Source organism: Alexandromys fortis, unplaced genomic scaffold (assembly GCF_014885135.2).
Source record: "Alexandromys fortis isolate MF-2015 unplaced genomic scaffold, M_Fortis_MF-2015_v1.1 scaffold_95, whole genome shotgun sequence".
In the NCBI taxonomy this organism is placed as follows: domain Eukaryota; kingdom Metazoa; phylum Chordata; class Mammalia; order Rodentia; family Cricetidae; genus Alexandromys; species Alexandromys fortis.
In genome coordinates this window covers 7,230,118-7,373,927 of record NW_026067990.1, presented here as the reverse complement: position 1 = coordinate 7,373,927, position 143,810 = coordinate 7,230,118, and the positions used below count along the sequence as shown (strand labels likewise).

The 143,810-nt window shown below is 42.7% G+C and overlaps 3 protein-coding genes across 4 annotated transcripts in view; 1 reads left to right on the top strand and 2 right to left on the bottom strand.

Annotated features, from left to right (window-relative positions):
* Positions 1-729, bottom strand: part of LOC126512118 (integrator complex subunit 6-like) — a 25,752-nt gene extending 25,023 nt beyond the window's left edge. The window contains exon 1 of the mRNA XM_050159681.1: positions 471-729. The gene's annotated coding sequence lies outside the window, so the exon portion shown is untranslated. The remainder of the gene's footprint in view (positions 1-470) is intronic.
* Positions 730-22,592: 21,863 nt separating this feature from the next.
* On the bottom strand, positions 22,593-34,944 carry Mmgt1 (membrane magnesium transporter 1). The gene is made up of 4 exons (XM_050159683.1): positions 34,693-34,944; positions 32,219-32,271; positions 28,138-28,241; positions 22,593-26,180 (listed from the first exon to the last, which is right to left on the bottom strand). The coding sequence occupies exons 1-4, from the start codon at positions 34,769-34,771 to the stop codon at positions 26,021-26,023; spliced, it is 396 nt and encodes a 131-aa protein (XP_050015640.1). The 5' UTR covers positions 34,772-34,944; the 3' UTR covers positions 22,593-26,020.
* Positions 34,945-35,160: 216 nt separating this feature from the next.
* Positions 35,161-104,182, top strand: Slc9a6 (solute carrier family 9 member A6). 2 transcript variants are annotated; one of them, XM_050159678.1, is made up of 20 exons: positions 35,161-35,341; positions 35,714-35,822; positions 37,626-37,684; positions 46,971-47,195; positions 57,370-57,569; positions 59,836-59,913; positions 60,214-60,290; positions 60,588-60,700; positions 66,256-66,361; positions 71,335-71,476; positions 74,296-74,401; positions 74,679-74,767; positions 77,918-78,031; positions 84,229-84,340; positions 85,766-85,919; positions 90,670-90,759; positions 91,825-91,855; positions 95,037-95,116; positions 98,412-98,517; positions 101,554-104,182. In XM_050159678.1, exons 1-20 carry the CDS (start codon positions 35,332-35,334, stop codon positions 101,824-101,826), a joined length of 2,274 nt encoding a protein of 757 aa, XP_050015635.1. In that variant the 5' UTR covers positions 35,161-35,331; the 3' UTR covers positions 101,827-104,182. The 2 variants fall into 2 exon arrangements, with proteins under 2 accessions (XP_050015635.1, XP_050015634.1); XM_050159677.1 differs by lacking the exons at positions 35,161-35,341; positions 35,714-35,822; positions 37,626-37,684; positions 90,670-90,759 and having other exon boundaries at positions 46,868-47,195.
* The last annotated feature ends 39,628 nt before the right edge of the window (positions 104,183-143,810 follow it).

The window sequence follows — 143,810 nt, the reverse complement described above, 5'->3', positions numbered from 1 at the left end:
CAAGAATGGAAGCCCCCCCCCCTGCAAAAGCAAAACAAAGCAAAGTAATAATGGAACCCAAACCCTATAAGAAGAACTTGTTTCTGCCGTCACCCCCAGCTGTAGCCCTCTGGACTGCAAACCAATGGGCCCTGGGACCCAGGAACGTATAAGTATTCAGCCTTTGCCACCAGAATCTTATCTGACTCAAAAGCCTCTTGAACCTTTTTGGTCCAATCCCACATGATCCCTCTTCTATCCGATTATATAAAAAACAGGCAACGTGAGCAAGATGGTGGGCAAAAATGTGCCGGCCACGGCGAGTGTCCATACTAAGTTGACGCAAGCTGGGGTGCTTCGGGAGGGGGAACCTCAACTAAGAAAATTACTGTCATGTAGCAGTTTCTTCTGATAGTGAAACATTCTGGCAGGACCCTCTTTAACAGCAGGAAAACAACTCAAAATAACTCCAGGAAGACCCCCAAACTGACCTGATTGACTAGGCCCCTCCGATGCAAGAGGAAACAAGCCAAGCTGCTGAGAGTCCCTCTGAGAGAAGCCGAGCTGCAAAGAAGACTCTGAGAGCAGACCAGCTGCCCGGAAGCAGAAACCAGCCGAGCTGCCTGGAAGACTAGTTTAAAACAACTGAGTCACCTGGAAAGGACACTCTGCAGCCTGTTGAGATGCCTGCAGGCTGTGCAGTGTGCTCCAGGTTCCCAGCTCTGTGAGCTGTCACCCATGCTGGGGTGGGCTTTGGTGATGCAGCTGCCTTTGAGTCAGTTCTGCTCCTATAAGTCACCTCTCATCCATATTCCTGTAACGTCATTAAAACTCATTCAATTAGCGAGTTGGTCTTTGGTGATATCTTAACGTTGGTCTGTCATCGGCTTCCTCTCTGGGGTGAGTGGGCGTGTGTAGTGTCTCCCCAGGAAAAAATCTTATCACACAACAATGATCCCACCGTACTGCCCTGTGGGCAGGACTATATTGCATTTTCTTAATTCGGGGTTGCTTCCTGGGCTAGTGGTTCCGAGGGTTTTAAGGAATCAGGCTGAGCATGAAGAGCAAGCCAGAAAGCAACACCCCTTCACTGCTTCTGCCTCCAGGTTTCTGCCCGTTTGCGTTCCTATTCTGAACTCCTTTGATAATGGACTGTGATGTGGAACTCTAAGTTGGAATAAACCCTTTTCTCCCCGAGTTGCTTTGGCAACGGTGTTTTATTGCAGCCACAGAAGCTCCGACTAAGACAGTTGGTATGTTCAGGGCTCCTAGAAACCCCAACAAGCGGGCCCTTGCGTTACAATACTTGTATCTGCTTCCCCTTAATGTTTAGAGACACAAGCGAGAGAGCTGGCTCAGCAGTCGTGAGCACTGGTTGCCCGTCCAGAAGACCTGATCTTGATTGTCAACACCCAGGTGGTGACTCACGGCACATGGAATTTCAGTTCCAGGGGACCCAATGGCCTCTTTCGGCCTCCATAAGCACCAGGCACACACACGGTCAACAGATGTACACACAGGCAGCCTTAGTCATTCTTCAGTTGCTGTGACCAAACACCATGACCAAAACAATTTATGAAGGACAAGCTTAATTTTGGCATCGTCGTTCCAGAGGGCTATGATCAGGGGAGCCTGGGAGCAGGAAGGTGGGGATGGTGGTGGAGTAGTAACTGGGGGTGGGGCTCTCATTTCAATCCATAGGCATGAGGCAGAGAGAGAGAGAGAGAGAGAGAGAGAGAGAGAGAGAGAGAGAGAGAGAGAGAGAGAGAGAGAGAGAGAGAAAGCAGGAACTGCACTGGCTTGGCTTTTGAAACCTCAAAACCAGCTCCCAGTGACACACCTCCTCCAAGGCCACACCTTGTAATCTTTCCCAAACAGTTCTTCAAACTCAGAATCAAATAGTCAAACATAAGAGCCTATGGCAAGCCGGGCGATGGTGGCGCACGCCTTTAATCCTAGCACTCGGGAGGCAGAGGCAGGCGGATCTCTGTGAGTTCGAGACCAGCTAGTTCCAGGACAGGTTTCAAAGCCACAGAGAAACCCTGTCTTGAAAAACCAAAAAAAAAAAAAATAAAATAAAAGAGCCTATGGGGATGGGCATTCTTATTCAAACCACCACACAGGAAAACACCTATCCACATAAAATAAAAATAAAATTTAAAAACAAATTTAATGCCTTTCTCACAGGTATTAATGTATATCTTGCCAAGCCACAAGAATTCCCCCAATTTACAGCTGTGCCAGGCCTTTGGACCTTATATAGATTAACATACCATTATTGCTCTTACAGATGTACGTGCATAACCTCCAGATGTTTTTCTAAATCTGTAAAGAGGTTATAACACTGTTTATACAGTGCATTATTTTTCCCAAGAGTGGGAAGGATAATAAAGTGAGGTTCGCTATCACACAGCAAGTAGCGGAACTTGTGTGCAGCCATGGGGCAAGCTATGAACTTTGACCTCTATCCATTGCAGGCGAAGGTGGACTGGCCGTGGGGTGCAGGGGTTCCAGGAATATTAAAAACAAAACATCAACAAGATGTAAAGGAGCACAGGATCCCATCTCTTGTTTTCAGCTGTTCCATCCAAAGAGCCGTGTTGGCACAGTCGACAGCCGATACCACCGTGTTTAGCTCCCTCTAATCCATAGCCGTTCTCCAGGAGCCGGATGGTAGCTTTACCAGTTACCGTTATGCCCTCCGCAAGTTACTATCTTTACTGTTTGTGTCTTCAGGATAAATTTTCTGACTTTGAGGTGTAGACTGTTCCTCAGAACCACTTTTAATCCTAGGAGTTTTCCGAGAGGGAAAAGATGAGCCGTATTACTCACAAAAGAGCATGGGGGGGGGTTCCCGCCCCTAGTTCCGATGGGCTTTAATTTTCTTGTGCTCTTTGATCTCCATATCTATTGGCAACTTCCTATTGGCTTACGTGAAATACCCACAGATTGATATGCACTCCATCCCAGTGGCTACCAAATCCCGCGTGGCCTTTACGTTATTAGAAGGCCAACATGCTTGCGGCTCCCTGTGGCACCTCCTGTTGCCCTGTGTGGCTACCCTGTGAGGAATGGTTGGGGGAGTCCCCCTGTATAAGATCGCTCGATTCCAGCACAAGAAGGACACCATCCATCGGAAGGATATGCACCTTGGAATCTTTCCTGCCTTGGGGAGACTTCCTAAGACAGCATTGAGTTTTCTACCAGTGCTTCTTGAGCACACCAGCATGGCACAGGTCCCACTGTGTGCCCCTCCCGCTCGCTAGCATGGGTAGCTCTTGGTTGTTTCCTGCTTTTCCTGTCCTTTTGGCCGCCTTCAGACTGCAGTCTTGGTTTGTGCAGTGGTTCTTTTGGAGGAAGAGACCTGGTCAGTCGTCCTCATCAACTTAGACCAGGAAACCCGATATGGACAAATTCAACATAACTGCAATATACGGGCTGCCCGTGCAGACTTCAGCATTGCCAGCACATCAATTTCATTCATTTTCATTCATGTCATTTGGGTTGGAGAGCACTTCCCCCACCCCAAAGATCTTGTGTTCTCTTTAATATGGAACCTAATAAAGCCACTAGGGACCAAAACCTCCTCTGGGGTCCCGTTGCGTTAAATATTGGGAGGGGAGTCTTAGTAATCACAGGGTTCTCTCTGGCCTGGTAAATTGGCATCAAAAGCTGCCTCCTACATCCGAAGCTCTCATAACATCACCTGATCCCCAACGGCTTTCTAATCGCTATAATTTATTGATACGTTGGCAGGCAGCATTCAAGTCTTGCTAATGGCCCATGTGAGCCAGTCCTCAAGGAGCAAGTGATTTCTTTCATACAGTGGGTGGTTCTGCAGACACGGACAGGGAAAGGAGGAGGGCTCGTTATGCGGCTTAGTCCCGTTGCCAGGAATGTGCTGAAGGCTGATTCATATTCACGTCCATAGGCCAGAGCCTCGCGAACCAATTACTACTGACTTCCTTCCTAGGCCTGCTGAAAACCTTTTCTCAATTCAAACAGCTCGGAATCCGCATATTCCCTAATGACCACGGTTTCTTAACTAGGGCCACTGTCAGTTTCTTTGTCTCCATGGTAAATTGTGCTCTTTTCTCTTCTTCTGTTCCAAGAGTTGGATTTGGTGTGCAGGGACAGATAGCATCCACACCTTTTACCTCACCGTTTTCTGCCTTACTACCCAGTTCTTTCCGTGCACCTTAGGGCTTGCTCCCAGGGACAAGGGCTTTGTTTGGTTTTGTCTTTTTCACTCATGTCCCATTTGTTCCATAGTCACGAGCAACATTTCAACATCCCCATTTCACGCCGCATTTTTATCTAATGATAAACATTCTCTTGTCCGCTCAGACGAATGTGGAGGACACGCCTCGCCTCGCATGTTGCTAGGGGATCTCCTTTAAGCTGAGCAAATCGTATTTCTTTTTTTAAAAAAAAATTATGGTTTATTTAACTTTATTTTATGTGCATTGGTGGGAAGGTGTCAGATCCCCTGCAACTGGATCTTCAGACAGTTGTGAGCTGCCATGTGGGTGCTGGGAATTGAACCCAGATCCTCTGGAAGAGCAGTCAGTACTCTTAACTACTGAGCCATCTCTCCAGCCCCGCAAATCATATTTCCTACAAAACGGGCTGTGGGACTGCAGTGGCGGCTCTCCGACAGTTCCACACGTGCTGTGGCCAGGCCAACCTGTCCATTCCCTCTTCCCCTAAGCACGCACAGCAGAGCACACTCTTCAAGGAGGCCCTCTATCCCAGGTCTGTCTGGAGGATGACGTCTACTCGCTGGCATGTCCCCTGCAGGGGCTCCACCCTGCCTCATTTCGGATCTGTGTGCTGGAGTCCCTGTTTAGGTGGCAGCCGCCGTGTTAGTTTCCTAGGGAAGCAGAGAAGAATTGCCTGCCTTCCCATTGATAGTTCTAAGCTTAGGCAACGCTGGGAAGAGGGCAGAAGCAAACAAGACCCGCAGTGCACCTCTACGTTTGGGTGTAGTCTGACCTTTCCTTACTGAAGATGTTGGAAGTCTCAGTAAACACTGTCTGATTGTGGGCTTTAGAACACAGAATGATATACTGGTGGTCTTCTGGAAACGGGCTACTTTGGCTAAAATTTGGAACATTATTCTCCCTTTACCATGTCTGTAAAAGTACAAATATTATAGAAAGGAAAGAGTTTGAGATAATAGTAGGTGACAAGGAAGGCCTGAATGTAGGCAAAAGGATACCTGAGTCATAAAAGGGGAGGGAAAAGGTTTTTTTTTTTTTTTTCCTAGTTTCAACTCTGTGCTGGATAGATTTAGGCAAATTTGTCAAACTGTAGTCATCTGAGAGGAAGGAGCTTCAATTGAGAAAATACCCCCATAAGATCAAGTTATGAGCCAGCCTGTAGGGCATTTTCTAAGTTAGCAATTGATGTGGGAGGGTGCAGCCCATTGTATGGGGTGCCGTCCCTTGACTGGTGATCCTGGGCTTTATAAGAACGCAGGCTGAACAGCTGTCGGGGGATAGATAGACATTTCCGTGGTTAAAGTACCGATTGCTTTTGGAGAGGATCCAGGTTCGGTTTTCAATCTATATGTGGTGGCTCACAAAACTCAGGGCAACTCACCACCACCCTTATCTCCAATTCTAGGGGATATGATGCCCTCTTCTGGCCTTCTTGGGTACTGCACCATGCGGGCAAAACATCCACACATAAAAATCAATGCATCTTTTTTAAAGTTTTAAAAACTGAAGTTTTCAACTCGTGTCTATTTCCAGAGGGATAATTATCCACGATGTTATGTAATTATGAGGCTAGAGGTGGTAGGAAGAGTTTTGAGCTCATATCTCAAACCAAAATCAGGAAGCAGAGAGAGCAAACTCGAAATAGCTCCAGTCTTTTAAGACTCAAAGGCTGGCCTCAGGAACACACTTCCTTCAACAAGGCCACATTGCCTAAGCTTTCCCAAGCAGCACCACCAATCAGAGTCCAAGAATCTAAATGCCCAAGATGTTGAGGAACATTTCTCGCTCAGGCTATCCCAGAGGAGTGTAAGGGGTGCACACATTTGTGCACAGTGGCCAGAAGGAAACTCCAGCGGCCTTGCCCTCTCAGATCCCACCTTATTCCCCAGAGACAGGCTCTCTCCTTCAACCTGGGGCTAGGCGGACAGCCAGAAAGCCTGAGTGGTCCCCTCATCCCCATGCACCTCCTATCCCCAGAGTGCTTGAGTTACATGGCTGGAAAGGCCCTGATTCTTTTTTAAAATTTATTTACTTATTATGTATACAGTATTCTGTCTGCTTGTATGCCTACAGTGAAAGAGAGGGCACCAGATCTCATTACAGATGGCTGTGGGTGCTGGGAATTGAACTCGGGACCTCTGGAAGAGCAGGCAGTGCTCTTAACACTGAGCCATCTCTCCAGCCCTAGGGCCTGATTCTTATGTGTATGCTGGGGACTTGAACTCAGATCCTCATGGTAGTACAGCAAGAGTTCTTATCCACTGAGCAATCTCCCCAGGCCCCAAAAGTTGTATTTCTTCATCACGTTGTCAGAAGGACCCTTTTTCTTGTAAAATATTCATAGTCTACCATGCTAAGATTTGCATATATTTTAGAACAACTCCCAAGACATCCTTTTTTTTGTAATCTACTCGAACGATCCCAAAGTGTAAATGTTATTTTCAATAGGAGCTCAGTTGTTTTGTTTAGTTTTTCTTTTAGAGCTACCAAAAGAGAGAACTCATTTCTGCATTAAAAAAAAAAATCTTAGCACAGAAGAAGCATTCATAATTCGGATGGTTGAATAACCAGAAGCCTAGAATCATGGAAGGATACAACTCAAATATTACCCACCATGCAGGCCCACCGTGGACAGGGAGGCCACTATAGTTCCAGCTAGGCCATTTCTGCAGGCAGTGAAGCACAGTCCTGGCAGTGCAGCAGGCCAGAAGGAGAAGGGGACAGGAGGAACAGTGACCTAATCTGCGCACGCTGTGTCTCAGCCATTGCTTGACTCATCAGAAACTTTCAGAATACACAATTAAAAGTTTCTAATACGGAGTCCGGCGGAAAGTCATGTTATGGTTTGGATATGAAGGCACTTGCGGTAAAAACCTGGTCTTGTGTGTGTGTGTGTGTGTGTGTGTGTGTGTGTGTGTGTGTGTCATTATGTAGAGGTGATTGGCCCACGAGAACACAAATTCCATCAATGGTTTAATTCATGGGTAAGGTCACAGTTTAGTGGACTCCCGTGATGCTATGCTCTTCCGCATTAGAGATTTTCATTTCAATTAGAGAAATTATTTGGCCAGGGAAAACACCAATGTCTCCAGTGTAAGGGAAGTGGTCACTTCCGGCTGGCTTTTTTGGATTGCTGATCCTTCTGAATGACAGGCATGTGACTGTACTCCTAGGGTGACTGGACGAGACTGTCAACTACAAGCTGAGTTTCCATGTCAAAGGGAGTTCCAGAGGGGTATACATGATAAGGCTACATCTCTTCTTAGTACTCCTATGTTCTGTGATTTAGGGCAACAAGAAATCAAAAGAATCTAGTTGAAGCAGACATCTAGTGGCCAAAGCAGTGAGGGATGCATGTTTGAGTCACTCCCTCTGGTCAAGAGCCAGGACCAGATAAGGCGCTGGGTGAGGGCACAGGCAGCTGGTGTCCATAGCTGTAACACTGTGATCTACAGAAACAAAGACCGTAATGTCTTTGGCCTGATAAATTGATAACGGACCCATCTCAAGCAGCCAACAAGAAAAACAACTGTATATTTAAAGACAATTTATAAAGTTTTTTTTGAAAACCTCATTTTTATTCTCCATTACCCTTTTTAAAATTTATTTGACATGGGCTGGAGAGATGGCTCTGAGGCTAAGAGCACTGACTTCTCTTCCAGAGGTCCTGAGTTCAATTCCCAGCAACCACGTGGTGGCTCTCAACCATCTGTAATGAGATCTGGTGCCCTCTTCTGGCGTGCAAGCATACATGGAAGGAATGTTGTATACATAAATAAATAAATCTTTAAAAATAAAATAAAATTTATTTGACATACCAACCACAGTTCCCCCTCCCATCTCTCCTCCCATTTCCTCCCCCCACCTCCTTTGTATCCCCCCCCACATCCACTCCAACTCCGGCTCCATTCAGGAGGGGTAAGGCCTCCCAAAGAGAGTCAACAAAGCGTGGCATATCAAGTTGAGGCAGGACCAAGCTCCTCCCCACTGCATCAAGGTTTGCAAGGCATCCCACCATAGGGAATAGGTTCCAAAGAGCCATCAGGCATAAGTCCTGGTCCCACTGCTAGGGGCCACACAAAAGACCAAGCTACACAACTGTCACCCACATGCACAGGGCCTAGGTCAGTCCCATGTCAACTCCCTAGCTGTCTGTCCAGAGTCCGTGAACTCCCACTAGCTCAGGTCACCTGTCTCTGGATTTCCCCATCATGATCTTGAGCCCCCTTGCTCATGTGATTCCTTCTCCCTCTCTTTGACTGCCCAGTGCTTGACTGTGGATCTCTGCATCTGCTTCCATCAGTTGCTGGATGAAGGCTCTGTGATGACAATTAGGGTAGTCACTAATCTGATTACAGGGGAAGGCCAGTTCAGGCACCCTCTCCTCTATTGCTGGGAGTCTTAGCTGGGGTCATCCTTGTGGGTTCTGGGAGTCTCCGTGGCACCAGGTTTCTCTCTAACCCCATAATGCCCCCCTCTATCAAGATATCTCTTTCTTTACTCTCTCCCTCGGTCCTGCCCCCAACTTGACCATCCTGATCTCTCATGTTCCCATACCCCCAGGCCCCACCCCCAGCCAGTTTACCCAGGACATCACATCTGTTTCCTCTTCCCAGAGGTATCCATGCACCCCTCTTAGGGTCCTCCTTGTTGCCTGGCTTCTCTGGGGCTGAGGATTGCAGCCTGGTTACCCTTTGCTTTGCATCTAATGTGCACTTATGAGTGAGTACATACAGTGTTTATTGTTCTGACTCTGGGTTACCTCACACACGATGTTTTTTTTTTTCTAGTTCCATCCATATGCCTGCAAATTTCATGATGCCATTGTTTTTCTCCTCTGAGTAATAAATTGTAGAAATGTACATTGTTAAAGACAATTATTAGAAGAAGCCCAGATTTTACTGACAGAGACTCCAACACTGAAATATTTCACTACTTCTTCTTAGCTTCTGGAAGACATTTTAAAAAACCGCAATATTCTAGGAAACTTCCCCAATATCAGCTCCATTCTGCAACAACAACAACAACAGCAATAACAACAACAACAAAGCCCTGTCCTATTACAAGAACAGTTGAGACAACTTCAGTGACTGACTATGTTGCCCTTGACTTCACTGTCTAGGTTGCCAAACTTTAATCTTTGTGTTAGCTGCACAAACATCCCAAATTAAGAGTTTTCTTTTAAACCTCAACATGAAGACATTTCATTTTCCCTAGCTATCTAAAACACCTGCAGTATGAAGCATAAAATACACATAAGATTATAAAGTGAATTTTCGGGGGAAGTTGAGGTGCAAATTAATATAGAAGAATTTGTTGAGGGTCAATGAGCTGGCTCAGGGGTTAAAGGCACAAGCTGCCAAGTTTGGCCACCTGAGTTCGATCCCCAGGTGATGGAAGGAGAACTCTGACACCTGCAAGCTATCTTCTGACCTCTGCAGTGTGCCTCATGTGGCCTTCAGGTACCGAAACACAGGTAGACACACTTGCTCCTTCATGTGCATCTCTCTCTCTCTCTCTCTCTCTCTCTCTCTCTCTCTCTCTCTCTCTCTCTCTCTCTCACTTATGCACACACACACACATGCATGCACGCACAATACAACAAATGAATATATGTATAAAATTAAAAAAAATCTGTTGAGTCCGTTTTGCAAGTGTGGCAACTGAAGGACGCACTTCGAGCCTCGACCTGCTCCACTTCCGGGCCTGAAATAAACTCAGCCTTAGCCACTCAGCTTTCTCTGCTGACCTGCCAGGAAGAGAATGGTGCGTATGGTGGGGGTAGCTGAGGTTGGATTAGGGCCTGTGACAACATCAGTAATGTTTTGAAAAGTAAGTTGTTCCTGGGTCATTGTGAGCCGGGTGGACTAGAGGACTCTCTGGCAGCTTCCAGGGGTTTGGCTCATATCTACAGCTATTGTTGAGGCAAATGACGAATTTGTAACTAATTCAGCCTGTCCTTCATTGTCCTATGGCAGCTCCATTAATGGGCCCACCAGGAATGGCTTAGTCAGGTATGACAAGTTTGGGTAAACTTTTCCTAGGTGGTAAAGATTTGGCAATGTGTAGGCTACTTCCATCACTCATCTCTAGGTGGGGTACTCAAGGGGCTCAGATAGAACAAGTGAAGGATTCCCACTGGAAATATGAAGAGGAAGGAGACACCGATCAGTGCATCCACCGTTTGTAACCATTCCTCACAAGTTCGGTTGCGGAAGATTTGTATTGTGACATGAAAACGAGACCGCCCCTTGCGTGTAAGGAAACGATGTGAAGGCAACCCAAGGCAGAAGAGCAAAAATGCACGTCTTCTGGCCCAAGGTAAAGAGAAGCCAGCATAAGTCATGGGAGCGTTTCTTTCGCAGATAGCCCCAGAACTGCTCTTGACACACGTGAAAAGGAAAAGGGCAAATCTGCCACTCGTGAGATGTTAGTCCACTTCCCTTCAGTAGGCAGTTGACATGTAGATCTTAAATACTAATAGCAGTTTTAAGATTTATTTTTCTCTCTCTCTGTGTGTGTGTGTGTGTGTGTGTGTGTGTGTGTGTGTGTGTGTGTGCGCGCGCGCGCGCAGAGTGTGCGGGAGCCCTCGGAGGCTAGAAGAGTGTCAGATCCTCTGAGGCTGCAGTTACAAGCAGCTGTGGGTGCTGAGACATGAACTTGGATTCTCTGCTAGCATGCAGTCTTCGCTGCTGAGCCGTCTCTCTGGCCCAATAACATGCATTTTTAAAAAGCTGAGCTCCAGAAAGTACCTTGTGCCTTGAAAAAGAGCAAGAGCGATTCCCTGTTTTTAATGATAAATGTGTTTCCACTACTTACATTCATCAAACCTCTGCATTGTTTTATTGATTGATAGTGGAATTGATTTTCCTTGGACTTTTGGGGATGTAGTTGGCACAGTTCTGAAAATAGATATTTCTTTTGATTCATTTTTCAGCTATGGCGACATTGCTGGTAACACATTCATCTTCCAGTCCATCACTTGCAGGGCTTTGAGTCAGCTTGTCTTTGACAGAGAATCCAAGTGGACGGGCGGAATGACATTTGCTGCCATACATATGTACAATGTACAGCCGAGCCAATTTTGATGAGGGGTCATCAGGTGATTTTTGTCCACTTTTCTCTAGCTTTTTTCTTTTCTTTGTGTGTTTGTTTGTTTTTCAATACAGGGTTTCTCTGTGTAGCCCTGGCTGTCCTAGAACTCACTTTGTAGACCAGGCTAGCCTTGAACTCTTAGAGGTCTGATTGCCTCTGCCTCCTGAGCACTGGGACTAAAGGCACTACAACCGCCTGGGAATTATCTTATCTTCCTGAGGACAAAAATGAGTGACAGTAAGTTCCTGTCCCTTTATTTTCCTTTGAGACACTGTTTCTCCTTGTTGCCCTGGCTGTTCTGGAGTCACTGTGTAGACTATTCCAAGCTGACCTTGAACTCACAGAGAGGTCGCATCCCGTGTCATCCCCTGCCTACCTCTGTCTCCTAAGTGCTGGGATTAAAGGCACGCTGGCCCTGGTTCCTGTGTTTCTTGTTCACTGCTGACCCTCAGCTCCTAGTTTGTGCCTGGCCCCGCAGAAGATGAGGAAATAGCAGAGGTGACAGATTGGGAGCGAAGAGAATTTGAGATCCAGAGACGAAAGAGACAGGGATAGGAACTGTCCCGAAGTCCCCTGTCCCGAAGTCGCAAGAGAGGAAGAGCAGAGTGAAACCACACACAGCTGTTCTGGTGCGGGGATGAGCTGAGCGAAGCTGTGAGAGGAAGTCTACCTACACACAGCGTGGGTGCCATGTTATAGGCAGGGGCATGAAAGACCCCTAAAGTGACGCTGGGAGGCGTCCTCGGGGCTGCATAAATAGGGCCCCTCCCTGAGCCCTTCCCTCTGTCTATACTCAATCCCCTCCCTGAGACCCTTAGGACAAAACTGACTACAGTTGACTGGGAGGAGTATCTGGGTACTCAGGTGAGGGTTCTGTGACAGTCCCGACCTGTGTCCCCCACCTTCTGCTAACAGCTGTCAACAAAGCCCCCCATCAGCTCTTTCGTCAACAGTCGACAGACCTGATGTAATTCCCAGGGACGGCAGTTTGCCCCTACGTGCTGTACAGGATAGTCCCGCACAACACAGAGTCTCTGCTTTTTAAAAATCTTTATTATTTTTAAAATCTCCATTTGTGCATGTGTTCATGCGTGCGTATTCCGGATGTGCACCTTGGAACATGGATGTGCATGCTATGGTAGAAGTCAGTGACCAGGGGCTGGAGAGATGGCTCAGAGGTTAAGAGCATTGCCTGCTCTTCCAAAGGTCCTGAGTTCAATTCCCAGCAACCACATGGTGGCTCATGACCATCTGTAATGAGGTCTGGTGCCCTCTTCTAGCCTGCAGGCATACTTACAAACAGAATATTGTATACATACTAAATAAATAAATATTTAAAAAAAAAAAGAAGGGAAAAAAAAGAAGTCAGTGACCAACTTTCAGAAGCCAGTTCTTTCCTTCCACCATGGCTTCTGGGAATTGAACTCAGGTCAGCAGACTTGCACAACGAGCACCTCAGAGCCATCTCACCAAGCACGGAGTAACTTTTCAGTAAACACATACACACACTTAAGTAAATCTACCAAAAACCCACAGCACACATCATTCCCAGGAGTCAAAAATCAGAATCGTAGGCCAGGCATGGTGGCAATGCCTTTGATCCCAGCTATTTGAGGAGCAGAGGTAGGCCAGTCTCTGAGTTTGAGGCCAGCTGGCCTACTTAAGCAAGTCCAAGGTCAGCTAGGGTTGCACAGTGAGAGTCTCAGAAAATAATTCGAATCTTCCAAAGACAAGGGATGACATGGAATGTGCTTCTTGTCACCAATTCTATTCAACAGTACAGCACCAGAATATAAATTATTTAACGAAGCAAAAGGTCAAGTAGCTTATTAAGTATAAATTCCTCACATGAAAATTAACTGAATTTCCAAAAAAGTCCTAAGAAATGTAGGAAATACAAGCTTTTAAGATAAGATTGGCAAAACCGTGTGAGAAATAAATATGTAAACATATATAGAAATACACATCTTTTTTCTTTATTCTTTCTCATATATTACATCCCAATCAGTTTCCCCGTCCTCTCCTCCCCCGTCTCACAGGGTCCACCCAACCTCTTTCTCCTCTCCGAAAAGAGCAGACCTTCCAAGGAATCAACCAAGCAGGACATTATATGCTACAATAAGACCAGATCAGAAACAAACATTTTTCACATGTAGAATATATAAAGTATATATATATGCCTATATAATAAATATCTATCAAACTAGTCAGTATGCAAGTAATTATAACATTTTACTGGAAGACATGAGAGAAGGGCCACATGGGAGTTGGGAAGACTTAGTGATTTTTCATCCCTGAGTTCATGTATATATTTTTAAAAATTACAAAAATCCAAAAAAGTTTTTTTTAACTGAAACTTGACAAGCTGATTTTAAAATTTACATGGGAGCTAAGTTCGCAAACACAAAAGGCACAAATGAGGCAGATCCGGCTTACACTTCTCAGGACCTTCTGTTAACCTTTATTAATCCACAGTGTGCCACAGAGCGGAAGACCAGAGCAACAGCTTAGGACAGCAAGGTCCAGCGGGATCCATGTCACGGGTAGAAACCCCATGTGCTCCAGAGGCAGCATCTGCGGGCAAATCCAGCAGGCAACATATGGTCCTGGGACAGTAAGCAATTTCTGTGAAATATTGCAAATGTCAGGGCATAGTGGGACCTACCTATAATCATAGCACTCTGGAGCTAGAAGCGTCAAGAATTCAAAGCCAGTCTGGGCTATGAGGTGAGACCTTGTCTCAAAACCACAAAAGTAAGCTGGGTAAATGATTGGTTTTTAAATATTTTCTCATCTCCCATCTCTCTCTGCCCCCCTCTCTCTCTCTGTCTCTCTCTCTGTGTCTCTCTGTGTCTCTCTCTCTCTGTCTCTCTCTCTCTGTCTCTCTCTCTCTCTCTGTCTCTCTCTCTGTAGTATAGGCATAAGCATGCCACAGCGTATGTGTGGAGGCCAGAGGAATTCTTTGGGTATCCGTCCTTGACTTGCTACCTTGTTTTAAACAGGGTCTCTTTGTTGTTTGCCACTGCATACGCCATGCTAGCCAGGCCACGGGCTTCCAGAGACTTTGGTCTCTGTCTCATGCTTAGCTGTAGGAGTTACAGACGGGTTATGGATTTCTGCTACCGCGTTTGGCTTTGGGGAGGGTCTACAGATTGAATTGAGATCAGCACGTTTGCTTACTCAACCATCTCCCCGGCATCCTGACACCAAATGTTTTAACTTCCAAACACATTGTATACTTAAGGACAACAATTTTACGAGATGGTAGAAGAAAGTACAATATAACTTTAAGACTTCAAAATAGGAAAATATTTCCAGAAGAGGGCACAGAAAATGCTGAACGTAACAAAAAGGCTACTGTGATAGCACTGCCAATCCTCTCATTTTTAAAAGGGTCTATAAACACATGTCCCTTTTATTCAGTTTCATTTTATATGCTCTTATTTCATGTTGGCCAAATCTTGCATGGCAACACATGTACCTATACAAAGAAATGCATACTAGTCAGAGCAGAGAAGTCAGTACTCTCAATAATCAGGGAAAAATTAAGCCCAAAGTTTTTCAGAACTCTATGCTTATTTGTGAGCTGTGCTTTTGAGAAAGTGGCATAAAAACAGGATTAGCCTGGCAAGACAGCTCGGTGGGTGCAGGTGCTTGACACGCAAGCCTGACGGCCCGAGTTCAGATCCCATGGTGGAAGGAAAGAACTCACTCTCCTGAGTTGTTCTCTGACCTTCACAAAAATCTAGATTCTGCAAATGACAGAAAATGATAGAACTTTCATCGCCTTTGGTTTTTGTTTGTTTGCTAGTGTGTGTGTGTGTGTGTGTGTGTGTGTGTGTGTGTGTGTGCGTGTGATACAAAGCTAGAAGGAAGACCATTTGGGAAGAAGAAGGGGACCATTTGGTGAAGGGAGAGGGTGGTGGAGGGTTGAGTATGAACAGAACATATAACATAGCTGTGAAAATATCAGAATTATATGACTTCATGCAATTCATATACAGTAATACTTTTTAAAAATAAGTAACACTGTAACACAAACATGAGAAAATTTTGGTAAGCTTTAAAACTCATTACCAAGAACTTGACCCATGAAAGAGAAACTTGGTAATTTAGAGAGTACTAAAATCAACAACTTCTCTGGAACGGATAATATTATGGGAATGAAAAGATAGGCCACTGGGTATAAAAACAATATTTGCAAAATACGCATCTATAAAGGACACTCAATGCATACATAGAAGCCTTCACGTTGATCAATATGAAAACAATTCCATTTGAAGATGGGCAAAGGATAGGGCTGGAACAATGGCTCAGTGGTTAAGAACATTGGCTGCTGTTCCAGAGGACCCACGTTCAGTTCCCAGCATCCACATGGCCGCTTATAATTGTCTGTAGCTCCAGTTCCAGGGACCTGACACCCTCACACAGACATACGTGCAGGCAAAACACCAATGCACATAAAATGAGAAACGGGGCAAAGGAAAAGTGGAGATGGCCATTAAGCACTTGGACACATAAAGGAACTGAAAATTGCAATGATGAGATGTCACTACACACTTAGTGGGGCAGCTAAGATTCAAAAGCAGACAATACCAAATAACAGACAAGGGTGCCAAGCTGCAGGAACGCATTCATTGCTGCAGAGATCGCAAAACCGTGCAGCCCTTTTGAAAGACAGTTTGGCAATATCTTCTAAAGCTAAACATAATCTTAACATATGATCCAGCAACTGTGCTCCTTGGTATTTACCCAACTAATTTGAAATTTTATGTCCACACAAAAAAAGCCTACATGTAAATGCTTACAGCAACTTGATTCAGGAGCAGCCAAACCCCTGCCATGTTACCTCTAAACTAAGTAAACGAGCTGGAACCATCTATCATTGGGAGAGAAAAAGAAGCATGCTATCACGACACAGAGAGGACTGCTGGGTGCATATTCCTGAAAGAAGTCAGGTGAAAAAAAAAAAGGCGACATAGTGTAGGATTTCAACCATATGGTGGTAAAAATGACTATCTAGCAGCTTTGGGAGAGGAAAGGGGCAAGGAAGGAGAGGCACGGGCTTTTCAAGACTGTGAAATGATTTGATATGGTGACACAATTGTGCTTATATACCATTGTGCACCTGCCAAACTCGCTAAAGGTGGGAACACAGGAAGTGAATACTGTTGGACTTGGACTCACAAGCTTCTAGTCCCAAGTATACTTGGGAAGTTGAGGCCGGAGGATCTCAAGGTCTGAGGGGGGAGGTACTTAGTGAGATACTATCTCAACATCAAAAGGATAGAGGGCTTCCCTAGCCCACGTTCAGGGCCAGGTTCAACCTCAACTACTGGAAACAATACACAATAAAGCAAACACGTATAAAACGAGAAGAGAGTGAACACAAGTATGTACAAATCAAATAATTATTTAGGAGGCCAGGGTTTTCCCCAAACAGAATGTACTGTAATAAAACAATCTTATTATATTATAGATTTATGCAGTGGCTGACATGGGGTCATAGCCGGGAGTTTGATGCTAGCCTGGGTCTATACAGTGACACTCTTGTCTACCTCCCAAAAGAAACTAAAAAATAAATAAGAGTCCCAAAGAGAGGGAAGTAAGACATCTCTTTGCACATGAGCAGACTTTATAACACTAATGGCAAGCAACCAACTTGTACCTTCTGGGCTCTGCTTGGTAAAGTTGATTCCCTGGGCCAGTGAGTTAGCAATTCTGCAATGACTTTACATGTCCAATAACTTAAACAAGTAGAAATTAAACAACCCAGTTAACTGAATAGCAGCTGCTGGGAGTCAGGTTTCAGTTGGAGTGAGTTTACAGATAAGCAAAGAAGTTAGAATGGCCCATGGGTGATGTATTGAATATCAGCACGAACTCACTAAGCATATATGTAGATGTTATATGTAAAAAATAGTCATGCTTACATGTAAGTGCACGGGTTAGTATGCACACAGACATTTTCCTTGTTACACCCAAATGAAAAGATGTAGAAGCAGTGAGATTCCAGTGAGAATGAGCAGATCCAGGGGGGCGGGGTTTGCTGTTGGTTTCTAATACAATTCTTCACTCCATGAAACCAGGCTATTTCTAGAAAACTGGTTAATTCTAGGGCTGGAGAAGGAACCAGACAATGTGAACTTAGAACGTATTGGCATTCCAGAAGGCAAAGGAGTGCCTAAAATAAACATTTGCAACGATGGGGGCAGGTCAAAGGGACACAGGAGCTCCCAGAAGAAACTCCCAGCATTTACAACGCAAACAACCATAGCTACAAAACAAAGTAGTATTCCTATCTGTGAGTCCAAATGTGAATAAATGACTAAATAAATTAGCATGTGGGATTGGACATATTTCGGAAGTTATTTCCATAGGAGAAATCTGGATCAGTTGTATAAGTACTCATCCTTAAGGCAGGATAGCGTCCTAAGTTCTCACTCCCTAAGTGTGGGCTGTATACAGGGCCTTCCTACAAGATGTTGGGGGGACGGTGTACCTTGGCTGTCTTTCTCTCCACGCCCTAACATATAATTACAGTCTAATAACATCAGACATATCCCTGTAGCAAAACATCAAAAAAGGTCTATGAAGCTGTCACAGCCAAGAGAAGCCAGGCCATGCTATCTGAATGCAAGATGGTCCTGGGGAGAGATCTCTGAAACACAAAACACATACTAGGCAAAACCCAAGACATCTGAATAAAACACGGACTTCAGTTGCTATTTTGCACTAATACTGGTTCATTGATTGTACCAAATGTCTTCAGTCAATGTGTTAGGAACAAAAGAAAGCAGTAAATAGGACACACGAGGACTCTGTGTTATCTTTCCACGTTTTCTGAAAGAGTAAAAATGTTCTAATAATCAGTCTACCTTCCTATCCATGCCCCAGGAAAGGAAATTCACCTAATGGCATTCTAAGGATCTGGAGGCAGTAATTATCCCCTCCGTTCAGTCTCTTGCAAATCTTCGATTATGTAACATGGAGGCCTACAGGTTTTTTTCTGAGAAAGAAAAGCGTAACTTTTTTTTTGTTTTTCAAGACAGGGTTTCAGTTCTGCCTGGCTGTCCTGGCACTCACTCTGTAGGCAAGGCTGGCCTCGAACTCACAGAGATCCGCTTGCTTCTGGCTCCCAAGTGCTGGGATCAAAGGTGCGTACCATTGCCTTCGGACAGTTTTGCTTTTTTCTACCTTTCTGTGTCTTTATTTTGGATACTAGCCGAAGCTTGTGCATGCTTTCCTGATGCTCTGGGCTTCCCCCCGACTTCTCTATGGAGCCTCCTCCCCTTCTGCCTGGCAGCTGCTTGGCGGTCCTGTGGCTGCTGGCTGACCTCCATCACTGAACCCGCCTGCTTTCTTTAAAGACTACCCCTCTTCCTGGCAGCTTGCCTGTCCCATTGTCCTTCCCTTTAAACTAATAACATTGTCATCAACTGTCAAAAAAAGTTCAAAGAACCAATTTTAGTTTAGAAAAACACCACTTTTTCTGTTTTTTTGAGACAGGGCTTCTCTGTGTAGTTTTGGTGCTTGTCCTGGAAACTAGCCCTCGCCTCTGCCTCCTGAGTGCTGGGATTAAAGGTGCATACCACCACTGCCCAGCGAAGAAAAACACCACGTTTAAAAAAGACAGACTAAAGGGACACTAATCAGTGCTAATCCGTGAGCCTCGGGGAAGCAGGTATAAAAGCTATTTGAGGGAATGGAGAAATTTGAATATAAAATGGTTCGTGCTTGTTTAGTTATGAGAGTGGCGTTGTGATCACGTGGGAGAATGTTCTCGCTCTTGTAGGACAGGCATACTGGCATGTTTAGGAATGTCGTGAAGTGTGACCCATGAGTGTCTACGACCTCACTGATATGATTAAGGAAGGAGGGAAAAGGACATGGGTGAAATAAGCAACACTGGCAAGAAAGTTAGGGATGAAGGCCCTAAATGGGGACCCTCAGGCGCATCACACTACGGTTTCTTTCACACTTCACAGACTTCCGAATTCCAAAACAAATACAGGGAAAATGTCAGCATGATTTTAGATATGGGCAAAATGCTAACTGGAGGTTATCTGGAAAAATAAGCATGGAGGATAATTAGGGAAAATCCCCAGAAGGAATAGTGAGGTTTGGACTAGAGATGCCAAATATGAGGATATAGAGCTGGAGACAGACCAACGAAGTAAAGCGGGTCTATGTCTATTACGCTCAAGGATTTGGGTTAGATCCTTCAAGACCACAGAAAGAAAGAAAGAAAGAAAGAAAGAAAGAAAGAAAGAAAGAAAGAAAGAAAGAAAGAAAGAAAGAAAGAAAGAAAGAAAGAAAGAAAGGCGGAAGGAAGGAAGGAAGGAAGGAAGGAAGGAAGGAAGGAAGGAAGGAAGGAAGGAAGGAAGGAAGGAATTACATAGCAATTTAAAGTATTGGGATTTTTGTGTGGTTTCCCCCTCTACAGACTGCAAAGTCCAGGAACAGATGTGGGATCATTCAATGTATGAAGATGGCTTTTCCAATCAATGTGGAAGAAAATAACAAATGGGGTTGGGATAACCAGTTAGCTACTTGGATAAACAGTATTCCTATTACCTAAATAAATTCCAAATGAATGAAAGATTTAAAGTATAAAAGCAAACAAACAAAAATCCTTGAGCCAGTATTGGTGGCACATATCTGTAATCTCAGCACTTTGGAAGCTGAGGCAGGATTGTGGTTAGTTCTAGGCCAGCCTGGGCTACACAGTTTAAGTATAAATCAGCCAATACAACAGAAAAGGATTTTATCTTAAAAAAAAAAGAAAGAAAAACCAGACAAATAAACAAAACCCCTTTAAAGTGCTAGAAAAGTATATTCAATTAATAAATGTAAAAGCCTTCCTAGACAAAGCAATTTCCCCATAGCCACAAATACTGGTAACTTTAACCACATAAATAAAACAAAGTTTGGGGTGGGTGGTGGTAGCACAGGCCTTTAATCCCAGCACTTGGGAGGCAGGAGCAGGTGGATTCTGGGAGTTCAAAGCCAGCCTGGTTTATAAGAGCTAGTTCCAGGACAGGATCCAAAGCTACAGAGAAACTCTGCCTCAAAAAAATTCAGAAAAACATAACTAAACAATTTTCTTAACTTGCAACAAGCTCAACTGAAAAATGAACACGACCACATAGTTCACTGAAAACCAAGAGATGAAGATGTGCACCATGTCTTCCATTAAAATGCATCAAACCAGCTTGGTGGTGATGGTACACACCTTTAATCCCAGAACTAGGGAGGTAGAGGCAGGCAGATCTCAGTGAGTTCTAGGCCAGTTTGGTCTACTGAGTTCCAGGACAGCCAGTGCCATTACACAGAGAAACCCTGTCTTGAAGAATCAAATATAAAACAAAAAATAAAATAAATGCATTAAACCTTCATTAAAATGTAAGATTCCAATAATTCACTTTCAGATGATCAATCCAAAAACTGCTTCCTACCCAGTACTGGCATGGAACTGGTAAACAGTTCCTTCCATACTTTTTATGTATTAGGATACTGGGCCAAGATGTCTGAAGGTCACTTTGATAGTAGCTACTGAACTGAAAATGAAAAACACCCTTTGATTCAGAATTCTAGGGTAGCAATTAACCCTGTGGGCAAAATCTTCTTAAATGCATGTGTATGTATATTCACTCCATTATTACTCAGTAAAATACTGGAAACAATCTAAATTCGCCAATGTTTGGAATAGTAGTTGAAAAATAATAAGGTGTTTCTGTATATTTTGATAGAGATCTTATAAAACACAAGAAATTAAATGAACAGAGACATAAGTTGATTGCATTAATGTAAAATAATGAAGTATATGTTGGGTAGCAACTAAAGCTGGTCACCTCTGGAAGAAGACATATTAGAGAGGGAAGAAAAGGGGTTTTTCCCCAAAACACGGAGGAAAGTCTACTTATTTATAAACTACACAAGAAACAAGTACCACACAAATGTAACATATGCGCTTTTCTAGCTATTTTTGAGAATATTCCTTATTATCTAACAAAATTAAGTTTTTGATCATTCTAAAGCTGGTTTCTCTAATCAGGGGTTAATGTTTTAATTTAAATTTATTTTCACACAATATATTTTGGTCATGTTCCTGTTGCGGGAGGTCCTTCTGCCCCTCCAACCAATAGCTGCTGTGATACCAGCCCATTGGGGTGTGGTCTCTCTCCCTTTAAAAAAGCGGCTACTTCCTCTGCTCTCTCTCTTCACTTCCTGCTCTGCTGGAGACTAGACTCCCTTCCTGGTTGTGCAGATGGCTGTTGTCTGGGACCTGGGACGGTGATCTGTAAGTTTTCCCCTTTAAATAAATAACACCCTATTAATCATAACTCCAAACTGGTGTAGCATTGTTCGTGACTTATGCCTTCATGTTCCTAAATGTTTTGATTTTCTGTATTACCATTTATTCCACGTGCGTATATTACATTTCCCTTTCCTTCCTAAATGAGAAACTTTATCACGTTATTCTGAAATATCCTACATGGATTTTGATACTGGATTTTAATACTTGCAAGATTTATATATGGTACTTGCCCTTTGATTTTCATTAAACTTTTGGTTTTTCCCTGATATTCCAATCATTTTTTTTTTCCTTTTTGTGGGGTTGGGCGTAGGATCTCAAACACATCTCTGGCTAGTTTGGGACTCACTTTGTAGATCAGTCAAAGATGTGTGCCACCATACCCAGCTCAACTGGGGTTTTTTGACTGTCATTTTAACTGCATGCTGTATTTGTGAGGCAGTGATTACATGTTGCTGCTCAAGGACCAAGTCCTGTACCCTGCAGGGAACTTGACAATTAGAAGTGACATTATGCATAGAGTGCAAAACCAAAAGCACATTAAGACTTTACATGCACAGTGGGGTGTGGTGGTGCACACCTGTAACCTCAGCATGTGGGAGGCAGATGCAGAACATGTAGGAACTCAAGTCCAGCCTTGATTATATAGGGAGTATGAGGCCAGTAGGGGCTAAAGAAATGAATCATCATCTCAAATATGTATGTGACAATAATTAAATAAAAAGAAGCCATGAATTTGAAAGATAGTAAGAAGGGCTATATGGTATATGGAAGGGGTTGGAGCAGAAGGGAAAGGGAGAAATTATGTAATTATAATCTCAAAAGCTAAAAACTATTTTTAAAAGGAAGACTTGACATTAGAGTATGCATTTAGGAAAAAGGCATCATACTATTAGCTCACATTTTTCTAGAGACAGAGAAGCTGAAGAAATGAGATTCAACGTTAAAAACTAACAAAAACACTACTAAAAACGAGGTGAGACAATCACTTATTTATTGGACAGGGCAAGGTCATTTAAAGAGAGGAAACATATCCAAAAATGGGTTTATTGGTGTTACAGGCATCAAGGCTCACAAACAGTATTCGATACATCGTGGAAACAGATCACGTACAGCCAGGAAGATGCTGTCATGTCACTCAAAAGTATGCCACAAGTGCTTGGGAAGCAATCATTAGGGAGTCACTGTGCATACTTGTCACCAATTCACACTCTTTACTCCCTGCAGCTGAGCTATTAGCCCATAGGATTTGGCTAGTTCCCTGGTTATGAAGTGTGTTCCTGCATTCTGGAGAACTTTTTAATGTCACTGAAAGCATGTCAGTATAGGCTTACCTAGCACTAGCTCACATCGCTGTTTTTGAACTACCCTAGGTAGTAATAGACTCTCACACAGTATTGTAAATAAAACTCTGTACTGAACACACTTAGCACTGTTACAATGCACCCAAATCTTATTTATTTTATAGTACCGTAGTTCAAGGAGATAGCAGAAATTCAATGAAGTTGATTTAAGAAAAAATTTGGGATGTTTACCTGGTCTGAGGTATACAAGCTGTCCGCAAAGGTGGACACATCTAAGATTTCCTATGTCAATTATTTGCCAAAAATTTTAGCATTATATTTAGCAGTATTTTCTTGGCTGGGTAGGCAAGAATAGATTGTAATATCTATTGTAGAAACTCAATAAATGTTAGAAGCAGTAGTATGGATGTTTGGCTAGAAGGAAAACTATTCTATGTAACAAAGTTAACTGAGGAGTCTGTCAGGAATTGGCTTTCTCTCTTTAAATCCATTAATTTATCAACTATTTTTTCCTGTGATACTGTGGATGAACCTAAGGCCTTGCACATGCTAGACAAGCATTCTACCAGATTTACAACCCCAGCACCTCAACCACTTCCTCTCACTGTATTTGGTTCTGGGTTCTCAAGATGAGTGTTCACTCCACATAGGAAACTGATCACAAAGACTAAATTTTGCATTAATTAAATTTTAGTAAATGATCAGGTTATACATATATAGACTATTGGTCCCTAGGACCTAGATGGGATACACTGGGAAGAAATCAGAGGTGACTACTAAAGAATACATGGCTTCTTTAGGAATAGTAAAATGGCCTAGCTTTATCATGTAGTCATACAATTTTGTGAGTATATTAAAAGTTACTTAATCGCACTCTTTTAAGTTTATATAACTTCTTTAAGGATAAGGTCTCAGTGTTATTTCAATCTGGCCTTGAATTTGTGACAACTTTCCTGCCTTGGCCTCCTGAGTGTTAGGATTACAGCTGTGGGCCATATCTGAAATTATGCCCTTTAAAAGGATGTAATTACAAAGCATGTAGATTCTCAGGAACATTGTTATGAAAATACATTAAGGGAAGACAGTCTCCAAAGAGAAGAAAACGAGGCTCTTCAATCAAGTAAGAGTCAAGGAGAATGGCAGAAAGGCCTGATGGTACAGCATGCTTCTGGCATGCCATTTTGATTTCACTAGCATCACGTTAGTCCTTGGATTGACTTTTTTTTTGGGGGGGGGGGTGTTGGGGTTAAGACAGGGATTCACTAGGATAGCCCATATTTGCCCCAAACTTGTGATCCTGCTTCAGCCTCCTAAGTGCTAGGATTACATGCACATGCCACCACACCTGGCTTGACTTCACATTTTTAGACTGTTTCTAAATTATTGTAGGCGATAAGTAGATTTCTTAGTTGTTCTCATTGGAGAACAGAGTCAGTGCTACATAGACTCAGCAAAACAAAAGAATCACAATCCAATGCCAAGGAGCAGGGATGTAGCTCGGTTTGTATAGTGCTTGCTTAGCATGCATAAGGTCAATCCCCAGGACCCAGAAAACCAGGTGTAGTGCAGCACCTATTATAATCTTAGCACTGAGGAGGTGGAGGCATAAGGATCATCCTTGGCTACATAGTGAGGTTGAGGCTAGCTCAGGTTATGTGAAATCTTCTTTACACACAAAAAACAAAAACCACAAAAACAAACCAACAACAACACAATCTTGTCCTCTGAGGCTGTGCATCATTGGGTAGAAAGGCTGAGTGAGGTTCTTTCTTAATGAAAAAAATGCCTCCAAGTGTAAGAACATCTGGATCTCAAGACCCTGCCTGAAACAAACAAACAAGCAAACAAACAAACAAACAAGCTTTAGGTGGGTTTCCTTTCAAAATCTTATTCCCTTTACGCCTATATAATTTAACAAAATTAATGTGTTGATGCTTGTGGAAAGCTATAATCTCTGCAAAGTAATGTGGAGCCTCTTAGTTTCCTAGCTAAAAAAGCGACTCCAATTTTCCTAAAAGTAAAATTACTGTTTCTGAAAAACATTCAATGCTGTGTCCTTCTGCTCACCTTCAGCATGGCAGTGAAGATGGAGACTCCAAGCCAGCTCTCAATCAGACTATAAAACAACTTCTTAAATGACCTCAATTTTCTAAGAGAATTGAAATAGACTAGCTCCAAATAATTAGAACATATTTGGCCCAATTTCTTTGTGTGTGCCTTTAGATTAAATGAGACATTTCCTTTATTTTCACTAATTCACCAATTTAGTATGAAATAAATAAGCCAAAAGACTTTGAATGAGTGAAACTGGCTAATGACAATCAGTTTTCCACAATCAATACTATTCTACATAGGCAAGATAATGAAGTCACAAATTCTCCTTTTGGTCTACTTTCAACTAGTCTTACACTATATAATCAGAGAAGAGTTTACAACAAAACAACATGAGTAATTTTACAGCAAGATGGACTTGTTAAATACTTATGACAGAATTTCTGACACAAAATTTGCTCACTGTACACAGAATCTCAGAAGTGATGAAGCAAGACAGCTGATGTTAGAAAGAATCTGGGAGTGGGGTCTGGAGAGAAACCATTGATAAAATAAAAATTGGCAAGTATCTGTAAAAGCAGAGTCACTCTTTATGGGACCTAAAAAAACCTGCAAAGTCACCATTTTGGTCTTCTTCAAGAAGTTGGTCTAATAAGAACTGAAGACCATTTGACTCTTGTGCTGCAAAATGCAGGTGTTACATGGTATTTTCAGGATTCCTAAAACCTGTAGTGCAAAAGAAAAGAAATCTATGAAAATAAATAATCACAAAAACCCCAATATTTTTCTGGGAAATGTGTTCGAAACAGTGACTTTTACAAAACATGGGAATTGTTTCAAATGAACAAAAACCTCTATACGAAACTTCGAAGATTCATTTCACAGATAACTTATACACCATTTGATTTCAACAATGTACAAATAAGGGCCATAGATTATTTTAATTAGCTCCGAAATAGCAATATAAATACTGATGTTGGGGGGAGTGTTTTATACCCCAAACTCCAATACTCAACTCTGTCTGTCCTATTATTTAATTTGTAAAAAGCTTAACGGCGCAGTGAGTCAAACTTTCGTAACTTCAATGACGTGTTAGAGGACAATGCATCTAGGTTTGAAGAACTTGGTGCATCCGAAGGCCGGAACAGCACTCGGCCACGATGATTAAACACATAAAAAGATGGATGATTCCTTAAGGTATCAAATGTCCTTAAAAAGAAAAAGAGCACCAATTTTAGATAAACCTTTATAATAGCACATTTGAAAAATGAGCAGACTTCTAATTAATTATGAATTTGCTGTGAATTATATTTTTAAATAATAAATCTGAGATTGGACTACAAATGGTAATCACACTGTGTTGCATATTTTTACTATACAAACAATGTAAGAAATTTGGAAATGACCATAAAGTTCTCAGATTTTTTCTTCAGCCATTGATTCCCTCCAGAATACCTGTCAACAATAAGAAATACTAGATAAACTTCAGTCATCTCTACAAACTACCAGTAGATTATGATAAATCATATTTCAAATGCTAGCACACAGATGTACCTCTGATTATTCTCCTTTGGCCCTAAGCCTTAGACATTTCAAGGATCTGTTTTTCAAGTACAATGAAAAATCCTTTTTGGCCTTCTGTATGTACTATTGGCCAAACTCAACTATTTTGCTGCCCCCTACTTGACGCCATTTGGTTTGGCTCCTTTCTTTTCTGGCCTCTTGCCTGAGATCCTTCGAAGACTCTCCCAGTGAGATTTGTATCATCTAAAAAAGTCCATAAATGTCCTGAGATATGAGTGGTTAGTGTTTGTTTTTAAATATTATTTTCCTAAAAAAAGAACCAGAGAATCTTCCCTTTATGGAAAAAAAAAATCTCAAAGTTAGCCCCACTTAACCATCCAAATGGAAATATGGCGGNCGCTGGGTGGGTGGCTCATAACTGCCTTTAACTCCAGTTCTAGGTAAATCCAATTCTCTCTGGCCTCCACAGGCACCTGCATGCACACAGTGCACAAAAACTCATGTAGCCACATACACATAAATACAAAAAAATTTTTTAATACATATATTTCTTTTTAAAAATAATTTATTTTTTAAAAAACTATGTTTTCTCACTTTACATATAAATCCTAGTTCCCACTCCCTCCCCTTCAAAATAATGTTAAAATAAATGTGAATAATGAGGTAAATGGAAGGGGAATAACTTCCTCTAGTGTACAGATGTTTACTGTGAATTCTTCTAAGAAAATACTGTAAAGGGTTATTGTTTCTAAATAAAGGTAGGGAAAATCCAGAAATGGAATTGAACAAACTGAAGTAAAAATATGGAGAAGGCAAGCAAACAAAAAACAGGAGAAACATACAGAATAATGATGTTCTTTAATCTAGAGACAGAAAAAGGGCCGAGGACACAGCTTAGGTTCAAATGACAGAGGAAACAGAAGATTCAGTTATTCTTCCAAAGACTAAGCTGGGACAAGAGGATAAGAGAATAAGAAGGGGGAAGACAGAAGGAGAAGAGGGAAAAGAGGGAAGGAACCTGTTTCTGAGCTATTTTCTATATAAGTATTCTCATCTGTCTTTCACATTCTAACCAACCAGTAATTTTAGGGCACTAGCAGGAACCACAGTCTACCACCTTGTTTTTACTTTTCTCCTTTTATGGTTTTGTTTTGAAGCAGGGTCTGCTTATGTAGCCCAAACTGTCTCGGAATTTACAATCCTTCTGTTTCATCCTCAAGAGTACTGGGCTTGGGCTGGAGAGATGGCTCAGAGGTTAAGAGCACTGGCTGCTCTTCCAGAGGTCCTGAGTTCAATTCCCAGCAACCACATGGTGGCTCACAGCCATCGGTACTGAAATCTGGCGCCCTCCTCTGGCGTGCGGGCATACATGGAGGCAGAATGTTGTATACATAATAAAAATAAATAAATCTTTTTAAAAAAAAAAGAGTACTGGGCTTACAGGTGCCATTATGCCTGGCTTTCAACTTCTACTTGTCCTATGACACCAAACACTGACTTAGTACTTTTGCCTCATTACTCCTACAAACTACATAATCAAAGGATATAAATGAAACCAACTATTGTGTAGCTAAAATCACACTGTAAATCATGTACAGAAAACAAATCTCTAGAAGTTAAATGCTTCTGGAAAGGAACTTACTTATTCTTTAATTCTGAAGTGGCATCCATGTCTTTGAACTCCCCTGCGATATGAACTATGCCATAACAGGTAACTGCAAAGGCCAGAAGTGTCTGAAGAACTATCTGTGAGTATAAAGATGCAGATTAACAAACAGCATGTGAATACTATTTGGAAAATTGACAATCCGCTTCCCCTCCGATGCAAGTTCTAACAAGCATTCCCCATTGCTACTCAGCAAGGAGTCACTTCCTGAAATAATTTGCACTCAGACACAATAAAATTTCTTAAATACAATAACACTTCTGAAGTCTTAGGAAGTGAATTTAGCAACATGCTCAGAGAAGCAAAGTTGCCAAATACTGACTGGTACCAAGTCACTTAGAACTCAAGTACCAGTGTCTGCTTCCAAGAGCAACTAAAACTCTTTTTTGTTATTCCATTACTGGTCAATATCATAGAGGGCACAAAACCAATGAGCACAGTATAAAGACGAGCAATAAAAGGTATCACGTACCCGCCAACCAACTAAATGGTGTGGGAGGTCCTTCTGTCTATGGGTTGCTTTTATTGGTTAATGAATAAAGAACTGCTTTGAGCCTATGGCAGGGAAGAACAGAACTAGGTGGGGGGAAAGTTAGGCTGTAAGCTGGAAAAAAGAAGGGCAGAGTCAGAAGCCATGGAGCCACTGGAGCCACTGGAGCCACTGGAGCCAGACGCTGGGAACTTTACCCAGTAAGCCACAGGCATGTGGTGATATACAGTTTAATAGAAATGGGTTAAATTAATGTAAGAGTTAGCCAATAAGAAGCTAGAGCTAATGAGCCAAGCAGTGATTTAATTAATACAGTTTCTGTGTGATTATTTCAGGTCTAAGCTAGCTGGGTGGCCGGGAACCAACATGCAGCCTCCTTCCTACAACTAAACTTTCAATTCTTCCCCTTCTCTTTTTGAAACAGGGTCTCATTATATATCCCAAGTTGGCATTAAACTCACCATCTTCCTGCATCAGCTCTTCCAGATACAGCAATTACAGGTGCATACCATCAAACCCGGCTTCTCAGAACCTTCCAAGTCCCTGTCCCATTATTTCCTTTCCTTTTTTCTTAAAGTTAACTACTGTACTTAATTATGTATTAATCAGTTCCTTGCTGTTTTTGAACAATTCATGAACCTCTAAACATGTTATTGTTTACTTTTCCTCATTCTGAATCTCATTTAAATGCACCCCAATACGTTCTTCTGAGTCTACCTGTCTTCTTTCATCGTTATTTGTGAGATTCACCCCCACAGCAGTAGTCTAAGTCCTTTCATCGTGTTTAGTGCTTATCATAAGAAAACATCATGATTTATTTCATTATTGCTGTTATTTTTACAAGGTCAACAGAAATATTCCTACATGCCTCCTGGTACAGAGCATGTGTGCATTCAGATTTATTACACAGCACCAAACCGCTTTCCAAACAGGTTGTACAAGCAACAATGCTTAATTTCATGTTTGAAATTAACCAACACAGCATTATGGGTCTGTTTTCTTAATTATATAATTACACAAAATTTTAAAATTTGCTAATTGAGAATCCTAAGAAAGTTACTTTAAAAAAGATATAAAAATACATGTATATGTTTGTATACATCTACCAAAAATAAAAGTGAAAGGAGGGTAAGTTAACAGCCACATATACTACATCTTTAGTTAAAAACAGAGACATAAACCCTGTCTCAAAAAACCAAAACAAACAAAACAAAAAAAAAAACCCAGAGACATAATAAGCCACAAGCTAAGACTGTCTAAATTAAAACCCAATGACATCTGAAATGTTACTCTACATTCCAATCACCATTATACCAAAGAGATTGGTTTTGTTGTTGTTAAGACAGGGTCTCAGTTCAATGTTGCTGAGGAAAACCTTGAACTTCTGAGCCTCAGGTCTACATTCCAAGCGCTTGGATTATAGGTGTGTGCCACCATGCCCACTTTATTGGGTAAAAAAGATCAAACACAGGGATTTGTATATGCCAGGCAAACACTGTACTGAGTTACATCCCTAGCCCAAAGGAGACTGTATTTCATATAACACAGCAAGAATGTGGTAAATCAATGAACTTTCATGAAAATATGTCCCAGAAAAATTATGGCCAAGGAAAACTAACTATAAATTAGGTGGAGTAGCACCCAGGAGATAAGGCAGAATCAAGAGTTTCAAGGCCAGGTTTGGTTATATTCACTTTCAGTGCTAGCCTAGGCCACACAGCCTGTCTCCAAAACAAAAGCAAAAACCAAAGCTAGCTAACTACAAGACAACATATATACTTAGTATTGGATAATGAATTGGGGGGCTCTTCCTTGATGAGACATCTTTCCTACTCTCAGCATTCCTTAGTTGTCTGTGCTTCTTTGTCTAGTGTTGAGGCCCTATGGTCATCTCTTTAATCATATACATACAAGTAACATTATAGAAACTGAGCAGTTGTATTTATATATTTACAAATATATAGATATATACTTATGCATGTAACAAAAATTCAAGAAATAGAGGCCATGAATTTGAGTGAGAGCAAGGGGTGAGTGCATGGGAAGGGTTTGAGGGAGGAAAGAGGAAATAATCCAAATATATTTTAATTTCAAAAACATATTTTTTTTGAGACAGGGTTTCTCTGCATAATCTTTTGGCTGTCCTGGAACTCACTTTGTAGATGATGCTGTCCTTGAATTCAGAGATACGTCTGCCTGTGTCCCAAGTGCTTGGATTAAAGGTATGCACCACCACAACCGGCTTAAAAACAATTTTTCAACTACATACATAAGGTTTTTATAAATGATGTAGTTTCAATCTTAATTTTGTTTTAGGGGAAACATAGGTGCCACAGTGTAAGGGTTCAAATCAAAGATAACTTCCAGAAGTTGGTTCTCTCTTATCATGTGGATTCCAGGGATTAAATTCAGATCATCAAATTTGGCAGCAAGTGCTCTTTTACCCACTGAGACATCTCACCAGCCCCCCAAAGCTGTTTCAATTGGCAAACAAAGTACATGCACCTAAGACAACACTGTATATACATAAGAAAAAGCCTAAACTCTTGATAGCCCTTAAAATATTATGAATAAATGTGAAATTGCCAGGGAATGGGATCAGTTGTGCTGCTGCTATTCTTTGAATTTTGTGTGATTAGTTTATTATTTTTCACACCTATTATTTAATTCTGTTACAAAGAATTCACTATTTATATAAGTTTAAATCTACTAATAAATTATAAGTAGGGAACAGGCATTAATTCAGGTTAAACGCTACCTTCTTTATTTTTTATGTACAGTCAGCATTGCTTGTTTTTAGCTTTATTTTTCAAACTGAACTATTGGGCCAGTGAAATGGTTGAGTGGGTGAGGATGCTTGCCACCAAGCCTGACGGCCTGAAAATTTTTCCCCTGGGACCCATATGGTAGAAGAGAATTGACTTCTGCTGATTGTCTTTTGACCTACACACTTGTGTCATGGCATGAACGCCCACACACATAAGAAAATATTAAAAAAGGATTTTTTATAAAAACTTGAGCCAAATGACAATTTTAAAAGTCCATTTTATACTGTGGATACAGAAACTTCTAGAAAGGCCCCCATTTCCTTCTTTAGTTTTTGTTTTTTGACAACGGGTCTTACTCTGTAGTTCAGGTTGACCTCAAATTCACAACAATCCTCATGCCTCAATCTCCCAAATGATGTGATTAAGGCTGTGAGCCACTATGTCTGATAAAAAGATCTAATAGAATTGTTTTTAAGATTTTAAGATCTTTAGATTTTATGGAGTGATAAAAGCAGGTGCAGCCGAGGCAAGGTAACACTGGCCTTTAGTCCTAGCATTCAGGAGGCAGAGGCAGAAGCAGGAAGATTTCTGTGAGTTTGAGACCAGCTAGGTCTATATAGCAAGTTCCAAGCCAGCGAGAGTTACACAGTGAGACTCTAAGTCAAAAAAAAAAAGCAGGTAACAGATGTCATATCATGCCTGAAAATGATAAAAGAATAATAAAATAACATAAAAGTTACTATAAGCAAAGTGGCTGATTTTAAATATGAACTTAATGGACTATAAATGACCAACTTACATCTATTGGTAGTGATTCATCTTCCTTTTCTGTTAGTCGCATATAAGAACGATCTATAAACCAGAAACATACCATTAAGGAAATTGTAGCCCATTTTCCTTTCTTAAAATGCAAGAAAATCAATATACCAAAGAACTGGCCGACTTATATGCTACATAAAGTAATGCTAATCCCAAATTCCTCAAAACCCTCTTCCCATGCAGTCAGCAGCCTTACCTTTATGAATTAGCTTATGCTTGCCATGGCCCATCTCTATTACCTTAAATGACTGACAGATGGCCAAGTGTGAAACTGAAATAACTAAGCATAATTTTTCATTCATTAGTATAGAAAAATCTAGCCATTCTCAAACTTCCTTTCACTAAGTGGTCAAAGAAGTCATAATTATTTAATGATCACTAGGACTACAAATGTCTTCAATGCTCTATGACCCTGCCATTGTACAGTGAACCCAAAGTGAAAACTAGAAATGTTTCTCTTCAGTGTAGTGATGTAACTGGAGTTTCAGGACATCAATTTCTGTCTCTGCTACTACTTAATTCTGCTGCTGCCTTAACTGCAGGAGGCAGCAAGGGACTGAAGGATCAGGATTTGGAAACTGGTAACCCTGAATCCTACACAACACCAACTCTTTTATTTCCTATGATTTCTGCACCTTACTCAAGACATCCTTTGCAACCCCAACATGTATTTCATTTGTAGAGTATTAAAATGATGTGAAAGTGAGCCAGGTGGTGGTGGTGTACACCTTTAATCCCAGCACTTGGGAGGTAGATGCAGGCCGATCTCTGTGAGTTCGAGGCCAGCCTGGTCTACAGAGGGGGTTCCAGGACAGGCTCCAAAGCTACAGAGAAACCCTGTCTTGAAAAACAAAACAAAACAAATAAATAGAATAAAATGTGAAAGTGGGCAGAGTGATTCTTAGACTCACAGGACTACAGAACCACGCATCTGGCTGTGTGCCCTCCACAGTAAAATGGGATGTACAAGTTAAACAGGATTTACTTAGTTCATGATCGCTGCACTGCTATACTAAAGGTCAGTATGGCAGAGATGAGCATGCGACACCACCATAGGATGCTATTTGATGCCACGATTTCACATGACACAACTAGTGTCAAAGGCGATGCCAGTCTTTTGCCAGCTCACGACGGCATTACAGAGGTCTTGCTGCAGTTACAAATCCACAATGCACTGTACTCACTTGAAAATTATAAAATCCAAAATCTTAATTGTAGATTAAGCAGGACAATTCCTACTCACTCGACAACGTACTCTAGACTTAAAATACCCATACTGTTTTGAGCGAATGTGGTATGCTTTCAGGCAGAGTATATGTGAGCTTACAAAACTTATAAGAAAAGGAGTAAAAAAAAATCAATCCAATATCAAAAGTAGTTTTGAATTAACCTTCTAATGTCCCACTTCTAGCTAGCTTTCTTGCTTGAATGAAATCTAACCTGGCACTTTAACACTAGCTAGGCATTTCTTCATTGTTGAAATGAGGACACTGGACTTTCAGTAAGGGCCTTCCTTGCTCTACGACTGTATATATAATAGAGCCAAAGCTTACTTCGAAAATAACCCAGTACTCCAGTGTATCCTAATCTCCTCCAGGACACTGCTTCACAAACCAACGTGCATGGAAATCACCCAGGGATCTATTAAAACGAAGATTCTCATTCACTACGTCTGAGGTGGAGCCTGAGTGTCTACTAACAAGCTCCCAGGTGATGTCCACGATGCTGTCCTAGTGACCACGAGCAGCAAGGCTCTAAGACAGTTCCCGCGGGTCCCGTAGACATACACACTCCCCCTTTAGCATATCCGCATTATCTTACTGCGATGCTTTCTTGTAATTAGTTCTTCACTAGCTTATTAAGAATCGCCTTGTGGCACCGCGGAACCTCTAGCATCTAAATGCAGAAGCAACTTCAAGCAGTCCTCTGAGACAACAAATTAAAACTCACCCGAACCCGACAGACGTTACCTGCTGCCCAAGGTCACACAGCCTCAACAGTTAAGCAAAATTTTAACAAGCAGCCCTTTAATGCTACCGGTCCATTGCTCTTTGCCCGTGTCACACTGCCTCCCGGAGGCAAACGGTCACTTAACTTCTCAGACTCTGCCTGGACAGCCGAGCGCCCAGGATGCTGGCTACCTAACTGTCACGAGGCCACAAGCAATCAAAGTTCTCAATCCCATACTTTGTCTGATCCGACATCTCGTGTCTTGAGCAGTGGGACAGACACCGCTCTGAATCCGCTCTCGAGTCTCAGCCGGCTCGTCTAACCTTTCTGTGGTGGCTGTACCACAGCCCTCCGATCTCAACCCTCACCGAGGACCCAAACTGCTTACTTAGTCACCCCAACGGCTGTTCCGCCGGCACTGGGTCCGACAGTTCCTCTGGGAAGCGCCCCCACACAGCCCTAGGTGTACCACAAGCAAGAGGTCCCCGTCCTTCAGGCACTTACGCTGAGCAGCTGAAAAGGCAGCGTGGGCTAGGGCAAAGAGGCCGACACCTACAAGCCCTTTCCACAGCGATGGCGCCATGATTCGGAAGGAGCGGCAGCCCAACAAAAGGAGGCGAAGGGCGGCGGGGCTATCCCTTCTTTCACCGGCGGGCGTCCACGCGGCGCAGGAACATGACGTCACCGAAGCCCTAGGCGCGAAGTGCCGGCTGGCGCAAAACCCTGTGCGCCGTGAGAACGAGGAAAAAGGAATGCTGGGAAGAAGGGGAAAGCAACACGGAAAAAGGTCCTCGGGCCTCCTCCGAGTCTGCGCAGTGCTGCTGCGGCGGGAGGGGCGGAGCTGAGTCGAGGGCGTGAAAGAACGGGCTAAGCGAGACCAATGGGGAGAGGAAGGAGAGCGCCAGCAAATTAGCGCTGGACTTGGTGAAGGGGCGGGACTTACGGAAAGGCCCTAGAGGAGAAGAGGGTGGGGCTGGTGGCCAAGGCTGTGGGTGCAGGATTCAGAATCCTAGCGGTTGGTATTTGGAGTTGGCTATTTGTGTGATTTGGTTTTCAACGAGTCTTTTGTTTCACTAAATCTTCTGGCCTCAGAGAAGTGGTGCTGAGAAAGATTACTGGGAGGAGGAGAGCATTTGAGCATTAATGGCAGGAGGTAAATAAAGTGCGGAGGGCGATAACTTGATGGGAGGTGGGTGGAGCCCTGAACACTTAGCTTGCCGGAGATGCTCAGAAAATTAATTCAGCTTGTAACTTTTCTACTTTACCTTTCTTCAAGAAAGATCCACGCGAAAAGGAGTGTATCGTGGCAGAACTGTTTGGTCGTGAAGAACGCTAGCATGCATTAAGGAAAAAATAAGACAACAAAGGAATGTTTAAAACAGCCTGATCAGGATTCAGATGTAACCTCCTTTCTCTGTTTTTGTCTTCTTCTCCTAAAATGTAGGCACGCAAAAGCGAGGTCTTCCCTTGATCTCTTCTTGGTCTGTTCTCTGTTGACAAGCTCATTAATTCGTTTGCACTTCAGACCAGCATAGATACTCCAGTGATCCCAAGTCAACTACTGCGTCTCAAATACCAGGCTTTGGCTCCCGGTCAGCATTCCCAGCCACCCGCCGCTGGATATTAATTTGCGTGTGAGTAGACCCTGTGGCACATGATATGGCCACATTGATATGGCCAAACGTAACTCACCCCCTCCACTCTATGTAAGTTACTTCGGTGCCCCTGCTAAGTGCTACAGCTTTGTGAACTGCATATCACAAAGTAAATGTAATTATCATTATTTCCCACCGACCTCTAAAGAACTGTCATCTGAACCCGTTGGTGCCCCAGTTCCTGTTCAATGGTGATCCTTATTATTTATGCCTTTTAAATTTGAACATCTCCACTTGTGATCTCCTTAATCTACTCTGAGTTTGTATCACCTTCTAAACTATGTCATTTTTTTCACCATCTTTGTTATGTTGCTGTTGTTTGCTGCTTCTTTTCCCACTCTGGAATGTGAATTGCAAGTAGACAGTTTTCTCTGTGCATAGAACACTGACTTTCAGGTAGTAGACATTGAATGCATGTTTGTTGAATGAAGAGTGAATAAATGTTGGGAAAGAATTAAAAGTGACTTGATCACTGAAAAGATCTTTACAAAGATTTATATATATTATATTTATAATATAATATATATAAATATATATATTTCAAGACAGGGTTTCTTTGTGGCTTTGGAGCCTGTCCTGGAGCTAGCTTTGTAGACCAGGCTGGCCTTGAACTCACAGTGATCCACCTGCCTCTGCCTGGGATTAAATCCGAGTGCTGGGATTAAAGGCGTGCACCACAATCGCCCAGCTTCCTTCTAGTATTTTGAATTGCATTTTTAAAAATCGCTGTGGTTTTTAAAAAATATACTTGGGTTTCTTCAAATCTGAAAAACTGAAAATTAAGACATCCAAGAGTCAACATACTTCCTTACGTTCAATTATAGGATTTTTGATTGGATCCCATTACTCATTAAGTCATGATCATTACTGTTCTCTGGGCCTTCTCCGCACAGTGCTAGATCAACATCAATCACAATGTCCTTAGGAAAGCAGAACTATCAATAAACGTCACAGAACAAGCAATTAACTAATCACTATTTAGTTGGCAGGAAAATGCTTTTTCCTTTCTTATTGGGATGTTGCAAGATATAAAATCCAGTTTTAAAGCAAACCAAAATTTTGTTTTACATAATGGTCATTAAAACTTTTCCGGGTTACCTAATAACAATTTATCTGATGCAGTAAATGATTTAATGTTTGGAGGGTTTTGAGAGGGATAGTTATAGGCTCTTAGTTATAACCTTTTTTAGTTTAGAGAAAAGGAGAAATGTGATATTTCTTTTTTATGTGGTGATATTTCATTTGTGTTATAATAAATAAAGCTTGCCCGAGGATCAGAGTGTGGAGTGAATCCCTAGTTAGACAGGCCATGCAGTGGTGGCCCACACCTTTAATCCCACCACTCAGGAAGCAGAGATAGGTGGATCTCTGTGAGTTCAAGGCCACCCTGGGCCACACAAAATTGATCCAGTCTAAAAGAGAAACAGAGTTGTGGTAGTGGCTCACACCTTTAATCCCAGTACTTGGGAGTCACTACCTTTAGGAAGGTAGAGACAAGAATGGATATGGCTGGGTGGAGCGAGGAATATAAAGTGGGAAGGAGACAGGAGCTCAAGGCATTCAGTCTGAGGATTTATGGAGACAGGATGCCCCATTCTGTCTGAGGACTGGGTAGAAGTAAGAACTAGTGGCTGGTTGCTCTGATCTTTCAGCTTTCACCTCTTAATATCTGACGCTACTTTTTTTAAAAAAAATTTGGTGGGGTTTGCTTTTTATTGAAAATAGATTTTTTTCACATAATGAATCTTTTAAAAATTTAAATCTTTTTATTTTACATTCCAGCCACATTTCTCCCTCCTACCCGTCCCCTCTCCTCCTCTCCAGTCCACTCCTCCCAACAGGTAAGGGCTCCCATCAGGAGTCAACCAAGTCTGGCACATTAAGGTGGGTCAGGACCAAGCTCCTTCCCACTGCATTAAGGCTGAGCATAGGATCCCATCATAGGGATTGGGCTCCAATGCACCAGGGATAGATCCTGCCAGGGACCCCTCAGATAGTCCAAGCTTCACCGCTGTCTCCCACATGTGGAGGGCCTAGTTGGGTCCCATGGAGACTCCACAGCTGTCAGTCTAGAGTTCCTGAGTTTCCGTGAGCTTGGTTCAGCTGTCTCTGTAGATTTCTCCATCATGGTCTTGACCTCCCTTGCTTGTACATTCCCTCCTCCCTCTCTGTGATTGGATTCCGGTGGTGAGGGCAGAGGAGGAGACAGAGACTGACTCTCATCGTATAGTCGCTGCTGGCCTTGAAATCATAATTGAAAATTTTATGCCTTATCCTCCTACCCAGTGCTGGGGGTTTTGGATTGTAACACTATCAACAGTTAAGAGTTTTCCAGAAGTGTCTGAGTTCTGGGTCACTTCTTTAAAGACAAAACAGGTTATGGAGAAATACACCCACTGAGAAGTCTGATATTTGTATAAGCCACCAATGTATTTTCCTAGTCTTCAGGGAAGTGACTCGATTCTAGAAAAACAGTTTTGCTTTCTGTTAATAAACATTTGCATATCCCCCCCCCCCCCCGTCTCGCTCTTACTCCCTTTCTTGCGTTCTCTACTCTCTTTAACCTTTTGCCTAGATACAACTAGCGACAGCACTGTTTTCCCGAGAACACACTCAAACTGCATCAGACACATTCCTAAGTAACCACAGAAGTGTCTGAATTATCCCCCCTGCCAAAACACTCCCTATATGTGCCATGGATTAGTTAATGCTACAGGTATTATTGGAGGTGGGGATAATAACAGCTAAAGCATTTATAGAGAACTGTTCCCCAGGTTAGTGTGTTGACTAGATCAACGTGTCCCAGCATTGGGCCTTTGTTTCATGCCAGCCAAGTTCTTAAATATCTTCAAATTTTACTTGTGAACATTTTAATCTCTGTATTTTCCCCTTTATCTCCCGTACTCTGACCTAGTTTGAAAATTCACCTTTTTTGCAAATGTGTTCCTATTACAGATATCTATAAGAAAAATATATAAAATTATATTATATGTACTGAAATGGCTGATGGGATGTGTTAGTCTGTGCTACCAAGTCTAATGACCTCAGTTTAATCCCCAAACCCACACGGTGTTAGGGGAGAGAATGATATCCTTAGAGTTGAATATGGGGGAATGTGTAAACACACTGAATTAATATTTTTTTTGTTTTTTGAGACAGGGTTTCTCTGTAGCTTTGGAGCCTGTCCTGGAACTAGCTCTTGTAGATCAGGCTGGCCTCAAACTCACCCTTCTGCCTCTGCCTCCCGAGTGCTGGGATTAAAGGCCTGCACTACCACCACCTGGCCTGAATTAAAGATTTTAAGAAAACTTTTTAAAGCCATTTATATCTAGAACTATATCTCTGGGTAACAGAGTCTAGGATTCTATAGCCTTCTAGGCAAACTAACCTGCTTGCCTGCTCTGTCTAACTGCCTTCCCTTCTCCTTTCCTTCCTCCTATCCTCCCCACTTCTCGGACTTATCAACAAGCAAGGAATTGCATAGATCTTTCTCAGGGAAGGAATCAGATCAATAAAACAACAGAAACTGAATCATTCAGACAGGCAGATCTGCCACACATCCATATAGGTTTTCCCTAACGCATCCATCATGCAAAAAGTGCTGCTCCAGGTTCCCTGAAGATGTGTACAGGATCTGCCAGAGAAGAATTCACACATTTTTTTTTAAAACAATAGCTAAAATCAGGAGAAGCAGAATCCCTTCAACACATTTTATCCTTGAGCCAGGCAGATGTGTAGCCCTTATCAGGGCTCACGCCTTTCTACTGGCAGCTTCTGGTGGCCCTAGGCAGCTTCCCTAGAGGCCAGAACTAGAATCCAGGTCCCTGTATTGAAGCTCTCTCTAGGAAACTAGCATTTTCAAAATTGGTGTTGCATCCTTTTATTTTCTTTTTACAGGCATAGTGTGTACTTGGAAGAAATTCAAATGAGAAACAACAAAACATGTATCTTAAAAGATTAAGTAGCACCTTGGTATTTTGAGAATCCAACCTTTTCCATTTTTGTTGTTTTGTTTGTTTGTTTTTTCAAGAAAGGGTTTCAATGTGTAGTCCTTGGCTGTCTTTGAACTTACTCTGTGGACCACACTTACTCTGTGGCCTTGAACTCACAGAGATCCTTGCCTCCCCCGAGTGCTGGGAAATAAAGGTGCACACTACCAATGCCCAGCTTGAGAATCCAATTTTAAGACTGTATTTACTTGACTTCGTGCCTTTGAGATTTGTTTGCTGAATTACTTAGACTACAATTGTTTTCTAGAGCATGTACCCTGGACTGGGCTGAGTTTAGACTCTGGATTTTCCTTCTCTACATCTTGGAAATTGGAGGAGTGCCTGATCTCTGTGCTTCAGTTCCATCACCTGTAACTTGAGGCTAGCCACAGTGCTCATTTATAGGGCTGTTGTCAGAGCTGAGCATGCTGCTGCCTGTGAGTGGTGAGTAGTCTCACACACCGTAAGCACTCTGTGAATGTTGACTATTGTTTTATTAGTTAAAAAACATTTATTTTTAAAATTATGCCTGTGTGGATGTGTGGCTGGGTATGTGCACATGAGTACAGGTGCTTACAGAGGTCAGAAGACTAGTGTCTCCCAGAGCTGGAGTTCAAGATGGTTGTGAGGGGCTGCCTGATGTGGGTGCTGGGAACTGAACTCATGTTCTCTGGAAGAACAATACGCGCTCTTAATTACAAAGCCATGTCTCCAGGCCTCAACTTTTTATTTATTGTTACTTTACTATCACTGTGGATGTATGACATTGGGGGAGGGTGGAGCTTGTGTGCCATATGTGCCATGGCACAGATGTGGAGATCAGAGCACAAGTTCATGGAGATGGTTCTTTCCTTCCATCTTTATGTTAGTTCTGGGGCTCAAACTCAGATCCTCATGATTAGACAGCAAGTGCTTTCTTTACCTGCTGAACAATCTCTTAATCCCCATTATTGTTTTAATGTGTGCGTGTGTGTGTATTCATGGGTATGAGTACAGGCGAGTGCAGGTCAAAGGACAACCCCAGGTGTTGGTCTCCACTCTCTACCAAATCTGAGTAGAGATCCTGTTTGGTGCTTGCTGCTGTGTACCCTAGACTAGTTAGCCCTTGAGCTTCCAGGGATTCCCTAGTCTCTGCCTCCCCTCTTGCTGAAGGAATACTGGGATTACAGATGTGTGTTTTCACATCTAGCCTTTTGTATGCCCTGGGTATACCAACTCAGATCTTCTTGCTTGTGCAGTAAGTATTTTCCCCACTGACTGCACCATTTCCCTAACTCCCATTATTATTATTTATTATTGATCCTTCTATTTTTCCAGACTAAAGAGGTTCCCTATCCCATTAAATCAGTCGCTTCTCCCATTTGATTACTTTTTTTTTTTTTGACTGTGTGACTCTGGCTGGCCTAGTTCTGCCTGCCTCTGCTTCTTGAGTGCTGACCCTTTGATATTTGAATTCTTGTGACCATTTCTAGATTGGGTGTATCTCTCAGGACTTTACTTGATGCATCTGCATAAAGTAACCTAGGTTACTTGTATGAGGTTAATACAAGTGTGCATTTCAGAGAGCCTCCCTAATGAGACTGAAAAAAAAATCTTACTTTTTTTCTTCACATTTGGATGGTCACATGAGGAAATAAATTGTGTGAAAACTTTTGCATGTTTATGCTGGATTCAAAATGTAGCTATGACTTCTCTAGCATTCACTTTATTATTGCCTCAGGACAGCCCATGATGCCCTCCCTCTGTTCTTGGGAAAAGTCAGGACCTCCCACAGCTTCGCTACTGAGCAGAGGGCTCCCGAATCTGTCGCTGGTCCTGAGCATCAAGCTGCATTTCTAACTACCTACTCCAATATCTGCATGTGGATTTCCCGCCACTCTCCCCTTTTTTTGAGGGAGGGGAACAGGGTCTTATTGTCATTTATCCCTGGCTGGCCTGGGATAAATGTAACACAGGTTAGCCTCAGATTTGTGACAATTCTCCTGCCCCAGCCTTCTGTGTGCTGGGATTATAGTTATGTGTCACCATGCCTGGGTTCCTACCAGCTTCTTACATCAAGCCTGTGCGTAGCCAGGTTCAGCCTTATGACTTCCTATTATTGCTGCACACAGGTCTGTGTTTTCCAGTTATGCAGACTCAAAGCCATGAAGTCCTTTTTCAGTGTTTTTTTTTTCTTTTTGGCAGTGCTAGGGATCGAACCCAGGGCCTTGCGTATGCTGAGCATGTGCACTGACCTGCTCCTTAGCCATCTACACTGTATCAGCTTGTCACTTTATTCCTACATCATACAGTACACTGAGACCCTGTAGCACCTTGGCACTACTTCGGTTTTATTTTTTCCTCTTCTTTTGGTAGGAGGCTATGGTTTCTTGAGTGAGAAGTGTTCCCCATAGGCTTGGGTATTTGACTATTTGATTCCAAGTTGGTGGTGTTGTTTGGAGTGGTTTAGGTGGTGCGGCCTTGGTGGGAAAAGTATGTCATGGGGGTCAGGCATTGAGATTCTGTAGTACTGCTCTCCTTCCAATATGACGTTTCTTTGAAGATGTGCTTCTAGTCCCCATTGCTATTGTCATGTCTGCTGCTTGCTGCTATGCCTCCCCAGCATGGTGGGCTGGTATCCCTCTGGAACGATAAGTCAAAAGAAACGCTCTCTTCCTTAAGTTGTGTTTGCTCATGGCATTTGTCTCTATGACAGAAAAGTGACCGACTTGAAGAGGGCATAGAAGCTCCCTGTGTGACACAGGCAGGCCTCAAAAGTTTCTTGCTCCCTCCTCAGCCTTCTGAGCCCTGGCATGGCAGGCGTGTGTCACCATGGGCAACTACTTTCCTAAACTCTTAGCTGACCTCCCAGTGCTCATCTCGTTGCATGTCATGTCATTTCTTCCCTTTTCTTCTGCCAAACCTAAACCGGGGAGACTTTTGATTGCGGAAATGGACGATTTAAACATTTCAGTTGCGTTGTAGATCTTCTGTAACGTGACTCTAACCAAACTTCCCCACCTTTCTCCAAGTGCGTGAATTAGTTAACCCACTGTTTATCAGGCACGTCCAGGGAACTAAAGATTGTGCCGAGTATGGCAAAACTTATCGGTGCTTTTCTGTTATCAAGTATTTACTGAGTCCTTACCGTGTACCTGCTATTACAAAGTCCTCTTTCAGCTTATCCTTGAATTGAGTCTGTGTTCCCATGGACATTTAACGCCATCTGTATACCTGAGGATTTCCCTTGCACTCACTGAAATTCAAGAGAGCCCTATTGATGCATTGATATGATATGCGTTATTGAATACATTTCACGTTTTCTTCTGTATGCATATGTGTACATGTGTGTGTGGGTGTGTGCCATAGTTCATGTGTGGAGACCATGGGACGACTTGCAGGAGTCAGTTTTGTCCTCCCACCATGTGAGTCAGGCTTATTGGCATAGGTCTTTACCCACCAAGTCACCCCGCTGGCCCCAGGGCGCTTATTTTGGATAAGTTTTTTGCTAGGTGCTGGTGCAGGAGATATTTATGATCTTAGAAAATGAATATGCTAATGTATCAGGAGAGCTAGGATAGAGATTTGCCCAGGGGATTCAGAGCCCTTAGGAAGAGGAGCCCCTAACTCAGTTTGGTGACTTTTGGGACCTTTAATCCGAGCTTTTCCAGCCAAGTAGAAGTTAATTTTGGAAAGAAGGTGCTGTAGGCCCATTCAAGCAGGAGGAATGCATGGAAACTCATAGGAGACACACACGAAATACTCATGGAACTACAAGGTGGAATATTTTTTGTTTCAGAATATCTGGAGTAAAATCTATCAGGGAAGCACAGGCCTTAACAGTGAAGAAACAGCCTGGAGCCACAGTGCTCCAAAGATGTCCCCATGTTGAGGGACCAGAACTAAAGTGGGGGCATTGGAAGGATCTGGAGCAAGGGTGTGACCTACACAAGCAGAGTGGAACTTCAGAAAGTGCTGTCTCATAGGAGTGTGGGGGAATGATTGACTGGGATGAAGGCAGAAGGGCAAACTTTTCCAACAGAGGGTCAGATAACAAATACCTTAGGCTTTGCGGGCCCCCAAGCCTCTTTCAATGTTACCCAACTCTGCCCTTGTTACAGAAAAACAGCCATAAACCGTAGGCAAACAAAGAGCGACACTTTTTCCACTGCGCCACCAGGGAGGGACACGGAAGTCTTGATTTCTGCTGCTGTCGCACCACAGAATACTCACTTGGGGCTTTTTAAAATTAGCATTTAAAAATGTCAGAACTGTTGTTAGCTTCCAGTCATAAAAGCAGAGGACAGGTTTCTTCTGGGTCCCAGGCTGTCGTCTGATCTTTCCTAATACCCCACACTAAGGGATATGATCACAGAAATGATAGAAATGCTTTTGAGATGCTTATCTCTCCAGCAAGAGGTGAAACGGTGGTGCAATCGTTAATGGGGAAGCTTGAAGGACGATACCTGGGCCTGTTGACAGAGTAGCAGGGGACAGAAAAGGAGTCACGGACGAGGTGGGGGTGGAGGGTGGCTTTAGAGCGGCTTCTGGCAGAAAGGAAGTGAAGGGATGAGCTGGATGAGGGAATAGGTTTCTAAAGGAGGAGGAAACACCTTTTACGGGAAGCTGAAGGGGAGGAAGGATGGAAAGATATGGATGTGATAGTTCATCAATTGGAGGGTAGGAGCTTCCCAGAATGCTTTGAGTTTCTCAGTGAAAACAAGCAAGGCTGAATTCTGAGTTGTCTGACTGATTTACTGGAGTCCCTCAAGGGTGGTGGAAGGGCTGAGAGGAAGCCAGAAAAGCCTATAAACCAGACTCACAAGTATGCTGGATGTGTAGGAGTGACCAGGAAGTGGTTAGATGGCAAAAACAAGGAAAGAGAAGGTGACAGCTTCCCATGAAGGGTGGAGGAGTCAGGGCTCTGAAGAGTAAGGAGGAAGCAGAGCGTCAGCTCCCTTAGGCTACATGATACATGGTGTGATGGCGCAGGCACTCGAGCACGTGTGCACACACATGTTGTCATGTAGGACAGGAAGGTTGTGAGGAAGTGAACCACCTCCACTTGAAACTGCTTCAGGGCAAGGAAATGGAGGGGACCACAAGAACTGTCCCTTGCAGGGGGAGGTGGGGGGGGGAGCTGGGAAAGTACTGCACAGAACACGCTGACCTGACATGGACTCGCACTGGCAGGGGTGGCAGTAATGAAGAGAAATGGAGCTGGGAATGAGAGGTGGGAACAGTGTGCGTGTGTGTGTGTGTGTGTGTGTGTGTGTGTGTGTGAGAGAGAGAGAGGGGGGGGGGCACATTCTGAGGGAAGCCTAAGTCCATGGCTTTGACTGTTGGCCGAGTTGGCGCTATGTAGTCTCTCCTGGAGCTGGGCTCTCTAGAGGCTACAGATGGGCAGGGCATTGAGTTGCTAGGGCCATGGAAACTGGTGGTGGTCCGGGGCTGGAAGAGGTTTGTTCACTGTGGTCAAGCAAAGAAACCTGTGGCTCCTCCGTTCTTAAGATCCAGACGCTCATCAGAAAGTGGTTTTGTGGACAGGCAGAATCACTTTGGGGTGAGTGGATTTGCTCAAAGGAGGTCTGGCCTTTCAGGTGTTCAGGGACATCCAGCCAGTGCTGCAGAGAGCACAGCGGCTCCTGGCCTGGGTTTCTTGCCCATGTAACAGGCCTAGCCTGGTATGAACAGAGAAGTGCAATTAGACTGGAGTCAGTGGAAAGGAGGAGTCCTGAGGTATCTTGGGAAGACAGACCGCCCCAGCTACTAATAGGGATGGGCAGATACTGCTGGGAAAATTCCTGGCCTGTCGACTAGAACCACCCATTCTAGAGTTGGTTTTCTCTCTCTGAAGTCTCACTATCCTCACAGAGCTTAAAGGGTTTGTTAGTGACGAGGAGAAAAGCTTTCAGGATGGGACTTTTTACACAAAATGGCCGGGCTGGGATTGATAGTAATACTAGTGATCTCTGAAAGCTTTGAGGAAGGAGACATATTCATAAGGGGAGGAATTAGCTCCTTTACAGGAGAGACTCAGTGTATACTCCACAGGTAGAGGCCCGAATGCTTGCTGACAGGCCAGGGCTTGAGACTTGTAGCGGATTTATGTAGAAGTGAAAGTCTAGAGCTCAAAACCCCCTAAGGAGTGCGACCGCAAGTATGGAGACTTTTTGGAGAGGTTCCCAAACACAGCTCAGCTATGGAGGTGAACTATGAAAATCTTGCCTTGTGAGTCCAGGGGACTACACAGAAATTTCTCTGTGGCAGTTGTGTATGGGGGGGGGTGACAGGTAGGGAGTCAAAGAACTGGTGACACTTGCCTTCAAATGGCAATCTAAAAGAACAACAGGAGAGGGAAATAGCGTCAACCACCAAAGATTTCTCCCCAGAGGGAGGGAGGTGCTTCTGGGAGGAGGGAAATCTGAGCACAAACTTGGTTGACTATCCTTTTGAAAGGCTGAAGCTCTGTATTCGTTTCTGACACAGGAGATGACATATATCAAGCTTTGACTGCTAAAGAAAACTCAATAATATGATCCATGCCTTTGTGTGAGTTCTTTTACGAACTCTTACCGTGTTTTTCCCCAATAATGACAGAATAAGGGGATTCCGATTAAATTACAGAGCTGGAGATTGAGGCCACTCCCAAGGGGACAACTTCTTATCCTGTTAAGAGACACTGGGGGACGAGGGTTATGAAGATGGATTCCTGTCCCCTTCCCAGCTGACAGAATAGAATCAAAGTAAAGAGCGCACAATGGGCATCTGGTTACACTGGGTCCATGGTTCTTCCGTAGTGTTTTCTACGTGGGTTAAATTCGGACAGATCTCGAGCTCTAGGTGTGCCCTTAGGTGGGCAGAGCTGCAAAGGAATGGTGACGCGCAGGCGGGAGCTGTGGCGGTCCCTTTAAGAGTGGAGGCAGCGCGGGGCGGTGCCTGCACCGCCTGCTCAGCTGCAGCCCCGCCCCTTTCCCGTGAGCCCTCGGGGAGTGGTCCCACCGCGGGCGGCTGCGGGTGAGGAGTGGGGCGGGGGTGGGGGGTGGGGGGGAAGACATGGCTGTGCCTCAGCGCAGCTGGCGGCTGGCGCCTGTTCGCCGTGGCGTCTGCCGGCCCAGGGCGCGTCCGCTTATGCGGCCCCTCTGGTTGCTCTTCGCAGTGAGCCTCTTTGGCTGGACCGGGGCTTCGGACGGCTCCCGGGGAACGACAAGAGCCATGGACGAGGAGATCGTGTCCGAGAAGCAGGCGGAGGAGAGCCACCGGCAGGACAGCGCCAACCTGCTCATCTTCATCCTGCTGCTGACCCTCACCATTCTGACGATCTGGCTCTTCAAGCACCGCCGGGCCCGCTTCCTGCATGAAACTGGCCTTGCTATGATTTACGGTAAGTGTCTTGGACCCCTGGCCCCTTACTGGTACTATCCCTTTCTCTGCCTGCCGACTGCTTCTCCTCCTGTCCTAGTCCTGCTCGGCCTACATTATGCTCCCCTTCTCATTTCATTTTCCGCCTCGTCTTAAACCGTCCTGGGTTTCTCTGGCTCATCTCCGCCCCCCCCCCGCTTTATTTCTGCTACGCCCCCCGTTTTTCCTACCTCGTTCTCAGCCTCGCCTCCCCATTTTCTCTGGCTCTCCTTGCTGTTTTTGCCTCCGACCCCACCCCCTTTTTCCTCTGCACCCCTCTGCCTACCAAGCTAGGCACCAGTAAGGGTGGGTGTTGAAGATGGGAAAGGGAGTCGGGTGCGGTGGCTAGGATGGGGCTTGGGGCGGGGGGAGGGGAAGACATCCTTGTAGTCTGTCCGTCTCTAGGGTGTCAGTTTGTTTAAGGTTCATTGAAGCTGCAGTAGTAGCTGTACTGCCAGCATCTGGCATTCATTTGGAACCAGAGGCGACCTTTACTCATTGCCCAGCTTTTGCTATGCCTCCTTTCCAGATGCAGATGATAACCTTACTCCAGTGGAATCCACGCAAAATCAAAACCAGAAGTACGCTACAGAAGGCTCAGGACATTTTAAATGTCGTCCTAATTTATTATATTCTACCTGTGATACCTGATGGGGAGACCTAGGGTTGTTCCTTAGGAGTCAGGCTTATGAAACTGAGGACGAGTGAGAGTTAAGGTTCTTCAAGCAGCATGTTACATACGATATGATGAGAACAGTTCAGCCAAATAGTAATTAAGAATCTTCACGGTTATGTATAGGGGGTGACTTGCCGTTAGCATGAGGTTATTGACCAATTGCTGTGTAAATGATTTTGGTTCTTGAGTCTCAGTGTGCGTTCTTTTGAGGTTATTTTTCTGTGCGTGGTGGGGCACATGATATACACACGCGCACGCATGCACACACGCACACACACACAAACACACAGAGGGGGGCAAGAAAGGAAAATCAAGCCATGGGCTTAGAAGCATTTTGAGCAATGCTCTAACCTTGCGAGGGGGGGGGAAGAAGATTTTGCTGATGGTCTCATATCTGCCTAGGAGGGTATGGCTGAAGAGATGAGGGCAGACAAACAGTCCTGTCTGTGCAGTAATGTGTGAAGATTATCTTCATTTGGTGTAGAGTCTTGAATTATAGAGGGTTGTTTCTAAGATTTGAAGATAGGTATATGAAGGTTTGGCATTAAAAGGTATTTTTCCATGCAGCCCCCACCGCCTTCCAGTAAATCCAGACTTCTAGGTTGTGCACGCATCTCAAGGGTAGCAAGAAAAGGTAGTTGTCTGCTTTGAAAATGCATGGGCTCAGGCTTGGTTTTCGTTAGTAAGGTAATCAATTCTAAGCATGAGGATTATTCTTGTTTACTAGGATGTCAAAAATGTATTTCTTTTTCTTTTCTTTCTTTTTCTTTTTTTTTTCCTTTTGGTTTCTCAAGACAGGGTTTTTCTGTGTAACAGCTGTAGCTGTCCTGGAACTTGCTTTGTACATCAGGCTGGCCTCAGACTCACAGAGCTCTGCATGTCTCTGCCTCCTGAGTGCTGGGATTAGAGGCTTGCACCACCACCGCCCGGCCAAAACATTGCATTTCATTTGTAGTGCCTCTTAAGGCTAATTGGTCATACAAGTTGTACATTTTACCTGATTTCTCTGTGTGACAATGTGTGTGACTCGTCTACTATCTTCAACAAACATTTACTAATTAGTTTATTATTATATAGTATGTACAGAATCTGTAGACTTGTAGGATCTTTAAGGAATGAAAAGACAAATCATAAAAGGTGTATAATGACATTTGAACTTTGGGTAAATGAGAAATGAGCCACACAGTATTACAATAATCACAGATAATCTCTTTCCTATTGAGAGAGATTTTTTTATTTGACAGTTGATGGTACAAGACTTAAGACCAGGGATTGGCATTTTTAAAAGGGCTAGATAATAAAGATCATTGATTTTAAGGGTCATTCATAATACATTTTAATTTCTGTTTTTTTTCTCTTTGCAAAATTAAAAAAAAATGCAAAAAAGGGGGAGGAGGCCAGAGAAAGAAGGATCACTGGGCAAGAGAGTACTGGCTGCTCTTGCAGAGGACCCTGGCTTGATTCCCAGCCCCCACAAGGTGGCTCGCAGCCATCTGTAACACCAGTTGTAGGGGATTCGATACATATTTCCAGACTGTGGGTAGTGCATACACATACTACACCAACATACATGTAGGCAAAGTGTGCATACACATAAAGCATAAATAATTATATTTTAACATTTAAATCTTTAGGTTTTTAAAAATAAATGAAAAAAGCGTCTTCTCTGCTCTTGGGCCATGGGAAAACAGACTGAGTTCTGAAGCTGCATTTACCTCTTGTATAGCTCTTGCACCATCATAGCTGTTGTGTTACTGTGTATGTGTAGTTTCATTTCTAGGTGAAAAGAGAATTTCTGTACATCTAAGCTTCAGCTGGATGGCGATCTAGTTGTGATAGCAGTTTCACTATGTAACTACTCTCAGAAAAACGCTGTTTGTTTTTTTGATTGACTGATAGAGGTGGTTCTTGCTATGTAGCCTAGGCTGTTCTTAAACCCATGGCAGTCTTGCATCTGCCTCCCTAGTGTCAAGATGACAGGCTTATATCACCATGCCTACCCCTTTTATCTTTGTAAGAAGCAAGGGTAAAAAGCTTAAACCACAGCTGGGTGTGGTGATCACTAAACTCAGGAAACAGGCAAGAGTATAGCAAGTTGGAGCCCTTCTGGGCTGCAGAGGGAGACCCTATCTTAAAACAGCCAAACGGAAAGTAGATTTAAGTCAATTATGCAGTCAGTTTCTAGACTGTAATATAGATATTTAATAATTGCTCTAGTAGCTGGGCGGTGGTGGTGTGGGTCTTTAATCCCAGCACTCAGGAGGCAGGGGCAGGCAGACCTCTGTGGGTTTAAGGCCGCCAACCTGATCTACAAGAGCTAGTTCCAGGACAGACTCAATAGCTACAGTGAAACCCTGTCTCGAAAACAAACAAACAAACAAAAAAATAATCTGTTTTCGAGACGGGGTTTCGCTGTAGCTATTGAGTCTGTCCTGGAACTAGCTCTTGTAGTAGACCAGGCTGGTCTCTAACTCAGATTTGAAAACAGATTCTTAGCCAGGCAGTGGTGCACTCCTTTAATCCCAGCACTCAGGAGGCAGAGGCAGGTGGATCTCTATGAGTTTGAGGCCAGCCTGGTCTACAGAGTGAGTGCCAGGATAATCTGTGCTACATGGAGAAGTCCTGTCTCAAAAATCAAACAATCAAAAACAAAAACAAAAAAAAAACCAACAAAACAGCTCAGGCTCCTCTGTGTGTGCATGTGGAGGTGCGTCATGAAAACAGCTCAACATTGGGTGGCTTCCTCAGTCACTGTCCGCCTTATTTTTTGAGACAGGACTTCTCACCGAACCCAGAGTTTTTGGATTTGTCTAGAATAACTGCCAGCAAACTCCTATGAATCTTCCCGTTTCCATGTCGGTAGCACCAGGATTACGGAAGCACTCTGCTGTAACCCTGTTTTTACGTAGGTTCTTGGGATCCCAACTCAGATTCCCGTGCTTACACGGCAAGCACATTGCCAACTGAGCCTTTTCCCCATCCCCTGCAAACACAGCATCGATGCTCCCACGTGTTTTGCTCACTGGGCTAGTTTTCTTAGGAAGCTCTAGAGTGAGTCACTGTTAGTAGACATTGTTGAGCTAGTTAATTATGTCTGAAAAGTGATCACTCACTGCGTGTGCTTACAAATAAGAAGCAAATGACAGTAAAATATTTGTTTTGCCTTAGGGAATCTTGTTTGGTTAAGTCGTACGATTAACTATTGCTCTATCGGTAAACCTTTCTTCAATGTCTGTGATGGGTGGCTTATGATGAAAAAGGTAGGTAGGTGCCACATTCCCTGCCCTCAAAGTAATACAATCTAGTGACTAAAAGCTAGTGTTCATTGCGCATTACAGTGTGTGAGACTGTATTATTCACGTTTAAGTAGCATCTCATTTAAACCTCATAGCAACTCTGTCATATGGGTACTATTATCTTTCTCATTTTACAGTAGACAAAATTAGGCCTCAGAGAGGGTAAATGATCTGCTTGATAGCATTTGTTGAGTCAGGATTAAAAGAGTCTATCTGGTTTAACAGCCCCTCCCTTTTTTAGCCAGTAAATCACAATGAATGTCAGTAAAAGCTTTGTCTTTCTTTGCTGTCTTGAAATGTATTCAGTAGTCATTGTCACAGAATTAACAATGTTCTCTTAAAAGATTTTATTTTTTATTATATGAGTGTTTTGTCTGCATATGTGTCTGTGTAGCACATGCATGCATTGCCCTCAGAGGCTAAAGATCGTATCAGATCCCCTGGAGCTGGAGTTCCTCATGGTTGTGAGCCTCCGTGTGGCTGCTAGGAATCAATCCTGGGCTCTCTGCCTGAGAAGCAGCGCTCTTAAACCACGCAGCCACCTGTCCAGCCTTCTCTAGCAGCAGTTTTGAAACAAGTTATTGATGATTTTATGACCGCATACTCACTTTCGCTAGGAGGCCCTGGGCATTGAACCCAGGACCCGACTCATGCGAGAATAAGCATCCTGTCATTGAACTACACCTTCAAAATCCTCATTTACTCTTCATTTTGAGACAAGGTCTCACTGATTAGCCCCGACTAGTCTCAAACTTGCTGTAATTCTTTCTCTGTCTCTTGAGTGCTGGGACTACAGGACTTTATTATTATTATTATTATTATTTATTATTATTATTATTATTATTAGTGAGTGTGCATGCTTGCATTGTGTCTTGGTGAGTGCGGGCACGCATACGGCACAGTGCATGTTGGAGGTAAGAGGCTAACTTTGTGGAGTCAGTTTTCCAGTGCTTGAACTCAGGTCATTAGGCTTCTGTGGCAAACTCTTTTAGCAGCTGAGCCATCTTGCTGTCCCCAAACACTTCTGAAGGTGTGGACAGTGTTGTCAGCTCTGACTACACTTCGTTCTTCAGTGATATTATGCCCATACTTTTGAGCAGCAGGGTTTTCAGGTGCAGTAGGCAGGGAGACAGGGCTGGGGTTACTGAGGAAGCCGTGTTGCATTATCTAGAGAAGCCGACAGTGGGTCAGGTGCTGCCGAGTTCCTTATCCTTAGGAGCATTTTCAGCACAAGCAGGTCGTGAATGCACAGGCAGGCTAGGCTTCTGTTTGTGAAAACTGCTCTTGTCACCTGTTATTAATTTAAATTTTATAATAGCAATATATTCTACGCCTCCATATGTGTAGGATGCTAGCCGTTTCTGCCTTATCTTCTAGACAAAGCACTCTTTTGTGACTGTCCTCTTTACTGGGAATTGCTTTAATTCCATGATTAGGATTTGACCTTTTACAGAACTCAAATTTAGTTGATCTGTCAACTTTTTCCAGAGAAATTCCAGTTTTCCATCTGCTATAATGAAATGCCTGTCTTGTTTCCAGCATAAGTAATTGTTCTTTATGCTGTTGTTTTATTGTCCAAGGTGTGTGTTTTAAATCTGCCCAAGTGCTTAATCCGGGCACCTGCTATTTCAGTGTGGGTTCAGGCATGCAGAGAAGCCAGTGGACACTCATCCTTGCATTGGAAAGAATTTATGCTTCTTTTGGTAATAGTTACAGTAGCTAAATGGTGATCTCTTAACATGTAAATGCAAAGGGATAACTTTTCCTGAGCTCCTCAGGAGAGACCGGTTGTCTCTGTGTCAGCTACACAGAGGAACTACATGGATGCACCCTTTCTTCCCTGGTTATGGCTATCAAGGATTGCTGATAACCAGTCATGACATTCGTCCTCCTCTCTCATGACCCTTTCTCTGGCTCCTTCTCCTTCACTCTCCCCTGCCCTGTGGCTCGGTCCCTTTCCCTGCTTTCTTTCTTTCATCATATAGAGGTTTGTCTAAACTCAAGATCGTGCCTTACAGTGTGCTCCACCACGCCCAGTTGTTTTTGTACCACTGGTTTGTATTAATATGCTGGGCTTTAAACTCAGCGCTTTGCACTGCCTGTTGCTCTTGCTGCAAGATATGCCCTACCAATCCAGGAGAGGCAGGAGATTTTAAAATGAATCTTCATTTTCAGATCTGAGCATTGGCAAATATTTTTCAGATTGATATTTTCTCCGCCCCTTTTCCTACCAGCTACTGCTTTTACAGCCCTGTTTCTTTTTTTTTACTTAATTTTTTTCACGTAATATATTTTGATCATATTTCTTTTTCCTGAACTCCTCTGAGATTTCCCCCCTTCGCTACTCTCCCAGCTTTGTGTTCTCACTCACTCAGAAGAACAAAGTAAAAAATCAAAACAAATCCACAAAAACCCAGTAAGATAAAAAATAACGAAAGTCTTCCCCCACCTAAAAAATGAAACAGGGAATCTATTTTGGGTTGGTTAACTACTCCTGGGCATGGGGCCTGCCCTCAGTGTGGGTGACAGCTCAGTGACACTCACTAGAGAAAACTGATTCCCCCTTCCCAGCAGGGATCAGTTGCAAATAGCTTCTTGATTGGGTGAGACTATGTGTCCACTTTGCCTTCCTAGTGTTAGGATTTTGTCTGCTTTGAGCACATGCAGGACTCGTGCCTGCTGTCCTGGTCTCTGTGAGTTCATATGAGTAGCTGTTAGTGTGTATACAAGATGCTGTTTGCTTGGAGTCATCTGCCACCTCCCCTCTTACAGTCTTTCTGCATAGGTCTCTGAGCCTGTAGGGCCAGGTTTGATAGAGACATCCCATTTAGTGCTCAGTGCTCCACAGTCCCTTACTCTCTTCACATTGTCTGTTTGCGGATCTCAGCGTTAATTCCCATCTGATGCCAGAAGAAAGCCTCTGAAGAGTTGAGTGATAGAACGATTCTCTGTACATCCCCCTGATTCTGTTCCATTCCTCTCTCCTCTGGTCTGGCTTCTTATCAAGGCGACCCATACCTTCCTGGTTGCTAAACCCAGAGGAGATTTCTCCCTCCTTAATTATTTAACATTATCGTAGCAATTGATAATTTTCATCATTTTCTCAAAAAATGAAAATTTCTGTTTCTTCCTGAATTTTTAGCCACCATGTATTTCTTCCTATTCCTTTGGTTTTCCTCCTTAGGTTCATTATCAGTTTGTCGGTTCCTATTGGCCCCTCCATGGTAGTTGTTAACAGAGCAAACCCAGGACTGACAGCTGTAGTCTTCTTCCCGTACTTTTTGCTCTCAGTTGGTCATCTCATATATGTACCTAAACTTTCCTAACTGATCACTAAGTTGAGGCTCTCTACTTGTGCTCTAGACTCCACATCCTCAGATGAAACTCAACATGTTTGAAACTAAACTTGGGGGCGGGAGAGATGGCCAACAGTTAATGGCACTTGCTCCTCTTCAGAGGGATCTTAGCTCCCAACCCATGTCAGGCTTCTCCCAACTGCTGACACCACGGCTCCAGGGCACTCCATGCCTTCCTCTGGTCCGCTGTGGGCACCTGTGTGTATTTGAGTGCACATACAAATAAAAGTATTTTAAAAACGAACTTGGACTTTCACCCCTACAAATCCATTCTCTTCGTGTGTTCCCACTTCATTAAATAGCTTTATTTTCCATCTGGATGCTCAGGCCAGCATAACCACCTCATTGTCAAGTCCATTAAAGCTCCTCTAGTCTTTCACCTCATTCTCCCTAGCCTATTCTACTCGGCCACCAAAGCTCTCGAAAACATACTATCTTCCAACGACCCCCACTTCTGGCATTACTCTCTTAAATGAGGTCCAAAGCTCTTATTGCCTAATGATTGCAGTGTTCACCTAGACAGCCATTTCGACCCTCTCGAGCCTAGACCAAGCTTTTAAAATAGAACGCTAATGTCAAGCTCACACTTAGGGATCTTCAGTGATTTCTTTTTACTTCAAGGCATTAAAGTTCACCCCCCTTTTCAGCACACCTGTTGTTTTTATGATTTAGTCCCTGCAGATCTTCCAGACTTCACCTCTTGTCGGCTCGTATTGGAGCCATACTGAAACACCTTGTGATTACTCTTACCAGTCATGTTCTGTTATTCCTTGAGTGGATATATATTCTACTATACCTCTACCTGGTAATGATATTAGTTACTTAGGTGACATTGCTGGAAAACCCTCTAATGTCCCATTCCCTTACACTTGGTTAAATAGCTCTTTTCTGTAATTTAAGGCATCTTGTATATGGGTGTGTTGCATTACGATTGGGTTTTTTTTTTTTTTTTTTTTTTTTTGCTAACTGGACTGAGAACTCTTTGAAATGGACATTATTTTCATCTGTGATGTATCTTGCTAATTTGGCAGTTTGTATCTTAAATGAATGGGTGACCAGTCACAATAAAAGACTGTGAGAAGGTAAGTTGGCAGTTTGCATCTACAACGAAGGTGAATGTCCAATATTATATACTAAGTGAAAGAAGCTAGCACAAGAGGTCATACATTATAGGATTTCATTTATATGAAATGTCCACTATAGGCAAATCCATAGAGATGAAAAGTAGATTTTTGACTTCTAAGAGCTTACAGTAAAAGCATGAGAACTTGAGTTTGGGCCCTCACCCAAGGAACAGCAGGCATGGTGGCATGTGTGTTCAAGTACAGCTCTATGGCGGGAGGGGGGCAGAGATAGGTAGGTCTCTGGAGCTCACTGGCTACCTAGTCTAGCCAAAATCAGTAAGGTGTAGGCTCAGGGAAAGGCCCTGTCTCAAACAGTAGAAGATTGACTAAGGAAGACACCCGGTGTTAATCTCTACTACACAGATGTCCATATATGTGCATGTATGTATGTGTGTACACATCTATACGTACTCAGTTTTTTAAAAGGTAAAAAGAACCAAAGGCTAGAGTTTGGGGATAGGGGAGTAAGGAGTATCCTAAAATTTTGGCGGCATTGAAAATGTTCTTGAATTAGTGGTGATCGAGTTACACTTTGTGAATATACAATTTGTGAATATACTAAAGACCATTGAATTGTGTTCAAAAGACTAAGCCTTATAGCATTAGAATCCTGTCTCAGTAAAACTGTCATTAAGCATTGCAGTTTATCAGCACAGTTTTATAGACCGCAAACAATTGTGTTCATCTGAATATGTGTAGGAGTAAAGCCTGTATGCTGATCACATAGGACCAGAATCAGGACTTTTCTTTGATGTATTGATTTTGAGGTGGGTATTTTAAACTTTAATTCTGACATTTCAATAGTAGAAGAATTCAACCAATTTATAAATAATAGATTTACTTTGCCATTTATTAAATATATATTACTTGATCTCCTATGTATGTGTGCTTTGAAAATAACACAGGGAACATATATGTTTACCTTGTTAATTAATGCGGGTGGTCGTGGCCCACGCCTTTAATCCCAATACTTTGGGAGGCAAAGGAGCAGATTTCTGTGAATTCGAGGCCAGCTAGTTCCAGGACAGGCTCCAAAGCTACAGAGAAACTCTGTCTCAAATAAAAAAAAATGCAAGGGGAAAAAAAGAAAACACTGCCTAACTTTGTTAATTGATGGTTGAGGGTTTTACAAAAACACATTTTTTGTGGTCTTGGACTTAAACCCAAGGAGTAGCACTAAAGAAACACTTTGTTTTGTCCTTCTTGTTTGGAAATAGGTTCTCATGTCCAGGAACTCACTATGTAGCCCATTCAGGTTTGAACCCAGTCTTTCCTCAGCCTCTTGAGTGCTAGGATTATAGATGTGCACCAAATTTGCCAGGCTCCAAAAGTATACCTTTCCAGTATGAGTGTGCTTTCAACTGGACACCCAGAGAGCACAGTCTGTTACAGACGATTTGAAGATATTCTCTTAGTTAGTCCCTTTCTGTATTGGTTATGTATGTAGTGACTGAGAAGTGTGGTCTGTGCTGTTAATCTAGGGCACATTTTCCCTTCTGGCCTACTCAATTATGAGAAAATTGGACTCTTAGACATGTGAATTCAGTAGTACTTTAAACTGTAATAGCATTTGGTCTAAAAATTAGTTCTGATCCTCCATGGACTCTGATCAGAAATTTTCTGTTCTTAATCCAGAGATGTGTGTTGGGTACAAATAAGCAGTTTCTGTCTGCATGAGGAGCTGATGGGGCTCTTTCATTTCCAGGTGTTTTGGTGGGGCTGGTGCTTCGGTATGGCATTCATGTTCCTAGTGACGTGAATAATGTCACCCTGAGCTGTGAAGTGCAATCAAGTCCAACTACCTTGCTGGTCAATGTCAGTGGAAAATTTTACGAGTATATGCTGAAAGGAGAGATTAGCTCACATGAGCTCAACAATGTTCAAGATAACGAGATGCTCAGGAAGGTGAGTTTTGAGTTGAAGGGGATGTTTGGGTTTTTGAAAAGGTGTGTAATGAGCAACTAGATGAATCTTAAGAAAACTGATGACCCGTTTTATTTTATTTTATTTTATTAATTTTTTATTTTGAGGCAGTTTCACTTGTGTGCTGCCCTAGATCTTGTAGCAGTCAGTCCTCCTGTCCCTGTCTGCTTGGAGATGCGTGCATGCACTACCTACCTCTCGGCTTGTGCCTCTATGCCTATCTGTAATTTTTTAATATTTAAAATAATAACTAACTTTTAAATGTAATAAAACCTGTTAATAAATATCGCTGTTAGGGGTGGACCTGTCTATGTTTTATTTTCATGATTAAGGCCAAAATCTATAACTCTCTTTATTTGTACTCTCTATATGTTTTTATAACTGACAGTGGTCAGGACCTGACTTCAGAAGAATATGTAAGCATTTCTTCAATTTGCAGATGGCCTTATTGCTTTAGGGTACACTTCTGGGGCCCCAGTAAGAGCTTCAGTTACTGTACCATGCTTCCTATGGGAGGTTGGGTTGCAGTCTCACTAGCTCAAGATTCCTGGGAATGCTTGCTTGTATTCCGCTCAGTTTCTCTGAAGCTGCTCAGTCCCACTTCACACACTGCTCTGTTTTCACCCGCCCTTTGCCTCCTCTCTTCTAGTTAGCAGTACCTGATTTTTATAGTCTCTTGATTGTCTTCCTGTCTTAGGGCTTCTATTGCTGTGAAGAGACACCATAACTTCGGCAGCTCATAAAGGAGAACATTTTTCTCAGGGCTGGCTTACAGTTCCGAAGTTTAGTCTGTTATCATCATGAGGGAAACATGGCAGTGTGCAGGTGGATGTGGTGCTGGAGAAGGAGCTGAGAGTTCTGCAGCAGGATGGGCAGGCTGCGGGAAGGGAGAGACACCAGGACTACCTTGAGCACCTGAAACCTCAAAACCCACCCCAGTAACACACTTCCTCCAACAAAGCCACACCTACTCCAGCAGGGCCACACCTCTAATGTTACTTCCTATAAGCCTATAGGGGTCATTTTCTTTCAAATCACCACAGTTCCTATCTGTAATGGTTAAAAAAAAAACCCACAAACTTTACTTTGCAACCAGAATACTTAGCAGCTATGGAAAAGTCCAGTCCTTAAAAATTTTTGTATGGTTAAGTGGCTAGCTGCATTGCGTTCATATCAAATTCTTCAGAACAGAAAGGGCCATCTGCATTCTTAAAACAAGTAGGTTTTAAAATGAGTCGTCTGTGAGGAGTGAAAATTTTGAGTCGTATAAAAAGTTTTAACTAACTACAGTATTATGCTATGTAGCGTTTATAGAGATTCCCTGTGTAATCCTTTAGTCAATGATAAGTATAGCTCTGAATTCTGTTTCTGAATTTAGGTCTCTTTTATATAAAGCTAAAATATATTTATGCTTTTTCCACTTTTTAAGATTTAAATTTTTTTGTCTTGAGACAGAGACATGCTATGTGGCTTTTGCTGGTCTATTACTAAGTAGTTCAGGCTGACTTTGAACTCATAGCAATTCTCCTGCCTCAGACCGTTCCCAACATTTAGGGATTACAGGTGTGTATTATTTGTGTTCTGCTAAGAATTTTAATGTAATATTTTTGTACAGTTTCCATAGAAATGGTATAACTCATTATTTTAGCATTATCACCCTAAATTTTATTGAGAAGTAGGAAAATAGCTATACTGTAACACAAAATGTATGTGCCTAAAGCATGGAAGTATTAGATTCCCTATTTACTTTTAAGTTAGCATATAAAATAATGGGTTTTATTATGTCATTTTCATATGTATATGTCATTATACTTGGCTCTAATTTGTCTCCCTCTCCTATTGCCCTCTACATGTGCGTGCACACACACACACACACACACACACACACACGCACGGAGTGAAAAGAAAGATTGCTAAATGAGACAAGAATCTTTGCCAAATGCACATGAATTAGGATGTTAAAATCTAGGTTAAGCAAAGAATCATAAAAATCCTCTAAAATCTATCCAGTTAATAAATGTGCCAAAGAAGTGACTAGTTATCAAAAGAAGTTAGCAAATGGTCAATAAATAAAATGTTCGGGAGCAGAGAATTGCAATTTAAACTCCTACATGAAATGTTTTGAAGCTCACTCAGAAGCATTCTGCTGTTAACCATTTTAACCTTGAATCTTTTTCCTTTCGATAGTTTGATAGTGTAGTGAGATATTATGAAGGAAATAATCTCAAAGAATTCTGTGTTTTAACAGGTTACTTTTGACCCGGAAGTCTTTTTCAACATACTGCTTCCTCCTATCATATTTTACGCAGGTTACAGTCTGAAAAGGGTAAGTGCTTTTTGCATTTCCTCTGGTTTAACTAGCCTTAACTTTCCCATGCTTTGATAGGTCTTAAATGTCCCATGCACTTCTTAATACTTGGCAATTCAGAAACAGACCATGTCTTCCAAATTCTCCTTCCTTTTCTCCTTGTCTTTTTGAAATGTTGAAATTTATGCCAGAATGCTTTCTCTGACTAACTTCTAGAGAACGATTCTTTTAATATTAGCGTAGCAAAGTACAATAGAAAATTGTTCTTTCTCAATACTTGGTAGATATTCTAACAGAGCTTAACTTCTTTTTTGTCAGAGACATTTCTTCCGGAACCTTGGGTCTATCTTAGCATATGCCTTTCTTGGAACAGCGATTTCTTGTTTCGTTATTGGGTAAGATTTGAAGCTTGAAATGCCTTTTAGGCTTCAGATTTCCTAAAAGAATACCTTTGACTTGTGTTTATGTGTTATTGTAATCTCAAATGTGTTTTGGGAACTTTTGTGGTACTCATTAGTAATAAGTTTTTTGACTTTTCTTAAACCTAAAGTATTAGCCATATTTAGGTATTTGTTAATTCAACCCAGGGTTAATGACAGAGTACTATAGTAGATTCCTTTTCTTGCCCTTCCTTTATTCTAACTTCTTTAGTAGTTGGCATTTTTATAATATAGGACTGTGTTTATTGTCAGGTCCATAATGTATGGCTGTGTAACCCTGATGAAAGTGACTGGACAGCTCGCAGGAGATTTTTACTTTACAGATTGCTTGCTGTTTGGTGCCATTGTATCAGCTACAGACCCAGGTATGTTTTTGGAATGGAGCTGAAATGGTTCAGTTTGCACTGTTTCCAGTCAAAGCCCATGTGGATGCTCCTTTAGGGTATAGAATAAGGATTAGCACTATGCTTTCCAATTGTGGAAGAATAAAAACTTCTTCATTTCTTTTGGTTTAAGCACATATTTGGTTGTTTTACTTTTTTATTACATTTGCTATAACTGGTTCACAAATTGATGCTGTTCTTATTAGAGCTATTAAATATTTTCTTCAGAAATTTAAATTGGTCTTCATATCCTAGTGATTGAATATAACAAAAGAAAAGCTAGGTTATAATTTTTAAAATTGATTTTATATTTCCTTTTGCATTTCTAGGCAACCATTTCTCTGAAAATCTTCTGTTTATATCCAACTGTCTGCATTTTACAGTAGAAAAGAATTTGGACTTTTATTTGTTTGTTTATTGAGACAGGGTCTGGTAGCCCAGACTGACAAACTGGCTGGTAACTCACTTGGTAGCCAAGGATAATTTAGATAAGCTTGAGCTTCTGACCTTGAACTTGTCTTCCCTCTCACTGGGTTGATTAGAGGGTGCCACCACGCCTGCTTCGTGCAGCACTGAGGAACAAACACAGGGCTGTGTGCATCCTTGGCATGTACTCTACTATTTTTTGTTCTTTTACTACAGGGCCTTACCGTAGCCTAGGCTGGCCTCAAATTCCTGACAGTCTCCTACATTGGCATTGTACATGCTGTGATTGCAAGCAGAAACTCCATGCCTAACTAAGAAAGCAGCTTTAAAATGGCTACTATAAGGCAGCTATGCTGATAGGAGTAGTCTTCAATATTAAAAAATGCTTTTTTGCAAAATTGGCCTTATGGCTATAAAATTGTTATTGACAAAGCTTGCTTCTTTGTGGTTTCATTGTGAAATCTCTAAGAATTTGTGTTAATTAATAAATTTAATTGCTAATGAAGTTTAAAAAATTAAATGTATATTGGTAAACTAACAGCTATATTCAAATGAAGAATCTGTAGAAAATTTAGAATGAAATGGTTGGAGTTAATATCCAGAATATATAAAGAGTTCAGTAAGGTCAAAACTAAAGGAATAAGTAGTCCAATCATTATGCTGTTTGATGAACTGATAAGATATTCCTCAAAAAATGTGCAAATGGCCAATAAGTACATTTTAAAAATGTTCAATGCTGCCGGGCGATGGTGGTGTACTCCTTTAATCCCAGCAGAGGCAGGCGGATCTCTGTGAGTTCGAGACCAGCCTGGTCTACAGAGCTAGTTCCAGGACAGGCTCCAAAGCCACAGAGAAACCCTGTCTCGAAAAACCAAAAAAAAAAAAAAATGTTCAATGTTTATTTTTATGGTTTATTTAACTTTATTTAAAGTGCATTGGTGTGAAGTGTCAGATCCCCTGGAACTGATCTTCAGACAGTTGTGAGCTGCCATGTGGTTGCTGGGAATTGAACCTGGGTCCTCTGGAAGACCAGTCAGTGCTCTTAAACACTGAGCCATCTCTCCAGCCCCTGTTCAATGCTTTTAGTCATTGGAAAAATGAAAATCAAAACTGCAGAGATTCCCTCTCACCCCAGTCAAGATGTCTATCATCGAGGAAACAAATTAAAACATGTTGGTGAAGCTGCGGGATGGGGTGGAAGAACTCCTGCTGGATGTGGTGACGTAATTCTAGCATTTGAGAAGGCAAAGCAGGTGGATTGCTGTGAGTGTGAGGATGGTTTGAGGTACAGAATAAGAGCCTCAAGAAAAGGGAACCTTAAATACTTAGTTTAACTAATTTTATTAGTTAAAAATAAACTAATTTATTAAAATTAGTTTAATAAATAAACTAATTTGTTATAAATTATAACTAATTATAAGGAATACAAATTAGTTCAACCACTATGAAAATCTGTTTGGGAGTTCCTACAAAACAAGCAGCCTAAAGCTAGAACTACTTTATGATCCAGATATATTCCCCTTTAGGTCTAAGGAATGTAAATCAGCATACTGCAGAGATACCTGCACAGCCATGTTTATTGTGGTACTATACATAGTAGCATGCTGTAGAATCAGCCTGGGTATCCATCTACAAATAAGTGATAAAGAACGTGTGACATGTACACATAGATGCATACATAGACACCATGGAGTTTTATTTTGCATAAAAATACAGTTATGTCATTTTCAGAAAAATGGGTGGAACGGGAAATCATGTTAAGCAAAATAAGCCAGACTTGAAAAAGACAAATTTCACATATTTTCTCTTGCTTGTAAAGCAAAATTTAAAAAGAAAAACCATGGGGGGGGGTGTTGGGCCACGGAGGAGGGGAGAGAAAGCTTTAGTTAGGATGTAAAAACAAGAAAATAATAAAAAGAAAGAAAGAAAAAGAAAAACCGTGGAAGTAGAAGGGGAGTTATTTGGAAAGAGAGGGAACAAGCTTATTAGAAGGACAAGTAATGGTAGTGGGAGGAGTCTGATCAATGTACATTATCTGTATATACAGATATATATATACACACACAAATACACACACACACATATATGAAAACATCATAGTGAAACCCATTAGTTTGTACAATTAACAGACAGTGATGAAAGTAAATTGGAAGAAAGACCAGCATGGGGCAGACGAAAGGTTTTTTGCTCCTTTGCTTGGTGTTGGGAGCCTTGTTCGTGGTCGGCAAGTGCTTTGTCACTGACCTATGTCTCTATCCCCTAGACTGAAGATTTAAAACCTGGGGTCAAAGTTTTCTTTTACTATTAGTCAGGATTTGGTAGAGGTTTGTTCTGTTTCAACTTTTGCCCTTGTGAGTTAATCATCTTCTTTAATTGTCACAGAGCACAATGGAAACACGTGTCCTAAGGTTATCTTTGAATTCCTTCCTTAACTCTAATAACACAGGGAATGATAGAAAGGGAGAAAATGTGTTCCATATGCTAGAGATAATTTCTAAAAGATTGCTTAGAGCTCGCTAGGTAGAGTGGTACATGCTCGTAATCTTCACACTTGAAAGTGGAGGCAGGAAGTTCAAGAACTTGTCTCCAGCCTGGGCTATCTAGTAAGACTGATTCAAAATCTCACTAGATTTTGAATATTTAAAAAGCCAAATGAATAAACAAAAAGAGTTCCCAGAGGGTCATTTCAGACAGACATTTGTATGGTTTAATATTTTTCTTTTTTTTTCTATTTATTTATTTATTATATTTTTATTTTTTGTAGTGTTGAGGATAGATAGGAGAATGTAGGGTCTCATGTATACAAGGCAAGCAGTCCATGGCTGAGCTATATCCCCAATCCCTTTGGTGCTAGTTAATTAATTAATTTTGTATTGGATTTATGTGTGGTGCAGGTGTTCCTGTAAGTATATGTATACGTATGTGCATGCGTGTAGGTGTCTTCCTCTATCTCTTTCCACCTTAGATTTTGGAGACAGGATCTCTCAGTGAACCTGGAGCTGACCAATGTCTAGACTGGGTGGACAGTGAGCTCCAGGGTCTTCCTGTGTCTCCCTCCCCAGCACTAGGATAGCAGGTGTACTTGTTATGCACCTTTCCATGTGGGTGCTGAGGATTTAAACTCGGGTCTTCATGCTTGCATGGCAAGTACTTTACTAACTAAGCCATGGCCCCAGCCCTCATATTTTTGACTTTTGATACAGAGCCTTACTAAGTCCCCAAGGCTGGCCTTTAATTTCCTCTCTAGCCCAGGCATTCCTTGAACTTGGTGTTGCCTTAGTTTAGTATTTTGTTTTGATTTCTTTTGTTTGTAATTCAAGGTGAGCTGATACTCATAGCCCAAGTTAGCCTCCAACTAATGGTAATCCTTCTGCCCCAGTCCCCTGAGTACTGAAATTATACGGAGGAGCCATCACGCCTAGTTGTAGCTTAATGTTTTTAAAAACTGATATTATATTGTTTCTTTATAGACTGCACCGAGCCTGGCCCCTTATATTTTTCAGGAAGCCAGTGGCCTCGGATAGAAGCAGGTGCCTTGACCTTTCTAAGGCAACAGTACTTCAACCTTCTGGTTTTGTTTTAGTTGAAGTATTTCCTGACTATCTCAAGTAATAATCTTTTGTAGATAAAGTTTGACAAATGTCCTTTCTAGATTATGTAATTTCTCTAGTTCTATTATTTTGCATTGTCTTTTTAGAAGTTTGAGCCATAGGTTCTCTATTCAAAATTCCACAGTATTTTTCCACTCTCCTTTTTTTTTTTCTTTTGGTTTGCTTTATAAAATCCTATTCTTGGGGATGGAGAGGTGACTCAGCAATTAAGAGCAGTAGTTGCTCTTCTAGAGGACCCAGGCTGAAGTCCCAGCACCAATTATCCTGTTCCAGAGGATTCAGTGCCCTCTTCTGGCCTCTGTTTGTACCAACAACGCACATGGTACACGGATGTATATGTAAACGAGATACTCACACACTTAAAACAATAAAATAAAATCTCCCTCAAATAATTTTTTCTTTGAAGGGTTTAATTTTTTCTTTATTTTGCATGTATGGGTGTTCTACATGCATGAATGTCTGTGCACCATATGCATGCCTGGTGTTCGAGGAGGCCAGAAGGGGTTGTCAGGCCCCCTGGAACTGGTGTTAGAGAGTGTTTTAAGCCTCCATGTGATTGCTTGGAACAGAGCTTGTTTCCTGGAAGAAGAGTCTATGCTCTTAACCCCCAAGTCACTTCTCTGGCCCCCAGTTTTTCTTTGCTTTTCAGAAATTCATGCATGTATATGTAGATCTGTGACTTATCTGCACTTTGATATGTCTACTCCTGTGTTTTGTAATAAAAATTATATCTTTTAAAACACAAACTTTCTGTTTTTATGTTTCCTATTTGAAAATGCTCTCTTGTTTCTGGCTTTATTAATTTTTCATATCTGCTTGGATTTATTTAATGGGTGAGCAATATGTGACCCAGGAATGAAAGCTGCAATGTATCATATCAATCTTATCTGATTTCTAAAAATTCCAATATAATTGCTTTCCTCAAAGACGCGAGTATTATGCTTTCTGTCCTTACCCTGTAATATCCTGATACGTTGGCTTCTTCATCAGTTAATATGGCAGTTGTTATTCTGGTCATAAATCTTGTGCCAACCAAAAAACTGAAGTTGCATTTTCATTTCCTTAGGTCTTTACTAAACTTGGTATGGTTTCAATTTTCAGGTTAAATTAAAGCAAGTCGTAAAGCTCCAAGGGAGAAGGGGTGTTTTTACAGAAAGAGATACTTTTCATATTTTCTTCTTTATTAAAGATTAATTGCTAATTTGTAAGAAATTCTGAATATATTCTTTGTAGAAAATAAGTGTACAAAACCAGTTTTCAAATTTGCATGAGGACTAAAGGGCAACTCAGGCCTTCAAGATTATTTTCAGTTGTTTTTGAGAACGGTAGTGTTGCATGCTAGTCAATTAAGAACAAATATTGTCAGGAAATTACTAAATCTAATTCAGTAAGAGAGCGTTAGAAGGGAAAACATGCATTTCAAAATAACATCTAACAGCTATTGAGGGACAGATGCTGGGCTTGTGATGTCTAAGTATTCTGATTCTTTCTGTCTACTAGTGACTGTCCTTGCCATCTTCCATGAGCTCCAAGTTGATGTTGAACTCTATGCTCTTCTCTTCGGTGAAAGTGTCCTCAATGATGCCGTTGCCATAGTGCTGTCCTCGTGAGTGCTGATTTCCTTTTTCTACTCTGAATAATACATACAAGGGTACTAGCTTCTGAAATTCAGTTGTTGAATAAAGTACATTATAAATAGAAATATTTGGAACAATGAGTCCTTTTACCTTGCTCTGGCAGGAACATGTGTTTTATGGATAATTTGAAAAAATGCATGGAAAAAATGAAAGAAAAATTGACATATTCCCATCATAGAAATAATTCCTATAAAAATTTTAGGGACGTTCCTTCTACTCTTTTCTGTTTGTAATGTATTTACATAATAGTCATTTTAAGTTTGAATTTTATTATCTGTTTAACATTAAAACACAAATACTCTTTTGCTTGAATTTGAAAAACTACATGAAAAGGTTTGTATAGAAATTCTGTTCTTTGCCAGGCAGTGGTGATGCACGCCTTTAATCCCAGCACTCAGGAGGCAGAGGCAGGAAGATCTCTGTGAGTTCAAGGCCATCCTGTTCTACAGAGCTAGTTCTAGTACAGCAGCGGCTACACAGAAAACACTCTTGAAAAACTAAAGTAAGAAAAAAATAGAAAGGGAAGAAAAAAAGGGAAGTTCTGTTCTTACTTTCTAATCCTTCTTTTCCTAGCAGCTTCCTAGAACTGTTCAATAAAAAGTTTCTTTTATGATTTAGTATTTCTTTAAATCCAATCATAGGGATTTTTTTTTACATCTTTTCTGTTTTTATTTTTAATTTTTGGCAGTTTTGGGGATATATCTTGCGCATGCCTGATCCCCAGCCACCCATTTTTTATTTTGAAAGTAGCTTATACATAGGTGTATTCTAGCTTTATTTTCATATCAAAAGAATTTGTTGGGCTGGAGAGATGGCTCTGCTCTTCCAGAGGTCCTGAGTTCAATTCCCAGCAACCACATGGTGGCTCTCAACCATCTATAATGAGATCTGGTGCCCTCTTCTGGCATGCAAGCATACATGGAAGGAACATTGTAAACATAATAAATAAATAAATAAATAAATAAATAAATAAATAAATAAATAAATATAATAAAAAAAATTTGTTCTTTGCAGCTTTGTGGTATTCTTTGTGATCCACACTGTAATTCTTTTCTCTCTTTCCCAATCTCTTACTACTGGCTATTGAAGAACTTTCAGTCCTTTACTTTCCCAAAGGAAGTTATAGTGTTTAACCTACAACTTTCTTCATTTTGCAGATATAGGTATATGGTAGAATGAATTCTTAGAAGTGAGTGAGATTTGTGGTCGCTTTAAAGGATTAATGTGATTTTAGTTTTATTTAATATTGGTAAATTGCCAGTCAAAGAATTGTATCATTTTATACTTCAACCACCATGATATGAGAATATCTCTTCCTTCAGAGCCTCCCCAGTAAACTATTATATATTTTTGGAGACAGGGTTTCTCTGTGTAACAGCCCTGGCTGTCCTGGAACTCGCTTTGTCGATCAGACTGGCCTTGAACTCACTAAGATCCACCTGCCTCTGCCTCCCAGGTGCTAAAATTAAAAGTGTGCATCAGCACCGCCTGACTTTTCTTGATAATAATTGTTGAATGAGTAATTCCTTTTATTTAATTATAGAAATTGCTGTATGTGTTGTTACAAGGTATTTGTAGGTGGAAGGTATTCTGCACCCCTGACGAACTCACTCTTTAACTAAGGGCATACACAGTCATGTGGGCAGCTGCCCTCACCTTACACTAAAATTTGCCATGAGCAAGATGAAAAAGCCCTTCACAGTTTCTCATTACTTTAATTTCTTTCCTTAACTTCTATTTTGTTAGCTCTAAAAGAGTCATAAGTCATGGACTCTATTTTGCACAAGCTGACTGCCTTACTGTGCAGTGAGAAACTACCATTTCACATATATAACACTAAACCCTTCAGTGAGCTGGATAGCAGTATTTAAAGTTGGAAATCCCTTTTTGTGAATGCTCTATGTGTGTTGCTTCCTTCCCTGGTCCCACAGTTGTTTAGTCCCAAATAAACACACAGAGGTTTACATTAATCATAAACTGGTTGGCCTAGTAACTCAGGCATCTTATTAATTCTTATAACTTATATTAGCCCATAATTCTTGTCTGTGTTAGCCACGTGGTTTGGTACCTTTTTCAGCAAGGCAGTCACATCTTGCTCACTCTGTGTTTGGCTTCTTCTGTGTCTGGATGATGACTGAATACTAAAACTTCCCTCTTCCCAGAATTCTCATTGCCCTGCCTCTACTTCCTGCCTGGCTACTGGCCAATCAGCATTTATTTAAAATACAAGTGATAGTGTACAGACCATTGTCCCAGAGCACTGTTAGACACAGCCAGAATTTCTTATAATTAAATCAAGAAATGAAACCTAATGGCTATAACTAATATTGATGCTGCTGCTGAATGTGAGTACCTTCAATGATGATAGGAGCAAAATCAAAGTTGTATACTATATAAAAGGAAGACCAGATGGACACTGTAATTGTAATTTATATAGTTCAGAAGCATAAAATGATAAAGATCATTGAAGCTTCTAGTATGTAAGTACACCTGAGACCTCCAGTCCTAAGTGATTATCCCAGACAATTAACTTTACAATTTAATCATCAACTGATAAGCATTCCTTTCCTTTTGCTCTAATGAGTTAAGAATCCCCCCTCCCCAAAATATCTTAATTCTGTTCTGGTCCTATCTTAAATGGCTGTTCACTGTATTTTACATTTTTCATCAATAACCCATTTCCTGTAACTTTAGCATATGATCAGTGTTAAGAAAAAGGAATACACAGAAAACATTTGAGCTTTGGTGATGAAGCAATTTGTTTACAAGAGAAAGCTTTCCCATGGATGTTTTCACAAAGGACCACACTTTTCCTATTATAGCCTTTCTCAGACTGGGTTCTTTGAGTGAATGGAGCCTTCTAGAAAATAATTTGAACGATTTATTTCTTAATCCTCTTAAGGATAATACATCAGTAGTATCTTTCTGAATTAACTCATGCCATCTCTGCTGCAGTCTTCATGGGAGGTATAACAGGGGAGCTGTTAGCTATGTGTCTTGGTGGAGCTGAGCAGATGAGTTCCTGCCCCCAAATGAGAGGGAAAGCAGTTGTGTTCCTCCATCACGGGAAGTTACTAGATGGCGGTATTTACTGGTATATTGACAGTCATTTTCCATTCACCTCTGATGCCTTTCAAAGGATGTTAAGTATACTTTACTTGTATTTCAATCCCTTAGTTTGATAATTGCTGTTTATATTCTATAATTTGTGAGAGAATTGTATGGAAGTTAACAAATTAAGGCAACATGTTAAAATTTATAAAATTTATTTTGGAACTTGTTTATGTTTCTGTTTAGTGGAAGCCAATTCTCACCTTCCATCATGTGGGTTCCAGGAACTGAACTTAGGTTATTAGGCTTGACAGCAAGTGTCTTTACTCACTGAGCCATCTTGTTGACCCCAAAGATATGTTTTAAAGTAAAATTTCTAGGCCAATAGGTATAACCTTTTAAAAAGTAAGTGACATTGCCATATTTCTCTCCAGAAATGGAGGGTGTTTTGGAAGTTCTTGATCAGCACATAAAGAGTTGTAGATGAAGTAATACTTTGTTTCCATGAAAATAGCACAAAGAAATAGATCAAAGTATAAAAGCCACAAAGATATTATTCCATGCTGCTGTAGAAACAAATATTAGGAGGTAGCCTTGAAAAGTTTATGTTTTTATTTTTACTGTTGTCTTACAGGAATGAAGTAAACAGGGCCTTTTACATTCCTTTTGTCTGCTAGGCAAGTGCTCTGTTACTGAACTTTATCTCCAAGCCCTAGAAGCAAATTTTAAAGTCTTGCTATGTGCAAATGGTTAAGTAAATTATGCCTGTTAATACCATTATAAGTCTTAAATATCTTCGTTTTGTAACTCTTGTGTCATTGTATAATGTCTTTGAATGTGCACTTTTCATGAATCTGGTACCTGAGTTAACTGAGATGAGAATTGATTCAGTAACAGTAAACACTGTTAGCAAAGACCTACTAATAAAACTGGTTTTCTTGGTTATCTTTATTTCCTGGGTGACTGTTAGAAAAACTCTTTCCAGACCATGTTTGGAATTTGTGTTCAAAACAGATTGTTCATTTTAATTGCCTGGCTTGACTTGGTTCAGAGTGACTCTTAGTTGGGGGTGGAGGATCCAGCTAGGTATGTCTAAAGAACTCTAGAGTGGATCCTAATTCCTTGGAAGGTCTCTGAGCCCATTTGCTTAAAGAACTCTGTTTTAGTGAGTAAGTACATACTAGCATTTGGCCCATTCTGGCATTTTGAAAGTTGGAAAAATCTTTCATTTTCCCCTCCATTTTCCCAAAAGAGGAACCCTATGCAATGGAGTTGAATATTGAGCAATTTTTTTTATTTTTATGTTCTCATGCCTCTTCAGGAAACAAGTAGGGTTTGTTTGTTTGCTTGTTTTCATTAGTATATTAGAGCTTTGGAGCCCTCAGAACACATAATTCTTAAACATAATCTCTCTCTCTCTCTCTCTCTCTCACACACACACACACACACACACACACACACACACAGGGGCTAGGAGACAGAGAGAGAAGGAGGGAAAGAGGGAGGGAGGGAAAGAGGGAGGATATCCTAGTATTGAAGATGAACAGGCTTGGTACAGCTTTTAAATAGAGGCTTTTTACTCTTGAAAGCTATATTTTCCTTCTAGCTGTATGTACTGCAGGATTTTTTTTTGTAGCCTTATGTAATTCACATACAAAGAGTTGGGGGGTTTTCTTCTGATTTGGTCATTAAATGCTTCCAGTTTTTGGTTCTTTGTTTTGTTGATTCAGGTTGCCATTTTATAGCCAAGGTTGTCCTAGAACCAGAGCTCCTCCTGCCTTAGCTTCTCAAATGCTGAGGTTGCAGGTGTATGCTGTTACATCCAGATTTGGGTAATATTTTAAAAGTGAAAGTTGCTACTGGAATTGAGAGCAATCTTGTCTTTTTGTAGGTCAATAGTGGCATACCAACCAGCTGGAGACAACAGCCACACCTTTGATGTCACAGCCATGTTCAAATCTATTGGAATCTTCCTGGGGATCTTCAGTGGATCTTTTGCAATGGGTGCTGCTACAGGAGTGGTGACAGCTTTAATATCCTTTTATTCTAGTTACTTTTTCTTGTTAACCTACTGAGGTAGTTCAATGAGGCATGGTTTTTCCAAGTTCATGACTAGAATTGCTTTTATAGTTACCAATCTTTTAACTAAGAAGTTGTTCTGAAAACATGAAACAAAAATCTTTGTTAATATGTAACTTATTGAATTCCATTGTTTTACATAGGCTCAGTGTCTTAAAACGTGCGTGGGGAGCAGGGTCTCATGTAACTCAAGCCGGCCTTGAATTTACTATGGAGCTGAAGATGACTGGGAAGTTCTGATCCTCCTGTGTCTTCCTCCCAAGTGCTAGGAGTATAGGCATACACCACCATACCCAGTTCATGCATTGTTTAGGCAAGGCTTCTGCCAACTGAACTATATCCCTATCCCTCATAGGAAGAGGGCTTTGATATATATATATGTGTGTGTGTGTGTGTGTGTGTGTGTGTGTGTGTATAATGCCTGTATGCCTATTTTGCCTGTATATATGTCTGTGCCCTATGTGCATACATGATGCCTAAAGAGGCCAGAAGAAGATGTTGGGTCCCTTAAAACTGGAGGCACTGGGGGTGTGGGTGATTGGAACTGAATCCAGAGCCTCTGCAAGTGTGCTCAGTTTTGTTAACCTGATAGCCATTTCTCTAGCCCCTACCCCCTTTCTTGAGACTGGATCTTATTATGGTAGCCCAGGTTGCCCTCAAATTCATGATCTTCCTGTGTTAGCCTACTGAGTGCTAGAATTGCTGTCATGTACCACGATGCTAAACTGCCCCTTAACTGTCACTAAGAGACAAAGCTAGCCCTTTGAGGACGATTTTAAAGTTATTGATTAAATTGGAGTAAAGTAAATAGACTCCCCAAAGTCTTTGTGTATTCAGTGTGACTGACCATCTTTGTCACTCGTGTCTCCTTGCTTGATAAAACAAACAGAAAATGTGTGGTTCCTGGGTGAGCACATATATGTGTTCATCCTGCCTTTCTTCCACCCTTCCTTCCTTCCTTCCTTCCTTCCTTCCTTCCTTCCTTCCTTCCTTCCTTCCTTCCTTCCTTCCTTCCTTTATTTTTTAAAACAATCTTTTCTCATTTTACATACCAATCCCAGTTCATCCTGCCTTTCTTGATTATAACTTTCTTTTATTCACCAGCACCCTGGCCTAGGAGTCCAAAGGACTTGAGCTGTCACAAGAAATACAGGGCAAATGATGATTATATTCATTCAGAAGACATTTGCTGATGCCTGCTATATTCCAGATGCTGTATTCTTGGAATCAAAATTAAGACAAACATGGCTCCTGCCTTGCAGACACAAATATGATAGTGGTTTTCACTTTTGAATCCTGGATCTCAGTGTAGGAAATATTGAGTAGGACTGGATGAGATCCAAAGTTTCTAGCTATAATTTTTTTTATTTTATTTATTTGTACGTATGAGTGTATGACACGTGTGCAGGTGTCCCCAGAAGCCAGCAGAGAACGTTGAATCCCCTAGAGCTGAGTTATAGATGGTTGTCAGCCACCCTCACAACCCAGCTGAGGCCATTTAGATGAACATTGAGTACCCTTAACCATTGAACTGCCTCTCTAGTTTCATCCAGCTCTTTTAATACAGTCTCATGTAAAACATGTGTGATTCTTCTTCTTCTCCTCCTCCTCCTCCTCTTCTTCTTCTTTCTTCCTCCTCCTCCTCCTCCTCCTCCTCTTCCTCTTCCTCCTCCTCCTCCTCCTTCTTCTTTTTTTTTTAGTTTTTTTCAAGACAAGATTTTTCTGTAGCTTTGGTGCCTGTCCTGGAACAAACTCTTGTAGACCAGGCTGGCCTTAAACTCAGAGATCTGCCTGCTTCTGCCTCCTGAGTGCTGGGATTAAAGGTGTGTGCTACCACTGTCCCGCAAGTGTGATACTTTTTGAATACTCTTGGGTTTATGCTGGAAGAGAGTACATTCATGACTTTTTTTTTTGGTTTCAACAGGGTTTTTTATGTTGACAGCTCTAGCTGTCCTGGAACTCACTTTGTAGTCCAGACTAGCTTCTAATTTACAGAGACCCACCTGTCTCTGCCTCCCAAATGCTGGGATTAAAGTTGTGCACCACCATGCCCGACTATCATTCATGGCTTTTTAATTGGTGAGCTGAGGCATAGAGGGCAGTAAAAGGGCTTTGAAGGGAACCAGTATAGGCTTTATCTCTTCTCTGGTACAGGGTCCTCAGGGCTAGGAAGTGTATCTTGTGTGTTATTTGTTATGGTGCTAGTTCATGAACTGGCTGTATATTCTAGCCCTAGACCTATCACAACTTGGCACCAGCTCTTCCACTGTCACCTGACATGCACTTTTTTTGGTTACCATAAAGGAGTAAAGTGCCTCAGTTTCTTCATCATGGCATGAATGCTTTATAGTACAGATGAGTTAAAAGATCAAATAAATGTGTAATTCCATGGAAGTTACATGTTTTTATAAATGCAAATTGTTGTAGTTATGGAAACTGTCTTGCTTTTGGCCACAGGTTAATAGAGTTTTGGCATGGTTGTGTCTCAGTGTGCTGCTCTTGTTTCTGTCTCTTATTATGTATTTTCCAGCAGAGTATATCATACCTGTAAATCAGTAGGAACATCTAATTTGTGAGGTTTCCTCACTGATAGGAGGGCAGCTCCATAAAGTCCCATTCTGAGAATTCTTTACCATTTTCCTTTGTGCCTTTTGTGTTAGAGAGGGTCAAGAGCCCTTCCCTAACTTCCCTAACTACCTTGAATTGGCTATTAATTTACTAGTTATATTTGTGTGTTATTATATGGTTTTGTTACGAAGCTTAACAGTCTTACGTGACAAAGTTCACCAAGTTGCGGGAGTTCCAGTTGCTGGAGACTGGTCTTTTCTTCTTGATGTCCTGGAGCACCTTCCTTTTGGCCGAAGCCTGGGGTTTCACAGGTAGGTCACTGTCTATGAGGAGTGACTTAGAGAACTCCTCTCCCAAGTGAACCAACCTCCTTTAGTGTTTGAACATACTCGTTATGCTTGGGAGTCAGGCCAGAGGTTCAAATGTAAAAAAGATTTTCAGTGCAAGAAATTGATTCCTCCCAACACAATAAGTCAAAGTAAATGAAAATGTCAACATTATGCATGGAATCTTTTTCTGTAAAATAGGAGACTTAGTATACAATTTAGGGGCCTCCTTTTCCGTGAACTGACGTCTGTGTCTTTGCAGGTGTGGTGGCAGTGTTGTTCTGTGGCATTACACAGGCACATTATACATACAACAATTTGTCCACAGAGTCTCAGCATAGAACAAAGCAGGTAAGAGAGACTTTAGAGTTGGTGAATAATATTTTCCCCCTCTTAGCAAAACAAAAGGTTTTATTTTTCAATTTAAATATCTGTGATCATTTCAAACTGATGGCTTCTTTTCCCCTGACTCTAAAAATGGATGGGGGCCGGGCGGTGGTGACGCGCGCCTTTAATCTCAGCAGAGGCAGGCGGATCTCTGGGAGTTCAGGGCCAGCCTGGTCTACAAGAGCTAGTTCCGGGACAGGCACCAAAGCTACAGAGAATCCTTGTCTCAAAAAACCAATAAATAGATAGATAGATAGATAGATAGATGGATGGATGGATGGATGGATGGATGGATGGGACTGGCAGGATGTAGGGCAGCAGAGTAACCAGAGACTGTTAGGACTGGACTTTGGAAACTAGTCAGTTGGTTTCCCATCTCCTCATATCTTCCTAATCCAGTGGCTGCTAAGAGGAACGATTTGAAGCGCCACTCTGACTTGGTCAGAGTTCTTGCTGTGAAGTGTAGAAAAGGTTAACCTGTCTAGATCTGCTAAACCACACAGGGACTAAGCTTCCTGCGCTCTTCATCCTGTGGTACTGCTGCTTCCAAGAGCCTTGATGGGGACTGTCATTGACTGGGCACTGTGTGGACAGTCTACCTGAAAAAATTCTGAAGGAATTAGGCGTATCATTTTCCGGTCTTAGGAGATATAGAAGACTGATTAATAAACAAAATGTATAGGAACTAGGAACTTGCAGTTTTGCAGAAGGCTAGAAAAGGTGAGTTGAGTCTAGAAAGGAACAATGGTAAAGCAAAATAACAGTCTCTCTCTCTTTCTCTCTCTTTCTCGCACGTGCATCCCATGCTTTCCCTAACACTGCAAAAGAAATTAGGCTCCCCTTCGGGAACATTTACATGGAGGTTACACTGAATATAGAGCAATAAAATAGCCAGGGGTTTCGTTTTTAGGTGGCAAGGTAGACATAAAAACAGCAAGCTAAGAGCTTGCAGCCTTGTTGGTGATATGCAACTTGCACGCAGAAAATACACATAACCACTAGGAATCATAGAGTGTGGGCTTGAGTCTGTATAGTACAGAACATCTGGGGAGAGACTAACAGTTTGAGGATTGAGGAGATCGATGTTAGCATAGTAGAAACGGTGCATCTAAAAGATGGGCAGGATTTGGAATAGCCTAGTGGAAGCATAGGTTAAATTTGGCCTTGACTATTTTGTGAACTAGACTGTTCTTATAATATGAAATGGTTAGGAAAAGCTCAGGAGAATATTTTGTAAGACTATTTGGAACTCAATTTTAGTGTCCCTTACCAAAGTTTTCTCAAGCCAGAGTTAACACTCATCTTTTAATGTATGTATAGCCTATGCAGTTTGTGTACTAAACAGTTCAAGATGAGTTGTGATAGAAACTTTGTGCCTGCAACACCTAAAAGGTTTACTTTCTGGCACCTCTCGGGGTTTGCCAGCTCCTGTGTTGAGAATTAGAGCTGAGCCTCTGGATGCACTGTGGCTCTGAACACTGATTCTACTGTTTTCTGGCTGTGTGATCAGTAAGAGGTTAGAGAATTCCACTGTGGTTTTGTTTTTCCTCTTAAATGGAGATATAATGCTACTTTCAGCCCGAGTCATGAGATTAAAATGTGATAGTGTACATGGAGTCGTTGCTTAGTATGGTAATACTAAGTAATACTAAGGCCTATAGTAATAAGGAAAGAGACTGTACTTACAGCCATTAAACACACAAATAAGAATAAGAGTATATTGTCATTCAGAGAAACATATATGCCTATTTTAATGTTTGTTCTTATTTTTGGTAAGTCAATTCTGGTTTGTTTTTTTTGTGTGAAGTTTTGGGAATCCAGGGTCTCTTATTTGATGGGCAAATGTTCTTCTACCATTGAGTTATATCCTCAGACCTTCCAATTCTGCTTTAAAAGATATTTCTCACTCTGATTTTGAAAAGAGTAAGTAAGCCAGATGTGTGATTATAATAAAAACACTTGGGAGCTGGGGAGGTGGCTCGGTAGGTAAAAGTGCTTGCTGTGCAAGTGTGGGGACCTGAGTTCAGATCTCTAGGGTGCATGTGAAAGTTGAATGCGTAATGTGAATGTCTGTAATTGTGTTCCTAAAAGAAGATGGCAGTAGAGACAAGAACATCACCGGAAGCCTGACAGTCAGCTAGTCTGCTAGCTGCAGCAAAAACAAAATCAATCAACAGAGAGACCCTGTCTCAGACAAAATGGAAGGCAAGAACTAACCCCTGAGATTGACACCTGACCTTCACGTACATTTTGTGACACGTACCTTTATATCCACAACACAGCACATACACACAAACACGCTTACTTAGAAGGAAGCAGAATACTCTGGAATTCAAGGTCATCCAAAGCTACGGAGTAAAACTTTGCTCCAAAACTCCCCTCCAAACAACAACAAAAAGTGAAAACACCAAGGAATCTGCCCAAAGCCCTAGAGCTAGCAAGTAAGGCAGGTGTGGTTTCAGCACTGGCAGTTAGACTCCTTAGCTCAGGTTTCTTATCTTTCCTATTGTTGTGGGGCAGGTGACTCCTGGGAAAGGTCAAGGGAGCATAGAGCTTAGGGAGAACCTTCACTTCACTGGAAAATTCTTGTCCGCGAATGTGAATGGGTGGACCTTCATAGGCATCAGGGGCGGCTGCTGAGTTCATACTCCATAGAGAAGCACTGTTGTTAGAAGTCTTAGTCTATAAAACAAGAAGCTAATCACTCTGCCAGGGCAAAAGAAGTTGAACTGTGTTTTGTAGCCTGTAGGAGAAAGTATCTTGAAACTCAGTTTAAGTGAGGTCCACTGGGTGGGGATGAGAAATGGGCATGAAGGGCTGGCTGCTTAGGTTTCAGAGTCGTGTAGAAATGATGAAAGCGAGGCTAGGGCGTTCAAAAGGAAACACTGGCTTTGGGGAAGAATGAGCGATGGTGAGGCCTGTGAGAGGAGCTGATAGGAAGGTGAGGGCACACCATTTCTGGCCCTTTCTGTGGCTTTGGAATTATTGTCTCTACACGTACTCTCCTCCGGGTCACATGATTTTAGGTGTATATATGAGCTTTACATATTTAAAATATCTGCTCATTTTTTAGTGTGACATTTACTTACTGGAACCTTTTAAATTTCATTTCAGTTGTTTGAGCTTCTCAATTTCTTAGCGGAGAATTTCATCTTTTCCTACATGGGACTGACGCTGTTCACCTTCCAAAACCATGTCTTCAACCCAACATTTGTAGTAGGAGCATTTGTATCCTTTATCTAATGTGTCTGTTTGGAAAATGATTTTAATTGAGTTCTTCATGTGGTTTCAGGCATGTGGTTGATAAAATACTTAAATATGATTTTTTTTCTTGAGAAATCAAGGATATAAATTGTTCTTTCCCAGTTCAATTCTAATAATTTTTCCTGTTCTATTTCTATTTGTGTTTATTGCACAAAAATGTTGACAGATCGCAGTGACAGAAGTCTCTCCTACCCTGCTGACCTCAAAGGTAAAGTATTTGTCCCTCGCTAGGCATGGCAGTACCTAACTATATTCCCTGTGAAGGTATGAGTACCTGAAATGTCAGATCTTCTTGACACGCCCATTTCTCAAAATCCAATTTGAAAATGGAGCAGTGGAGTAGCTTGAGATCCAGCTGCTTCCCTAGGAAAACCCTGACTTCCATCTCCAGCATAGCACAATAGAAGGAAGAAAAACTGTTGTCTGTTACTAAAGGAGAGAGAGAAACCTTGACTATGGGGAAGTGTTAGAGTCTGTACCGTAAGGCAACGTGTCAAATATGAGGAAGCTTGAATAAGGTCACATCTTTTTCTCTGTTTCATATAAATGAACTCTTTTATCTTTAGAGCAAACTTGAGGAGCTGACAAAGTGTCTCTGGGGGTAAAGTTGCTTGTCACCGTGCTTGACGATCTCAGTTCATTCCTTGGGACCCATGTGATAGAAGTTGAGAACTGACTTGTGCAAGTTGGCTTCTGACCTCCACATGAATAAATAAATGTAATAAAATAAATAACAAAGAGTAAAACCAGGGGCTGGAGAGAAGGCTCAGAGGTTAAGAGCACTGGTTGCTCTTCCAGAGGTTCTGAATTCAATTCCCAGAAACCACATGGTGGCTCACAACCATCTGTAATAAGATCTTTACATGGTACCCTTTTCTAGCCTGCAAGCATACAGACAGACAGAACACTGTATGCATAATACATAGATAAATCTCTTTTTAAAAAGTAAGGCCAACTTGAAAGAAGAATTTGAGAATATGAAAGCTATCCTCATGGCAAGATGGGACAGGTGGACTCTGAAGTATATAGAGAGGCCTTGGCCTCTGCTCAGAGCAGCTTCCCCAGCCAGTGAAGGAAAGGGGGTGAGAAAGTGGAGCTCCTAGCTGATAGCTTCTGTTTTATAAAGTAGGAAGTGATAGTGCCTGCTGAGAGTAGAGTGGTGTACAAGTTCTTTGTTGTGTAAGAAATAAGCTGGAAACTTACCATTCTTTACCTCACACAGTATCTGGGGGCTAGGAATCCTGGAATATCTTAGCTGAGTGATTCTGGCTCCATAGCCTCTCAGGAGGTTACAGTGACATGGTTTGCTGGTAAGGCGCTCAGGACTTATCTGGGGCTGGAGGAACCATGCCAACCTCACTCATGGCTGTCCGCAGAAAGGACCATATTTCTGTAGGACGTATCCATAGGGAAAGTTTCCCAGAGTGAGTGAGCTGAAAGTCCAAGGTGGAAGGCAAGGTGCCCTTTATAGAGCAGTTGTTGGAAGTGAAATCTCATCATCACTTCTGCTGTATCTGCTGGTCATACAGACCAACCGTGGTACAGCGTGAGTGGGACTCACACTCCCTAACAGGAGGCAGGGGTCATTAGGGACCATCTTGGAGGGCTGGCTCCCACAGATAAGTTTGGGGGAAGGCAGAGAGAAAGTTTATGAAGTAGGAATGGGGAGTTAGGGGAGAGTTGACCAAAAGATTGCAACATGACTGCTGAGCAATAAATGGGGAGCAATTTGACTAAGAAACAGGTATTTGTAAGATACCAATCTTCCATGTCATGTGAGTCTGACCAGGAAGATTAGTGGTAAGCACGGGAAAAAAGAAATAGTGGGTCCTTTGAGGTTTATGGTTTTGCCGAGCAAATATGGTAGAAACAAAAAAGAACAAAGTAGATGTAGCCTGTGGAGAAGAAGGGAAGTGAGAAGAAGCAGGCTGGCCATCAGAGGCAGGACTAGCGTGGTCTTTGGACTGAAGAGCCAGATAGCTGGAAAAGTGGAAGGAAAGAGTGTGGTCAGGGAAATGCATGCTTAAATAAGTGGTTTTCAAAAGAAGCAGTAAAAACACTTAAGAATCAAGATTCTGACAGGGAGCAGTAAAATTTCTAAAAAAAAAAAAAATTTAAAACCATACAAGATCTATGTTAGAAAGTGAGATTTTGTTGAAAACAACAAAGTCCTGTCAATAAGAGGAGCATCTTAGCTGGAAGACAAGTGCTGAGTTCAGCCGCTCTAGCACTCGTCACTATTAAAAGTTTTTCGAGTAGCCACAGTACTTTAATCTGTAGTAGTTAGCCTAGAAATAAGGTTAAATAGTTCCAAGGTTTCTGAGTTTGTTAGAATTTGAGATTATCAAGAAAGAATCTATGAAAATGATTTTTAACAAGGTCAAAGCTGTCCTGTCTCTAGGTTACATTTGCTTTCGTGTGACAGTGACTCAAATTGACCCAGGTTTAAATGAGTAAAATGAGACAGAAGTTTATTTTTTATGTAAAAGTTTGAGTTTGTGTGACTATGGAATTGTTATGAACTCGGGCAGGCTTGGCACTGTTCTCTGCAGGGAGTTGTCTGCATTCTTGTGGTCCATGGCATCTGACCCTTTGCCTCCTAATTATCTTTAAGGGCACTGCCCAGAAGTGTACATACCGCTTGCACATAACAAGGCTGGCAACACCTACCTGCACGGGAAGCTAAGACTCATACTCTATCTGGGTGCCTGTCAAAAATTGGGACTAAAAGGGAGGAGGGTCCTGTGCGCAGAAGAAAAGACTAGGCATGTGTTTGTGAAATCTAGCAGTGTTGCCACACACCTCCCATGCCTTTTTGCTGTTCTTACTTTTTCCTCTTTTAGTGGAATTACTTTCAAAGAACTTTTTGATTTTAGTGTCTTTATGTTTATGACAAGAATAATGAACACAGCACAGAAAGCTGTCCTATACATCACGCCCAAGTTCCTCGTTAGCACCTGACATCAGCATAGTACATTCGTCACAAGGAACGAAGCCTGTACTGGTCCATTAAGTCAACTTCATGCTCATCCTGAGTCCCATGGCCTTCCTACAGCCTACTGTTGCTATATCAAGGTCCTAGCCAGGACAGCACATTGCATTTGCTGTGTAGATTTCTTTGGGTTCCATTTGACTGACAGCTTCTGAGTTGTTCCTGAAAAACTTGGGAATAGTGACCAAGTGTTTTGTAGAGTGTTTCTCAATTGAAGTTGTCTCGTGGTATCCCCAAGATGACACTGGGGTACACGTGTTCTTGGAGGAATGCCGGGGAAGTGAAGTGCTGTTGTCATCACCATGGAGACGGCACCGATTTCCTAACGTTAATGTGCTGATGTTAGTTTAGTCACGTGGCTGCCAGGTTTCCCCGTTGCAGGGTGGCTCCTGTTTCTCTATCTTGTCCTGCTTGGAAAAGAAGCCACCCCATGCAGCCCGCATTTAGGGAGTGTGAAGTTAGGGTTCATCTCCCTGAGGACTAAATTTTTACAAAATGGTTTGTAATTCTTTACACAGAGATTCGTCTGTTCTCTGTCACTTGATGTTCTGTTCAGTTCTTTATTTCTAGTATTATTTATTTGAATAATGCATATTCGTTGTCTTATATATTAGATTATTTACATTTAAAAAAATTTACTTGTTCAAACTGTCCCGGCTTTAGTCATCAGGAGCTTGTTTGGTAGCCCCCCACTTCTATTTGACATGCCATGCCATTGTGGTTTGGGGATTGGGGTTTTGTTTTTTAACACTTCCTTACTTTCTGGAAGTATAAGATGCTTCTGCTCATTTTGTGCACTTTATGACCAAGAACTGTCCATTTCTCCAAGGAATTCTGGTTCCTTTTATTGGGAAAGATGGTATTGGAAACCAAGATCTGGGTTTGGGTGTGCTTAGGGATATTGGTCTTCTAGACCAGTTGTTCTCTACCTATGGGTCACGACCCCTTTGCAGATCTAACAACGCTTTCACAGGGGTTACTCAAAACTATCAGAAAACACACATTTTTGTGTTATAATTCATAACATTACCAAAACTGCAGTTATGAAGTAGCAGCAAAAATAATTCTATATTTGGAAGTCACCACAACATAAGAAATTGTGTTAAAGGGTTGTAGCATTAAGGAAGTGGAGAACACTGTTCTAGACCCTGTCCATGGACAGAGGAAGGTGCTGTCCATGTATATAGTAAGTCATGTACATAATACATCCATCAATAAATATATGTGTGTAACCATTGGCATCTCCTGTCATGAGTTTGTACTGATGTCTCCAACTGTAACCTATTACCATCAACAGAGCACTGTTTCCCTTGTTGGTTAGTACACATCCATTCAGTTATTTAGTTGATCAGTTGCAGTATATGTAGATGCTCGTGTGCTGCTTAAAGGTGGAGATACGTTTGGAGAAATGCGTCATCAGGCGGTTTGGTCACTGTGAGCACCATACAATATATTTATGTAAACCTACATGATATAAGTAAGTTATTTAAAGGAGCTTTTTGATTCAGTTAGGAGAGTTGGTAAATATGAGATATATGGGGGCTGTTGCTGATTTAACAGCATGCTATTTCACAGGAAGCTTTTTTCCCTTTTTTTTTCTGGTTTTTTGAGACAGGGTTTCTCTGTGTAACAGCCCTAGCTGTCCTGGAACCAGCTGTCCTGGAACCAGCTCTTTTAGACAAGGCTGGCCTCAAACTCACAGAGATCTGCCTGTCTCTGCCTCCCGAGTGCTGGGGCTAAAGGCGTGTACCACCACCACCCGCTCACAGTAAACTTTTTTTACTCATGCCATGGGATATGTGTGGTTGTCTGAGAACAACTTTTAAGACTCAGTTCTCTCCTTCACTATGTGGGTCCCAGGAATTGACCTAAGGTTCTCAAGCTTAGCAGCAAACACCTTTACTTACTGAACCATCTCCCCAACTGGTGCAAACTTTTTGTTTGGTAAGTAGAAAGAATACACTAAAATAGTGACAGAAAGTATATAGTAGATATATAAATATATATAATATAGTAGATATGTAAAACCAATAACAATCACTTCTTACCAGCTATTGTGTACTACACATAATTGCATTGCTGTTCTTGTATATGGGGCAGCATAGTAGGTTTGTTTGTGCCAGCATCAGCATAATGTTAATCTGTCATTAGACAAAAAGAATCTTCCACCTCCATTATAATTATATGGGACCACTGTGGTGTACGTACTCTTGGCTATATGACATTGCTAGCATTGTTAGTACTTCCCTGGAAAACAACTCCATCAACAAACATTCCATTTTCTCTTTTTTGTTCATTGAATTTTAGGTGAGGTCTCGTGTATCTCAGGTTAGCCTCAAACCCATTGTTTATCCAAGGCCAACTTTCAACTCCTGCCCTCCTGCTTCTACCTCTTATGCCAAGGTAATGAGTATATAATTGTTACATGCACCCTTTTGCCGTTGGCCTCAGCCATTGCACTCTCTTTGGAAGGTGTTTGCATCAGCACTCTTTCAACCATGCTGCTTTGCTTTTACTGTTCCATTTCCCTTTCTAGTCCTTTTAGGAAATGTAGTGGGGATGGCATTGTTTACCCTGCAGTACAATTTGTAATTCTAAAGCACGGTTTCTGAGACAATGATTGGAGAAAAAGACACCCAAACTGTTTCTTACTTAAGACCCATCTGACCTGACATGAAATCTGATCTTTTTGCAGGTTGCTGTGTACATTTCGTGAGACCCAGCAGGGCTTTGCAGGAGTTTCAGTGGCATGAAGTGACTGAGCTGCCCTTTTTGTATTTTTAGGAAGGACTGGGCAGCTTCGCTGGCATGACTCTTCTTTCTCTCAACGCTGCAGTGGAAATGATGTGTCTGTGCTGTTGATCATAAAGAAGGCCCTTTTTTATACATCTTTTTCTTTACTTTGTAAATCTCCTACATGGTGGACATACGCTATCAAGTCTGGTAACAACTAACCACATGTGATTATTTCCATTTAAATTCATTTGAACGAACTAAAATTACAATTGCAGTTCCCTAGTCATAGTGACTGTATTCCAGCTGCTCTGTGGATATAGACCATTGTGACAGACAGCACTGTGTTAGACAGAGTGCTTGCTCGCCATCTCAAATGTGTAGCTTATATTACCAGTAGTAAAAGAAATGATCCTTAACCTCTTAATGATTTTAGATTGCTATTTTCTTGGGAAGAGCTGCCAATATTTATCCCTTGTCTCTCTTACTTAATTTGGGCAGAAGAAGTAAGATTGGATCAAATTTTCAGCACATGATGATGTTTGCTGGTAAGTTGCAATTTCTTCTCTTTTCTACCCCCAAACTACCATTCGCGCTACATGTGCTAACTTCGATAGCTGAAGATGGAGGTATTGTGTTGGAAACGTTGACACTGAATCCTCAAATAGAAAACTTCTTACCATTTCCCTGTCTCTTTTGTGGGAACTTTTCACACTCCACTTCCAAATCTTTGGTTTTAAAATACACCATACAAAGTAAGTAAGTTAAAGATGCATAATTTTTTGCAGAAAAACCTGCAAGTGGATATTTATATCAGTTCTAGCCAATAACTGCCAAAAATCTACAAATAGCTTGCTTTTTTTTCTTTTGCTCAGTTCTAGGATTGAACCTAGTGCCTTAGGCATGCCTAGCGAACACTCTACCATTAAGATGTTATATTACCTATATCTATATTTCCCCAGCTTCTCCCCCTAAAAAAATTTTGCTTTTGAAGATGGGGTCTAAGTTGTTCAGACTAACTCTGAAGTTACTGTATAGTTCAAGCAAGCCTTGAATTTATTTGTGACTCTCCTGCTTCAGCCTTCTGTGTAGCTGACCCACTACCAGACCTGCATTTGTCTGTCTCTCAGTGGACAAATGGGGCAGAGAAGCAAGGACCTGATAAAGCCCTTCTGTGGAAAATTCCTAAATGATGAAAAGAACAAACTTTTATTCACATAGTAGCATGGATGAGTCTTTGAAGTATTATGTTGAATGAAGGAAGTCAGTCTCAAAATTTACATGTATGATTCTATTAATGTGATATATTTTTAAGATTTTATTTATTTCATTTTATGTATATGACTGTTCAAGCTGCATGTATGCCAGATGGTTGTGAGTCACCACGTGGGTGCTGGGAATTGAACTCAGGACCTCTGGAAGAGCAGCCAGTGCTCTTAACTGCTGAGCCATCTCTCCAGCCTGATGTGGTATTTTTAAAAGACAAAATAATAGTGATGCAGAGCAGGCCGGGGCGATGAGGAACTGGGCTAGTGGGTAGCACAACGTAATTTGGACAGGAAGAGTAAAATTTTAGCTCTGTTTTGATTGTGGCAATGGTCCCATTGTCAAAACATTATAAATTGAATTTACTATACATAAGTTACTAAACTTTAAAGAATTGTTAAGAGATCGAGCTGGATATGGTAGCATATGCATGCAGTCCCAGCATTTGTGCGACTGATACAGCAGGACTGTAAATTTGAGACCAGCCTGAGCTACAGTAACAAGACCCTGTCTGAAAAGTCAAACAAGCAGAAGATCGATGAAAGTCAGTATTATATACTAACTCTGGCGGTCATTCTTTACATATGTTAATATTTTATATTTGTCTATATGCTCTCAAGTTTTGAGGTTATGTTTTATGTCTCTGAGTTTATATAGTCTACATTGGTGAGGAGTTATTGAAGAAATTCTTCCGCTGTTTCCTATAGGCCTTCGTGGTGCAATGGCCTTTGCCTTGGCCATTCGCGATACTGCCACTTATGCACGCCAGATGATGTTCAGCACCACACTTCTGATTGTGTTTTTTACTGTGTGGGTGTTTGGTGGTGGCACTACTGCCATGTTGTCATGCTTGCATATAAGGTAAGTCGGAACTGGGGACTTCATTTTCATATTCCATGTTAATTCAGTTTACTTTTATTTTTAGTCATTAGAAGATTTTAAGCTTTGTCAAATCTTTTCATTTCTTTTCCTTCTTAAAAAGTGCATAGCATAATATAGAAATGTAACATGATTAAAGAAACCCAGGGCAGAAAGGGGTTCGACCTGAAGGTCAGAAAAGCAAAACAGCCAGCCACTGACTCTTATCTGTACCTCAGTCTGAAATGGCGATGCTGCATCCAGGAATCTCGGAATGAGACTGTGTGAGACCTGTCTCCTCCCATTTTGTAATTCTCTCTAGGGCTTGAATTAAATGCATGCACCACGACCTCCTGGTTTCTGTGGCAAACCACTGTGGTTACTGGGGTTAAAGGTGTGTACCACCAATGCCTGGTCTGTAAGGCTGACCAGTGCAGCTGTTTTACTCTCTGATCTTCAGGCAAGCTTTGGTTATTAAAATATACATGAAAAGCATTATTACTACTCTGAAGGTTAGCAGTCCAGACCTTTGCTTTGCATTTCTGCAAATGGGCAACACTGAAGTGATGATATTTAGCATTTGCCCTGCTAAATATCATGTTATTTCAATAACAGTATATATCCTGGTTGATTTAACCAAATTCCTGTTGTAATTTTGTATTGTTTTTAGGCTTTAGCTATTCCCATCTGAGGGTTTTGCTGTTACTACTAACAAATGAATGCTCTGAAGCCAGTGTGCCACCGTGCTCTTGTTTAATTATTTCCTTAGGATGCATTTTCGGAAGGGGGATTGATTAAGCCATAAGATACGCATGTATTTAAGGCTTTTGGTCAGATTACCAAATTCAGTCCATCGGCATTGTGTAAGAGTCCAGTTCACCAAACTCTAATCAGTACTAGACATTATCATTCCTTTCATCTTTCCGGTCAGCACCATTTCTGACCTCACAAACCTACCAAGGCCAAAGTGATGTAGTCATGGTCTTCAGTGTGTACTGCTTAATGTATTCAGTTTGAAAGCTCTTTTGTATCTCGAGTTCTGCATTTGTTTCCATGGATACAGCAGCTTGTGTCTGAAGTCTTTGTGGATTGCGGTTCTGTGTTTGGCTGAAATGTCATAGATGTTAAGAGCTACCAAGCTTCCAGGATATATGGGCCTCATTTGAAAAAACAATGTTTCACCTAATAAGAGAATCTGTCATTTGCTTCTTTTTACTTTCTATTGTGCCTTTTATGCAAAGACAAGCTAACCCTTAATTACACAGTAAATGTTGTTAATGTCTTAATCTCTCTTTACTATTCAAATCCCTTCTAATTTTTGTGTTATTTCTGTGTATAGTAGATAATATAGTACAGCATATGCTTTTATATATCCAGTAATGTTCTTATAATCCTACTTACCACTTGTAAGAGGACTTGACATTTATTAAGCACTTACTATGTGCCAGGCATTCTGTTAAGTGTGTTTAGTAACCATAGTAACTGTTTTCTAAAAAATACAGGCTTTAAAGAGTTGTTAATTGCCCAATATTCTACAAATAATTAAGTGGTAGACAAAGGAACCTCTGTTCCTTGCTCCTTCAGACATGGTTCATCAAGAAATGAGTGGTAATTTTTTTTTATTTTTTTTATTTATATATTTATTTATTAAAGATTTCTGTGAAAGGAGTAAACTGCTTTCTTTTCTCAAAAGCTTGGAACTGAAGACTCTTGCATGGAGAGTCAAACCAGTGTGAGCTAGCTTAGAAGAACTAGAACTCATCAGTGGAGAATCAGTTTGTTCCCCTCACTGCCCTCTACTCGCAGCTAACAAAAGCCCCATCCTTACCATCCTCCTCCAGAGAGAAAAGAAATCCCACCTCCGTCACTAGATTTGAAAGCTCCTTGCCTGGCCCCATCTTGCCTACTTTCCAGCACAGTTGGAGGCTTAATCATATCCACTGCCCTGTAGTTTTAGACTACTCCTTAGTTTCTTGTTTTATTGCAGTGTTTGGGCCTGCTTGTGAACAGAGATTCTATCTTAATTTTTAAATGTTTTAATTAATTGAAATAGAAGTATATCACTTTCCTCCCGCTAATCCCTCTCAGGTACCTTCCTTAAACCCCTCCCCTCTCCCTTCACTCTCAAGTGAGGCTATGTATTTTTATAGTCCTTACTGGGTACTTTATTGAATGCAGTGAATCAGACTAGCATGTCAAGTAGTCAGGAAACATATAGTCTTAATTTTTATATTTTAATTCACATTGTTGCTTTAATTTTTAAACATGTATTGACTTAAAATGTTATTTATCACATTTACTTAATAGTTATATCACATATCTTTCATTTTCTCTATTTTAACTATTAGTAAATTCTTAATAATTAGCATAAATAGAAAATGTCAGTACTTTTAAGGCATTTACTATTCTGTAATTATTATTAGTTTATCTTTTTTTTAGCATTTAAAGCCTAGAAAGTTTTTTCCTTCCTAGCAATATTAGGGAGTCAAGGTGAAGGCTGTGTTTTAAGCACCTCTTCTCTTCCACCTATTTAGTGGTGTAATTTTGAAGCTGCTGAGTTGGGACTGTTGAAGATTTGTGTACCCACCAACTTAACCTTTGCATTCTTGGTCCTTCCTTCTTAATTTTGGGCAAGGCCTTTGATCGTTCAGAGCCTCAGTTTCTACGTGTGTAGCATGACTCCCATTCCCAGGAGTTGTGAGGATTTGGCGAACTAGAATCTGCACAGCTCTACACAACATTTCAAGTGTGCCTTCTATGCAGTAACTCACTAAGTATTTATTGAGCACTCACAGTGTGGTGGACACTCCTTGTTTCAACTTCCAACTCAATAGTTCTTAGCAGATTATTTTGTCTTCTTGGAGGATAATTAACAATATTTGGAGACATTGCTGACAGTCACCACTAGGAGAAGGGACTGCCATTGCTATCTAGTCGGTCAGCACTCTGTTTAGCATCCTACAGGGCACAGACTTGGCTACTCTCTAGACTTGCAATTAAAGAATTGTCTGACCCCAAATATCAGTAGTGCTAAAATGAAGTAACCTTATTCAAAAGGACAGTGACAATAAAAAGATAGAAAAGACCTATATTCCCATTTTGTTAGAAAAGTGATAAAAGAAAAACATAGTAAATAAATAAATGACCGTGGCAGTTTTAAATGATACTAAATGTGATGGAAATTAAGATGTTGTGATTGTGACTGGGAATGTGGTATATATGATACGAAGAAGCCAGGGAAGGCCTCTTGGGAAGGTTATATTTAAGCTCAGTCTGGCCAGTTCAACGACGACCAGGAAGAGCAGTCTAGACAGAGCAGTCCAGCAGCAAAGGCCACAAGGCAGGAACAGATGTGGCCTGTTTGACACAGAGAAAAGCTTACATGATGAGAGTGATCAAATGGTAAGTAGAAAAAATTAGGTGGACAAGACCCTAAAGGGTCAGGGTTCTGAAAACTACCTGTGAAGGGCCAGAAGCAAAGCTTTTAGACTCCCTCAGTCATGTGATCTGCCTCAGCCACGCAGATCTGGTGTCACAAGCAGCCACAGGTGATATGGAATCACATAGTACGGCTGTGTTCCAACAGGACCTTATTTACCACTGGATATACATGAGGGCTGTAGTTTGGCCCTCCTGTAGGGTCTTGTAGTATATATTGAAGACTTTGGATTTGAAAATACAGTGGACATCTCGAGGATATTAAAGCAAGGGAGTGACATGCTCTAATTTCCAGTGTAAAAAGATTATGCCTCTCGTTCGGGAGCAGTGGCTCCCCAGTGAATGAATCAGCTTGCATCCTTTCACCTAATTTCTGACAGTCACAGTTGGCACCCTGTCATTTAGCAAGCACACATGCTCTGCATTTCTTTGTCTCTGAGCCTTTGCTTGGCCTGGGATTCTCTTTCATTCTTAGGAACTGACAGAACCACCCTCCCCCTCCCCCATTCTTTTTTCTTGGAGTTGCTGTGTAGCATTGGGTCTGTCTATCACAGCAATTATCCCATTCATCCTTGTGATGCAGTATTTCTAGAAGATCTATCCACTTCTTAGCACTAGTGATGCATCAAGCACTTTAAAAGTTTCTCAGTACATTTTCTCATTTAATCCTTGCAGCAACACTTGGTGGTGATACTAGCTCCATTTTCTGTGTGACATAATTGCAGTCCTTAGGGACACATAGCCTGATTGAGCTCACATAGCTAGAAATTACCCTGGATTAGTCCTGAACTCATCCTGTCTTAACAGCAAATTCTGAGTCTGCTATAGTTGAATCTGTTTCTCCAGTAGTCTGTGAGCTCCTTGAGGACAGGACCATGTTTGATTCATGTCTATGCCCTGTGCCTAACGCAGTGCCTGGCAAATAATAAGTGCTCTATAAATGTTTATTACATTGGTTTTGGATAATGTGCCATTTGAATGTTTAAATGTTCTATTCTCTAGACCACTAGATGTCACTTGAGATGCATAAATGTGGTGAGAATCCACTGTGCCTGGGAAGCTGTTAAACAGTGCCTGGCCATTTTTAACAAAGTAAAAATGAGTCTTTGTTTGAGTTTTCAATCTGGTCATCGTCATCGGTTTTCAAATACTTGACCATGACTCCCTTGCATTCCAGATAGGATTTTGTATCATTTTCCTCCTCTGAGTGTTGTCTTTGCAAATGTTGCTACAGCTTCTTGTACTGCTGTGTTGTCTGTGCTGTCTGTAGTTGGTAACCGAATTAATAAACATTTGAGCACCTATTGTATGTCAGGTACTATGCTAGACTCTGGGGATACAGAGATGAATTGAGACATGGCCTTTACCCTCAAGGAGCTCACAGTCTTTTTGGGGAGACGGACAGGTAAATAACTATGCTGTGCTGTGAAGTGTGTTTAGAATAAGAACTCTGTGCTACAGAAGCACAAAGGGGAGGTGATTCTGTGTGAGCAGCTCATAGAGCAGCTACTTTGGCACCTGACAAATGAGTAGAAAACTGAGGGTACTGAGGGCAGGAGGGGCATGAGGAACAAAAGTATTGACTCTAGGAGCTGACAAGGGTCTGGGAGACAGGGTTAGAGTACGATAGGCATGTGGAAGAAATGACTGGCAGAGGGGGTGGAAAGGTAGGTTGGAGTAAAGGGTGGTCACTAGTGGGTACAAAGTTTCGGTTGTCCTACAAAGTACTTTAGACGTGACACTCAGGGTTGTAAGTTGTTTTCAGAAGCTTCTGTGAATGCAGTGACCTAGAGAGTTCCATGCTATCCAGAGTTAACTCTCGGGGAGAGCCTGGCAGCTGGAAAGGCTTACTCAACAGAATCCATGAGTCAGAATAAGGGCTGAAACAGCGGGGATGGCAAGGAGAGGAGGGCTGACAGGCAGGGCAGGAGAAAGAACAGAGTTGGCAAGTTCCAAGACTAGAGAGGAGACTCTGAACAGGCCAATGAAGTTGTTCCCTGGGATGCCCAAAGAAGGAATTTGATGTAGGTACATAGGAATTATGAGGAACCAAGGTTGATTTCCATCAATTACCCTGCAGTCCCCTTCGACTGGACCCCCTTCTGTCCTCTTAACAATATTTCCACGAGAGCCGTGCTCCAGCTGTGCTTGGAATCTTTCTGATCATTCTTACTGAGTAATTGGGGCAGTTTCTCTCCCTCACTACTTAGAGAAGAAATGCTATTTTACTGAAACTGGTAAGTGGGATTTTAGGAATAGAACATTTGCCCTGTTTGCCTTAGACCCAAGGCTGTTTCTAAAGAAAGTGGAAGGTAGTCAGAAATGTCCCCCACAACCTATAGAGAAAAGGGAACATTAACCATTTTGGAGCTTCTGTGTTGAGAAAAATATTTGCCTGACAGTGTACATATGTGAGTAGATCTTCTGTTGGCTTCCAAAATCTCATTTGCTCTTTGTGTTTTTCCTTTAGGGTTGGTGTTGATTCAGACCAAGAACATTTGGTAAATATGTGCTTGTGTTGTCCCTGGCATTTCTGTCCAGTGTTCAGTCATTTGGAAAGAAAACTGTCTCTCTTAGACTTCATGCCGCTTTTTAGATCCTGTTTTGTTTGCTCTTAACTGACATGTCTGACTTCTCACTACTCCATGAAACAGAACCATAGTTTAGACAGCAAGTGGCTATCAAGGGTGCCAGCTTTCCTATCTGTGGCCATCCTGGGGCTTTGCCATGGAGGAGAATAGGCTCTTCAGTGCGCCTGGGTGTTCCAGTGACTGCTCTGGCACGGGTAGCCTTTTTCCACTCTGGTTGCGCATGAAGGCTTGTCTCTGAGGTCAGCCCCACTCCAGCTGCTCTTCCTGTGTAACTTTCAAATTGGATGACCAGCAGCTGCCCTTGAGGACTGTCTAGAACCTTCTGAATGTCCAGCTGGTCCCCCTGCATGTTTGGGGGGTTACACTCTCTTAGCATAAGCCTCAACTTTTCCAATACAACGCCTCACTTCCTTCCTTCAGTGTGTCAGTTTCTCAGCCGCCCCTATGATCTGCAGACTTGTAGACCGAATACAGCAGAACTGTCTGCCCTCATGAGACTGACCACCCTTTCTGATATTTTCCACCCTTTTTTGTAATGGTTTCTGAGCACCACTGAGTAAGTGGTTATCTAGTATACATTACATGAGGTTTTTGAAGATGGAAAATATCTTTTGAAACATAATTCCTATTATTTTCTGAAAGAAGCCGTGGTATATTTTTCTGCACTGTATGCTTTAAAAGAAAGCATTTACTTTACTGATTCATTTCCCAAGTGCTAATTTTGAGTGATGACTGTGTGCGTGTGTGCATGTGATATAGTAAGTTCTTGCTAATTTTGTGGTCAGAATCTTAAAGTAGAATTCCCTGGACAAACCAGATTATATACTTTTTCATCCTGCCAGGCTTTTGAGATAGTTCCAAGGGCTGCTTGCGTCTCAGTAGTGATAAAACATTACATTTGCACAGCCATGTTACCCTTCACCATGAAGGAGAAAGAAGGGAAAGAGCCAGATAGGACTAGCAGTTGTGGCAAACAGAAAGAAATAGTTTTCCATTGCTTTCAGAACCCCGTGGGCAGACGTTAGCAAGACGGCCTAGTGGTTAAAGGTGCTTGCTGAAAAGCCTAACAGCCTGACTGATTCCTGGAGAGCTCGTAAAGGTGGAATGAAAGAAGTGACTCCACAAAGTTGTTCTCAGACCTCCGCATGCATACTGTGTGTGTGCACCCCCCCCACACACACACAGAGATGAAAAGAGAGATACAATTGAGAAATGGAAACCCCATGGGCATCTCAATTGCATTGTTTACCAGTAATTGCTTATGTCCATTATGAGGCTTGAGGAACATTCTAGTCAGTATGAAGCTTAGGGGTACACAGTAGTTATATGGTAACTGTAGATGATTTGCTTTACAAGATGTGAAGGCAGTGCCAACGAGATGGCTCAGTGAGTGAAAGTGCTTGCTGAGCAAGTCTGGAAGTCCTGAGTTCAATCCCTGGAACAGATGCTGGAAGACAACAGTCTCTAATACACCAAATAAGAAAGAAAGAAAGAAAGAAAGAAAGAAAGAAAGGAAGGAAGGAAGGAAGGAAGGAAGGAAGGAAGGAAGGAAGGAAGGAAGGCAACAATAATACAGTAGTAGTAGTAGTAAAAGTAGTAATAGTAATAACAATAAATTTAAAAAGAAGTGAAGGTAAAACTTTGAAAATGAGGCAGTTCCACGGATCAGAAGTATAGCTCACTGATAGACCGTGTAATTGGTTTGCACAAGGTCCTGAATTCCCTCCCTAGCAGCAAAAATTCAAGAAGAAAATAAGAAGTGAAGTCATGAGAAACTTAATGATATAAAAGCAAGTTCAGAACTTCTTGCATGCTTGTGAGCACATGGCATATTCTCAGATATTTTTATAGTATTTATGTATGTGTGGATTCAAGTTGAGGGGCAAAATAAACTGTCTGGGATTGAAAGGGCAGGAAAGAAACAAAACCTAGACTCTAAACTCTATGCCCTTAAAAAAGTCACAGAACCATGGAATATTAGTTCTGGAAAGGACCTTGGTGAATCTGTATTGCTTGCATTTTATATGTGAAGAAACTCAGGCCCAGAGAAGAAAGGAGGTTTGCCCCAATAATTAATGTCAGTGAGCCAGGACTGGAGCTGGATAGCCTAACTGACTATGATCATCCCATATTACAAATGAGGGCATTTCATATTTTTGTAAGCTATTTTAGAAGCTGTCTTTTTGCTGGGTTAGTCTCCCCCCTCGTCAGTGAGTTCTGCCATAGCATTTCCTTGTTTTCATTTTGCCACTGTGTTCTGAGCATAGTAGCAACTTGAAAAGGCCAGTTATTTTTTAAGTCCATGGCACAGCTCTCCAAATATAGGGTGAGATGTTTTCTTCTGTAGGTGCCACTGCGTCGGCAGTGCAAGTCTTTCAGATTGAGGAGGGGAATTAGTGTGCACCGACTTTTCTCTAAGCTGTATGTGTGTTCGTGTATGTGTTCACACATGGGTATGTTTGCACGTGCCACAGTACATGTGATCAGAGTCCAGCCTTGGGTATAGTAAAACAGGACCTCTTTGACGTTGATTGCTATGCACACCAGGCTTACTGGTCCATGAGCTTGCAGAAATTTTCCTGTCTTCACATCCTATCTCACTATTAATTAGCATTGGGGTTGCAGAGAAGTGTTGCTATGCCTGGCTTCATGTAGGCTTTGAGAATTCGAACTTGGGTCTTCATGCTTGCATGGCAATTACTTTTGTCACAGAGACATCTCCTTAGGCCGCCACATTGATTTTTTTTATATTTTTTGAAGTTATAATTACATATTATTTCCCTGTTTCATTCTCCCTCCGGCCTCTCCTTTATATCCTGTCCTTGTTCTCCTTTTCAAATTCATGGCCTCCTTTTCTTGAATTGACTCCATGTTGATTTTAAGTGGTGATATAATCATCAATTAGTAAGCTGCCTGAGTCAGAGATGCTTAGAAAAACATTGCAGTTCCCTACACGAGCCACCGAATGGCTAATGTTACCCGTGTTGGACACTATCTTTGGTGAAGGCTCTATTTCTGATTCTACGAAGGAATGGCTCTAAATAAACCTGTCTGCATCTGTGGTATTGATTTATATATCATCTGTCTGCAGGGTGTTCCTGAAAATGAAAGGAGAACTACCAAAGCAGAGAGTGCCTGGCTCTTCCGGATGTGGTACAACTTTGATCATAAGTATCCTTAATGATAAAAGATGCTGGTCCAGGCGTGGATAAGCACAGCTTAGTGAAACGATTCAGTGTGAGCATGGGTGCACCTGTGAGTGTCTGTGGGGATGGGGAGGGGGAAATGCTAGGGAAGAAGCCAGCAACTAATACATGCTAAGCATGTACTTCACTACTGAGCTACAGCTGCAGCCCCGGAGCAGCTGTTTTGCCTTCCTGAAGCATAATATAAAACCTGGCTCTCTCCATAAGTGTAGAAATACATTCCCACCAATGAATTCCTTTGCAAACCCAGGGAACCAGTAGGCACTGGTTACAGTTACAACTGACTGTATGGAGAGAAATCCAGAGCCTAAATGACATAGCTGATTTTTTAGACATTGGTTTATTTGGTGAGTAAACTTTAGTATTTGATGTCCTTGAGGTAATTTGGAGAATTCTGTGGGAGATATTCCTTGCTTGTCACTGTACTTGCTAGGGTGGAAGGAAGCCTTAGGGGAAAGCGCGAGATGAAATTGTGTGTGTTTGATACTGCACTTCTCTAGAAGCTGCCTTTCCCCTCTGAGTTAAGAGCAGAATGTCTTTTCTTCCTCAGCCTTTCTCAGGACCAAATATTCTCTTTTCAGAATGCCTTTGTGATCAAAAACCTTGTATGTTTAGGAAAAATACTCTTGCCCTCATGATTAGAAGCCACTGCTTACTATATTCTGTTTACTAGATTTTCACCTCCATTTCTGTAAGTACTTCAAATTAAATTACCATGTGCATACAAAAATCCAAGCATATCTGTGGCATTAAGGCTCCCATTAGGGAGTGAAGGCCGGGGTTTTTTAAATTGCTTAAAGATTATGTCATTACTTTTGGCTCCATTACCAGCATCTTGGATGTATGCCATTCCCGTATCTCTTGGGGGTTTTTCATTCCTCCTATTTAACATTTTTTAGTTTTCTAGAATAAAACGTACATTTTCTACATTCACAAAATAATTTCAATGATTCCAGTTTATAAAAAGATCTTAGTTTCCTGTATAATCTTGTAGGAATAGACACCAAAAACTAAACTCTAGTCATTTTAATGCCCAGAGCCCTGATAGAATTAATTATCCATCAGTCTAGATTTTAGTTCTTTTATTTAGCCAGATTGTTACAATAGAGTTATAATTTAAATGCAATGACATATGTGAATCTTAAGAATACAGTTTAATGGGGCTGGAGAGATGGCTCAGCAGTTAAGAGCATTGCCTGCTCTTCCAAAGGTCCTGAGTTCAATTCCCAGCAACCACATGGTGGCTCATAACCATCTGTATTAGGGTCTGGTGCCCTCTTCTGGCCTTCAGGCATATACACAGACAGAATATTGTATACATAATAAATAAACATTTAAAAAAAAGAATACAGTTTAATGAATTTTGGCCATCTATCCCTGTGTACCTACTATCCATGCAAATATTTGTGTATTTATAGCATAGTAGAAGGTGCCCTGTGCTCTCTTGGGTCAGTGCCACCTTCCCTAGCATGTCCTACAGAGGAGTAACCCTGATTCCGAGTGCCATCAGCTTGAATTAGATATAGCTGGTTTTGATTTTTATTGACATAGATCACATTTATTCTTTTTGTGTCTTTGTTCCTTCACTGACATCTGTGTAATTTATCCAGAAGGCCCTGCATAACCATAATTCAGTGAGCTGGGGTTCTGGTTTAGGGCATTGTGCATACTAGAGAAGCATTCTGCCTCAGTCCTTGCTTTGTTGTTATGGTCAAAGCCTCCCTAGTTATCCCAGGCTAGCCTTAAACTTAGGATCCTCCTGTGCCTGCCTAGCCTCAAACTTATGATCTTCCTGTGTCTGCCTCCTGAGTGCTGGTCATACAAGCATGTTTCCTCGTGCCCATCCTTTTCTTTATTTCTCTAATAGGCACAGGGCTCTTTAGAATTTTCTTTTGGCAGATTGTTTGGTAATTTGATATAACAAGTCCCTGTTCAGTACTTACTACGAAGTAACAGAGCCTTGGTCATTTTTATATCAGCATTCAAAGAGTATATCATTTCTGTTGTCAGTGGCTTTGTGTAGGCAGAGTGTGTTTATAGAGGGAGCTTTAATCTTTACACAGACGTTATTAATATAGGCACGTTTGAATGGTGTCCTTTAAGGATTTATTTTTATATGTATCGTGTGTGTATGGCTGTCAGGAGAAGGAATGTGCTCTGGAGATAGTGAACAAACTGCAGGAGTCGGTTCTCTCTTACCCTCTGGAGCCTGGGGCTGGGACTCAGCTTGCAGACTCGGCAGTGCCTTCACCCTCTGAGCCATCTTGCTAGCTTCAAACCTTGGTCTTTAAAATTGTTCTTGAGGTGAACTTGCTGTGTAGCTGTGTGTGTCCTTGAGTTCATATTCCTCCAAGCGTTGGGATCACAGGTGTGCACCACTGTGTATAGCTAATAACTTTTGTGTGGTCTGAAGATTTCCCCCAGGCCCTAAAGCATGCTAGGCAAGTACTCCACCTCTAAGCTACATGCCCCAGGATCTCATTTGATAATGTCCTTTCTCCATTCTTTTCCCTGTGTTTTCCTCTTTTTTCTAACAATTACCTTGAATTACCAAATCTGATGAAATGAGGATCTATGCTATAGGAGTTTATTACACATTGTTTGTTGTTGTTTTGTAAGTCTTGGGATTTTGTTTTCTTTCCTCTTTCACCTCCTTTGAGCATCATAGGAAGCGAAGCAGCATGATACAGAAATTCATCCTAGAGCATTCAGATTCATCAGAATTCATAATAAATGATCCAAGCCAGTTTATCAGTATATGCTACTGCAGTTTTTATTCTTCCCTCTGAACACCATCGTTCTTTACTTTCACTTTAATTTTCTTTAGTACCAAACTCAGGATGAATTTTTGTTTCTTCAGTCCCTAAAAGCAGAAAAGCAATGGGATGTCATGCAACAGGCTCACGAGTAAAAGTCAGACTAGTATCGGCTAGCAGATATGTCCCCATTTCCTTACTTGTGTGAGCTCTCTGTGTGTTGGTGTCCCTGTCTGTGAAATGCCGTCACTGCTGTAGTATGGCAGTAAGATGAGCTTGCACGTGGAAAGCCCTTTGTCGGCCTCTGAAGAGGTCGGCGTGCTGTGGCAGTGCTCATTTTAAAGGGGACTATTTGGGGCTGAGGTGTAGTTTAGGAGCAAATAGAGCACTTGCATAGCCCTGCAAGGCCCTGGGTTCGCTCCCCAACACCTCTGTAACAAGTTCTTCATTCTCTTCAATATGTAAAGAAATGAACGCACGCATCCCTTAACCGTGCCTGCACAGCTATCTGAAGCCCCTGCTGACCCACAGTGGGCCTCCGCTCACCACCACTCTCCCAGCCTGCTGTGGGCCCATCGCCAGGTGCCTCACCAGCCCCCAAGCATATGAAGTAAGTGGCATTTGTTGTATTTACTTACTGCTGTTGTCTTGAGGCAGGTTCTAGCTATACAGGCCAGGCTGGCCTCAAACTGGGATTACAGGCATACCCTACCTTGCTCCAGAGTAAGTGCTTTTTATGCACGAATCAAATTCTTTAGCAAGTTCAATTTGGCTGTTCTGTGGGTTAAATTTCTGGTTTTTATTTTGTTTTGGTTGGATTTCTTGGTCTTTGAGGTATAAAATCTATGAGAGGGAATGTAAGTATATTTTCTTCAAGTAGAAAATACACCGAAATGTGGAAATAGCACTAACACCTTTTGAAAATAGACTAATTCCTTATCTTACAGCAGATGTTTTTAGTAGGTCAGCCTGTCTTCATTATTTTAATTTATTTGCAGTATGTGGCCTGACTTCAACCATGGGTGTGTATGTTTCTATGTCTTCATTAGGCTCGTCACAGTTCAGTTGAAAGGATTCTTAAACAATTTTTTTTTTAGATTTCATTACATTTATTTGAACTAAAAAATATGGTATTATGGAGCTTTTCCTCCCACAGAAAGAAAATCGTAGTGAAATGGTATGCCATATCACACTGTGCTTTGCTGGACAGTTTTGATATCTGTTAAATACAAAAGATGCTCTGTGATTTAGTATCTATAACTTTGGGGTTTTAGGGGAGTGTATCCATGTCTGGTCCACATGGAAGGTAGCTGGAAGGTATAGACACAGCTAGACAGAATCTAGATTCCATATATTTTCCCTTTATCTACTAACATGATTGATGATTTGGTAAATTTTAAACCAAGAAGAAAGTGAAAGTCGTGCTAACTAGTCTGGATTCTAAAATGTAAACACTTAATGGCATTGATTGGTCTTCCCTATGACAATGCCCACCAGTTTGGGCTGTGTTAATGTAACACTCAGAACCCTGCATTAGTGGGAAGCTGCCGTGCAGCGGTGCAGACCTTGCAGCTGATTGTGTTTCCCAGAGCAGATTCCATGGGGCGTTGAGGAATAGTAGGCAGTGTAAGGGTGTCGCCTGGGCCAGTAGCTGTGTTTGGAGTCACTGTACATTTGACAGATAGTGCTAGGAGTGTAGGGAGAACACTCCGTGCTGCTTTGACTCCCCTCCTGTGTAGCCCAAGTACGGGTCTTTCCCATTGTACCATATGACTCTCCATAGTAGTGGTGTTGGTTCAGGCAGAGGTTGGGCTCTCAGACTCCAGAGACTCAATAACTTACATTATCTACAGCCCAAAGGTCCACAACTCTGTGTGGTGTGTGTGTGTGTGTGTGTGCGTGCGTGTGGTGTCCCAGGTGTGATGGCACATGTTCATGATCCCATCTCTTGAGAGGTGGAGGCAGTTTCTAGAACCAGGAGTCCAAGCTCATCCTCAGATACATAGCAAGTTAGCTATTAGCTTGGGCTAAATTGAGACTCCGTCTCAACAATAACAAATAAGTCAACAAACAAAAACTTGTCTCCAACCACCATTAAAAACCCACAAACAAAAAGGAAACAAGTATGTGCCCTGTGGTATATGCCAATACAACACATCACCGTATGAGTTTCCTGGGGCTGCTGTGACAGACAAAGTGATGTATTTTACAGTTCTGAGGCTAGAAGTCTGAGGTTAAGATAGAGACAGGACTGCTTCCCTACAGGCCTCTTTCTGATGCTTTGCTGTCAATCTCTGGCATTCCTTGACGTTTAGATGCTTAACCCTGGTCTGTGCCTTCATTACCTCTTAAGTGTCATTTCTCTGTGAGTGTGTCCCTGTGCTATTTATGCTATTGCAAACAGCACTTATGGTGACGGTGGTTTTCAATAAGCTTTTGCATATAAGTTTATTCAATGTTAGAAATTCTAAGTATGTAGAATTGATTTTAAGGGGATATTACTAGATCAAAAGGAATGTGCCTTTTACACATTTGAGACCTCAAACTTAAAAGAAAACATTGATTAGAAAGTGCTAAAGAGCCCCCACTGACCTGCAAAGGAGCCACAAAGCTGTTTTAACCAAATGGCAGACACTAGTTAGGTTTGTTGTTACTAGTTAAATATTAGACAGGAAGTGATTTCAGCTGATGGGTGTCTATAGACTTGTTTTTTCAATTGACCTTTTTTATTTTAATCTCTGAGCATTTAAGGAAATTTCTAGCAATAGTAAATTTCTGATAACCAGAAACACAGAGAAACAAACTTGCCAGTAGCTAGCTCCATTATAGAGTGCTTATGTTGAATGACATTCTAGATGTTTCTATACCTGCATACATGTTCTTTTCTTTGCCAAATGGACTATATATTATTGACCTCCCCATTTTATAGAATTGTATTAGGTATACTGTTTTGGAAACTTTTTTTCCATTAGAACAAAAGCTAATGAACCCAGAAAACAGCTATGCAGTGCAAGTTTCCATGTGTCCCCATGTGCCGTAATGTGTTGTGTGGCTGGAATAAGAAGTGCTTAGTCTTGTATCATAGCCTCATTTGTCTGTTCCCCTGCTCCCAGGACCCAGACTTTTAAGATCCATGAGGGCAAGCTGATAATGTGCAAAAGCGAGTGCTACTTGCAAACAAAGGGCAAGACCCAGACACTGTGGGAGCACACGGGATGGACGGCTAGTCTAGAGCAGAAAAAATCACAGGAGACTGCCAGGGGAAAGTCAGGAGAGTGGACTGGTGACTCGGAGGGGACAGAGGGTTCAGCGTGCCTGATTGCCGGGAGGTAAGAGAAAGACAGTGGGATAGCTTGTCAGTGCTTCAGTCCACTCTGCAAGGCAAGAGGCTGCTGGAGTGGGGGCGCAGCTGGTTATGGGAGAGGAAGCCGAGAGCAACAAGTAACACTGTCTTTTAGTCAAGGGTAGGACTTAGAATTTTATGCAGAGTGCGCTGGGCTACCACCTAGGCATTTTAGGTAGAGGGTTGTCAGATTGTCTCCTTTTGGAAATGATTCTCTGAAGAGCGGGCTTATCTTACCACCTTGCCTGGCTTTGATTCTTGCATTGTTTAACTACTCTTAAACTTTATATTGTTTGCATTTAGAACCAGGAGCAATTGAAAGATGATGACTCCGACCTTATTCTCAATGATGGTGATATCAGTTTGACATATGGGGATTCTACTGTGAACACTGACTCCGCAACAGCCAGTGCCCCAAGGAGATTTATGGGCAACAATTCTGAAGATGCCTTGGATCGGGAGCTTACATTTGGGGACCACGAACTAGTCATTCGTGGAACACGCCTGGTTCTTCCGATGGATGATTCTGAACCTGCGTTAAATTCATTAGATGATACAAGACACAGTCCAGCCTAAACTTTCTAATGCTCACTTAGTGGTTTATAAACTTTGCACATGTGATTGTGAAGAATTGTGTACTACCTACAAGTCCTAGTGCATGTCTCCGAATGTGTAAGCTATATAAATGCTATTTATATGGCATAGAAGAATATAAATACCCTGTAGAAGGCAGATTGTCTGTTCTCTTTAAGTTTTGCTGGCTGCACTACATTGGCCAGATCTGTTTTAGAAAGTTATTTCCACAGTAATATTGTGTGTTCTGTTAGTTTTATGTTTCAGTTAAAGTATAAAAAGTGACAGATTGACCCTTTCTTATATTTATCTGACACTTAACTGGAGTACTAAGTTCTTGTGATGTGAATTAATTTGTGTGTGGCAGGGAAGGGGGAGGGGAGGGGGAGGGAAGGGGGGGAGATCTTATTCCCTCGGGAACCTAAGGAGGAGGGGTTCCTTTGTTGGAGAACTTTTGTTGATTGCTGCTGCCTTTGTCATGACTTCTTTCTTTCCCTTTTCTCTGGTGGCCCTTTGTGGTGCAAGGAGCTGATGGCATTTTGATCTCACCCCATTCAGGTTGGGGACTGAAGTGTGGGGGCTGTTTTTCCCCAATTGATGTAAAAGAACAGATTTCTTCACTACAGTACATTGATGCTCTGAGAAAGAAGGCTACAAATGACCTCCAAGACCTTATTTCTTTTCCTTCACACCAAGATCATAGGAATTGCATCCAGCTGGCTTAGCCAAAGTATAGGTGTATATAGTTCAGGGCACTTGTTTCAGATTTGGGGGCACTGGAGCAAGTGGACACGGGGCATAAGATGGTGTTGGAGGTCTCTCTTCCCAAATATGTAAATATTCTATACCAGATAACTCGAAATAGAAAATGTAATTGCTGCTTCAATGTTGTTGTGTGTATAGTAAGCCTTGTCATCACAAGTTTTTTATATCAACTTAAAACGCTGCTCTTCAGCAGCCAATCAGGAGCAAAATGGAAAAATTTTTAAACTTACGATGTGTGGTGGTCACTTGTTAGTCAGTAGTTGGTGTTAGAAGTTAATTCATGTTCTGTACTATACCAAAGGCAGCTGTAAGAGAAACACAGTACTCTGCAGTGTCTTTGTGTAAAGTGGGTGTAGTTGTCTTCATTGTCATGTAACTTTTTAATATTAGATGCCTAAGCTGCCATGTGTTATTTTTTTGATGGTTTTCAAGGAAGAGCACAGAACAGCTTTTTATTTCATATTCATAGTATGAAAATGGTTTCTATTTTGTAATGCTGCAAATACCTAAAGGTACATTGAACACTTGGAAGGGGAATACTTCTTGATGCTGATTCTGACCTGTTTGTGATTCAGGAGAAAAAAATACAAATTTTGTGGATCCTCCCCCCCAGGTCTGAGTAGCATTGCCTTAAATCTAATCCAATTAGAAAATTAATTACTTCTATGACATTCAAATTTTCCACTGAAAAATGCCCTTCCAAACAAAACATGCACTTACTCCCTATAAGGGTTCTGTGCCATTGTAAACACTCCTGGAGCTTTTAAAGGACTTCTATTGCTGTACCCTTCGTGGCAGCCTTGACTCGTGGCCATGTGTTATGTAGTGGTAGTGACTTTCCTGCTATGCAGGACTCCTCCTGTGACGTGTACATTTTATATGATGTGTGGCTCTCCATGCAGTAAATAATTTCTTGTTAATGTATGTTTGAGGGGGGGGTGAATGTCAGCATCATTGACCCACACAGTTATTCAAGTTGTAAAAGGGTATACCGTAATTTAACTACTATCTTTTTATTCTATCAGGTTACTGAGCTCACATTATAAAAATGGCTATAAATACTGAGCATGAAAAATTATGTAACCTGTCTCTTTCCGCATGCATAAGACTTCTCATTAAGGAAACTGATAACGCTCGAGTCCACTAAATCTGCCTTCAGTACTTTATCAAAGGGGAACCAAGCTGTGCTTACGTCTTCATCTGGAAGATTTTTCCCTCTCTCGTCTGTGCACACATCTCCGTGCAACAAGAAAAGCAGCTCTGTTAAGATAGCCGTTGGAATTAAAGACCTGAATGAACTTTGATGAAGTACAGTCTGAGGGACCATCATGCATGAGAGAATTGCTCTCTTGGACCTGTTTTTCTGTTGTTTGTGAAACCTCCATGTTTGATTGACTTGAACATTGCATCTTTCAGAGTTATTTTTTAAGATCTCTTGGCATTTATCCTGGTCTGTGTTTGGCAGTGTGCTGTTAAAGTACTAGACTTCTAATCTTTATGTGCTTTTTGTTTTCCCTTGGAGTACTTGGAAAGATGTTATAGTGGTTTCTTTTAGGAAAATCTGTCATTAAAAAAATTATAGCCTTGCAAATAACCACTCGCTGTTATTTGAGTCCCAGCTTATTCTAGAGAGGCATAAGGAATGCTGACTTCATTTCTTTTTCTACCTATATACATACTGGAAAAGGGGGAGGACTGGAGTTTTAAAAAGCAACTTGACAGTCCCTAACTTATGAGGTGGCAGAGTGTAAGGCTGAATGTGTTTGCTCATGGTCACAATCAGACCATTTAAGAAATACTGCTCAAAACCATCAAGTTCCATTATATTGATTTGTAGGCTGTTAGTGCGGTAGCGGATTGTGGTAAAAATAGTTGCATTGTACTGCAGGTGGGGCAGTTGCGGGAAGGCAGTTCCAAGTTTGCCTGCAGAGCAGAGCACAGCCACATCAATCGTCCTGCACAGGAAAGGTACGTCTCTCTTTGTACAGGAGATGTTGTGTGGGTTAGCATTTGGATTAGTCGGGGTTCCCTAGAGAAACAAAACTTAAGAGAATTCATACGATTTAATTAAGAAAAAAAAAACCCTCACAGGTAATGCTTAGCCTGTGGTTTTAGTTAATTAATTCCAGATGTAATCAAGTTGGCAAACAAGAATAGCCATCTGACAACAACTTTACTATACATATATACGCACACATATACATTCTAGTAAATCCCATGTATATAGTAATATATGTGAGATTTATTGGAATGGCTTTATATATGCATATACGTGTATATGTGTATGTATATGGGATTTATTAAATTGCTGTAAGGCTGTGGTCCAGCTATTCCAACAATGGCTGTCTGCCCGTGGAAGGTCCAAGAGTCCAGTAATTGTTCAGTCCATGAAGCTGGATGGTTAAGCTGGTCTTCAGTATACACTGGTATCCTGAAGAAGTGGGCTCTATTGCCACTGAAGGAATGGACTTGCCAGCGAGAACAAGCAGCCGAGAAGAGAGTGCTTTCTTCTTCCATGTCCTTTATATAGGCTGCCAACAGAAGGTGTGGCCCAGGTTAAAGGTAGATCTTCCCACCTCAAAAATCTGAAGTAGAAATCACTTCAAATGATTTAAGAAAAAAATCCCTCTTGGGTTTTAGTTAATACCAGATATGGTCAAGTTGACAAGCAAGAATAGCCATCACAGAGTTTGCTAACAGCAAGCTTGTCTGTCTTGCTAATGGTACAAATCATGCTCTTAGTTCAGCTACATTGCTGTTGCTATTGCTACACTCCAGCTTCCTTACTCATTGCTCACTCACTAAAGGCACAGGTGAGAGACACCCACACCCAAGGCCTGTGCCTCGAATCAATTCGTTTTTCTCACCACACAAAACCCTTTATTAGATTTGAGCAGGTACCTTCATTCTGATTAGTGCTAGAATATAATAGATGTTCTTGAATTAATTGGAAAATTCTCAACAGGAAATACTTATCAAGATGGTCCAGGATAAGGCTTGTAAATGAACCGGAAATGTTAATAATAGTTGTGTTTTTTGAGTCCCTCTTGGGTACACATAATGTGTTTACAAGGTATTTTGATTGTTTTAATTTTATGACGTAGCATACCCTCTTTTTTCAGTTGAGACAGAAGTGCAAAGTTGATATGACTGGTAACCCATAGAGCTATGACTCAAATCCTCAGCCTGATTCCAAAGGTCCAGATTCTGTTGTTTTGTTTTTGAGACAAAATCTAACCGTAAAGGTCAGGCTGCCTTTGAAACAAATGAACCTCCTATCTCAGCCTCCTGAGAGATGTGATTACAGGCATGTACCACCACACCTAACATCAAAAGTCCAGTTTGTTAACCACTACTGACTCTAGGCACAGACTCCGTACTAAACTAAGTACAGCCTGAAGATGAGGTAGGGAGTTGTAGACTTCAAGCCTGCTGCCCACCACCTGCTGGCCTTCAGACCAGGGTAAGAGATGAAGTCTCAGCTCCAGCCTGCATTTCCTGTCCTGTTGGCTGCCTTACATGAGTCTCTGTGGTGGGAACATCCTGACACCCATCGCCGAGGGCCCCTCCTGTGTCTTGTCCTGTGTGAGAGAGGCTGGTTGATTAGCAGCTCTGCCTTCCACTCCCTTCCACTATCTCTTAGCCTTTTCCAAGGGCCTATCTTTCATGCCAGAGTATGTGATTGTGAACAATGGCTTTGGAGTCACAGAAGGTGGGCTAGTGTTTTAAAAGCCCAGGCTTTTTTTGATCTCAGGCCCTGCTACTGAGTGTGATGTTGACCAGTTACGTGACTTAACTGAGCCTTTTCGTTCTCTCTCCTTGCTGTTCAAGGGATCTGAGCTCATCCTTTGAGCCACATACAGTGGGGCTAGCAGCAGACAACTGTACCGCAGTCTCAGCTCTGCTCCACATACTGTACGGGAGACGTTGTCAATCATCTCTTGGTGGGCCTTGGGAATCACTCATGGAAGAAGGACTGCTTGATTTCTAGTGGGGGCATATTGATTTCAAGTAATAACTTCAAACACAGTAGTCATGAAAGCCATGACCGACATGTAAGAACCCTCCCTGGGGTGCTGGCAGGGCCCTGTAATCTGCTGATACAGGAGTTGAGGCTGACTTTTCTGATAAAGGGATGTTTAAGTTTAGATCTCAAGAGTTAGTCGAGGGCCAACTGAGTGACGTGATGAGGACCATTCCAAGCAGAGTGAAGTGACATTCCTTTAGTCGGGTGTCTGTTGAGTGACAAAACCTGCACTGTGCTCTACAATTCAGCACGGAACAAAATAGAGCGCCTCTCGCAGCACTTCCAAAGCCGCCGCGAGGACAGAATCCTAGTTCCAGTGTTAGTCATTATAATGAGTGCCCTGAACCAAAATGTGCCCCCTGCCACTTCCTCCCACCCAGGGTAAGACGGCCCCCTCCTGTATGTCACCTTAAGAGCCTTTGAAAACAACTGATAATGTCTTTTCTGAGCTTTTGTGTGCCCAGGCTAAACAACCCTATTCTCTCTTACTATCTTCCCTCCAGCCGAGACCACCCTGGCTTGCTTAGTTTCTGTGGCTGCATCAACCCCTCCTAACAATCAGCAGGCAGACTGGACCAAAGGCGCCCTGCTCCAGGGAAAGCAAACCATAAATGCACATACATGAAATAATGAAAGGGTGGAGAATTGGCCAGCAAGAAATGGGACAGAGGCTAAGCGGTGTGAGGAGAGGGGGCGAGAGAGGAAGAGGCGAGGCAGGGAGAAGTTGAAACAGTCAGCAGTCTGTGGGTTCATAAACCAAACTCCAGCCTTAGCTACACAGCACTTTTAGGGCCAGCTTGGGGTATGTAAGACCCTCCTGTCTCAGACCAACAAGCAAAGCCCTGATGCAGGTAGAGAATGAGAGTGAGGTAGAGGGCTGCTTCAGAGCGCATGCTCAGCGCAAGTTCGTTGACAGGAAAAACTGTCTTCTTGTCCTTGATTCAGCTGGCAGATTGATATAGTAGAATAGAAGAAGCAGTAAGTAATAGGAAGGCAGAGTCCTAGCCCTGCTTGCCACTTTCAGAAAGCTGCGTGAATCTCTGAGCCTGCTTTTTAAAATGTCAGCTGAGAGGCTCGGAGCATTTGGGGAGCTATTACCGTATGCCAGGCACTGTGGTAGGTGGTGGACTGTGATTTCAGCTGCAGACTCGCCAGCCCTATTAGAGGCTCAGATGAAGTGATGTACGTTAAAGAAGGCTGACTGAGGTTGGACCTTCTGTATGGTTTTGCTGATGAGGCGCTATTTGATTATGATACGGAAAACACTTCATAGACTGCACCTCCTCCAGGCTGCTTTCTTCGGCACCCTGCCATAGTTGCCTTAGCCGCTGCTGTCTCGGCTGAAGCCTCAAGTCCATGAGTCTCTTTTCTGGTAACCCAAATAGTGTCTTTTTAAACTACGAACCCACATTATGGTTGTAGCTTTAAAAATCCTGCCCTCCACGTTCAGCTAGCTGCCAGTGCCGTCGAATAGGTACTGGGTTCCTTTTCAGGGACAAAGCTTAACCTGGAAGTCATTTCTTTTGTCGTGACAGGAAAAGATATACTGAAGGCAGTCTGAGTGCGTCTTGGAAATGAGGTTTAAATTCACCTGTTCTGTTGGAACTGAAGCGGTTCCCTGTGCATTTAGATACTAAACCTACAAAACTCGCTTGAGAGGTAGTCGATTCTCGGGCGCTCTGGGAGTCACGAGGCTGTGCTGCTTGCTTTTGTTGTTTACTTGACTCTCCTATACAGCTGTGTTCCCACGTGGCTCAGGCAAAAAATTATATGAACTGTTTTTCCATCTGACAAATCTGGAAGACTCCTGTCAGCTAATGAAAGTCGCCCTCCCCCGCCCCCATTTCAGGGCTGTTTTTGTGTGAGAAGGGAAGATAATGGCAATTAGACCCCCTGGGTGTGCTACAAAATTGTTTTTTTTTTTTTTAACACTTTGAAAAACTCAACAAAGTTCCATTTTCTAAGAGGAGCCAGGAGTTTGATATTTAACGACCTTGGCCAACCAGTGTTTTAAATTCTAACTTGCAGTCAACAGACCATTAGTGTCTCATCTGCGCTGAGATTTGAGCCAGGCTAGGGGCAGGGGAAACACAGCTCAAGCCTAAAGGACAATGCAGCAGACTAAACAAGAGCTTCACAGTGGTGGGCTAAGCATGAGAATGAGGTGGTGAGGTGGGATCGTGGTCCTTCACATTGCTGCCGAATATTGCCCACCAGAAAGGCCCCCACCAACATCCCTGGAAGCTGTGAGTGTGTACGTGTCTCACGTGGCAAAGGGCTTAAGGTTGCCAATGGAATGATCGTGGGGTAGGAGGTTAACTCTGGGCTGTACAAATGGGGGCCAACTGAATTACACAGGTCCTTAAGATTCATGAGCTGTTCCTGGCCATGGTCAGAGCAGAAGAGCTGAGCGCAGACACAAACCCAAACACACGCCACCTGGCTGGTTTTGAAGAGCGAGGAAGGGGGCCTCGGGAAGCCAGAGCCTGCAGCAGCCTACTGACACAGTGGAGTTAGCCCAGTGAGAGCCTTGTCAGACTGTTGACCTACCAAGCTGTGAGGTGACAAGTGGGTGTTGTTTTAAGCCATTAAGCTTGTGGGAATTTATTATGGCAGCAATAGGAAGTTAACAGACTCCCTGGGAGGGAAGGTACATTGTTTCTGTTACTCCTTGTTCAGAATGGCTAAGTCATGCCAGGCATTGTGCATGGGACTAGGGCACAGAAAGAACAGAACTGGTCATAGCCAGTTGGGTAGAGGAGACTAGGAGCCATACAGACAGCTGGGATACAGCGCAATAAGGCCATGATTGAAAAGAGTTCAGGCGATGGACTCCCAGGCTGGGGAAGGATGGGGGTGTGTACTGGAGAAGGTCTGTCATTTCTAGGCTATTAATCTAGCTGTCACTACCATGTCCATGTCACAGGCTGGTGTAAGGGAGTTCCCTAAGCCACCATGTCCAATGTATCCCTTGAAAATGGCGGTACACAGGAGACAAAAGCAAACCTGGTTTTAGAACGATCACTCTTCTTGTAGCTAGGGCTACTTGGATAGGGCCAAGAATGGACATAGAAGTAATGATTCGAAAGGTTGGCTAGGGAGAGAGTGTATAGTAGTTTGGACTAGAGAAATGTCACTGAGGACAAAAAGGAGATCATTTAGTATGTAGACTCGGTAGTAGTTATAGACGAAAGAGAGTTGGGCTGGAGAGATGTGTCGGTAGTTACGGAGAGATGGGTCAGTGATTAAGAGCACTTGTTGTTCCTGCAGAGAACCCTGGTTCAGTTCCCATTACCCACATGGCTCTTACAACTGTCCATAATTCCAATACCTTGGAATCTGATGCTTTCCTCTGACCTCTGACGGTACACACATGACACACATACGTTCAGGCAAAGCATTCATGAAAATAGACGATTTCCAAATGTGATGATTAAATGGGGGGATATTCCTATGAGCTGAGCAATCAGATTGGGCACAATGGATGCCAGACAAGGCAGTAACTAGAATCTTTAAAAATTATGTAGGCCAAGAGATTGTGAGATGTGTCCAAAAAAAAAAAAAAAACAAATTTGCACACACACACAAATGCTGCATGCTGTGTCTCATTATGGAGGCTTAAAACATCAATTTCAAAGTAGAATAGAATAGGATAGAATAGTGATTATTAGAGACCAAACAAAGAAGGATGGGAAAAGGGACCGTAGAAGGAAGTCGGCTAATAGTAAACACAAATAGGAAGAAAGCATCTTAGTGTTCTGCAGCACAATATGATGGCTATAATTTATAATAGTCCATTATGTGTTTTTCACAAATACACAAGGGAAGAGGCTAAAGGCTCCAACACAGAAAATGATAAGGAGATGGCAGTATGATTTGCCCTGATTTTATCACAATATGCTGTTTTCATGTATTGAAATATCACAATACCCCAGAAATATGTACAATTATTATGTTAATTAAAATAAAAATAGGAACATAAATGAAAGAAGAAAAAGGGACAAGGGCCCCAAATGAGGCTGGGAAAGAATACAGGCTCGAATAGCACCAGGATTTGTAAGTTCGTCTCCATTATAACCTAGGAACATCTGGAGCTTTTCCTCTGGGTGGTGCCTGGGAAGAATAATTGATTTAACCAAAGTACAATGGATGGAGGAATAAAATCATTTCTCCTCCTTAGAAGAAACAGAGTTTCAGCAGTTCTCAGGAACGATGGGTGGTGTTACTAGGAAACATTTCAAAGTGTGTCACTCTGGACCTTAGTGCATCCATCACTGGTCTTGGCTGGGAGAACGAAATATATGTGGCAGGCTCTGTTGAATGCAGTTCTTAGTATTTTCCATGAGGGTCAAGGGCCAAGGAATGAATATTAGATGTGAAGTGAAAGCCACAGCTGGCTGGCCAGACCCTCTCTGCTTCTGGGGAGATTTACACTCAAGCTTAGCTCTTTTCCTTTTTCACCTTCCCCAAAGACTATTGGAACAGTTTCTGGCACATTGGTGGAGTGACCAAAGTCCTGGGGTGTGCTGTGCTCTGGTAACCTGTGCCATTCATCAGCTTTCGTCATCAGAATTGAAGCTGACATGTTAGGGAAGACGGAGCCAAATAGCAACTGGTGGGAGAGATTTCATCGAACATGCCTGGATTCAAATGCTTTAAAAATTGATTTGTGCTTCTCAATAGAAGAAAACCAGTAAACGACAGTATAGCTTATTTAAAAAAAAAAACATAGAGGCATATATGAAGATGAAGGAAACATCTGGTTTTTGTTTTCTCAGATTTTATTAATTCATCTGAGGTGTGAGTCACCAGCTCAGTCAGCCAATGTTTCCAAACTTTGTTGCCTCCAGAACAGTTGGGAAATTTCACTTTAAAACTACCTTGAGGAAAAGATGTTCTACAAAGAGGTAGGTGTGTGTGTGTGTGTGTGTGTGTGTGTGTGTGTGTGTGTGCATGTGTTCATGTATACATGTACTCCCCCCCCATACATACACACGTATAATGTTTGTCTTGAGTGATACTTCTTCAAATTGCTTCTATGTTAAACCATGATCACATTCCTTTCCAGGCAAGATTTTCTTTCTTCGGGTAAAGTTGAGGACTGCTAGGTTGAGCATGTATGTATGGTATCTAACGTCATTCTGATCTATATATAAACTCATCACCTCATAAACACAGCCCTTTACCTAGGAAGATAACTTGGATGACTTCCTTTAGCCTTTTCCAATAGATGGCAGTTAGATATGTATCCCCTAGAGATGCCAAGGAATCAGGCCATTCCCCATCTCTCCACTCAAGATGTTCTTGGACTACTACCAATCCTAACCTGATAAAAGGCTATCAGGGTGAGAAATCAAGAAGATTCAAGTGCTTTCTTCCTGAGCCTGAACTCTACCACAGTATGGTATAGCCATGTTTTGTTCTCGGCTCGTCCACATCTCATTTTCAAGATGGCTGCCTCAAGTTGACAGTAGGCCAGAGCTTACAGACCATGACAAAACTGGCTTTTCTGTGTAATGATGAGAGCATCCATTTTCTGTTATTACACTGTACGCTACCCACTTGAGCTCTACTCTTCCTGCCCCATTAGCAGGGATAGCAGTGGCTGGATTCGAACCTCACTGTCTTTCATAGGCGATCAATGGCTTGATTAGCACTCTCTGTCTCTCCCTTCTCTTCCTCCTTTATTTCTTTAACAGACTTAGTGCCTGTCCACTCTGGGTACTGAAAAGACCAAGGCTAACAAGTCTTTAGACTATTTTTCTTGGAAGGGAATACTCCAGCATCTGTAAAGACTGCAATGACAATGAGTTTTCCCCTTTGCCTACTCCTCATCAGATTGACTTTAGATAAAGGACCATCAAAGAGTAATGATAAATTATCAATTAGTGTTGGTTCTGGTCCAAGGGGGAATATTTTGACAGTCTGTTTTAACCATATAAGCAATGATTCCAATAAAATGTTTTATGAGGTGTTATTACAGATGTAAATGTTTCCTAAAGATATCACTTGAGTTGTAAATCATGTTCTTAAATTCATACTAAAGTCACCTCATTAAATAACAAGGGGAGCTATGTTTTTTAAATAAACGTTGGTCTCCAGGGACTTAGAAAAAAAGAAACAAAGAACAAAAACCAGAACTCAAGTCCTAGCTGTCCAACCTCAAGAGCCTGACAGGAGTATGAGATGTTCTCGAAACGATTTTTTCACTTGCTTTGCAAGAACACCTCCTCCTAAAGTCTCATCTTCCTATGCCAAACTGGACATAGGAGGCAGAAAAACTCATTCACAACAAAACTCTGGCTTATTGAAGTGCGGCTGACAAATGACGGAGTTAATCCTCTCTACCGCACAGTCCTGGGAGTTTTGAAAAGTGTATGCAGACATGTCACGGTCACCCCAGTGTTCTGGAGGGTTTGCAACTCTCCAGAACAGTCCACCGTGCCCCTTTGTACGTTAACTCCCTCTCCCTGGCTTCACGGGTCTGCCAGCATGACCTGTTTTGTCTCTGTAGCTCTGGCCTTTTCCAGAATGCCATAGAAACACAACACACAGCATGTAGCTTTTTGCAGACTCTCAATTTTTAGCTTTTATTATATTTAATTTTCTATTTTGCATGTTGGGGGTGGTACACGTGCCATAGAGTGTGTGTGGGAGGTCAGAGGAAGACTTTGGGGATTTGGTTCTCTCCTTCTACCGTGTGTGTAGGGACCAAACTCCTATCTTCAGGCTTGGTGGGAAGTGCCTTTGCCAGCTCGGCCATCTTTCCAGCCTTCTCTCAATTTTTAAAAGTAATAACATTATTTTTCAGGTAATAACATTTTCATTGTGGTAGATTTTAGATATTTAGCTAAGTAACAAAGAAATACAAAGATTCTTCACTGTGGTAAACATGGGATTGCAGCTGTCTCTTTGGCTTGCTGTTTCCTTTTCTTTGGGTATATACTTTCCCATGAGAGTTCCTGAAAAGAAGCTGTTTGTAAAGACTTATTAAAGTTGCAGTTCTGTGGGGGTTCGGAATGTTGCAGGCCTAGAGGCTAATGACCTTATCTAGGGAGAGAGTTTAGCCCCCTAAATAGCCATCCCTCATGAGGCTAAAAGATAGAAATCTTTGCAAATTGGGGGCTGGAACAGCAGTTACAACTCTGCCTGCTCTTCCAGAGGACCCAGGTTCAAAACCCACTACTCACGTGGCAGCTCACACTTGTCTATAACCCAGGGTTTCTGACACCCTTACAGACATACATGTAGGCAAACACCAATTCGCATAAAATAAACATAAATTATAGAACAAAAACCTTTGAGAATCTATTAGCAGACAACTAGCTTCCACCAACCCAAGAGCTGAGAATGTCTTCTGATAGCATCTTGGGCCTATAAAAGAACCCCCCCGCATCTTGATGTAACCACCAATGCATTTTAAACTTGCCTTGGCTTATGACTTTCTTTGTTCTGTAGAAATATAAAACGGCTTTCACATTGGAACATGGAATTTGTAGTAACCTAATTCCGTGTTCCTGAGACATGGCCACTCACATTTAGCTCCAGAATAACCCATCTCTTATTCCCCTGAAGTCAAGAGCTCTGTTTTCTGCATTGCCACACCCAGTGGGGGCTTGCTGGATCATGTGGTAGGTCAATTGAAAGACTTTTGCGGACTGCCTCCCTGTTTCTCTCCATCCAGCTTCTGGCAATTTCTGCTCCCACCAACAGTGTGCTGTAACAGCAGGCCTCCCATGCAGAGCCGGCCCAAACTGGTATTGTCAGGAAGATGAGGAGGGAGAGGAGGTGGTCTGCTTAGATGCTGCTGAGATAGGCATGCGGAGCTGGAAATAATTAGTGTCTGTTGCTTACCTGGTGAGGGCCTTATCTGCCTGCTCGGCCTCGGGTGGGAGAGAAGATTTGAAAGAGGCTGCCCGTAAGTACCAAGATACAGCAGAAAGAGACAGACTGTCTGGGCAGAGGTAGACCAGCCAGAAGGGGAGCAAGAGATAAGGGAGGGCGGTGGACGTGTGATCAGGAGACCAGTGCAATGATTCACGTGCATGGAATGCCATACTGAGATACATTCTTTTGTACAAAACCCCTCACGGAATTGTATACTGTAGAAAGGTGAATTTTACATTATGTGGCTTATAACCTAATTAAAAGGTGTTGTGTTTTTTGTTGTTGTTGTTGTTTTTTGAAAGAACCAGAGGTAACTGGGGGTCGGGGAGGGACAAGGAAAACAGTTCAAGTCGCTATCAACTTAGCCTTTGCTCCAAATCTTTGGCTAGGACTCACAGGTAATGATAGCAGTTAGCTATTGTTGACTCTGCTAACCCGGGCCAGGACCAGTCTTAGGTGCTTCACACAAACTGCCTTATTGGAGGCTCAGTTCAACTTTCTGAGCTAAGCTTGAGTGCCCTGCCTTACAGGCTGGAAAGAAAAAGAGGCTTGGAGAGGCGCTGTGAATGCCTGTGGTGACAGAGTGGCCTGCTGAGGTGGGCGTGCTGCAGCCAACAGCCAGGTGATGCAGCTCTTCTGGCTAGGAAGTAGTTCCGCTAGCCCTGCTAAGATATGGCCAGTGCCACAGTTGGCCCACAGCAGGCTATGGGCCCCAAGGCTCAAAATGAACTCTGAAATGCAGATTCCCGCAGGCCACCTGGATTCTGGGGACCTGCTGAAAAAGCCTGCAGGACCCTGCTTTCCCTTCCCACGTCTCCAAGGCTTGTGAAGGTGGCTCCTTGGGTGGTGGAGAAATGATGTTGTGCTTGTGCTTGGCTCCGTCTTCGTTCCCACAAATGCCCTTAACATTTTCCAGTTTCTGAATGCTTTTGTGAAGGAGCTCTGATGTGGTCGACGGCATTTGTAGTGGGAGCCAAGTCAAGCCTTCCTGGGGAGGAAAGCTGGAAGCCTTTAAGGGACTCTTCAGCACTCACGTAGCCCACAGCCTTTTGCTCAGTATCGCACGAGGCCTGCACTGCCAGGCACAGCACTTGCTTGGATGCCCCTGCCTTTCTGCCTATGGGGAACCAACACCCTATCAATCTGGCTTGGGCTCGCAGTGGCCTTATCCAGGGACAGCTTTACTGGAACCTCTGATCCACTTCTGTGGTTCAAGGCCTGCTGGAGCCAACTCAAGATGATTTCCCTTTCCATATTTTCTGCATGGACTTTGCGTCTTGTAGGCCTTTGGAGAGTTTGGAACTAAGAGGTATCCGTATGCCAGGAATCCCCACAGCCTCTGTTTTGAGGGTAGACGAACACCATATGCTGTGGATCTAAACCTGAATGGCTTCCCCCAATGCAGCACAGGGGTCTTGAATCACTGGCTAATCCTTCTTCCCCCTTAGCAGCTGGAGCAATGACCCTCTGGTTGAGGTTACATATGCAGATAGAAATTTGGCTCCAAAATGTCCCAAACTTGGGTTTATGCAAGTGCCTCGACTCTTAGCAAGGCAGGTGGTGGGCAGGCCACCGTCCCCCTGGGGGACTAATTGACAAAGGCAAGAAAAGACCAACAGACAGGACTGGCCTACTGCCTTTGTGCTCAATGCTTTCCAACATGGAAAAGCCTAGAGACTTTCTTTGCCTTACGGCAGGCTTACATTGGGATAATGACATTGTGGAGTTGAAAATGCCGTGAGTAAAAAAAAAAAAATGCCTAAACTGCCAAATGTCAGAGGTTGCCTTAGCTTACTTTGCATATGTTTAGACCACTTACAGTAGCTTACAGTTAGGCCGAATCATCTAAGCTAGAACCTCAGATACTGAAGCGTTGGCCAGCTCACGTAAGTTTTGGACCATGGGACAGAAAGTGGAAACCAGAATGGCTGCAGGGATTATGCTTAGGCACCATCATAAAGTAGCAGAGTTGTAGTCAAATTGTATTCAACAGGGGACCACTCTGCTTGCAACACCTTCCTTGACAGTAGTTGCTTGTCCTTCTAGCCATTCATTCATCCAGAAACCATTCATTCATCAAGAAACCAACTAGAGTCACCTGGGAGGAGGGAACCTTCATTCAGAAATTACTTTCATCAGATTACCCTGATGTGGGATGGCCCAGCCTGCTTCGAGTGGTGCCACCCATGGCTAGGCGGTGATGTAGGAGGGTCTTGTCCCATCACTACAAGGTGGTCTTGACTTGTATTTAAAAAGCAAGCTGAGCAAGCCATGGAGAGCAAGCCAGTGAGCAACACTCCGGTTCGATTGTGGTCTCGGCTTCAGTTCCTGCCCGGGCATCCCTGAACGATGGACTGTGATGTGGAAGGGCAAGACAAATAAGCCCTCCCCTCCCCAGATTGCTTTTGGTCCATGTTTTAGTGTAACAACAAAGAAACCAACTAGAATAAGGATCCCGTGTTAGCTGCCTTGAAAGTATTGTTATTAAAGAGCAAGCCTGGCTTTGCTCGGCCTTCCTGTCTCACCATGTGACCTCTTCCTTCACATGCTCATTTTGTAGCGATGCCAGTGCGTAGGAGGTCCTCACCAGAGACCAAATCTCTTGACCACCTTGGACTTGCAGATTCTGAAACTGGAAGCTGACTGCACCTATTCTCTTCACGAAGTTACACAGCCACGGGTGTTTGGTTCTAGTCATAGAATAACAAACTAATACAGTCATGTAATCTAAAAGCAACAGAACTAAACTTGAGCAATCTATGTGCAGCCAGGGCTTGGGGCTGTGTTCTTTGCAATCACTGTGCGTCCCTGTACACTCCAGAGTTAGCCAGCTAGAGCCCACTTTCCACTTTAGACCACCCAAGCGCTATAGATAGTTTTCACGTTTTTAAATGGCTGGAAAAATCAAGAGTGCTTATGTCACATGTGTCAAATATTAAATTCACAGATCAGTGTCCCTCAGTAAGATTTGAGTGGGACAAAAACCATATCCATCCATTCATGTTTTATCTAATCTTTTCCACGAAAAGATAGCGTTGAGTCTCTGTGACTGAGAGTACATGCCCCAAATTTAGCAGACTATGTTTGCTGATCCCTGGCAAAAAGAAAAGCCAATCTCAGTGGACCTCTGAATTCAGCACCCTGCCCCCGTCACAACATGGGGAGATCTTTAGGTTGTTGAGTTAGCATTTTGGATGATAGTTGCCTTTTAGCTGTTTGAAGTACTTCTTCCTAGCGTCTGTGAGGCCCAGGATGCTTAGAGTGGTGTCAGGTTTTCCATCAAATGTTTAGATGGAAATGGAGGCAGCAGACTTTGAGGTTATTTGTGAACAAAGCCCTGAAAGCAATTCCGTTGGTCTTTGGTACAAGGCGCCAAATTATCTCAGGCTCCCCTGGGAACTGTGTGGCAAGCCTTATATGGATAGAATCTCCTAAACTGGGCTTGCCATACTCTGTAGCACGGTCAGATCTGCTTTAACAAAACATGTTTATGTTTAAGCTGAAAGATAAAATGGTGTTCATTCATTTGTTCTTTACAGCTTGATTTTTTTTTTTTTTTTTTTTTTTTTTTTTTTTTTTTTTTTTTTTGGTTTTTCGAGACAGGGTTTCTCTGTGGCTTTGGAGCCTGTCCTGGAACTAGCTCTGTAGACCAGGCTGGTCTCGAACTCACAGAGATCCACCTGCCTCTGCCTCCCGAGTACTGGGATTAAAGGCATGCGCCACCATCACCCGGCCCCAGCTTGATATTTTTAAGCGCATATATGTTATGGGATGGCAAACTCCAGCTACTTAACACATGTAGTCAGACCCACGTTTCTGGTTCTGTGAGCTTCTCTCGTCTTCATTTCATCAAGCCATACTCAAGAGCACATGAATGCTGTCAACTCCTGCACACGTCTTATTGTTGCATCAAAAATGACAGTTGCTTTCCTTTGGCACTTGCCACCCTTCCCAGTTGGATGTAGGTGGGAGGATGTGTTTCTGTAAGGACTGGAGTGGGCAAGAAGTCACTCCATCAACCTACTAGCTTCCTGGGATTCCAGCATTTGAAGCTGCTGATAAAGAGCTTTCACTGCGTGCCTGGAGGCAATGGGTCTGGGTGAGGCATTCCATGGGTGTTAGCTTACTCACGCCTTATGGCATGCCTTCACTCACTCAGTCAACAGATATTCATCGAATGCCTGCTAAATGCCAAGTCTGGTACTGTGTCAGGGCTCCCACAGCGGATGCAGCAGAGACATTACCTGTTCCTTTTCAAAGCATCCACCATCCTCATGAATCCAACCTGCCGGTGAAGCTGAGGATGATCAATAAATCATAAAATTCCTTAGAGGGATAGGTCAGAGGGCAAGGCTGTCACAGACCAACAGAGGCAATAAGACGCAGTGTTAAATAGCACGGCAGCTTCAACTGAAGAAATATAGCAAGATTCCCAAGGTGTCCAGGCAGAGGGGTGCTAAACACGCTTGAGGAAGCCAGGAAGCAGCCAGAGGAGGTGTTCTAGAACAGTAAGCCTGGCTGGGAACTACTAGACCTGAGTTTGAAGATAGAGTACTGGCTGTTGAGATTGAGGTGGGGGCAGGTCTTGGGAGTTCGGGTAATAAGTGTTTTGGATTTGAGCTGCCTTAAAGGAGATTCACACACACACACACACACACACACACACACACACACACACACACACACCATGCTCTGCCTTGATAATGTCCTGCTTGTCATCCAATCCCGCTGCTTTCGGTTCAGTTTTCTAGGAAGCGATGGTGTTCCAAAGAAACTGCCCGATCCTTCTCTCCACAAATTTCATGCGTTGGGAAGTGGGTTTTCCTCCTAAGTACTTTGTATTTCTCTTACAACTTTTCAAAGCAGCTACCATATGGTATTTCTCCCAAGTGAGAGATTATTGTCCCTCTATTTGGGGGGAACTGAAATGAAGTCATCTGTCCGCTGAAGTGACAGCTGCAAGCAGAAATGGTCTCTGTGGAGCAGCAGGCCGCCATCTGAGCTCAACCCAGCGTCCCATCTCCATGAGTGCTTGCCCCTGTCAGTCGTCTGTTACTGAGTTCCCCCTTTCCCTACTTGTTTCCCATTATATAAGAGGGATTTTTTTCCCCCAGAGATGAGCTCTGGCTTGTTCTGAATGTTTTAGGTGTCAAACATCCTGTTTTCCTCTGAGTAATATGACCCTGCCAGCGACCCACTGCAATTCCGAATGACATCATGGGATTCGGCTGAGAACTGCTGGAGAAAAGTGATTATGGGAGCCAAGGGACCTCTGCTTGCCCCCTCTACCTTCCAGTGAGGTTTTGGGAGATGTTGAAAAAGAAGCCCGCGGGGTGTGTGTCATCTTTGCACAAAAGCCGGGGGGGGGGGGGTTGGCAAACGAGGGCTTGATCCTGCAACTCTCGTTCTTGCTAATTTCGCAAAGAACATTCACTTGGCACACATCTGTCCTGATGTGCTTCAGTCCTGGCTATGGTCATTTTTGCACCACCTGTACATGGAATTGAGTTGATATGCCAGAGCCCATATGGCCCACAAGGCTCAAAATCTTTCCCATATGACGCTTGCGGAAAAAAGTTTGCTATGTGATTTTTTTTGCTTGTTTCGTTGAGGCAGAGTTTCCTGTAGTCCAGGCTAGTCTGAACTCACTACGTAGCCAAAGATGACCTTGAATTTCTGATCTTCAGAGCGCTTGTGAACAAAATGACGTCACATGAGTTGGCGAACCACGACTGGTTCCCTTCCCCTCCTCCTAAACACACTGTACAGGAAGTAGGGAGTGGGCTTGAAAAGCGTAGTCATTTACGTGCCATCGTATCATGCCCATCTAGTACACGAGAGTTGTGCTTCCAAAACAAGGTCTCCTGGGAGGTTGCAACCTTATTCTAATGGTCTTGTCAGTCTGCTGGACGTTGTTGCTCCTCAGAGCCAACAGTGGGACACCTGAGTGAATCCACTTCTTCCTGGAGCCAAGGTAGAGCCACTCGAGTTGGGACATTTGCCTCGTTGGACCAGTATCTACCGATGTAAACAAAAGCCACAGAAATCAAGCAGCAAGGCTACTTCAGTGTATTAGTTGTAGGTTCTAATGGTGATCCCCTGAAAGCTGCCCGCCATACACTGTCCTTAGAGGCTAGGCAGTCCCGCCCTGTGTTAGGGGAATCTGGCACTCTGCTTTGGAAACCTCTGTTGAGATTTGGATGAATGGTTTCAGCGTATGGATCATTCCATTTCTCCCTAGTTGAAATAGTGTGTGGCTCTTGCCTCTCTATTTAGGGACTGACTCCCTACTTCAGATGACTGCCATCTGCCCCGCATTTCCTCGTCTCCTTCCAGCCACTGTCAATGGCTGTGGCTTGCTGTACTTATACCCATTTGGCTAAAATTGGTCTGGCCTAAAGTTGAGGAAACCCTTGGCTCCAATCCGTGTCTCACAGCCAGCTTGTGAGTCCCTTAGGAACAAGCATGTGGCATGCTGTGGGTGGGCCTGGCATTGTTGGGAAAGACTGGAGGCAGTGGGCTGGGCATGTCAGCATTTGGTGATCCCATCCATCCCCGGGACCACCATGTGCTCTGGACTGCTGTGGGGATGGAGTAGAGAGATTAGTGGTTTTGGAAAGCCATGAAACGTCACCCATTGCTCCACACGTCTGCTTTCTCATTTTCATTCATCTCAGTTTTCAAAGAGGAGATTGTGTGGCCGGTCCTGAGGCAGAATGATAGCCAGTTAAGCCACTTGCTGTTTTTGCCCTTTCTCTCCACTCCCCGCCCCTCATTCTTTTTCATCAGGAGCTGTCATGATAGCACTGGGGATGTAGAGGCAGGGGAATCAAGAATTCAAACTCACCCTTGGTTATATAGTGAATTTGAGACCAATCTGAGTTGCATGAAACCCTACCTCAAAAAAAAAAAATAAAATAAAATAAGGCCACTACCTCTCCCCCAAATGTCTAAATTGTACAAGTTCCCTTTGCTTTATTGATTTGTCCTCTAACCAGTGTCTCCAATGCCCAGCTCCAAGAAATGCTTGCTCACATCCATATTTGTTCACGTGCTTACCATTGCACTGAATGAGTGCATGGTTGAGGGCGATCCGATGGATGGCTGAGAAGCACTGAATCTTAGGCCCGGAGCCACAGCTGGAAATCCTCCCAAATGTGTCTGAATTTTCAGGGCCTCCGCTCTGAATCCATTAGGGCAGTGTTTCTCAAGCTGTGGGGCATGTCCCCTTTGGCAAACCCCTATCTCAAAAACTATTTAGGTTATGGTTCATAACAGTAACAAAAAAGTACAGTTATGAAGCAGAGGTGAAAATAATTCTATGGTTGGGGTCAGCACAACATGAGGAACTGTATTAAAGGGTCACAGCAGGAGGAAGGTTGAAAACCACTGACTTAGGGGGTAGTTGGGTGAGGGGAGGTGCTCTTCTTTTGTTTTGAGGTTTTCTGTGCTAGGGACCAGAGGTTAAGTTTGAACCTGAGTGGGGGGACGGGACTTGATTATGATGTATTGAAGCTGGGTCATCCTATCTTGGTACCCAAAAGGATTGCTGAGAGCATCAAACCCCTTGGCAGAGATAGTACAGGGAACCTGCTGGTCACGTGTTGTCTTACATTACATGTTCTCCATGAAGCGGTGTCCTTTGCACATGTGGTTGTCCAGTCCACACGGCCCCTTCCAAGGGCAGGAATTATGCCTCCTATTGTTTTTGTAGCATGCCACCACAATGTCTGTAAAAGCGTGCACATGGGATTTGGGGTGTTTGCTTTTATAATTTGAACGTTGTGTCTTTTCTGGTAGTACTTAATAATCAGGCGCCTTTGGATGTGAATCTTCCAAGGGTCAGATCCCACCGGACCTCCGTCAAGCAGGCAGCAATGTGAAGGAATTTGGGCTTTGTTCATAATAAGTCTGGCAACACTGGTCCTTGGGAGACTTCCAAGCTGGCATGTTTTACCTCCAAAGGGAGGAGCAGGAAGGGGGGCTCTTGAGAGCCCTTTCTTTAGTTTGCAGTTTTCAGAGAAGCAGGGGGGCTTCAGACATGCTTGCTGGGAAGCTTAGTGCCTCCCTTTTGAGACAGAGAAAGGGGTTGTCTTGGCAAGGGCTCTGTTTAGGTTCACATCTTAGTATTCACAGGAGTGAAAGGCTCTGCTTAATAGGTTGGAAAAGTTGCTCTGGGCAGAACTTCTGGAGGTGGGAATGACGGCTCTGTGGCTGCTGTGCTGTGGGGGCGGGGCATGTGGAGTGGGGAGGTGGGAAGCGGAGTGCTGGAGGCAGGGCAGCGATGGAATGTGGGGGCTATTACCCAATGTTACATTGCCCTCCAGAAAAGGTGAGGCTATTCAAAATGGCCACAGACATCTGGACAAGTCGGTCCTGCCCCAGGCTTTCTCATTAGCCAGATAGCGTGGAGTTCGTTGGGCATATTCTTGTAAAAGTTGTGTCCCAGGTCTTTACCTGTCACTGACTGCTCAATCTCCAGCACCCACCAAAGGTTTTGAGGAGGTACCCACCTCTGCTCGTCCCCCCTTCAGCCCACTACGTGCTGAAGCCTCTTTATTGTTCTTCCCTAGCAAGGGTCTGAAATAGTTCCTGCCGACGTTGAAAAAGAACTTTCTCCAGTGCTGTCCTTTAACGAGTGCCAGAAGTGATTCATGCTGGAAGAATGCAGGCCACAGCCCTTAGCAGGCTACTGATGACCCGTCTTGGGCCCTTGCTGACCCTCAGACTCCTCTCTTGATCTACTACTTCCACATATGAAGACCATCGCTCTCCTCTGGGGGTGACATTTGACTAATTGAATAGTCAATTAATGATTTCATCATTCATCAGTTCACCCATCCAATCATCCAGTACGCGTTCATCCAGCCTTCGGATGCCAGCTTTTAATCTGTTTGCTATGTCAAAATGTGTGTGGGGGGAAGGGTCCTAGTCCGGCTCTGCAGGCCTGGTGACTTGGCTTTGGTTCGCAGATCCTACCGTGGAAGGAGAGAACCAACTCCTGGAAACTGTCTTCAGTGTGTGCACACACACAGACACACACACACACATACACTACCGCCACCACCACTACACCTAGAATCTGAAGAAACCCCTGGGTGGGGGCGGGGGAGATGGAAATATGGGAATCTAAAGCCCAGGGGGAGAGTTCTCATAGAGGAAGGGCAGCCAGTCAGCAAAGAGTTGGGAGTTGTTTCAGTTAAGACCTTGGAATTAGAGAGGCAGTCCCAGGAGAAACAGGTAGAAAGGTGGGACACAGAAGAACTGAGCTCTGTGATGCCCTAATCATCCATTTAGAGAGGTCCAGTGCAGGAGGGGAACATCCAGTGAGAAAAGAGAGAAAGGCAGCTGTTTCTCAGCAGGGCAGCAGTTGGGAAAAGCAAGTGCTTCAAGGAGGAGGGAGCTGGTGACATGCCTCGCTACTGCTGAGCACAGATGCGGACAGCAGAAGAATGACTGTGAAATTAGCTTCCCCTGAGGTCCACAGTGTCCTTGGCTAGAGCTGGTTCAGCAGAGAGGAGGGCTGCTCCACACTGTCTCCCTGGAAACCAAGACTCAGCCCTCAGTGGATGAGCAGGCCACATCACTCAGATGCTTTAGGTCTGCATCAGGCCTCGGCTGCTCCACACTGTCTCCCTGGAAACCAAGACTCAGCCCTCAGTGGATGTGCAGGCCACATCACTCAGATGCCTTCTATGTTCATGCAACACACGACATTTAAAATTCTCCTGAAGGGAACCATGACTCCACTTTACATAAGAAGATCTCCCACAGCTTATAGACACTCTTTGCAGGGCTTCTCAGCTCTCCTTGACATAGGAATACCCTTTCCTCGCCATCTTATTTCCTCAGCTTTTCCAAAGTTCCTGTGTCTGGTTCTGCACCAGTCTGCTTTCTGTTCCTAATAGCGCCATGCCGCTGAGTGAGCGAGTTGGAAAGAAAAGAGGCTTTCTGGACCTACTAGCTCTGGTCCCAGGTTGGGGAGCCACATGTGCTGGTGACTTCCTTGCTGGCAGAGTCCCTAGGTGGCACAGGCAAGAAACGGGGAGTACAGGAGAGTGTGAGACACTTACTAAGCTGACTTTAATAGCAGACCTAATATGCAGCTCAAACTCCTATCCCATGAAGCCGATCCTCCATGGCTGTATTTATCCAGTCATTGGAGCAGAGCTCTGATGTGTCTTAAGTGACCCACCTATCTTTCCTCGTTTTTGTTGTTGTTGGGCAATCTTGCTCTGGAGTCAAGTCAGGCCGGGAACTTGTGATCCTTCTGCCTCAGTCTCCCACGTTCTGGGATTGCCATGCCCAGCTGCTCCCACCTCTTAGTATCTCCTGATACAGATTCATTTTCAACATGAGTTCCACAGAGAATGATATGCAATTAGACAGGCTTGTACGCTGTGGGTGGAGCATACTTGTGTAAAGCTCATTCGTTTTGCCTGTGAGCAAGATCCTCCCATCCTGACCTCTAAGTTTCTTGACCTTTCCTCCCCCAAGCATCTTGTCTGCCCTTAGCTCCCCCTTAACCGCTTACTTCCATGTTTGTACCCTAGACCTGCCCCTCACCATTTCTATTAAAACACCCAGAATATCTCCTTGCATAGCTAGATAGGAAAAGGTATTTCCTACTGTTAAGCTCACCCTTACCAGTGATGCTTTCTGTGTTTTAAAATGTATTTGCAGGGCTGGAGAGATGGCTCAGCGGTTAAGAGCATTGCGTGCTCTTCCAAAGGTCCTGAGTTCAATTCTCAGCAACCACATGGTGGCTCACAACCATCTGTAATGAGGTCTGGTGCCCTCTTCTGGCCTGCAGGCATACACTCAGACAGAATATTGTATACATAATAAATAAATAAATATATTAAAAAATGTATTTGCAATTTTAAAATTAAAATACAACCTGTCATGTGTCTCTTCACTGTCTCACAAATTCATGGCCCCCTTTTCTTTCTGATTCGAATTATCTGCTGCTTACGTGAGGCTTCCCATCTAGCCAGTCCCTTCTCTTTCATCGTCCCTCACCTCCTTCCTGTCCTCGTTCTCTTACCTCACTGTACCGCCTAAATGCCGTGTCCTTCCCTGGCACACATTCTTACTCCTTAGCCTTCTTACATCTGCCTCTTCACTGGGCAGAAACCTCTGAAGCTCAACCAGCTTCCAGCTAAGCACCTGCACCTGCGGCTGAGCTGGTCCTCAGACGAGCCAGAAAGCCATACCGCCCGATGATGATCTCACTTTAAAGTCTGGGTTCTTCCAGTTGCTTAGCAACCTATTTGCATACTTCCCTCTCCCTCATTCCTTGAGGACTAGGTTCTATGTGCTCCCTGTCTCTTCAGATTTCCAGTAGTTCCCCTCCCAACTCTCACTGTCGGTGTGGGATCTTATTTTCTATATCGTTGCAGAAGCAGATTTGGTCAGAAGATGCAAAGCAATTCTCAAGTCTCCTGCCACCAAATAAATCACAATGACAGAAATGTCTTTCAGCAGCAGTAATTCCTCCAAGTCCTTCATTTGATTCCCATCCCCTTTTATCTACTCAAGGAAATGTCAAGGAAATGACACAAAATGTTCCTTTTCATCTAAATATTAATTTCGTCTGAACTATTAGATCATTCCTGCCAGCGAGCAAACACATCTCTTGGGCCACTTGGCTGTGCAGCAGCTGCCTTCCTTTTCTCTTTCTGTTTACACTAAAGCCTCTTAAAAGAGTATCCTAGATATGTACCATGGTTTCAGTAGCAAGACTATATTCTCTTGAACCTAATATCCCAGGAAACGGTTACATAGCCAGTTCCTGCGCTGTGGTATCTGTGTTGATTTGATTGAGAACTGTCCCCGTAGCCTCTTGGCATTGAAATGCTTGGTCTCCTGAAGGGACACTGTTTAGGGGAAGTTAAAGAACATTTAGGAGGTGGCAACTTCCGGGACAAAGGATGCCACTGGGGGGCAAGTGTTGAGAGTTCACAGCCTTATTCTGCTTCCTGCTCCTCCTTTATATTTCCTGTGTACAGATGCAAATGTGACCAGCCATCTGTGCCTTGCTGCCAGTCTGTGCCTTCCCTGCCATGAGCCGTAAACAGAGAATATATTTTATTCTTTTAAATTACATTTGACTTTAATTTTATTTACTTTGCATCCTGACTTAATTTTCCCTCCCTCCTCTCTCACAATCCTTTCCTTCCACCATTCCCACCGCCCCCACTCAACCTACCCCTCCTCTGCTTCTGTTCAGAAGAGAGCAGGCCTCCCATGGGTATTAGCAAAGCATGGCATACCAAGTTGTAGTAAGACCAAGCTCCTCCCCTTGTATTAAGACTGAGCAAGGCAACTCAATATGAGGAATAGGGTCCCAAAAGTCAGCCAAAGCATTAGGGACAGCCCCTGCTCCCACTGTTAGGAGTCCCATAGGAAGACCAAGGCACACAACTGTCACATATATGTAGAGGGCCTATGTCGGTCCCATGCAGGTTCCCTGGTTGTCAGTTCAGACTCTGTGAGCCCCTAAGAGTCCAGGTTATTTGTTTCTGTGGTTTTTCTTGTGATGCTCCCGACACCTCTGGTTCCTACACGCTTTCCGCCCCTTCTTCTGCAGGATTCCCCTAGCTCAGTCTTCTGTATGGCTGTGGGGTCTCTACGTCATCTGTTTCCATCAGTTGCTGGATGGAGGCTCTCTCTGATGACAAGTGGGCTAGGCATTAGTCTGATCACAGGAGAAGGCCGGTTCACTCTATGTATTCATTATTGCTAAGAGTCTTAGCTGGGGTCATCCTTGTAGATGCTTGGGAGTTTCCCTCGCATGAGGTTTCTAACTGACCCCCAAATGCCCCCTTTCCAGTCATCTATTTCCATCCACCCCATAACCCAGTCTCTCAAATGCCATCCCTACCCACCCACAGTCCGCCCAGGAGATCTCAACTGTTTTCCCCTTCCCAGAGAGACCCCTTGAGCCCTCTTTGTTACCTAGCCTCTCTGGGTCTGTGGATTGGAGCATGGCTATCCTTTCCTTTACAGCTGGTATCCCCTTAGGAGTGAGTGCATACCATGTTTGTCTTTCTGGGTCTGGAAGTATTGCCACACCCTATCTCAAGCTCTACTACAGAGTTATCGTAATAAAAGCAGCATAATATTTCCATACAAACAGACAGGTGGATCAATGAAATCTAATCAAAGACCCAGACGTAAATCTACACACCTCTGGACAACCGATTTTTCACAAAGCAGCCCAAATTATACAATGGAAAAGAGAAAGCATCTTTAACAAGTGCTGCTGACAAAACTGGATGTTGGCATGCAGAAGAATGCAAATAGATCCATATCTATCGCCCTACACAACACCCAAGTCCAAGTAGATCAACGACCACAACATTAATCCAGATACACCGCACCTGACAGAAAAAGTGGGTAACAGCCTTGAACACATTGGCACAGGAGACCACTTCCCGAATAGAGCACCAGTAGCACAGACACTGTGATTGACAATTAATTAATGGGACCTCCTGAAGCTGAGAAATTCCTGTAAAGCAAAGGACACTGTCAATAGACTAAAACGGCAGTCTACAAAATGGGCAAAGATCTTTATCAACCCCATGTCTGACAGAGCACTGATGTCTAAAACATAAAGAACCCAAGAAACTGGACACCTAAAAAACAAATAATCTAATTTTAAAATGGGGTACAGACCTAGATAGAGAATTTTCAACAGAAGATTCTTAAATGGCAGAGAGACAGCTAAAGAAATGTTCCACATCCTTAGCTATCAGGGAAATGAAAATAAAAATGATTCTGAGATTCCATCTTATACCTGTCAGAATGTCTGATATCAAAAATACTGATGACAGGTTATGTTGGAGAAGAGGTGGAGCAAGAGGAACACTCCTCCACTGCTGGTGGGAGTGCAAACTTGTACACTCTCTTTGGAAATCAGTATGGTGGTTTCTCAGAAAATTGGCAATCAATTTACCTCAAGACCCAGCTATACCTCTCTTGGACATATACCAAAAGATGCTCAATCATACCACAAGGACACTTGCTCAACTGTGTTCATAGCAGCATTATTCGTAGCAGCCAGAACATGAAAGGAATCTAGCTGCCCCTCACCTGAAGAATGGATAAAGAGAATGTGGCACATTGACACAATGGAGCACGACTCAGTGGTGAAAACAATGACGGGAGATTTGAGGGCAAATGAATGGAACTAGAATATGCTCCTAATTGCTTTTGGTCATGGCGTTTTAACACAACAACAGAAAGTAATTAATATAGGTGATCATTTGCCACCATTAGTCAGTAATCATTCAGACATATTGGAGGACATATCATGGAAAAGGCCATTGTAGCCTGTATCAGCAAGCCAGACTTGAAGTACCACCCCCCCCCCCCCCCCCCCCCCCCCCCCCCCCCCCCCCCCCCCCCCCCGCCACTGCATGAGTGTCAGTAGTTACGTGACATGTGAAACCAAAAACCGCATCCACTTCTATGTAGGTTAAGGAGCCATTCCCCTGTTCAGATGGGGTTAAAAGCATAACCAAGCACCCAGTGGTCCAGCCTAAACAAGGAGTGCAGTCTAACTTCCAAGTGCCAGATTGAACTTTTCAGTCTTGCTAGCAGAACACCTTCATGTTGAAACTTTAAAGTGTTTTGTTCAAGGTATCCTCTGTGCTTGTTGACTGTGGTCATAAAACATTTGGTTAAAAACAGCTTACATTTATTTATATTCATTTTCACTTCCATACTTCTATGCCCTAGGTTTTCTTTTCCTTCTTAATTCAATCTATTAAAAATATAACTGGTGGAGATGTAAAAATGCAAGTTTTCTATATTCCTTGTCCACATTTTCCCATCCCATTCATATTGGGATTTGCTCTTATTAACGTAGCACACGTATTTGGAAAATGAAGCTGGAGGGCGGTAGAAATTAGAACTACAACTTTGCAGCAGACAGACTTCTCTTGAGCTTTAAATCAGTTCTAGTGTTTAAGAAAAATAGTAAAAGATGAAAGCAAAACACCCACCACATCCAGACAAACTTTTTTTTTCATCCAATACAGTTTCCCGAGGGCTGTTGTCTAGTGACATCTCCACTGTGGTGCCATTTAAATGTGTTCCTTTGTCTCTGGTAGTTCCTGATACATGGCTCTAGATGCCTATTGACAGTGGGTTTGCTTTACTGCTTTATTAAAAGGAAGAGGCCCATCAGCAGAGGCTGCGGGGGGGGGGCACAAAAGAGGGCCACGGATGAATATGATCTAAGTACATTACATCCATGTTTGTTACTAAAAAGCACATCATGGGAATGGTATGTGGTCGCATTAGGAGGCATGACACGGTAATAAATTCTTGGTTTGACATTAGCAGCTGTGGGTGGGGCGGGGTGGTGGCAAAGCGGTGATATTATGCAAGATCATCCTTTATTGATTAGCTGGACTACTTCTACAGTGTAATGACCTAATCTATGATGTGGCTTTTAGTTGTGCAGTTTCTAGAGAAATCCGACTCTTTAGGGCTTGTTTGCAAAGTAAGGAGTTGCTCCCCTAACATCTTCTCACAGTAACCAGTAACTTTTATTTTTAACTTCAGTCTACTCAGCCTTAGTATTCTACTTCAACAGGTCTTATCAAGGCTATCAGTGGCTTTCATGTCGCCAAATGGAATGGTACAACCTCTGTCCTCCTCACCCCTGTTTTTTTTTTTCTTTTTGAGACAGGGTATTATGCATGCTGTTCCGGCCTTGCACTCATTATGGAGTCAAAGATGAACCTGAACTTCTGATCTTCCCATCCCCGCCTTTCCAGTTCTGGGAGTCCTGGGCTATGCAGTGCTGAGGACTGGACCTAGGACGTTGCGCATTGCCAGACAAGCATTCCGCCAACTGAACTGTGGCTCCGGCCCTGCCTTTTCTTTTCTTTTGTCTGTTTGTTTGAGACAAGGTCTCATCGTGTACCCCAGACTGGCTTGGAAGTCACCAGCCCAGGCTTTCCTTGGGCTCATTGTGAGCCTCCTCCTTTAGCCTCCTCAGGTTTGTAATTACAGGAAAACATGAACCTCCATACCTGACGCTCCTTAACTTGTATATCAAACAAGTCTCTTAGGCTTATTGAAATCAGAGGACAGACTAAGGCCCTGTTACACATTTTTTTCCTTTCCTTTCTTTTCTTTCCTTTCCTTTCCTTTTCTTCCTTCCTTTTTTCTTTTCCTATTTCTTTTCTTTTCTTTATAAGAGCTTCTCTGTAGAACAGCCCTGGCTGTCCTGGAACTCGCTTTTTAGACCAAGCTGGCCTAGAACTCACAGAGCTCCACCTGCCTCTGCCTCCTGAGTGCTGGGATTGAAGGCATGCTCCACAACACCCAGCACCCCCTATTCTCTTTATCCTCAGTCTTTCATGATCTTCCTACTTCCTTGGCTTTATATGCAGTCCCTAGAGTGACAGCACCAGTCTGAACCTCTGTACCCTCTATCAGAACACTAGAGTTCCCGCCACACTCCTGCTATACCCGTTCGTTCACAAGGATGGCCGTAGGTGTGTCAAATGTAATCTTTCAAAACTAGCAGCTGATCTCTGTTTTTCTCATAGTTTTCACCTCAGATTATGACAGTTGCTCCAGCAGCAAAACTTTAGTTATCTTTAGCTTCTCCCCCTTTCTCATCTAAGCATTTACCAAATCAGGAAATCCTGCTGATGCTCAGTTCAAAATTCCATATCTGAACATGCCTCAGAACCTCTGCTGATAGCACGCTGGTGATACCACGCCATCACCGTTCGTCTGCTCGCTCCAGTTATCTGGCTGCTCTCACCTCTGCCCCTTCCTTAGTTCATCTTCTGTCTGGCGGTGGGGATGTTCTGGATATCTGAGGCGGGTGGTGATAAGGTTGTCATAATACATGCCACACACGCCACACTGGCTCATGCCTTGCATGATGGGCCCTGAAGCCTCTCATGCTTCATGGCCTGTTCTCTTCCCACCATTTGTAACATTCCACATCTGCCTTCTTGCTGTTCTGGTTTCCTTCAAGTTTCTTGAGTTGCTGTTCTCAGTGCCGGAATCACCTTTCCCCCAGATAGCCTCCTGGTTCCTTGTCCTGACTTTCTTTCACTTCCTTCAAGACTTTGCTGACAGGACATCATCTTAGGTGATGTCCCATCAACTACCACCCTCCCATGCCAACACCCCCCCCATTCTGCCGTGTGATTCGTTCTCCATAGCAATTATGTCTTGTGACAAATTACCAATTTTTTACTTATCAATTTTATTTCTCATCAGTCGATTTAGGATTTAGCACTAAAGGGATCTTGTTGACTCTGTTTCCCTCCAACAGTAAAAGTAAATTTGGCAAAAAGGGATGCTCAAGACATTTTAGTTACGTGATTAAGCATGAATATCAAGTACCAATTGGCAAGCACAGACTGGGTGCCTGGACACTTAACATGATCTAACTTAGTTTGTATGATACCTCTACAGAGGCATGCTATTATCCATACTCACAGATGAGAGAACTGCACCCATGGTGACATATCTGTTATGTTTATTTATTAATTCGTTCGGATATGTAGTGAGTGAGTATGTGTGGAGGCCCGGAGACAGCCAGTGGGAAGCAATTCTCCCTTCCCACTGTGCAGGCCCTGGGGATCAACCTCAGGTTACCAGGCTTGGTGGCCAGGCCTTTACTCACTGATTTGTCGCACCAGTTCTATGCTCACACATCTGGTAAGCATCGGAAAAAAATGGAAGGAAGAAAAGAAGTGAGGGAGGAAGACAGGGAGAAACCGGGAGTCCAGATGGCCAAGGTCCTGCCAAAAAATGGTTGAGTCTCCATGGGAAGACTTTAAGCAGTTGATTGACAGCCATAGAGTAGACGGTGGTCTGAGGAACCTTGATGGACGGCGCCTCTCTCCAGATGAGATGTGATCAAGAATGGCTCCAAGGAGGAAGCAAGTGGGATCTCAAAGACAAGAGGAAAATATGCTATATAAAGATGTCTAAATCAAGCTTGCACCAGACTCACAGTCTTGTCTCCCTTCACAGTGGCCTTTGCTACAACATGGTTACTCTAATACTATCCCTGGACTCTTAATTCAAGCACACACATGGAGTCCGAACAATGAGATTCCAAATTATCAAGCCACCTAAAAGCAAGTGATGCCCGTTTCCCTTGTGAGGTTTTCAGAATTGGCGCAGCAGCCACAGAGGACAAACAGGCCCATTCAGGCTCCAGCGATAAGGGAACTGACGCACGAATCAGGGGGAAAGAACCATGTGATGGGAATAGGAGATGAATTCTTGTCTGGCGTGGAAACAGTGTGCAGCACAGACAATTTGTCATGCTGTATCATCGCTGAAATTATCTCCCTGCTGCCTGGCAGCAACGGGAGGCTGTGCTCCGACAGCTTCTTGCTGTTATTTCACCAAAGGAAATCTATCTGCTTCTAGTTTTGTTTACACAGTGTTTTGTTCTCCTTTAGTAACGGAATGTATTGAATGACCTTATCTACTTAATAGTTATAGATAGTTGAGACGGGCTTGCTGTAGCCACAGCACAAAACAAGCATTTCATCTGGAACGGGGTCAGTTTGACCAAAGCATGCTTGCATCATCGTTTTGATTTGATGTCATTTCTACTAAATTAGACATCATTAAGTCATAAACTTTTCTCTGAGTGTCATGATTTCCCTTGGGCTTTGTGGAGTGGCCAGGAGACCGTGCTTAAAAGGATGCTTTTAAGAAAGGCTTTTCTTGCCAGGCACGGTGATGGCACGTCTATAATCCCAGCACTCAGGAAACGGACTCAGAAAGATCTCTGTGAGTTTAAGGCCATCCTGGTCTGTATAGTGGGTTCCAGGCCAGTCAGGGATACACAGAGAGACACTGCCTTAAAAAAACATCAAAAAAAAAAGAAGAAGAAAGAAAGAAAAAACAAAGAAAGAAAGAAAGAAAGAAAGAGAGAGAGAAAGAAAGAAAGAAAGAAAGAAAGAGAGAAAGAGAGAGAGAAAGAAAGAGAGAGAGAAAGAAAGAAAGAAAGAAAGAGAGAAAGAAAGAAAGAAAGAAAGAAAGAAAGAAAGAAAGAAAGAAAGAAAGAAAGAACGAACTACCTTGGTGGATAAGACTGAATGCTCTTCTAGAGGACTTGGCCTTTTATTTCCCCGCACCCACTTGGTGGCTCACAACCATTTGTAACTCCAGTTCTCAGAGATCCAACACCCTCTTCGTGCCTTTCTTGCACCAAGCATACAAGTGATGCGCAGATGTGCATGCCTATTCTTAGAATGAAATGCTTTACAAACATGTCCACTGACCACATTTAAAGAGCATGTAAATAACAGGCAGAAGTCTTAGCGTTTTCCTTTTGAGGCAGGGTCTCACCATGTAGTCCTGCCTCTGCCTCCTGAGTGCTGAGATTAAAGGGGTGAGTGGCCACAACTGGCCTCAGCATATTTTCACCTTGTCCTTGAGATCCCACTTGCTTCCTCCTTGGAGCCATTCTTGACCACTTCTCATCTGGAGAGAGGCACTGTCCAGCAAGGTTCCTCAGACCACCATCTACTCCATGGCTGTCAATCAGCTTCTTAAAGTCTTCCCATAGGGGCCCACCCTTTTTTGGCAAGACCTTGGCCATCTGGACTCCCTGTCTCTCCCTCTCTTCCTCCCTCTTTTCTTTCTCTTCCATTTTTTCTATTCTGAGGATTGAGTCTAGGGCCTGCACATGCTAGACAGCTGCTCTACTGTTTGGCTGTGTCTCTGGCCCCTTCTTTTTTCTTTTTAGACAGGGTCTCACTGAGTTGCCCAAGCTGTCTTGAAACCCAGTCTGCTGCCATCCATGTCGCTAAGCTTGTGATTTTTTTTTTTTTGCCTCAGTCTCCTTAGTAGTGAGATTATAAGCCTGCACCACCAAGCCTATTTTGTTTCCTAATATGTAACCCCAGTTGGCCTTACCATCACGCTGACCTATGGGTGTAGCTCTGCTCTCAGGAGTGAGTAACTATGCCCCCTTCCATAAACTAGCCTTTCTAATATTCCAAATAAAACACATTCCATGTTCTTCCACCCCCTCTCTTTGGTCTCCAGCTTTTCCATATATGGCTAGGTTAATTTTCTCATTACCATCTTAACTCTTGGCCCCAAGATCCTCTTAAATTTGTCAACAACTTTTGGAAAGTGTTGCGTCTAGCCTCTAAATCTAAATCTAGTTTGAAAGCAAACAACTTGTTGAACTCTTGTTCGGCTCTAAAAATTACTGCCTTCATGATAAAGACAGTTCCAAGACTTTATTTTATCTTCCTGCTTCTTTCTACGGTGCTGCTCTGCCCTGTAGGACACAATCAAGATTGGAAAAGATTTTCGGATGATGGGCTAGAGCCAACAAGATGAAATATAACAGAGACTATGCCTCTGCAAAAGCAGCTAGCATTACATGAGCGGCTACCATTCCCTTGGCTGTGGCTGACTCACAAAACTTGTGGTTGACTAAAGCCCCCAAGTCAGCCTCCATGCTGCCAAATCAGGTCCTTCTCGGGCTCTGCTCTAAGGCTATTAGACATTAAAACCATCTTGTTGCTTTCAACTCATTCTCTGTGCCTTTCTGGATCTTTTAAAATTTGTATTTTTAAATTTATTGTTAGAACAATAGAAAGTTCAGAAGTCTTAAGTGTTCCATTACACATGTTTGTGTACACCACTCAGATCAAGGAACTGCCACAAATCCAGAAGGCTCTCTTATGCTTTTCTATAGTCAATAACTAACTCCCATCCCAAGGTAACCGCTACCGTGATTTCTAACATTATAAATTGTTTTTTCTGATTTTGGAATTTTATTTAAATGTAATCATATAGAGGATGTTTATTTGTGGATGGCTTCTAAAACTCGTTATGACTGTGTGTGTGATTCGTCCATATTGTTGTATACAGTAGTTGTTCTTTTTTATTGTTAAGTAATCATCTTCTGATGATGGGAAATTTGGTTGCTTGTAATTTGAGATTAATATAGCTAACATAATAAACATTCTTTTAAATGATGTTTAGAGATTTATATTAAGTATAAAGCTAGGATACTTTCTAGTTCATAGACAAGATGTTGTGTCTTGCTATGACATATACTATCAAACATTTTCTAAAGTTTTGTCATGAAACTTTAGACTGGTGGTGTGGCTGGGTTGATAGCGTGTTCCCTGTGCCTACAAAGCCCGGGGTCAGTTCTCAGTACCGTATAAACCAGGCAGGGTACACATGCCTGGAATCCCAGCTACTAAGGAGGTAGAGGTTAGAAAATCAGAAGTTGAGAAGATGAGCAAGGAAGTCAGGACTGCAAGGGGTTTGTCCGCCCACTGAGACAGTGTGTCTGATCTAATGGGAGCTCACCAAATCCAGCTGGACTGGGACTGAATGAGCATATGATTAAACCGGACTCTCCGGATGTGGCTGACAATGGGGGCTGATTGATAAGCCAATGATAATGGTACTGGGTTTTGATTCTACTGCATGTACTGGCTTTTTTTGGATCCTATTCTATTTGGATGCTCACCTTCCTAAGCCTGGATGGAGGGGGGAGGGCCTTGGACTTCCCACAGGGCAGGGAACCCTGACTGCTCTTAGGACTGGAAGGGGAGTGGGGGAGTGGAAGGACGGGAGGAAGTGGAAATTTTGAACGGTATTATTTATAAAGCAATAAAAAAAGAACATCAGAAGTTTAAGGTCATGCTCTGCTACATAATGAGTTTAAGGTCAGCCTGATACATAAGACACTATCTCAAAAACAAAAAAGTTCTTGTGGCTACTTAAACTGTGGTGGTCACTTTTATGTGTCCTTTGTTAATATGTGGTCCCCAGGCCAGGCGGTGGTGGTGCAGGCCTTTCATCCCAGCACTGGAGAGGCAGAGGGAGGCAGATTCTCTATGTGTTCGAAGCCAGCCTGGGCTACAGAGTAAGTCACAGCACAGGCTCCAAAGCTACACAGGGAAACCCTGTCTGGGGGAAAAAAAAAAAAAAAAACGGATTTGGGTGCAGGGCTAAAGACAAATCCCCTGCTTGTGCAGAGCAGATTCAGTTCCAGGCTGCTCTGTGCATGCGTTGGCCGTACAGGTAAGGCAATCTGCTTTACTGGTTCCACTGACTGAAAGGGTGATCTCACCTAGAAACACCATCCATAGCCATATCTAGACGCGGTGCTTAATATGGATGCCCAGTGTCCCAATCAAGACACACATTTAATGCAAACCACAGGAGGAGTTTTACAGACAGAATTAGGTGAAAAGTCTAATAGAACCAACTTGTGTATCCAGCAACAGAGGAATGATAAGGAAAATTTAGTATAAAAATGGATTTTTTTTTCTCAACTTTAATAAAAAAAATGTCATGTCATTTGCAGGAAGATAGATACAACTGGACACCATTATATTAAATGAATCAGGCTCATCTCAGAAAAGCAAATATTGCATGGTCTCATTTGTGGATCCTAGATTTTCTATGGTACATGAAATTGTATATGTGTATATATGGTATAAAATAGACAAAAAGCTTCCCAGGGCAACAGAGGTGACTGGTGGCAGGGGAAGCGGCTAGAAGAGGAGGGTAGGAAACATGCTCGAACAAAGCAGCCAGAAAGGAATGAAGGTAAGGGTCTCAAGGAGAATTTATTCTGTATCATCCTGGGTGATCTCCGTGTGTGATGATAAATATCCTTGCATGGGACAGAGGAGAAGATGCAGACTCAGAGATAAAAGCAAGCCACACGGGGAGATAGAAGCCACTTGACGATGGAGGTAGAAACTGAGGTAGAAGCTGAGGAACTTCCAGAGGTTCCAGAAGTTGGAGGAGGTAAGGAAGCACTTTCGCCTAACCGTTTCATTCTGTTAAACCACTGGCCCCCAGGAAGAGCAGGATAAAGGTCTGTTGTTTTAAACCACCCAGTTTATCAAAGCAGCAAGCCCCACTTCGCGTTCCTACCCTGTGTTTCCAACAGTCCATGCCCGGCTGAGCATGCCTGAGCGGTAGGTCTTTTGTAATTTTTGTACCTCCAGCTTTTAAGCTGCGTGTTGTGCCCTTTTTATTTTACTACTGAAATAAGGGAATATCTTATTTCCTGGCCCTCAAAGCTTGGGCATTTCTCGAGACTGCCTTTGAACTGCCATTTCTGCTGTGTGGCTCCAGTTTTTCAATCAGAAGCAGCTCTCACTCTCTCTGCAGGGCTCACTACCTGACTGACCTTAGGCAAGCCATTCAGCCTCACCCTCCTTTATGTGCGCTCTCAGGTTCACAACACTCCCCCTGTTGTGGTTATTGGGAACATTACAGATAATGGGCTCTTGGCAGGGTGCGGCAAATGCCAGCTTTTGATAGGTACTGGACTTTATTGTATGAGATGTGTTGAACACATGTACACAAAAGCTCCTGCCTTCCCTCGACCTGGGTCTTCATGTGTGACAGTGATTGTCATCCTCCAAAGCGCAGCGACACCTCCCACTGCTCCGTTCCTCACTCTCCTGTGCAGCCTTCCTAACCTCCAGGCTGTTCCTTGCAGACACTCACTGCGTGCAATGTTTAATGGCCTGGATACGTGTTCCCTCTGTGTGAAACACTTGTAGTACCTGTGTGGCTTGTTCCCTCAATTCCCTCAGATCTTTGCCCAAAGTACCATGTTCCCCAAGAGGGGGCCCCTCACCACGTGGAGCAGCACAACCTTTTTGAGCCCTTTACTACCTTGCTCTACGTTGTTTCTGCGCAGACTCTGTGTTTGTATAGGACGTGTCGCCTCCATTAGCATTCAAGCTCAAGATGGGATTTTTGTCTTGCTCATGAACTGCTCTACCTCTGCTCAGAACAAAGTGCTCAATAAATATTTCTGGAGCTAATGAATGGATGGATGTGTGGACAGCCTAGCGGAGGAGTCACAATATAGTGGCATAGTACCATGATGAGTTTGTTCAGGCTGCGCGAGGAAACCTTAATCTGTGCTGGGGTGGGGGTGGTGAAATGGAGGTAAGAATTATTAATGAAAACTTCTTAGAGCAAGTAACAGCTAAATGGGAATCCTTGAAGATGAGTAGGAGCTTCCAGGCTTAGGAGGTTATAAAAGGAAGCCTGGTTTGATGGCCCTACTGAAATTCTGTAATGAAACTGTCTAAACAACACAAGAGGCCAAGGGGATAGAGGGATGGCTTAGTGGTTACGAAAACAGACTGGTTTTGCAGAAGACCACTGTGGTTCCCAGTATCCACAGCAAGTGACTCACAACCACCCCAAGGGGGAATCCGGCACCAACACTCACATGTACGTAACCACACACAGATATACATAATTAAAAGTAAAATAATTCTTTAGCTTAGAAAAAAAAAACAAAAGAAATGGAGGAAGAAGAAAAGAAATCAAGCGAGCAAGAAAAGTTGAGAGGAAGAAAGAAAAGGGGGAGGAGAGACGGAGGGAGGAAAGGAAACAAATATATTAGATATTCTGGGAAGATCAAAGAGAGTGTTGTAAAGTACTAGAGACAAGAGAATTAATACATTTTAAACAGTTTCTTATGACAGGATGGAAGGAAAGTTGGAGAGAGGAAGGTAAACAGAGAAGAGAGAGAGGAGAGAGGAAGGGTGCACTAATAAGAAAGCGGAACCAAGCATTCAAGTATATGAGCGCATGAGGGTCATTCTTATTCAAACCATCACCACACTGATCCTTTTTAAATTACTTCATTTTTCCCTTTGCTGTCTTCTCTGGGTTTTGTCAGCTAGGGCTCCAACTGACCCCACACCCTCCTATTTCCATCCCAGCCGAGAAGCGGGCCTTCTCTTTGGATAGGGGCCCATGTATAGACAGCAAGTTGATTCATTTTCAGGGTCCTCAGCAGATGGCCCCTTAACCAGCTCAAAAGTCAATAAATTGTAAACTAAAACAGTGGAGGATCAGTCTCCCCCTGCCCCCACCAAAGTCAAATGAGATTCCAGCTGTTCAATAATTTCTTTAAGTCTCGTCAAAGACAACAGTTCACTTTCGCTTGAAAGTGGGCAGGGAGGGGGAGTAGGGACATTGACGAGTAGAACATGAACTCTTTTATCCTATTTGCAAAGCATAGAAGGTGCCCTTGCTTTATTGCGGAGCTTTATTGCGCAGACACATCTTAACGCCAGTGGATAGTGGGTTTCCACAACGTGTCTTCAAAATAGGAGAACTGTTGGGTGAGTTGATATAGTACGCATCATTAAATACCAGAGGTGCTAAGGAAGAGCCGCTCCCTGTAAGTAATCGCTCCCATATGCCTTTTTAGGAGGGCGCTGACTTCATCCTTGAGTCAGTGTGTTCATTCCTGCTCTATTTGAAATGACAGTTACTTCAGCTGCTGACCTCTTGTTTCTTGCCCTCCCAACATTCTCAGAAAAGCTGCCAATTAAGGAAAGAGAGCTCTTGTTATGAGGCCATGACAGTCGTGGTAGAAATGCGTGGGATTTTGTTCTGAGCAATTTCAAGTTGGGAACAGACAGACCACTAATTCAGCAGGTGTTTGTTGCGTGGCTACCAAGGTGAAGGGCTTATGTTAATGGGCTAGCTCTTTTCAATCAGCAGAAGCCAATTAGGATAAATCTATGGAATCTATGGGAAAAAAAAAAACTCACAGGCAGGAAGTTCGAGTGCAAATAGTTTCCAGGAATGCCAGTGAATAAGGTTTGAAAAATGCCCCGTGACTAAGGGAAAATGCAGGGGCCAGAATCCCAGGCAAATTCACACCCCAGGAAAAGATTGTTTGGGTCTTTCTGTTGCCATTGTGGGATGCTAGCTTGGATACTGGGTGGGAATGCCATGGCAGTTGCTGTCACCAGTGACTCCTAGGTGCTGCGTCCTCGGGACTGTGATGATTTGAAAGAAAATGGCCCCCAAAGGGAGTGGCACTGTGAGAAGTTGTGGCCTTTTTTGGAGGAAGTGTGCCACCGTGGGGGCCAGCTTTGAGTTCTCTTTTGCTCAAGCTTCCCTCAGTGTGACAGTCAGCTGACTTCCTGCAAGATGTAGCACTCTCAGCTCCAGCACCACATCTGCCTGCATGCTGCCATGCTCCCTGCCATGATGACAATGGACTGAACCCCTGAAACTGTAAGTGAGCCACCCCAATTAAGTGTTTTCTTTTAAAGGTTGCCATGGTCATGGTGTCTCTTCACCGCAATAGTAATCTAACTAAGACAAGGAGGAATTCAGAACTGGTTCTTGCTTCTTTGCCACACTGCATCGTGATCTCAAGTGCCAAACAGAAGTCCTCAGTTGCCTGAGCTTAGGGCATGTGCCCTTGTCTGGCCTCTGTGGGTTAGGAACATTGACTGTCTGACCATTTCAGTCTCTTCAGTGGGAGGTAGCCCCTGTCTCTCACATAGTGGGTATTTTGAGATTATAATTTACCTCATTTCTCCCCTCCTTTCCCTCCCTCCAAATCCTCCCATATACCTCTCCTTGCTCTTTCAAAGTCATGTCTTTTTTCTTTTTTCATTAATTGTTGTTATATGCGTATATATACACATATGCATATATTTTTAAATATAACCTGCTCAGTCTGTATAATGTTATTTGTATGTGTGTTTTCAGAGCCGACCATTCGGTATTGGATAACCAATTGGTATGCTCTTCTCTGGAGAAGACTACTTCTCCTATTTGGGAGCATTTCTTAGTTGCCTGTAGACATTGATGCAGGGTTGAAGCTGCATGGGCTCTCTCCCATCCTCTTTGGCATGTCTGTTGGCTCCTGACACTTTCGTTAGCAGAGTTTTAGGTTTTATAAGCATAGATCCCAGCATCCCTAACAAGCTTGGCCCAGCCCACTATCCCCAGTGAGCCAATTAGAGGGCTGTACACTAGTGAAAAGCAGAGAAAGATTGGATTTATCCAGTATAACCACACTGGGAAGAGGAACAAATAGAGGTTTGGTCATGCCCAAAGTCCATCTTCAAAGTACTTCCATAAGGTTTCGGCTTAAAGAGAGGGTGAGAGGTATGTACAACTAGGTAATCCTGGGAAGGGTGTGGCTCTGTCCGTGGCTGACGCGTAACTGTCAGGGTCACGGCACCTGGCTCGCAGTCTGGATTACAAGGTGATGGAACAGTGTGAAATCTCTTCCTGGGAGACGTGTTCCTCCTTTGGCTGACCCCGGGGCCTCAGCAGAAGATGCCTGTAGAAATCGAATTTCTCAGGGTCCGTTTTAATAGGAGGTGCACAAGTGTTTCTCGATAGAATATCTTCATTCCGGGACGGTTATGCTTTCTGCCTATGGCTTCTCACCCTGCTCCATGGCTTTAAGTTGCAGGGTTCAATGATAGCTTTCACGTTTCCTTCTCCAGCCACACTTCTCTACAGCTTTCCAGACTGCCATGTCACATGTCTATATGACACCTTTACTTAACTGTCTTACTTAACACCAAGTTGCCTTGCCAGTAAGTTTCTGTTTTTCTGTTTCCTCTCGTATCACCCCTACAAGCCTATATCTCCGTTGCTCTCCTGTCTAGGTGAGTGTTCCACTAATCACTTCTAACCAAATCTCAGGGAACGGCCTCCATTCCTTTTCCCTTCATTCTCTACCCCCAAAGCAGAAGGGTTTCCTGTGATTTCTACCTCCAAAGTATAATGTATTTCAAATATCCCCTCTTTTCGCTACCTCCAATGCCCTCCCTCCCCCCGTAGTCTAAAGCATCATCATTTTTTTTTGGTCTGCGACAACCAACTGTGTCGTTCAGTGTATTTATCAGGAAGCAGCACATTGGAAAGAGATTAACCGAAGAGGACTAAATGGTTCAGCTATTAACCAAGGTGCTGACAGGGCTAACCAAACAAGCAGAAGACAAGGAAACAGCAGGAGGGGGAACTGAAACAACACAAACCTAGCCAGGACCCCTTTGCTGAGGGAAGGAAGCAGACTCAGGAGGGGTGGTCATGAGGCCCCTCCCATTTCTCCCCCAGCCTTGGAATCTCCTTGTGCTTCCTTTGCTGTGTTTGACCAGAATCCAGCCAGCAAAGGAGCTGTGGAGACGCTATCTTTCCCTCCTCCTCCAATCCCCCGATCTCTTCTCCACAGAGCAACCAGTGTCCTTTCATAACATAAATCAAATCATCCTGTGACAGAAGGGTTCGTCTCCAGTGGCTTCTTTTATCCTCAAAGTCAAAGCTCCGTACTGTGAGCTTTTATTCCATCTTCTTCCCTCCCCCCCCACACTTTTCCCTTGCCCTCTATACTGTCATGTGAGAGCCAAACTCAAGCCAGTCTTGGTCTTTGCCTTCACTCTCCTTGTGTGGAGTAGTCTTCCTCTTCCTACAGCTTACAACTTGGCTTGCAACTCATTAATCATTCAAGTAGCAGCACTCATACAAAGTGCTGGAGATCTTGATTTGTGTGTGTGTGCGTGTGTGTGTGTGTGTGTGTGTGTGTGTGTATGTGTATTAGGGTTTCTATTGCTGTGAAGAGACACCATGACCATGGCAACTGTTATAAAGGAAAACATTTAATTGGAGCTGGCTTATAGTTTCAGAGGTTTAGTTCATTATCATCATGTCGGGATATGGCAGTGTGCACGCAGCCATGGTATTGGAGAAGGAGCTGAGAGTTCTATATCTTGATCCACAGGTAGTAGAAGGAAACCGTATGCCATAGTGGGCGTAGCTTGGGCATTATGTTCTTCTAGTGGAACAGACCTTGAAGTCAATCAAGTAGTTATTGGTTATCCCCATAACAGCTCATGCCAGTGTTGCACTAGTAGCTACATCCTGGCTAGTCAGTTTTGTAGTATGCAGGATCCAGCACTGGGTAAGATCATGGGTGAGTTTTCTCCCCTAGTGGTCTGTATAGCCCCTTCTAGCACTATGAAAGCTCGCCAGCAGGAAGACAGTTTTCTGCTCAATTCCTGACTGATTTCTCTATTGTCCTACCACCAAAGTATGTGATGTCTTCAGTCATAGGGTCTAGTGTCGTGCAACCAAGAGCAATAAAAGCATTTGTTGTTTTGGGAGTTTCTAGGGCTTTCCTGATTAACAGCCAGTGGTCTTTCTGTCATTGTTTCAGGCTTTGGGACCTTTTTTTTTTTTTTATTGAATTGGGAGTTCAGAAATCAGGGATGTAAAACAATTATCTGGCATGTGCAAAGTACAGAGTTCAAGTTCCAGCACTGCAAAAAGAACTTATATTTAGTTGATTGAATGTAATTTTATGCATAATAAAACTAATAGTTTGTTCATCTCAATGAGTTTAGGCACATATATAGCCTTGTGTAAACAACACCCCATTCAAGCCAGAAGGCATTTCTATTACTCCAAAAAGTTCTTTTGTATTTTCTATCAGGCAATCTTTCTAATAAGGCATTGA

Bases quoted from the DNA above. Each gene is read 5' to 3' on its own strand.
- Mmgt1 (XM_050159683.1), bottom strand. From the start codon at position 34,771: ATGGCGCCATCGCTGTGGAAAGGGCTTGTAGGTGTCGGCCTCTTTGCC. The intron at 32,272-34,692 runs GTAAGTGCCTGA...TCTGGTTTATAG, and splicing joins TGCCTTTTCAGCTGCTCAGC to ATCGTTCTTATATGCGACTA. The intron at 28,242-32,218 runs GTAAGTTGGTCA...TTATACTCACAG, and splicing joins ATGAATCACTACCAATAGAT to ATAGTTCTTCAGACACTTCT.
- Slc9a6 (XM_050159678.1), top strand. The intron at 37,685-46,970 runs GTAAGGGCTCCC...TGCTCTTCGCAG, and splicing joins CAGTCCACTCCTCCCAACAG to TGAGCCTCTTTGGCTGGACC. The intron at 95,117-98,411 runs GTATCCTTAATG...GTGCCTGCACAG, and splicing joins TGGTACAACTTTGATCATAA to CTATCTGAAGCCCCTGCTGA.